The sequence below is a fragment of the Suncus etruscus genome, chromosome 14, assembly GCF_024139225.1.
Source record: "Suncus etruscus isolate mSunEtr1 chromosome 14, mSunEtr1.pri.cur, whole genome shotgun sequence".
NCBI lineage: Eukaryota > Metazoa > Chordata > Mammalia > Eulipotyphla > Soricidae > Suncus > Suncus etruscus.
The window spans coordinates 25,985,692-26,129,870 of NC_064861.1; the positions used below are offsets into that span (position 1 = coordinate 25,985,692).

A 144,179-nucleotide genomic window follows, 5' to 3' on the forward strand; every position below is an offset into this window, starting at 1 on the left:
CAGGTAGTCATGCGGGGTCACAGCCCTGTTCCTGCTCCAGGCTCACTGTGCCCCAGAACAGGCCTCTGTTCTACACCCAGAAACTGCTCCTCTCACTCTGCCTCTGACCCCAGGTAGGTGGTGGGACCCTGGGTGCCTTCTGGGGGTGGGGGGCAGACAGGGGAAGGTTCCTGGCCCCATATTGGCTCCAAATCCTATGTGTCTCAGAAATTGTCTCACCTGTGGAGCACTGGGTGCTTCCCCACCTCCCCCAGAGTCTATGGGGTGTGTTGTGAGATCAGGTGCTCCTACTGCTTATATTACCTTTGTGAGTCTCTGATCCCCTGGAGCCTGGGAGCTGGACCATAGAGATTCTAATCCCAGGTTGAATAGAGGCAGGTCTGGGAGGGAACTCAAATCTCAGGGTGGGGATGTCAGCTCCTGGAGGAAGAGGAGCCTTCAGCAGGCTCAGGTCTGAACTCAATCCCAAAAGCCTTTCTCCTGCGCCCCATCTGCCCGAGACCCAGCCCCTAAATGCTCCCTTCAAGAGAAAAATCCCTGGGCATTAGGAGGAGATCCAGTGGCCAGTAAGTGGCAGGGCCCTCCAGGTACTGGGCACAGAGTTGGGAGCATGTGACGTGGCCTTGTGTGCGCTGCCTTTAGTGTGACTGATTTAAAGATCCTCTGAGTCTAGTCCCTGTGCTGGGGCAGGGTGGGGGGGCATCTGCAGCTGGGCCTCTGCCACCACGTGCTGCTGTGTGGGTGGCATGTGGTTTGGGTTGAGTTGGGTGTCCACGGGGACTGCGCGTGACAAGGGTGGGGCTCTGTCTCCACAGCCCCCTAGGGAGGATGGGGAGGAGAGGGTGGAGAGGAGAATGCTGAGGAAGCTTCGAACTGGTCAGACAACTTCTTCAGAAACTGGGGAGCCAGAGCCAAGAAGGGAGAGAAGAGGCCAGTCAGGCCAAGGAGCGGACAAGGAGCAAGGAGCAAGGAGCAAGGCGCAGGGTCAGAGGCTGCACAGGCCGGCGGATTCAGGCTGTGGCATGAAGCTGCTGCCCAGCTGGAGAGCGGTGCTGCCCATCAGCCCTGCGTGGCCATGGGCACAGCAACCCAGAAGTAGGTGGGCTTTGGGGAGCTGGGGAAGCACGAAGGGGAGTGAACCAGGGACCTCAGGTTCAGCCCCTACCAGCTGGGAAGCCTCAGCTCCTTGGTCTGCACCAGACCACATGCTGGTCCAGGCCTGTGTCCAGGACAGGCAGGGCTACCTTCCTGGGCTGGGACACAGGACTGAGGTCTGAGAAAGCCTCATTCTGCAGATGGAGTGATTATATGGCAGGGAGGGTGCTTGCCTTAGACCTACCCAGGTTTGGTCCCCGACATCCCATATGTCCCTTGAGCCAACCAGGAGTAACCCCTGAGCATTGCAGGGTGGAGCCCAAGAACCAAAACCAAAACTAAAACCAAATGATCAAAAAGAAAGCCTCATTTTGTTTAGTGTTCTGCTGTTGCTATCTTAAAATTAATAATACTTGGAGTAAGAGACTATAACTGCCAGGACTCTTGACTTGCACATGGCAAACCTGGATTTGCCTCCTGACACTGTGCGCAATTCCCTGAATCCTGCTAGAAGTGATCCCTGAATGCAGAGCCAGGAGTAAGTCCTGAGCACCACTGGGTGTGACCTCCCTCCCTCCCAAAAAGTGGTAATACTTTTGGAATAGGGGAGTCATATTTTCTGTGTATATATGTAAGGTGCTGGGGGTCGAACCCAAAGCCTCATACACAAGGCAAGAAGTGCTCTTCTGGGGCCAGAGAAATAGCATGAAGGTAAGGCGTTTGCCTTGCATGCAGAAGGATGGTGGTTCGAATCCCACCATCCCATATGGTCTCCCGAGCCTGCCAGGAGTAATTTCTGAGCTTAGAGCCAGGAGTAACCCCTGAGCGCTGCCGGGTGTGACCCAAAAACCAAAACCAAAAACAAAAAGAAGTGCTCTTCTGCTGAGTGACCTCCTGGCTCCCTACATCTACAATTTGCATTGGCTCCCAAAAGTTGTGTAACTAGAATTGTTGGGCCTGGCAGCCAGGACCCTAAGAGAGGAGCAAAGGCAGTGGATGTGTGGAGACAAGGAATGGGGAGTCAGGGACTGGGGAAGAGGTAACCATTTTTTTTTTTTTTTTTGGTTTTTGGGTCACACCCAGCGGTGCTCAGGGGTTACTCCTGGCTGTCTGCTCAGAAATAGCTCCTGGCAGGCATGGGGGACCATATGGGACACCGGGATTCGAACCAACCACCTTTGGTCCTGGATCGGCTGCTTGCAAGGCAAACGCCACTGTGTTATCTCTCCGGGCCCAGAGGTAACCAATTTTTATCACACTTTTGTTGTTGTTTCATTTGGGGGCCACACCTGACAATGCCTGGGGACTAGTGTGTTCTGGGATGGGGCCTGAGCCTCCTGTGTGCTTGCAAGCATCGGCCCATCGAGCTCTCTCCACCCTGCTTATGATATTGATTGACAGCATGAACTTGGGAGTCAGGGCCAACCTGCATTTTTAGAAAAAGTTTTCTTTTTTTTTTTTGGTTTTTGGGCCATACCCGGCGGTGCTCAGGGGTTACTCCTGGCTGTCTGCTCAGAAATAGCTCCTGGCAGGCACGGGGGACCATATGGGACACCGGGATTCGAACCAACCACCTTTGGTCCTGGATCGGCCGCTTGCAAGGCAAACGCCATTGTGCTATCTCTCCGGGCCCAGAAAAAGTTTTCTAAGGGCCAGAGTGATAGCACAGCAGTAGATCATTTGCCTTATATGCTGCCAACCTGGGGTGGACCCAAGTTCTATCTCAGCATCCCATATGGTCCTCCGAGCCTGTCAGGAGTGATTTCTGAGTGCAGAGCCAGGAGTAACCCCTGAGAAACCAAAACAAACAAAAGTTTTCTAAAATCTTGCCACCTAATGGCTGGAGCGGTGGCATAGCAGTAGGTCATTTGCCTTGTACACAACTGACCTAGGACGGACTGCAGTTGGATCCCCCACAGCGTCCCATATGGTCCCTCAAGTCAGGAGCAATTTCTGAGTGCATCGCCAGGAGTAACCCATGAGCGTCACCGGGTGTGGCCCAAAAACACAACAAACAAACAAACAAACAAAAAATCTTTCCACCTATGTGACCTTTGGTCATTAGCTCATCTTCTGACTCTTGTCTACTCTGCTGTAGGAGGCTTCTTCACAGAGCCCAGAGCCCGAACCCTAAACACAATACCCAGGGCATTCCGGAGCACCCATTCCCCTGGTTCTAGCTGATGAGTGTGGTTTTGACCATGATAAAGAACTCGTTATTCCTCTTATGCCTCACGGAGGGAGCCCACTCAGCAAGTGACAAAGGGCCTCTGCCACGCCTCTTCCTTGGCCTCCCTCCCCTGGGGCTTGGTTACCATCCAGGACTGGCATCTCTCCCTTCCCTCAGCAACCCAGTCGGGTGGCCGTGGCCTGTGCCAGGGAGGAAAGGTGGCTGAGCTCGGCAGCCTTTACCATGATGGCCAGAGTTAATACCTTATCGGCGCCCAGCACTTTCGTAATCGGGCCGTGGATCTGGTTACAGATTTACTTAGAACAATGTCTGGTGTGTCGAGTAAAGTCCTCCTTGGCCTTCGTAAAGTTACCTCCTCTTCTCCTCAGGAACTGTTCCCACCTATACCTCAAAGATGAGTCCCCCGGAAGACCCTGAGGGCCTGCCACAGGTACTGGGGTCTGTGGGAGGGTGTGGTGCGGCCGGGCAGGGCAAGGGCACAGCAGGGTCCTGGGTGGTGGAGACAAAGCTTCTGTCTGATGAACTTGATCTAGAGGGCCTGTCCCCGGCAGGCTGCACCTGGCAGCTGAGAGGGCTGGAGGTGTCACAGAATCTTCAGCTTGGGGTCACCTAGATCCATCTGCTTTCCATCAAAGGACAGGGTGGGGTCAGAGCAGGCGGTCCCAGTATGTACCTTTGTAAATCCAACTTTCTAATGCCTGCGGGGGGGGGGGGGCAGAGGTGTCTTCTCAGGCCTAAGGGGGCCAGTAACCAGTGCAATGGGCTCAGTTCTGCATGAACCAATATGAGGTGGGAGCCGGAGGGGCCAGGGGATGGTTCTGGGGGTGTTATCAGGGGAGGGGCCCCCAGGCTCGGGCTCCTCATTTTGAGACTCACTCAGGCTTCCTGGTTGGTCCCCATCCTGCCAGCCTGAGCCTCTTCTCTCTCTGTTGTCCCCAGCATGACTCCCCCAGCCCGGCTGAACCCTCCCCCAGAAACCCCCCAGTGGCCCTTCCTGAAGAGCCCAAGTTTGACATGTTGTACAAGATCGAGGACGTGCCACCCTGGTATCTGTGCATCCTGCTCGGTTTCCAGGTGGGCTCCCTCTTGGTGTTCCCCACCTCCACTCTGTGTGCGCCCCAGGATCTCAGCCCTTGCCTGGGTCATCAAGGTTATCTTGAGTAACAGGAAGTGAAACTTGAGGTCAGCAACTGTGACTATCACCATGGGAGGGTGGAAAGGACCTTCCAGAGTGGGTGTGTGAGGACAAATTAACCCGTGGGGAGCGTGTGTTGCCCACTGGGTACAGCTTGGCAGGGGGGTACCGACCCCAGAAGCTGCAGGAATATCTCAGGGGACAGGTTAGTAACCCGCAGAGTGGTAAGCCATAGCTCCCTGGGAATCCCTGAGTGCATGTCTGGCCTGAGTAATATCATTGTGCAGATAACAGGAGGCCAGACCCCCTGGACAGCCTGTGATCTGTGTCTGTTTCTTCTTGCCCTCTCCGCAAATCAGCACTACCTGACCTGCTTTAGCGGCACCATCGCTGTACCCTTTCTCCTGGCCGAGGCACTGTGCGTGGGCCGGGACCAACACATGGTCAGTCAACTCATTGGCACCATCTTCACCTGCGTGGGCATCACCACCCTCATCCAGACCACCCTGGGCATCCGGTGAGTGGCCCTACCCCACTGTGCCTCCTGACGTGAGAGCAGATCATCTCTCTCACAGCTCTTTAGCTTTATTTATTTTTATTTATTTTTGGGTTTTTTTTTTTTTTGGTCACACCTGGCAATGTTCAGGGGTTCTTTCTAGCTCTGTGCTCAGAAATTACTCATGGCAGAGCTCAGGGGACCATGTGGGATGCCAGAGATCAAACCCCATTAAATGCATGTAAGGCAAACACCCTATCTGCTGTGCTATCATTTGGGCCCAGCACTCTTTCACTTAATTTTGAGTGTAAGAGGTCAGAATCCCTAGTACTTGGGGCATGATGTGGTGCTTCGGATCGATCCCCGAAGCATATACTTAGCTCTCTTGAGCTGTCCCAGGTCTCTGATGGAAGGAAAAAGGCCTCCCTCACCCCTACTCTTTGCATGCTCTTACTCCTAGACCAGCTTTAGGGTCAGGTCTCTGGGGTCCCATCCTGGCTACCTGATGATCTGGACTTGAGGATGAGTCTGAGATTCAGTGCCTTAGCTGTGATTTCCCCCTTCTGGAGGGCAATCAGAATCACCCACTTTCTTTTTGGGAGCCCTGTCTCTCAAGACCCTTGCCCTGTGCACAGTTCCCTGTGAAAGGGTTGTGGGGGGAGTGGAGGGACATGTGTTTCTGGTACACATGGTCTCTCGAGGAGGAGCCAGTGAGAAATCAGACCTGGGCAGGGGGTCCCATCTCCACTTCCTGAGGCCCCATAAGTGAAGTGTCCTGTCTGGGATTTAAGTGGCTTCCCTCTACTCTGTATCCCATGTCATCTTCTCTTTCTGCCTCAGGTCCCTGGCCTGACACACTGCTCCATGTCTCTCTTTCCAGGCTGCCACTTTTCCAGGCCAGTGCCTTTGCATTTCTGGTCCCAGCCAAAGCCATCCTGTCCCTGGAGAGATGGAAATGCCCCTCAGAAGGTGGGCACACATATGGGGTCTGCGCTGGGGACAGTGGCGGGGTGGTAGTATCATAGTATCTTACTTCATCTGTCTGATCTCTGCTTGCGTGTCTTCTTTGTCTCCAGAGGAGATCTACGGGAACTGGACCCTACCCCTGAACACTTCTCACATCTGGCACCCCCGCATAAGAGAGGTGGGTTCGCCTGTGGGACTAAAGGGGAGCAGAGAGGGTGCTAGATATGAGGCCACTGCTAAGCTGGCCTGTAGGTTTTTGACGCTGAGGTCATGGCCTTGACATAGTGATTTATTGCTGACTTTTGCTTTTCTAGGTCCAGGGTGCAATCATAGTATCCAGCATGGTAGAAGTGGTAATTGGGGTGATGGGATTGCCTGGGGCCCTGCTGAGCTACATCGGGCCTCTCACAGTTACCCCCACTGTCTCTCTCATCGGCCTCTCCGTTTTCCAAGCTGCTGGTGACCGAGCTGGTTCACACTGGGGCATCTCAGCGTGGTGAGTGAACCCTGGGCCTCTCACCTCGCTTTACCCATTCTTCATGTCCCTCCCGGGCTGTGGCCTCCCAGCCCTCTCTTCTTCTTCTTTATCCCCAGCTCCATTCTCCTGATCGTCCTCTTCTCCCAGTACCTGCGCAACCTCACCTTCTGGCTACCTTTCTACCGCTTTGGCAAAGGCCTCACTATTGTCCGAGTCCAGATATTCAAGATGTTTCCCGTGAGTTGCTGGATAGAGCAGCAGTTTATCCTGTGTCCAGGGTCAAAGTGGGAGGGGTCAAGGTCAAGAGCCAGAATTGTGCAGAGTTAGAACTGGAGCAGCAATGAGAGGCTGGAGGAGTTGTGGAGAGGTGGGAGTTAGGACCAGGACTAAGACTGAGGGAGAAGCTGTTGGACCTGGTGGAGACTTCAGGAGCACAGCCCGGGCCCCTCTGCTCTGCTGCTCCCCAGATCGTGCTGGCCATCATGACTGTGTGGCTGCTCTGCTATATCCTGACCCTGACCGACGTGCTGCCTGCAGACCCCACAGCCTACGGCTTCCAGGCACGAACTGATGCCCGTGGGGACATCATGGCCATCGCACCCTGGATCCGGATCCCCTACCCCTGTGAGCAGCCCTCGCCGGTCCCTCTGCTTCTGAGTCCACCTCCGGGTTGCTGGTGGTGGAACTAGTGTTAGCTGGACACTCAGTGATGGTGGAGCAGTGTTTGATTCAAAGCCTCTTCCCTTGTCCCTGACTCTGGCACATTCAAACTGGCTCCTGTAACTAGAACTCCGACCCTTATGCCATCCTTCTTCCTGCCTTCTCCTCTTCCCATCCACCTGGTGCCTAGTGCCTTGTCCACTCCTGATCCAACGAGGGGCGCTGCACCCACGCTCCTGTCTCACCCTGGCCCAGGTCAGTGGGGTCTGCCCACAGTGACTGCAGCTGCCGTCCTGGGAATGTTCAGTGCTACGCTTGCAGGCATCATTGAGTCCATCGGAGATTACTATGCCTGTGCCCGCCTGGCTGGTGCACCGCCCCCTCCTGTTCATGCCATCAATAGGTATGCCTACCCTACTTCCAGCAACTGGTCTCCTCGAGGCCACTAGGACACTAAGGTCAGGTCTGATCTCCATGATACCATGATATGTTCAGGCCTTGGTCTTACATCAAGTAATGAAGGTGCAAGTAGTGAAAGAGATCAAGTCTGAGAATAAGAACCTTTCTGTAGCAGCCTTTCCCGTAGTGTGTAGGGCCCTGCAATCTCACTCAAACTGAACAAACTATAAGCAAAGCCTGGGACAGCCCATTGAATTCTCTGGCCCAAAGTTGATTTTTATTATACTTACCGATACTTCTGCTCTTCCCTTTTAGGAAAGGAGGAGGTTTGGGGTACCCTATGGTGCTCAGGGGCTACTCCAGGATAGGTGCTCAGTGGAGCCTGGGATTCAACAGTATCTTCAACATACAGAGCATATATGGAGTCCTTGTACTCTCTCCCACTCTTGTGGTTTTATTTTTATAGGAGATCTCATCCAGTGGTGCTGAGGGTTTTACTCTTGAGGGCTCAGGGGTCATTCCTAGTGGGGCTCAGGGGGCCACTTGGGGTGCAAGTGTCAAACCCAGGTCAGCAGACAGCCATGTGGAGGCAATGTACTCCATTGACTCTCCTGTTCTTTTGCATTCTTTTTATTTAATTTAATTTTTTATTATGAGATCAAAGATGCAAAGAAAGAGGACAAGGTAAAGTGTGAAGACAATCACCCATAATCTTTTTTTTTTTTTTTAAAGGGAATCACACCCAGTCGTGCTCAGGGCTTACTCCTGGCTCTGCACTCAGGAATCAGTCCTGTAGGGACTCAGGGGATCATATTGGGGTTCAGGGAAAAACCTAGGTCAACTATGTGCAAGGCAAATGCCTTATCTGCTCTGGACTGTTCTGTTGCTCTGGACACTTGGGCATACTTTTACAATCTACTGACACTCAGACACAGCTACTGTTGAGGTTCCCATTTTACAAATGAGGTTACTAAGCCCAGAGTCAGCCAGATACTTATTGTTGTGACAGTGACAGGATGAGTTACTACCTCTGTAACTCAGTAACTATCTCTGTTACCTCTGTAACCATAGTTACTACCTCTGGCTTGGAGTTGGGAGACCTACCAACAGTTAGTCATAGCTCAGTTCCCACTACACCAGGTGAGTGCCAGACTAGGGACCTGGGAGGTCCTATGTCCAGCAGCAGCTGGACCATGCCCCCTACTTCCTTTCCCTTTTCAGGGGTATCTTCACGGAAGGCATCTGCTGTATTATAGCAGGGATTCTAGGCACCGGCAATGGATCCACATCGTCCAGCCCCAACATCGGTGTCCTGGGGATTACCAAGGTACCATGCCAAGCCACACAAAGCTCCATCCTGTTTCCTGGTACTGCTGGCCCTGCTCCAAGTTGGCCTCCTTTAGCGAGCCCCACCAGCCTTGTAGGCTCCCCCCTCTCGACATGCTTGCGGCAAGTCCAGTCCCATTTGGACCTGTTCTTTTTTCTTTTTTTGAGCTACACCTGGCGATTCTTAGGTGTTACTCCAGGCTCTGCACTCAGGAATCACTCCTGACAGTGTTGGGGGACCATAAGGAATGCTGGGGACAGAACCCTGGTCAACTGCGAGCAAGGCAAGCGCCCTGCCTGCTGGACAACCGCTCCCTGAACCTGTTCTTATAATAGATCCCTGCCCCTACCTCAACCATGACCCAGCACCCCTCCCTCCTGCCTTTATTTCCCCATGGGTTTAGCCCTGCCCTGCCCCTGTCCCTGGCAGGTGGGCAGTCGGCGTGTGGTGCAGTACGGTGCCGGTATCATGCTGATTTTGGGCACCATTGGCAAGTTTACTGCCCTCTTCGCCTCGCTCCCTGACCCCATCCTGGGGGGCATGTTCTGCACCTTGTTCGGTGAGTGTCGCCGCGTGGTTCTAGGGACAAGGCATGGCCCTGGAGTGGTGAAGCCTGGCTGGTGGTACCATACCACCCTCCAGCCTCTCTTCTGCACCCTCAGGCATGATTACAGCTGTGGGACTGTCCAATCTGCAGTTCGTGGACATGAACTCTTCCCGAAACCTCTTCGTGCTCGGATTCTCCATGTTCTTTGGGCTCACCTTGCCCAATTACCTGGACTCCAGCCCTGGCGCCATCGACACAGGTGCTTCTCATCTGGGGATGGGCGGAAGAGGTGGCGCCTCATCAAAGACTGCACTAGGCACTCAGCTCTCAGCTTAGACCAATTCTGCAACTCTAGTTGCTGAAAGGCCAATTAGCTACTGTCCTTTACAACACTTTCTGTGGACAGGCCTTGAACTTCCCATTTGCTCTTAAACCTTTCACAACACAATCCTAATATTGTCTGTAAGTCCAGGGATGAGGACGGTGAGGCTGAATGTATATGATTAGTTTATTATTTTTTTGTTTTGTCTTGCTTTTTGGGTCACACCCCGGCAGGCACGGGGACCATATGGGATGTCGGGATTCAAACCACCGTCCCTCTGCATGAAAGATAACGCCTTACCTCCATGCTATCTCTCCGGTCCAAGTTTATTATTATTATTTTTGTTTTTTTCGGGCCACACCTGTTTGATGCTGAGGGGTTAGTCCTGGCTAAGAGCTCAGAAATTGCCCCTGGCTTGGGGGGACCATATGGGATACCGGGGGATTGAACCTCTGTCCTTCCTTGGCTAGTGCTTGCAAGGCAGACACCTTACCTCTAGCGCCACCTCGCCGGCCCCTATTATCATTTTTTTTTTTTTATGATTAGTTCCAAGATAGCTGGCAATGGGGCCAGATAGTACAGAGGGTAGGGCTTCTTGTCTTGCAAGTGGCTGACCTGGGTTCAACCCTCCCTATCCCATATGGTCCCCTGAGCACTGCCAGGAGTTATTTCTGAACACAAAGCTAGGAGTATATACTCTGAGTATTTCTGGGTGTGACCAAACAAAACAGCTACAAACAAAACTAAGACAGGTGGCAGTGATGGGCAGAGCTAGGATTTGAGTCCAAGGATGGGTAAGGTTTAAGTTGAGACAAGCCTGAAAGTTCTGGTTTCCTGTGCATGCTCCAGGAAGTTAGGCTGCGCCACTCAGCAGCCTAACTTCAGGAAGAAAATTCCTGAACTCTGCTCTCCAGATGGGCTATGATGCCGATTAACCCTTGATCTTCTCTCCAGGCATTCCTGAGATTGACCAGATTCTAACTGTGCTATTGACCACGGAGATGTTTGTGGGTGGATGCCTTGCTTTCATACTGGATAACACGGTACCAGGTATGGGTCAGCTATGAGCGGGACACCCGGAATGAGGTGGGACTTAGACACTTCACAGCTGGCCCTAGGATGACAGCTACAATCAGGCTGGATGGGACGCCAGGGGATCAAACCGTGGTCAGTCTAAGTTTAGTGCGTGTAAGGCAATGTCCTAATGCCTGTGCCACTCCTTCTCTGCAGGGGCTGAGGGCTGGCCAGCGGGAGGGAGGCTCTTGGCTTGCTCCAGCACCGCTCCAGCCCCATTGGCAGTTGGCTTTTGTTATCATGTTATAGATACCTTTAGGGACCCGTTTCCTTAAAGTAGGATAAATCTGGGAAAATCTTTATGTTGGCAACACCCAAATATAGCAGCTGCCAGTCATGCTGGCTATTAAGATGTGCTGACTGCATAGAGCTGGTGGGATGGGAGGTGGGGAGGAAAGGGCCAGGATTTTCTAGTACTTTCAGGGAATGGACTTCAGGTCATGAGAGTTCTTTGTCGTAATTACCCCTTGGATGGATGGTTGGGTACCTGAGATGAGAAGTAGCAGCAATAAACCCAGGGAACAGGAAGGCATCCAGGTGAGCAGCTGAGACTTCTGAATGTAAACCAGTCTCAGGACAGTTAAGAGTTCAACTCTATTCACCCAAATTTGAATCAGCAGTTATCCCTGCTGCCAATCACTGTCATGATCCAGAATCTTCCAGTGGCTTTCAATGTATATTGATAAATCTGAAGCTGAGTGTCTGAATCACTTGCTTAAGGTCACATAAACTGACAATTGCAAGTGGCTGGTCAGAATCCAGCCCTTACCCATAGACCCTCACAGTGGATTTCTCTAAGTTTTTGCTGATGGGTCACTTTGAATTTTTCTGTTGTTTCTTTTGGGCCACATTCGGTGGTACTCAGGTTACTCCTGTGCTCAGAAATCGCTCCTGGCAGGCTCAGAGGACTATATGGAATGCTGGGAATTGAACTCAGGTCCATCCTGGGTTGGCCGCATGCAAAGCAAATGCCCTACTGCTGTACTATCTCTCTGGCCCCTGATGGGTCACTTTGCACTTGCACTTCCTCTTTACCCATCACAGATCAATCTTATGACCTTATGAAGGACAGTTGGTTTAATATTTGGGTGTATGTGTGTGTGTGTGTGTGTGTGTGTGTGTGTGTGTGTGAGAGAGAGAGAGAGAGAGAGAGAGAGAGAGAGAGAGAGAGAGAGAGAGAGAGAGAGAGAGAGAGAGAGAGAGGGAGGATGTGGAGTGGCAGGTTTTTTGTTTTGAACTACACCTGCTCAGAAACTGCTGTACTCAGAAGTGACCCCCAAGGAAACCATATATGGTTTCAGCATCAGTACCTTAATCCCTCTGCTCCCTGGTCCTTTTATTTTTATTATTTAATTTTGGTTTTTTTGGGTCACACCTGATAGCGCTCCTGGCAGGCACAAGGGACCATATGAGATGCTGGGATTTGAATCACCATCTGTCCTGGATCAGCTCTGTGCAAGGCAAATGCCCTACCCCTGTGTTCTCTCTCTCTCTGGTCCTTCATTTTCCAGTGGCACTTACTTATGTGGCCCTGGCTACACAATGATGTGAAGGGAAGGAATATATGCTAAAAGGCTCAAGACAGCTTCTTTTGCGAAACTCCTAGCACAAGATGGGAAGCAAAGCAGATAAAGCGGTTTAGAGCCTGAAAGTCTACGACTGGGATGGCGTAGTTTGGAGGGTGTTAGAGAATGTGAGGATCTTGGAGGAAAAGGGATATAGTGGGCTGTAGAGCAAGGGAGAAGCTTGGTGGCATCAGGCAGTGATGGTGGTGGTGAAATGCCATAATCCTGTGCCAAACATACAACCCGTCTTCTGCCTGTGCCTTGTGCAGACAGACTCAGCTTAAAAAAGACCTCTTGAAGTGACTTTCCTGAGGACTCAGATCTCCTCTCAATGGTCTGCCTTAAGATCTTGGGACTAATTGATTCGTACAACTGTGATACTGTGGGGCTGGAGAGATTAGCACAGTGATAGGGTATTTTGCCTTACATGCAGCTGCCGATCCAGCATCCCATATGGTCCTCTGAAACTGCCAGGAGCAATTTCTGAGCACAGAGCCAGGAATAACCCTTGAACAACACTGGGTGTGACCCAAAAATCAAGAATAAATAAATAAATGAAATAAAATTTTGGTCATTTAACAATTTACTAAGTGTTTAGAGAGATAAAGTGGGGGCCAGACAGTATACAGTGGGTAGGATACTTTATTTCTTCATCAGATTTTTTTTTTTTTTGTGGTTTTTGGGTCACACCCGGCAGTGCTCAGGGGTTATTCCTGGCTCCAGGCTCAGAAATTGCTCCTGGCAGGCACGGGGGACCATATGGGGCGCCGGGATTCGAACAGATGACCTCCTGCATGAAAGGCAAACGCCTTACCTCCATGCTATCTCTCCGGCCCCCTCTTCATCAGATTTTAATAGTGCCCAAATATCTGACACACTGGGGCCAGAGAGACAGCATGGAGGTAGGACTTTTGCCTTGAATGCAGGACGGTAGTTCGAATCCCAGCATCCCATATGGTCCCCAGAGCCTGCCAGGAGCGATTTCTGAGCATAGAGCCAGGAATAACCCCAGAGCGCTCCAGGTGTGACCGCCACCCCCCCAAATCTGACATAGGATTTTGGTCTTTGAGAGGGAAGACTGGCCACACCCAGCCAGTGGCGAGGGGATATTAATCTTGGCTCTGTGCTTAGGGTGGTTGCTCCTGGTAGGACATGAGGTGATGGGAAAGTACTTGAACTTCCTGCATACAGAACATGTGCTCCAGCCTACCCCAATGTTTTTTTTTTTTTAAATAAGAAATGAGAGTAAAAAAAAAATTTAGCGGGCCGGAGAGATAGCATGGAGGTAAGGCGTTTGCCTTTCATGCAGGAGGTCATTGGTTCAAATCCCGGCGCCCCATATGGTCCCCCGTGCCTGCCAGGAGCAATTTCTGAGCCTGGAGCCAGGAATAATCCCTGAGCACTGCCGGGTGTGACCCAAAAACCAAAAAAAAAAAAAAAAAAAAATTTAGCAGAGAATCCAGCATAATGAAGACATACAATAAATACCAATTTGTAAATAAAGAGACTGGATTCAGGAAGGCTGCCTTAGGCTAAGTTATGGGAAAGGGAGGTGGAGATGGGAGAAGGGTACTGTCCCTACAAGTGATCCAATGCTCTCTTTCAGGAAGCCCCGAGGAAAGGGGACTGGTACAGTGGAAAGCTGGGGCCCATGCCAACAGTGAGACATCTGCCAGCCTTAAGAGCTATGACTTCCCCATTGGAATGAGCATGGTGAAAAGGACTGCCTTTCTGAAATACATTCCCATCTGCCCAGTCTTCAGAGGATTTTCAAGGTCAAAAAAACAACGTTCAGTACCAGAAGACTCTTCAGAAAATATAGACCCTGGCTCTGTGTGCACTAAAGTTTGAAATATTACTCCCAAGCAAGGTAGGATATTGCTAATTTATCGCTTTTGTGTAAGAGGGTTGAAAATTACAAAGCTAAGAGAAACTGTCTTCATCAGGAAGCTAGACTGGGTAAAAAAGTCATCTAGATGGAGTGAAATTCTGTGTCTGGTTGTGGCACCCAGTATTGAACAAGGGCTTCATGAACATGTGAGGCCACGTTTACAAATGCTCCACCCCACCTGAGCCATTTTAGGATGAGACCAGGTTGCTGTAATAAGTAGCAGAGAAACTGATTTTCACCTGTGGTAAAAACTGGGTCAACTGTAACCCATGAGTCAGAAACACCAGCCATAGGCAGAATCTTTACTCTCCAGTATGCTAAATAAGTATGCTTTAATGACATGAAAAAGGAATACCGAACTGGGGCCAGAGATAGTACAGAAGTTAAGGTGCTTGCCTGGCATGTGGCTGACCCAGATTCAAATCTCTGGCATCGTATGTGATCACCCCACTTCCAGGAGTGGTCTCTGACACAGGACCAAGAATAAGCCCTGATCATCTCCAAGTGTAGGTCCAAGACAAAAGGAAACAACAAAAAAGGAACAAAATTGTACAGGAATAGGAACACATACGTTGCCTTATCTCGAAAGTGCATCCTATTCAGCGGGTATTGCCCTAAATATCAGCACAGGCCCCGATGAGGGATGTCTATTTGTCCCAAGGGCTTTAAAACAGAGTGGCTCATGTTCTGAAACTTTCAACCTCTACCTGTATGTAGATAAATGGCTTGGCTCTCTAAATAGCAAAGAGAGTTAGAACAAAATGAAGGTTAGCCTAGGTGGCTCCTAAATAACTTTAACAGCAACCGCTTAAAAAGAATTTTATATGTGTCAGGGATTGTCAAAAGTGCTCCATGTATGTATATTAATAGCACAATCCCAAAATGTGGTTATGTGGTTATTACTCTCATTTTAAAAGGAGGAAGGAACTCAGGTAATATGTTAAGTGCTTGCCCACGTTCATTACATTCACGAGAATTTCCTCTTAAGGCTATATTGCCTTTTAACTTGCCATCTTCGATTCAGCTGTACTATGATAAAGTGGCCAACTAGAAATAAACTCATCTGTCTCCAGTGGTGCTCAAAGGGAAAGGCCAAGTCCCACCAGCGTGGCAGCCTGCCATGCCATTTTGGTATTGTTAGAGAATAGAAGGGACTGATTAGATCAAGGATCCAAGAGAGTCAAGCATTATCAACTCTGCTTCAGTTCTTAAAAATCCACTTTTTGGGGGGCTAGAGTGATAGGTTAGAGTAGGGTGCTTGCCTTGAGCATAGCTGACCCTGGCTTGATTCTGGCAATCCAAATAGTCTACTGAGCACAGAGCCAAGTTTAAGCCAAGTACTGCCAGGTATGGCCCACAAATATTCACTTGTTTGTTAAGGTGGGTGTCAGAAAATAGAGGGGGGGGGGAGCATGCCCTGAACACAGGTTCTCACACGGAAGGATCCCTCTGCCCCCAAAGGAAAATATGTGCCAGAATTGATGATACGGCCTTTTAAATCTTCTGGCCCTCAACAAGCTCAAGCAAAGCAGAGGAAAAAGAGGGGCTGCAGCAATAGTTCAGGTATGTAGGGCACTTGCCATGCACATGACTGATCAGGGTTTAATTCCTGGTATATCATATGTCTCCAAGCCCTACCAGGTGTGGCCCCAAAACCAGAAAGATAAAACAAAAAAAAGATATTTTCACGAGGCCGGCGAGGTGGTGCTAGAGGTAAGGTGTCTGCCTTGCAAGCACTAGCCAAGGAAGGACAGAGGTTTGATTGCAGGCCGTCCCATATGGTCCCCCCAAGCCAGGGGCAATTTCTGAGTGCTTAGCCAGGAGTAACCCCTGAGCATCAAATGGGTGTGGCCCGAAAAACCAAAACCAAAAAAAAAAAAAAAGGATATTTTCAGTATTCAGTAACGTATGAAGTAGAACTTTATGTTATATCAGGAAATTGTCAGCTGACAGCCTATCCCTACACATACATAGGCCTGTGAAGGTTTGAAAAGACATGCACACAGCCAACCTAGGTTTGATCTCCAGCACCACATACAGTCACCAGAGCCCAGCCAGGAGTCATCCTTGAATGCAGCGTCAGGAGTAAGCCCTGAGCTTACTGAGTATAACCCCCCCATGTCTCAAAAACAAAACAAAACAAAACAAAACAAAAACAAAACAAAAAAACTCAGCAAAGCAGCCCATTTACAATAGTTTATCAATGGTGATTGTACCTCAGTCAAGTTCCCATTATATTTCATATAAAACCTTAATGATGTTATTTATTACTGTCCTGATGCAACAGTCTGAGGTGATGAAAGTATGTTATAGAAGGGAATGGTTATGAGTTTACTGCTGTATTTTGGACAGATATCACCCTAACAACATAACTGGAATGATACTATGGAATCTAATGAAGTCTGCTCTCGGCACACCTTTTGCCCCAGGGTTACCTGAAGTATTGAGCCCATACTGAGGCTCATCAGAGAAGAATCTGCCTTTCAGCACCAATAAACACAACCATCAGCTCAGTTCTACTATTATTTATTTTTTTAAATATTTTTGAAAAAATATAATTTTTTTACAATATTTTCAACTTAAACACTATTCACACTGAACACGTATGGCAGCTTAACCTACTCAAATATGAAGTTTAAGAAGCCAAAACTGTTCTAGCTTTGTTAAAAGAAAAAGTTGTGCTGCAGACTATTGTAGTGCTAGTTAACAAAGCAAGGAAAAGCACCACTCAAATCACATCGTTACAATTTCTTTGTTCAATTGGGTTATGGATTGGTCCAACGTTGACCTTGATACCGGCATAGCTTTAATGCTGTGAATTCCTTAGTAGATGCAATTCTCAAATCACATACTTCCTCAGTCCTGACATTAGAAGCAGAATTTGATTATTTTATTTCTCACATGATAACATACTTACTATAAAAGTGAGGAATTCTTACATGGCCACTATCTTATCACCTCAGTAAAAGAGATACACTTGACTATAAGGAATTCTTTCAAATTAACAAGTTTTCTTTAGAAAGATTTTTGATGGGGAAAGATACAAATTTAAGTCTGAACCTAGAAATTTGCGTAACAGAACTTAAATTTTAGTCAACTCAAAACATTTTTGATAATACAACGTGTTAGTTATCCATAAGGGTCTAGGTTTAGTTTCAAAAAAGACAATCCACTAAGATTTGGAGGTCATTTAATTTGGTATTTTCTCACAACTTGACTGGTGCTTCTTTGCTCACTGTCTTCACATCAAGCCATGGGGCCAATTCTATTTTCAGTAATTCTTTGACAGCTTTTTTACTTAATAACAGTCTCAGCACTTTTATTAAGCATGCAAGACTAACAAAACTTTGGCAATGCATAAGTGTAACACAGTGACAAGAGAGAGCTTTTACAATTAAGTCTTCTAATACTGCCTTCACAGTGTGGAAATTGTGCTACATCCACCAAAAGAGGGCCCCATCTACTCAAATAGTTTAGTACTTCACCCCAGGAACAAACTCCTTTGCATTTGGATTCAGATTGCTCTTGACCTGAAAAACAAGTATATAAAAATATAGATTCATTAACAAATGGCTTCACATACTTAGAAGCATTCAACTCATTAAAATGCAAACAAACAAAACCTTTGAAGATAAATGCAAAAACTGATTATAAGGTTAGATTCCCCTCCCAAAAATAAAACTACGGAAGCCGGAAACAGATGCAAACTATATAAAGTCAGTATCAGCTGTCTAAAGATAAAACAGAAATTAAAATTAAAGTATAACCAGAAACTTATTAACTTCTTATAACCTGAAGGAATGTTTAGGGGGTCACACCAGCAAAGCACAGGACTAACCCCTAGCCTTGCACTTAGGGATCATCACTCCTGGTGGTGTTCAGGGGATCATGAAATTCTAGAGTTCAAACCTGGGTTGAACGCATGCAAGGCAACACCCTACCCACTGTACAACCATCTAACCCAGACTTTACAGTGTTAATACTATGCAAATATATCAAACGTGTGGAAATATTTTATTGTTTTTGAGTCACAGCTAAGCAGTGCTTCGGGTTAACTTCAGGGTTAACTGCTCTGTTCAGGGATCACTCCTGGTGGGCTCAGAGGAAATCGTATGAGATATTGAGGACTGAAACAATGCAAGGCAAGCATCCTACATGCTGTACAATCACTCAGGTTCAGAAACGAAGTGTTTTAAAAACAGGGAACCTGGGGCCGGAGAGATAGCATGAAGGTAAGGCGTTTATCTTTCATGCAGAAGGTCGGTGGTTCGAATCCCAGCATCCCATATGATCCCCTGAGCCTGCCAGGAGTGATTTTTTTTTGTTTTTGTTTTTAGGCCACACCCGGCAGTGCTCAGGGATTACTCCTGGCTGTCTGATCAGAAATAGCTCCTGGCAGGCACGGGGGACCATATGGGACACCGGGATTCAAACCAACCACCTTTGGTCCTGGATCGGCTGCTTGCAAGGCAAACGCCGCTGTGCTATCTCTCCGGGCCCTGCCAGGAGTGATTTCTGAGCATAGAGCCAGGAGTAACCCCTGAACGTTGCCGGGTGTGACCCAAAAAACAAAATAAATAAAATAAATAAATAAATAAATAAAAAAAACAGGGAACCATTGACAAATATTTATTTTATGATCCTCACTGAAAATAAGGAGTATTGTGCTCGCTTTGGCAGCACATATACTAAAATTGGAACGATACAGAGAAGATTAGCATGGCCCCTGTGCAAGGATGGCACTCAAATTCGTGAAGTATTCCATATTTAGAAGAAAAAAAAAGAAAATAAGGAGTATTGTCTTTGTACAACTGTATTCTAATTCCTACAGGAAGCTTTGTATATAACAGGAAAACTACATGAAAAGTCAGAAGAGGGGGGCCGGAGCTATAGCACAGTGGTAGGTTATTTGCCTTGCACACAGCGGACCTGGGATGGACCCAGGTTCGATCCCTGGCATTCCATATGGTCCCCGAGCCTGCCAGGAGTAATCCGAGCACTGCACCCCCCAAAAAAAGAAAAAGAGAAAGAAAAGTCAGAAGAGGATCTAGAGTGGCGATACAGTGTGTAGGGCAATTGCCTTGCACATGGCACACCCAAGTTTGATCCCTGGCATATTGTATGGTTCCTCAAGCACCACCAGGAGTAATTCCTGAGTGCAGAGCCGGGGTCAAGTGTGACCCTCCAGCCCCCCCAAAAACACCCACAAAGTCAAAAGGACTAAGCTAGAATCCAAGCCCTGTCCCAACTACGTAAGCCTGGGTAAGTCTGGGACTCCTTTTTGCATTAGTTAAAAAAGGAAAAAAATGAATCAAATGTTTTTGAGATTTATGTCAATTGTCTTCACTTTCATACATAATTGTCAGATGATAGGGAATGACTGGGAAATCTTCCTTTATTGCATGTAATAGAACAAGTTGATAGAGACAAAACAAAACTGGTACTAGGTCTTAAATGCAGGGATGCTGGTAGACTTACATTCAACTTGATCCTGTTCAGACCCAAAACATATGGGTTTGATCCCTGAACCCCATTTGGTACCTCAGACCCTCCAGAAGAAATCCCTAAGGATTTCTCAGGAAGTAAGGAGTAAGCCCTGAGTACTGTTGGTGTGGACCCCAGAACCAACCAAACCACCAAATACCCTAAAAGAATGAGAAGAAATTATTCTCAACCAAGGGCGCGACAATGTCAAGTTTAAGGTGTTTGCTTTTGGGCCCGGAGAGATAGCACAGTGGCGTTTGCCTTGCAAGCAGCTGATGCAGGACCAAAGGTGGTTGGTTCGAATCCCGGCATCCCATATGGTCCCCCGTGCCTGCCAGGAGCTATTTCTGAGCAGACAACCAGGAGTAACCCCTGAGCACCGCCAGGTGTGGCCCAAAAATCAAAAAAAAAAAAAAAAGGTGTTTGCTTTTCATGTGGCTGGCCCACTTCAAATTCCAGCATCACACATGGTTCCCCTTGAGCATTGTCAGGGCCCACTCACAAGCACAAAGTGAGGGAACAGAGCCTGACCAGCAACGAGGTGGCCAACATTTCCCATACAAGAAATGATATGAATTAGATCAAGTTTAGCAAACCAGTTCAGTACAACAGCAATATACTAGATTCTGATTAAGTTAGACATTATGTTCAATAAAAGGTATTTAGTCAACATGACGATCAGGTTTATTTATGGACTGACTAATGCAGTCAGAAACCAAACATATCCCAATAGAATAGTCAAATGATACACCTGCCAACTGGATTATTGTCTTTATTGGGTTCTTCTTGTAACAAAGGCTAAGTCATACTATCCAATTTCAGCAGTCTTAGGCTGGAGAAAGTATGGTGGGTAAAGGTGCTTGACTTGCACATTTCCAGCATCCCATATGGTCTGGTCCTCTGAGCTGGCCAGGAGTGATTCCTGAGTGCAAAGCCAGAAATAGCCCTTGGGCACTACCAGGTGTAGCCCAAAAAAACATTTCTCACATCCAAGTACTAACCAGGCCCGACCTTGCTTAGCTTCCGAAATCAGACGAGATCGGGCACGTTCAGGGTGGTATGGCCATAGACAAAAAACAACATATCTATACAATTATTAGAATGAATGGCTGGTGCAAAGCAACAGTATAGCGGTAGTGTGTTTACACTCCATATGGTGCCCTGAACACCAACAGGAGTAACTCCTGAGTACAGGAGTACCTGTGAGTAATTTCCGGTGTGGCCCAAATAACCCATTAAAAAAAATTTTCGAAATGTCTGATAGGGCAAACTGGCTGTATAAAGTTAACTGCAGTGCTTTTAAAAAAAAAAAATTAAGGGGCCGGAGAGATAGCATGGAGGTAAGGCGTTTGCCTCTCATGCAAAAGGTCATCGGTTCGAATCCCGGCGTCCCATATGGTCCCCCGTGCTTGCCAGGAGCGACTTCTGAGCATGGAGCCAGGAGTAACTCCTGAGCACTGCCGGGTGAGACCCAAAAACCAAAAAAAAAAAAAATAAATAAATATTAAAAAAAAAAAATTTAAAATGTTCGAGCCTGAGCAACAGCACAGCAAGTAGAAATTTTGCCTTGCATGAGGCTGACCCAGGACCGACCCAGGTTCGATCCCTGGCATCCTATATAGTCCCCTGGCCTGCCAGGAGCACATTTCTGAGCACAAAGCCAAGAATAACTCCTGAGTGCCACAGGGTGTGGCCCAGAAATAAAAAAAAAAAAAAAAAAAAAAGAAAAGAAAGAGCAAGGAGGGGAGGGAGGAAAGGAGGGAGGGAGGGAAGGAAGGAAAGAAGGAAAAACATGTTTTTCGAACCAGAGATAGCTCAAACCATATCTAGTCCCCCAAGCAGCAACATTACCAGGAGTGGTCCTGGGCCTACTGAGCACTGCTTAAGACAACCTTGCACCCAAAAATAAAGTTTACAATTGATTCTTACAGATCTGAAAAGGTAAAACCTTTTTAAAAAAAGAAAAAAAAAAAAAAAAAAAGGAGGGGTCTCAAATCTGGCAGGTCTCACGGTTTATTCCTGGCAGAGCTCAGGAGACCATATATGCAATGAACACACACAACTTTTGTGTAGCCAAGTCACATGGATGTCCTGGGTATTTTATTGAATTAATTTAAGGCATTTAAGTACTCTAGGACAAAGTAATGGCAAGAAGTCTGGTGGAGGTCCTCAATCTAACCACATCCAACGTGTTACTGAAAGACATTTTGATTCCTAAGGGAAGATCAAAATCTTTTGCTTTCCTATTAAGGAGGAGCACAATTTCAGAAGAAATATAAAACTGTTCTTAAATAGAAGGCTAGCATTATTTCCACTTAATAAGTTTTAAAAAGATGAAAAATAGCTTTTTACCACAAGATCTTCCAGAGAAGAGCCATCAGTGATAACAAGGTCATTAAACTGGTCTTGGATTTGGTCCATTGTTTGTGGGAGATCTCGAGCTGGAATAAACCACTCATGTTCTTCTTCCTCTTCAAGCATTTCTTGGAAACAGCGTTCAATAAATTCTTCTTCCCATAACTCTTCTTCTATCTGGATTTGTAATAAATTAAAAAATAACAGCAATTTTTAAGACTTTACTAGAAATGGCTTTAAAAAATCCTAAGGGGGGGAGCAGAGATAGCACAGCAGTAGGGCGGTTAGCCTTGCACATGACCGATCCAGGACAGATGGTAGTTCGAATCCCGGCATCCCATATGGTCCCCTGTGCCTGCCAAGAACGATTACCAGGAGTAACCTGAGTGCTGCTGAGTGTGACCCAAAAACAAACAATCCCCCCAATATATAACACACACCCTTTTAAAGGTGTAGAGAGAACTCAAAGGCCTGTATTTATGAAGAATTATGAAGAATACCCAAATGTGATCCCTGACAACACAAAGATCCCAACCATCACAAGAGTTAAATGAATTAGACTGGAAGCAGCCCCATAGCACTCTAGTTGTGGTCCAATCACCCCCTAAAAAGTAAATCTCTTGAGAATTAAACCATTATACATTAGTGTTGAAGGCTTGGGAGATAGTACAGTGGGGTGAGGTCTTTGTCTTCCAAGAGGCCAACCTATGTTTGATTGCCAGCCCCTCAGAAAGTCTCCCAAGCCCTGCCAGGACTCAGGACATGTACAGTGCAGATCAAGGAGTAAGCTCAGAGCACCTCTGGGTGTGACCCCAAAATTCCCTAAACAAGGTCTCAGGTGTAAAGGCTCAATGATATAAAGTGCATAAATTAGATTCCTGAACCATATGGACAAACCCCCTAAGCTGGCATACCACTGATGTAGCTCAAAAGCCAATCAAAAAGTCATATTTCAGGGCTGGAGCAATGGCGCAGTGGTAGGGCATCTGCCATGCATGCGGCTGACCCAGGCTGGACTGCGGTTCGATCCCCTGGCGTCCCATATGGTCCCCAAGCCAGGAGTGATTTTTCAGCGCATACCCAGGAGTAGCCCCTGAGCGTCACCAGGTGTGGCCCCAAAACAAAAGAAACTTTTGGTTAAAACCATAAAAGAGGGGGCCAGAGTAATAGGGCATCTGCCTTTCAAGTGGATGACCCAGGAGAAATGAGTTCGATCTCCATAAGGTTCCTCAAGCCTGCCAGGAGCGATTTCTGAGCGCAAAGCCAGGAATAATCCCTGTTCCCTGCCCAGTGTGGCCCCAAAACAAAAACAAAATCCCAAAAGAGGAGTGAATGCCCTGCAAGTGGGAGTAGGAGAGTTCTGAAGTTTGATTTCCAGCATTGCTGGGTAACCCCTCCCAAAAACGCATTAAAAAATGTGGGGCAGGGAAACAAGCAAATTTATTAACAAAACTAACTTGTCTGTTGAATTCCTCTTCATTTTCCATCCACATGTACTCTGCAAATGGATTGTCGTCTTCATGAGAATGACCGTTAATAATCACATCTTCATTGATGATGCTTGGGCTAGTACTGCTGCGACTTGGATCTTTCATGGTTGGATTTAGTTGTAGTTTTTAACCTTAAAGAAATAATATAAATGATTGAATCAGTCAGCCTTTTAGTGAGAAATATTACTAGGCATCCTAGTTAAGTATTAAATGCACATGCTACATTACTGAACATAAACTGAGCAACTAAAAAGGCTTTACTTTCCCCTATCATTCAACAAAATAGCTTTTGTTGAAATATATTTACTTAGAGAGATGTAAGAAGGCTAGAGAAATAGTACGGCTGGTAGGGGGTTTGTCTTGCATGTAGTTGACCCAGGGTTCCATCACTGGCATCCCATATCCCCAAGCCCACTATGAATGATTCCTGAGTGTAAAGCCAGGAGTAAGCCCTGAGCATTGGTGTGGCCCCAAAACTAACCAAATGGGCCAGAGATAGCATAGTAGTAGGGCATTTGAATGGCACAAGCCCGACCCAGGATAGAGTTGTGTTTGATTTCCAGCATCCCATATGGTCCCCCGAGCCTGCCTGGAGCAATTTCTGAGGCAGTATGGCCCAAAAACCAAAAACAAACAAACAAAAAACTCAACCACCACCTACCTAACCAAAACACTAAGTAATATAAAATACAGGGAAATCAAACCAGAGCCAGTCACATGCAAGGCATCTTCTTTTTTTTTTTTTTTTTTTTTTGGTTTTTGGGCCACACCCGGTAACGCTCAGGGGTTTACTCCTGGCTATGCGTTCAGAAGTTGCTGCTGGCTTGGGGGACCATATGGGACACCGGGGGATCGAACCTCGGTCCGTCCAAGGCTAGCGCAGGCAAGGCAGGCACCTTACCTTTAGCGCCACCGCCCGGCCCCGCAAGGCATCTTCTCTGTGTTACTATCTCTAGCCTCCTGGTCTTAAACTGTATCTGATCAACCTTTCTCTTTGGGTTTTTGAGTCACTCAAAAGGCTCTGGGAACCTTATGCAGTACTCTAGATGGGACCATATGTGGTACCAGGGATTGAACCTGGGTTGATCACATGCAAGGAAAGCTTCACTTTCCCCTTCAATTCAACATATTTTGCTATTTGCTTTTGTTGAAATATATTTACTTAGAAAGATGTAAGGAGAAGGCTAGAGGAATAGTTTCTATTCACCATTTCTGTGTGAGTAAAAGCAGTATCTAATGGGCCGGGTGATTCAGTTTTAAAGAACACAATTCATGTGTCTGAGTTCCTGAGTTTGATACCCAGCCTAGGGGGTGTAGGGATTTGGGTCACACAGGTAGTGCTTGGGGATCAGGTGGTACTGAGGATTACTAGAGTTCCAACATGCAAAACATGTACCTCAGCCTTTTGAACTATTTCCATATCCTGTAGTATAATAGACCTAGTTCTCTATCTTTTTTGGTGGGGGGAGCCACCCTGTGATGCTCAAGGTTACTCTAGTGATGCTTGGGTGGTACTCCTGACTTCAAGTAGGGACTGAAAAACAAAAACAAAAATCCAGGGGCAAGAGATAGCATGGAGGTAGGGTGTTTGCCTTGCATGCAGAAGGTCGGTGGTTCGAATCCCGGCACCCCATGTGGTTCCCAGAGCATGCCAGGAGCGATTTCTGTGCGTCGAGCCAGGAGTAGCCCCTGAGCACTGCCGGGTGTGACCCAAAAACAAAACAAAACAAAAAAATCCATAGTTGTTCATTTAACAGGAATTTATACTCTTAAGCTGAAGATTGAGGGAATTTCCCAATATCCACAAATATTTTTTTCAAATCTTGAATACTAGTGACAGAATGGTTTTTACATTTGTAGTTAAGAACAACTGAACCAGGATGGTATTCATTCCATGACTGAAACCCAACTATGAACATTTTTGTAACCACAGTGCTTAAATAAATTATTAAAAAAAAATAATAAAGAATAGGGGCCAGAGAGATAGCATGGAGGTAAGGCAGAAGGATGGTGCATGCATGCATTCTGGCATCCCATATGGTCCCCTGAGCCTGCCAGGAGCGATTTCTGAGCGTAGAGCCAGGAGGAACTCCTACGGCTGCCGGGTGTGGCCCAAAAACCAAAAATAAAGAATAAAGAATAAAGAATAAAGAACGGAACCTAGATCTTCTATCACAGTTCATACATGTATGTATAAAAAAAAAGCAAAAACAGGCCCTGAAATTTATGTGCTAGGGTTTGTTAGAATGAAACATAATTAAGTCAATAAATTGAGGCATTATTAAAGAAGATAAAAAACACTGAATATATGATTTCTTAAATTATTTGAGTCAGGGATCAAACCTAGGACCTAATACATGCAAGGCAAGACCTTAACTCTAAGCTTCATCCATGTCCTCTCTGGAGTGAGCTACTGAACATAGCCAGATGTGGCCCAACCCATATCTTACCCAAAAACAAGCATGTTAAAATGAAGATTGAGAAAGATAGAGGATATTTGCCTTGCATCCTACTAACTCCAGATAGATTCCCAGCACCACACCAGGGGTCACTCTTGAGTAGTTAGGAATAATCCCTGATACCACTGGGTATGACCTCTATAATTTTTTTTTTTGGGGGGAGGCCACACCCTGCCATTCAAGGGTTACTTCTGCCTCTGAATTCAGGGACCATTCCTGGTGTGCTTAGGGGTCCATATGAGGTACTGGGGTTGAAAACAAGCTGTGCACAAGGCAAGCTCCCTACTTGCTGTATCATCACTGTGGCCCCTCCCTCCAAAAATTTAAATGATCAGTCTCAAATATTATAAAATGCAGGGGCCCAACTCTGCTTTGCAACTATCATATAACTTTACTCTGTGTCTGAAACAATCATAAGGCTATGATTAAAAATACAACTTGTGGGGCCGGAGAGATAGCATGGAGGGTAAGGAGTTTGCCTTTCATGCAAGAAGGTCATCGGTTCGAATCCCGGCGTCCCATATTGTCCCCCGAGCCTGCCAGGAGCGATTTCTGAGCGTAGAGCCAGGAGTAACCCCTGAGCGGTGCCGGGTGTGACCCAAAAACCAAAAAAAAAAAAAAAAAAAAATACAACTTGTAAGGGGCCGGAAAAATAGCACAGCGGTAGGGCATTTGCCTTGCAAGCAGCAGACCCAGGACCAAGGGTGGTTCGAATCCTGGCATCCCATATGGTCCCCCGTGCCTGTCAGGAACGATTTCTGAGCAGATAGTCAGGAGTAACTCCTGAGCACAGCTTGATGTGGCCGGGGGGGGGGGGGGGAGGGAAGGATACAACTTGTAAGTGCACTACATTTTCCAAAACTAACTTCTATCAGTTAAATTCTACCTTCCAAAATTTAAAATATGTCCTATCATTTAGAAACAGAAGAAGGGGCCCGGAGAGATGGCATAGTGGCATTTGCCTTGCAAGCAGCCGATCCAGGACCAAAGGTGATTGGTTCGAATTCCGGTGTCCCATATGTCCCTTGTGCCTGCCAGGAGCTATTTCTGAGCAGACAGTCAGGAGTGACCCCTGAGCACGGCCGGGTGTGACCCAAAAACTAAAAAAAAAAAAAAAAAAAAGAAACAGAGGAAAAATAAAGGGTAGGACAGAAAAACTAGGCACAGGGAAATAGGTCAATAAACTAGAATGCATGCTTTATACACAAGAGCCTCAAGATTTGCTCACAAGCACCATACATTTCTCTAAGCACCACTAGGAGTGATTCCCTCTGAGCACCTAGTCAGGAATATCACCTGGCGTGTCCTTAAAACCAATCCCCTCAAAAAACTAACAAACAAAAAACCAACCAATCCCTCCACAATCAAAGCGAGTTTAAGCAGAGTATAGGGGTCCGAGCAATAACACATCAGTTAGGGCATTTGTTTGCAGGTGTTTGTCTTGCATGTGAACATCCTAGGTTCGATTCCAATGCCCCATTATGGCCCCAGAGCCCTCGCAAAAAGTGATCCCAAGCACAGAACCAGGAGTAAGCCCTGAACACCAATGGGTATGGCCCAGGGCCGAAGAGATAGCATGGAACTAAGGCATTTGCCTTGCATGCAGAGGACGGTGACTCGAATCAGGGTCCCATATGGTCCCCCGAGCCTGCCATTTCATCACTCAGTGATTTCTGCACATAAAACTAGGAGTAACTCCCTGAGCGCTGCCGGGTGCGACCCAAAAACAAAAACAATGACTATGGCCCAAAACTTCCACCAAAAAATAAGTGTAACACATTGAGCACAAGCTTGTATTAACAACAGACAAAAAGGCCAGTTGAGGGGCCGGGCGGTGGCGCTAAAGGTAAGGTGCCTGCCTTGCCTGCGCTAGCCTTGGACGGACCGCGGTTCGATCCCCCGGTGTCCCATATGGTCCCCCAAGCCAGGAGCAACTTCTGAGCACATAGCCAGGAGTAACCCCTGAGCATTACCAGGTGTGGCCCAAAAACCAAAAAAAAAAAAAAAAAGGCCAGTTGAAACCATATATGGTCCCCAGAACAGAGCCAGAAGTACTCTGAGCCCTATGGTGTGTACAAAAAAATAAAGAAAGAAATGAAAGGAAATCAGATTGAGGGGCCAGAGAGATTGTATAAAGGTAGGGCGTTTGCCTTGCACGCTGCTGACCCAGGACGGACCTGAGTTCAATTACTGGCATCCCAGTTGTCCCCCAAGCCTGCTAGGAGTGATTTCTGAGTGCAGAACCAGGAGTAACCCCTAAGCGTCGTTGTGTGTGGCCCAAAAACCAACCCCCCTCCCAAATCAGACTAAGTGCTAGTATAGCAGGTAGGGTATTTGCCTTGTACATAGCCAACTTGAGTTCAATCTCCAATATCTAGTAAGGTTCCCTAAGCATCACTAGGAGTCATTTTTGAGTGCAGAGCCAAGAATAAGCCCTGAGTACTGCTGGGTAGCTTAAAATAAACAAACGGGCGGAAGCAACAGCACAGAGGTAGGGCATTTGCCTTGCATGTGGCCAACCCAGACAGACTTCAGTTTGATTCCTGGCATCCAATATGGTCCCCGAGCCTGCCATGAGCGACTTCTGAGCACAGAACTAGGAGTAGCCAGAGCGCCACCAGGTCTGACCCCCCCCCAAAAAAAAACAAACAAAAAAACCACAACAAAATCATCCCCACTTCATCAAACCACAGTGGCTCTGATGTAAATCCTAGACTAAATGTACTTTGTCAAGCAATATTTTGGAAACATAATTGAAGCCAGTAAGAATAAAGAATCTTGGGCCCAGAGAAATAGCACAGCGGTGTTTGGCTTGCAAGCAGCCGATCCAGGACCTATGTCTGAGCAGACAGCCAGGAGTAACCCCTGAGCACCTCTGGGTGTGGCCCAAAAACAAACAAACAAACAAACAAACAAACAAAAAGAATGAAGAATCTTACAGATCTTAGACAGCAAAGGGGAAAAATAACAACTTTTTTTTTTGGTTTTGGGCCACACCCGGCAGCACTCAGGGGTTCCTCCTGGCTCCAGGCTCAGAAATCGCTCCTGGCAGGCTTGGGGGACCATATGGGATGCCGGGATTCGAACTAATGACATTCTGCATGCAAGGCAAACGCTCTACCTTCATGCTATCTCTCCGGCTCCCAAAATAACAACTCTTGATCAGAGTTCTGGACACAGTCAATGTGAAAGTCAGAGGGGAAAAAAGTATTTACTCAAAAGCCAAGATATAATAAAGTGAGTAAGGAATCTGCTTTGCACACAGCTACCCTATTCAATCCTCAACAGCCCTACATGGTCCCTGAGTCCATCAGCAGTGATCACTGAGCACAGAGCAGGAAGTTAAGTTCTGACATGGCCTCAAAACAAAACAATTTACTTTCAGAATGCTGATAGACCTAAAATTATTAAAAGCAAGGTATGCTAATATAAAGGTACCACATTAGGAGCCCATACAATAATGAAGCAAGTAGAGTTTTTACCTTTCACGTGGTTAATCTAGGTTCAATTCCTGGTACCTTGTGTGGTCCTGAGCCCTACACATCAAGTGACCCCCTAAGCACTGTTGGGTGTTGTTCTAAACCAAACCAAACCAAACATTCTTTTTTTTATTGTCCTCATCGTCGTCGTCGTTTGGTCACACCCGGCGGTGCTCAGCTCAGGGGTTACTCCTGGCTCTGTGCTCAGAAATCACCTGACAGGCTCGGGGGACCATATAGGATGCCGGAATTCGAACTGCCATCCCATCCTGTGTTAGTTGCGTGCAAGGCAAACACCTTACCGCTGTGCTATTGAATGACCCCTAAACCAAATGAATTTCTTATAGTTCACATGCACCAAACACAATCTGGGCAGCTCTACAGCTTGAGTCTGAAAGTTTGGCTGCCTAAGACCCCTGGCATCACAACTTTTGACTTGGTGCAGCTAGTTGCATCAGCATCACAAAAAGAAATAAAACACCTCCAGGGAACATCCAGCTTTAAAAAAAAAAAAAAAAAGATGTGCAAGAAGCTAGAGTATATAGCATAGCAGATAGAACACTTGTCTTGCTTGCAGCTACCTGGGTTCAATCCCCGACATTTCATATGCTCTCCTGAGCCCATCAGAGTAATTTCTGAGTGTAGAACCAGGAGCAACCCTTGAGTACTGCCAGACGTGGGGAGAAAAGTGAGCAACATGGTGAAGTGTGATTTTTGGCTAACATCTCTGAGGAATGCAGTGAACTCAAACAAGCTCCATAAACGTTGACTCGTGTGCCTAAGGGGTGTAAGTCTCAGGAAACACTACAACCTGACATGCAAATGTTAAGAGTACCCCAGTGAAAGTACCACAATTAGGCAAGTTTGCAATCTGGTCATCCGAGTAACTTTAATTTTTTCCCCACCCACCCCTAATTTTTATTTATTTATTTTTTTGTTTTGTGCTCAGAGTTCGCTCCTGGTTACAAGTTAGGGATAATTTCTGGCAGGGGAGTGAGGACACCTACCATATATCACTCTGACCCATAGGATAATTAAGGGAAAGACTTTTTGGCCACACCCAGTAATGCTCCTGGGCTGTTAGTAAACACTTTTGGCAGTGTTCAAGGGACCAACCATATGGGATGGCAGGGTTCGAATTAAGATCAGATGCATGTAAGCAAGTGCCTTACTCATCCACTGAACTGAAGCCTCTCTCATTTTACTCTAATAAAATAGTACTGTAAAGTACTCAATCAAACGTAGAGATTGAGGCACTAACCTTGCATGCAGCTATGATGGTTCAAATCCTGGCATGCAGCTTTCCCCATTATTAATCTGGTATTAAAGTAAATAATCCCTCCCAATTTAAAAATGTCTTGCTATTTGCTTCAAAGCATGTTATGCACCAAAATCCTAATTATTGTAAAGTATAATTCAAGAATAAAAAGTTTTCTACTTTAGGGCTCGGAGCATTGTACAATGGGTAGAGTAGAGAGCTGGCCTGGGTTTGATCCCTGGCATCCATATGGGCCCCTGAGCACTGCCAGGAGTGATTCCTGACTGCAGAGCCAGCTGGATGGGGCCCCAAAACAAAACAAACAAAAATGTACAAAACATATATATCTCAACAAACAAACAAAAACCACTAAGCAATGCTGGAGTGATCTTGGCAGTACTCAGCCTGGTATTCTCAGCCCAAGTATAGAACTGTTTGGCCTGATTAGCCACAAATCAGGAGGGAAGACTCCTGGCCACACTTGGTGGTGCTCAGGGATTGAACTTGGTGTATCACAGGCAATGCTCCATCCCTCTGAGTTATTGTCCCAGCCAAGGTAATTGATACTGAGTTTAGTCTATATATCCTCTCAGAAACACAGAAATGTATATATTTCAATAGAATTATGTAAAATCCACATGGACTATTGTTGTCACTAGTGTGTCTCACATTTTTTTAAAAGCAGGTTTCATGGGGCCGGAGTGGTGGTGCAAGCCTTGCTCGCACTAGCCTAGGAAGGACTGCGGTTCTATCCCCCCGGTGTCCCATATGGTTCCCCAAGCCAGGAGCGATTTCTGAGCGCATAGCCAGGAATAACCTGAGTGTCGACGGGTGTGGCCGAAAAACAAAACAAAACAGAAAAAAAATTTTTAAAGTAGGGTTCATATCCAGCTCAAGGTCCCCGGGTCCTGGTACAAGCTGACTGTTCTTAGCTGGTGCTGGGAGCTACCAGAACTATACCTACAGTGCTTGGTGGATGGGGTGAGGAGCATTTTGTACTAGGAAAAAAACTCAGGGCCTGGGCATACTACAATGTTATTTGGGGGGGGAGGGGTCCACACCTGGCAGCGATCAGGGGTCACTCCTGGTAGGCTCAGGGACCATATGGGATGCCGGGATTCAAACCACAGTCCTTCTGCATGCAAGGCAAATGCCCTACCTCCATGCTATCTCTCCAACCCCTACAATGTGTTTTACTATTGAGTTCTCTCTCCCCTCACCCCCCAATGCACTTCCCTCTCCCTTTTTCTTTTGATGTGTGCTCAGGGGCTATTCCCAGAGCTGCTTGGTAGACACTTGGTTGATGAAGCGCTGAGACTGAACCTAGATACTCTGCACTCAAAAGCACACATTCCAGCCCTCTGAGCTATCCACCAGTCCACAGTTCACTGTTCTGATTTTGGGACCACACCCAAAGGTTCTTAGGAGACAATGCTAGGGATCAAACCTAGACTTCCAGCTTGCAAAACATAGTCAGTCCTATGTTGCAAAACAGTCAGTCCTTTAATCTCTCACCTTGAACCTCCCCCCAACTTCACATTTTTTTGGTTCTGGTTTGGGGGCACACCCAGCTATGCTTATGTACTCCTGATTCTGCGCTCAGGGAGCTTGTAGAAGTGCTTAGAGAACCATGTGTGGTGTCAGGCATCAAACCTGAGGCATGTGTGCAAGGCAAGTACCTTAATCTGCTGTATAATCTCTCACTTCACTATTTATTTAGGTTTTGGGGCCACACCCGACGTGCTCAGGGGACCATCTAGGATGCCAGGAATCGAACTGAGGTCTGTCCAGGGTTGGCCACATGCAAGGCAAACACCCTATCGCTGTGCTCTCTCTCTGGCCCCCTTCACTATTTATAATCTCTCTCACTTCACTTATTTAAAACCCCCCAACTTCACTATTTTTATTTCAATTTTTTGGTTTTGGGCCACACCTGGCCATGCTCAGGGGTTACTCCTGACAGGCTTGGGGGATCATATGGGATGAACCTGGGTCTGCCCTGTGTCAGCAGTGTGCAAGACAAACACGTTACTGCCGTAAGCCCCATCAAATTTATTTTGGGGCACATTTGGTGGTGCTTAGGACTTCCTGACTGAGCTCAGGGGACCAAAAGGGGTTCTGGGAATCAAACATAGGTCAGCTGCATCAAGAAAAGACCTCTAGGGGCCGGGAGGTGGCGCAAGAGGTAAGGTGCCTGCCTTGCCTGCGCTAGCCTTGGATGGACCGCGGTTCGATCCCCCGGTGTCCCATATGGTCCCCCAAGCCAGGAGCGACTTCTGAGCGCATAGCCAGGAGTAACCCCTGAGCGTTACCGGGTGTGGCCCAAAAACCAAAAAAAAAAAAAAAAGAAAAGACCTCTACCCCTTGACTTTACTTTTTAGTGGATACCGTATCAATTTTCAACCATTCTCCCTCTGATGCACATTGACTTTCTCAGTTTTTCCATTACAAACAATACCGCCTTTATCATCCTTATACAGATATCCTTTCCTATTTGTGGTTTCTATAAGCTACATTCTCAGAGGGGCAATAATTTTGGCCATTTTCAAAATACTGTGGTAATGTGTATTCCTATAAAGAACTGCCTAACCCCAATTCTCTGTATCCTTAACAGTTCTAAAATAGCCAATAAATTCTATTTTTGCTAAGTATGTATTCAACCTATTGAGCTATCTGATTTTTTCTTTACTTTCTGTACTTTTTCCTACCTGATGTAAATGTCTTGTAGTTTTTTTGGGGGGAGGAGACACACATGGCTCAGAGGTTGAAGGAGCCAGGAGCAGAAGAACCCAGGTTAGCTGAGTACAAGGAGAGCAGTATTATTGCTCTAATATTTGTCCTGTATTTCTATCAACATACAAAAAAATTTTTTTTTAGGGCCCGGAGAGATAGCACAGCGGCGTTTGCCTTGCAAGCAGCCAATCCAGGACCAAAGGTGGTTGGTTGGAATCCCGGTGTCCCATATGGTCCCCCGTGACTGCCAGGAGCTATTTCTGAGCAGACAGCCAGGAGTAACCCCTGAGCACCGCCAGGTGTGGCCCAAAAACCAAAAAAAAAAAAAATAAAAATAAAAATAAATTTTTTTTAACTGAATAACCATTAATCAAAGATACTCATGATTGAGTTTCAGGCATACAATGTTCTAATACCAATCCCATCACCAATTGCCAATTCCTTTATTATGTCCCCAATTTCTCTCCCACCACAAGGCCTGTCTCTCAGGCAGAAAGTCCCACCCCTTCAAGCACAATACAATTACTGACATGGCATCTTGTACTTTAACTCCTTTCAGCATCTGTTACTGTCACTGCTTTCCCTTCCCTGTCCTGTCTTTAGGGCCTTTGCTTCTCACAGACTTCCTACTAAAGATCAGTTCTCCTGCTCTTCCTAAATGCTTTTCAGCTTTAGTTATTCCCTACTATGAATACATTAATAGTTTCATTTCCTTTTCAAATTATATCTTTCATTCATATGACCACGTGTGATGTAAGCAGTAACATAGCTATCATTCTTCATTGTTTTAGAATTACTGTTTTATTCCTAACTTTTTATTATTAAGAATTTTAAATACGGGGCCGGAGAGATAGCATGGAGGTAAGGCATTTGCTTTTCATGCAGAAGGTCATCGGTTCGAATCCCTGCGTCCCATATGGTCCCCTGTGCCTGCCAGGAGCAATTTCTGAGCACGGAGCCAGGAGTAACCCCTGAGCACTGCCGAATGTGACCCAAAAACCACACACACACACACACACACACACACACACACACACACACACACACACACACACAAAAGAATTTTAAATATGGGGCCACAGAGATAGCATGGAGGTAAGGTGTTTGCCTTTCATGCAGAAGGTTATTGGTTTGAATCCTGGCAACCCATATGGTCCCCCAAGCCTGCCAGGAGCGATTTCTGAGCATAGAGCCAGGAGTAACCCCTGAGCGGTACCGGCTGGGTGTGACCCAAAAACCAAAAACAAAAAAACAAACAAAAAAAAAAAAACCAAAAAAAATTACAAAAAGTATTACTATAATGAACATTTATACCTTTTCTCTAAGACCCATCAATTGTTAAGTTTTGCCAGTCACTTCTTCTAACTTTAATAATGTATTCCTTAAACATACTGACAGCAGACATCATGAGCTTTTTTGTCTTTAAATATTTCAGTTGTATAGCTGTACAATTTGAATATGTGAGGCCCTAAATTTATGTTCCAGCACACACCCCTACCAAAATTTATAATTTTTCAGAATTAGTATTTTATTTCATTGCAGTGCCACAATTGAATGTAGGGCCTCACACATGAAAAGAATCTGTTACCACTGATCCAAGTTTAATATTTTCAGAATCATTCTAATTCCTTCAAATATAAACAAGGGGACGAACCAGAGCGATAGCAGAGGGCAGGGCACTTGCCTGACATGCCAACCAAGTTTGAGCCCTGGAACTTGACATGGTCCTTTGAGCCCATCTGAAGTGGTTCCCGGAGTTCAGAACCAGGAGAAAGCCCCGAGTACTGTTGGGTGTGACCCCAAAATAAAAACAAAACAAAACAATAGTACAGTGAGTGGGATGTTTGCCTTGCATGCAGCTGGCCTAGATCTGATCCCCAGAATTCCATATGGTCCCCTAAGCCTGCCAGGATCCATTTCTGAGTGCAGAGCCAGGAATAACCCCTGTGCAATGCTGGGTGTAGCCAAAAACAAAAACAAAAAACCCACCCAATAAATGAATTTCCAGCACTTAAAGGATCAGTCCTGTCTACAAACAACAAAATGTTAGATGGTGGGGCCAGAGATATAGCATAGAGGTTAGGCATTTGCCTTGCATGCAGAAGTTTGGTTGCCGGAATCCTGGCATCCCATCTGGTCCCCTGAGCCTACCAGGAGCGATTTCTGATTAAGGGGCCGGCGAGGTGGCACTAGAGGTAAGGTGTCTGCCTTGCAAACGCTAGCCAAGGAAGGACCGAGGTTCAATCCTCCGGCGTCCCATCTGGTTCCCTCAAGTCAGGGGCAATTTCTGAGCGCTTAACCAGGAGTAACCCCTAAGCATCAAACGGGTGTGGCCGAAAAAACAAAACAAACAAAAAAATTAGATGATTTAAAAAAAAAAAAAAAAAAAAGCCCACAGGGGCCTGGAATGATAGCACAGCATGTACTGACTTGAGTTCAATCCCTGGCAACCTATATGGTACTTGAAACTCACCAAGAATGACCTTGGAGTTCAAAATTTAGGCGTTAGCAAGGGGATTTCTTCTGAGAACTCTGTTTATAGGTGATTGTCCTTCCACTGTAACTTTACCTTATCTTCTTTCTTTGCATCATTGTTCTCATAATTAAAAATAAAAAATTAAAAAAAAAGAATGACCCTGGAGCAGAGCCAGGAGTAATAATCCCCGAGCACTGCCAGATGTGGCCCCAAAACCAAAATTAAAAAAATACATAAATTAAAGAAACCACTAGTGACTGAAAATGGTTCAGACCTACTTTGCATGAAGGAGGCCTGGGTTACATCCCTAGCACACATAGCTTCCTGAGGACCACTGGCAACAACCCTTAACACTAAGACAGAAATAACCCCTCTATTGCTATAAAGACAGTAAAGCAGATAGATGCTTACCTTGCATGTAGCTGGTCCAGAGTCAGTCCTTGGCACCCTGTATGGTCCTGAACCCTACCTGGAGCTATCCCTAAGCTCAGAACCAAAAGCAAGCCCTGAGATGTGCTGAATGTGACCCCCCCCCCAAAAAAAAAAACCAAAAAGCCCAAAGCCCCCAAGTACCTCCAGGTATGGCCCAAATACCAAACAAATAAACCTTTGAAAACATTTAAGTTTTGAACTAGGATGTAGCTTAGGGGTAGAGCACTTGCCTTGTATGTACGAGACCCTGTGTTCCATCCCTAGCACAGAAGGGGGAAAAATGGCATTATGGGTTGACAAGTTATGTAGGAATTTAGAAACCATTTAAACACTAATGGTTTTGCCCATTAGGTTTCTTGAGTTGCTTCCAGGGGCAAGTGGTACAGAAGTTAAGTCGGGAGATCTGAGCCACAATATAGAAGTTAGGGTACTTGCCTTCCACTCAGCCACCCCTAGCATTCCATATAATCCCCCAGGAGTAATTCCTGAAGCAGAGTCTAGAGTAATCCATGAAAAAAATTTTTTATATAAACTTTTGTTTTTTGGGGGGCCACATTTGGCACTGTTCAGGGGTTACTCCTGGCTCTGCACTCAGAAACTACTTTTGGCAGGCTCAGGGGACCATACGGATTTTTGGGATCAAACCCAGGTCAAATGCATACAAGACAAACAACCCACTCGTTGTGCCATCGCTCCAGCTCTAACTTCTGCTATTTTTTTTTTTAATTAAAATTTGTTTTAAGGGGGCCCAGAGAGATAGCACAGCGGCGTTTGGCTTGCAAGCAGCCGATCCAGGGCCAAAGGTGGTTGGTTCGAATCCCAGTGTCCCATATGGTCCCCCGTGCCTGCCAGGAGCTATTCAGGAGCTATTTCTGAGCAGATAGCCAGGAGCAACGCCTGAGCACTGCCGGGTGTGGCCCAAAAACCAAAAAAAAAAAAAAAAAAAAAAATTTGTTTTAAGGTAGCTAAACCTGGCAATGTTGGGGACTATTTCTGGCTCAATACTTAAGGATTGCTCCTGGGCCAGAGAGATAACACAGAGGTAAGGCATTTGCTTTGCATGCACCTGACCCAGGATGGATGGTGGTTCGAATTCTGGCATCCCATATGATCCCGAGCCTGCCAGGAGCGATTTCTGAGCCTGGAGCCAGGAGTAACCCCTGAGCGCTGCTGGGTGTGGCCCAAAAACCAAAACCAAAAAGGATAGCTCCTGGTGACTCCAAGTGGTGCTTCCATATGCAAAACTCAAACTCTGTACCAGTGAGCTATTGAAACCATTTTTTTTGTTTTTGGGTCACACACTCTGCGGCGATGCTCAGGGGTTACTCCTGGCTCTGCGCTCAGAAATCGCGCCTGGCATACTCCGTGGACCATAAGGAATGCCAGGGATTGAACCCAGGTCTGTCCCAGGTCATATGCATGCAAAGCACCCTACCACTGTGCTTTCCCTCAGGCCCTGAAAACATTTTTAAAGAGTTCGGAGTAACAGTACAAGGACTATAGTTTGCTTTGCATACCGCTGACTTTAGTTTAACCTCCAGCACCATATGGTTCCCCAGTATCACCAAATGCAGTCCCAGAGGCTCCTGAGCAATACCAATATTACTGGGCCTTCAAAATATGGCATCTCTAAAACCTCTAAACAAACCTCCAGGCCTCACAAGCATTGCTAGAAAGATCATCTCCATTTTTCCCCTAAATCAACTTTATGTAAACAAATTATTCAATTTGTAATGAGCTGAGAGTAGTTGGGAGAAAATATACTTCTTAATTTTCAAGAAGCTAAAATTAATTAATTACATGTTGACAATCTGATTTCTAGTTTGGTCTTTTTTACTTTGGCTTTTATTTCATCTTTGTTTTTTGGACTATACCAGGAGGGTTTGTTCCTGGTTCTGAGCTCAGGGATAACTCCCGGCTGGCTTATAGGATCATATGGGGGGCTGGGATCAAATCAGGACGACCACATGTAAGAAACGCACCCTATCACTGTATTTATCTCTCCAGCATACTGATTTCTAATTTTGTTATCTTAATATATTACTTTGAAGATTAGATTTTTGTTTGTAAGTAATAAACATAAACTGTGATTTCTGCACAATGTTCTTTGGAACTAAAGAAATAAATATGTGGGGCCGGGCGGTGGCGCTGGAGGTAGGGTGCCTGCCTTGCCTGCGCTAGCCTAGGACGGACCGCGGTTCGATCCCCCGGCATCCCATATGGTCCCCCAAGAAGCCAGGAGCAACTTCTGAGCGCATAGCCAGGAGTAACCCCTGAGCGTCACAGGGTGTGGCCCAAAAACCAAAAAAAAAAAAAAAAAAAAAAGAAATAAATATGTGATCTCTAGTTCTAACATTCAAAAAATATGTGAATAGATGCTGATTTTTATATATCTGTTAAAATTTCCAAGTGATGGCCAAGGTGGCGCTAGAGGTAAGGTGTTTGCCTTGCAAGCGCTAGCCAAGGAAGGACCGTGGTTCAATCCCCCGGTGTCCCATAAGGTCCCCCCAAGCCAGGGGCAATTTCTGAGCGCTTAGCCAGGAATAACCCCCTGAGCAAACGAGTGTGGCCCGAAAAACCAAAAAAAAAAAAAAAAAAAAAAAAAGTCCAAGTGATATCTTTACGCTATAGCTGCAGCCTGTATTTTTTAGGATTATGTGGGGGCCCATGTTCAGTGCAAGGGATTAAACAGGTGCCAGCTGTGTATAAGGCAATCCCTATATGACCTCTCTCTTCTCTCTTCCCTCTCTCCTATATTTTCTCTGAAAAAAAAAAAAAAACAAACAAACAAAACAAAACCCTAAAGTAAAAAACTTTTCAAAACTTTCCTCTCTTGGGGTCTGAGAGAGAGCACAGCAGTAAGGTGTTTGCCTTGCAAGCAGCCAATCCAGGACAGACCCTGATCAAACCCTGGGTAACCCATATATATGGTTCCCCCCCCACCCCCATGCCTGCCAGGAGGGATTTCTGAGCACAGAGCCAGAAGTAAGACCTGCGCGCCACCTGGTATGACTCAAAAACCAAAAAAAAAAAAAAAAAAAAAAAAAAAAAAGGGCCGGGAGAGATAGCACAGTGGCGTTTGCCTTGCAAACGATCCAGGACCAAAGGTGGTTGGTTCGAATCCCGGTGTCCCATATGGTCCCCCGTGCCTGCCAGGAGCTATTTCTGAGCAGACAGCCAGGAGTAACCCCTGAGCGTCACAGGGTGTGGCCCCAAAACCAAAAACAACAACAACAAACAAACAAAATACCCCACCAAAACAAACAAAAACTTTCCTCTCTAGTTTCATCTCTGAAGATCTCTCACTGAAATCCAGAGGCTAGGATGTCCTGTGTTCTATTCCAGACCACAAGTCAAATGCCACCTTCCTTTTTATGAAAAGGGGAGGGGGAAAGGAGGGTGTTGGGCTATCCATGATGGGACACAGAGAAACCATATGGAGCACTGGAGATCAAACCTGAGCTGGCTATGTGTGAGGCAAGCCCCCCACCCCCATACTCTGCTCCACACCCTTCTCTTATTCCACTGTATCCCTCTTTGAACTACCAGGACTACTTGTGTCTGTACAAAGGACAAAGAAATTTTTTGTACTAGTCCATTATTCAATTCAAAAGTTTATAAAACTGGGGCTGGAGAGAGAGAGCACAGCAGTAGGGCTTTTGCTTTACATACAGGACAGACGGTGGTTTGCATCCTGCATCCCTTATGGTCTCCTGAACTTGCCAGGAACAATTTCTGAGAGCAGAGTCAAATTATTATTTGGTAGTAAAAAGTTATGTTTAAGAAAGAGGGCTGAAGAGATAGTATGGGGAGTATTGTGTTTGGCCTTGCATGTGCCCAACCTAGGTTCGCTCCCTGTTATCTTATATGGAACCCTGAATACCACCAGGAGTAAATTCTGAGTATAGAGCCTCCAGTAACCTGAGCATTACTGGATGTGACCTCAAAAACAAAACATAACAAGCTATGCCTTGAAGTAAACTTGAAAGCATGGTTCTGAAACCAGGCTGCTTTTTTAGCTGTGTGACCAAAGGCAATTTATCTAACCTTTGTGCCTGTCAGTTCTCCCATCTTTAAATGGAAGATGATAATGCTAGTACCACTTAAATCTTAAACAGACTGGGTCATAAGAGTATTTTTTGGGGGGCCCCGGAGAGATAGCACAACGGTGTTTGCCTTGCAAGCAGCCGATCCAGAACCAAAGGTGGTTGGTTCGAATCCCAGTGTCCCATATGGTCCCCCATGCTTACCAGGAGCTATTTCTGAGCAGCCAGGAGTAAACCCCTGAGCAATACCGGGTATGGCCCAAAAACCAAAAAAAAAAAAAAAAAAAGAGTATTTTTTTGGGGGGTTGCTAAGTAAACAATCAGAGCAATTAATATCCCTGCTAGAGGGTCAGAGGGATAGTACAGGGTGCAAGGCTTACATCCCCAGCACAACATACATCCTCCAAGCATCACCACCAGGTATGAGTTCCCATCCCACACACAAAACAAAACAAAACAATTTGCCCCAAAAAAGTGTAATATTAAAAAAAATTACAGGTCTGGACAAGAGAAGATTATTCAAAGAACTTGACTACATGTTGTGCAGATGCAAGGCCACAAATTGAACTCCCAGCACTTTCCTTAAGCACCACAGAGGTGGCAGTACTGTATTACCACACCAATGACTCTAAGGCCTCCAAGGACTGTTGGTCTCCCTGACCCCCAAACTTCAGCCAAATAAAACACAAACAAAAAATAAACACTGGGGGCCGGAGTGATGGTGCTAGCAGTAAGGCATTTGCCTTGCACACGGCTAACCTAGGACAGACCATGGTTCGATCCCCTGGCATCCCATATGGTCCCCCGAGCCAGGAGCGATTTCTGAGCAGAGCCAGGAGTAACCCCTGAGCGTCATCGGGTGTGGCCCACCCCCCCCCAATAAAATAAACACAGCCCTGGAAACTTGAGTCAAACAGAAAAATCCCATGACTAAAACCTTAATGCCAATTGTAGTTATTAAGATTGATCAAGTGGGGCCAGAGAGATAGCATGGAGGTAAGGCGTTTGCCTTGCATGCAGAAGAACGGTGGTTCGAATCCCAGCATCCTATATGCCCCCCCGCCCCCCCCCCTGCCCACCAGAGGTGATTTTCTGAGCCTGGAGCCAGGAATAACCCCTGAGCGATGCCGGGTATGACCCCCCCCCAAAAAAGCCCAATAATAATAATAATAATAATAATAATAATAAAAACCAGAACCCAAAGCCCTCAAACACAAAGCACATTAGAAATAATTTATGGGGCCCGGAGAGATAGCACAGTGGCGTTTGCCTTGCAAGCAGCCGATCCAGGACAAAGGTGGTTGGTTGGAATCCCGGTGTCCCATATGGTCCCCCGTGCCTGCCAGGAGCTATTTCTGAGCAGACAGCCAGGAGTAACCCCTGAGCACTGCCGGGTGTGGTCCCCCCCCAAAAAGAAATAATTTATGGGGCCGGCGAGGTGGCGGTGTCTGCCTTGCTAGCCAAGGAAAGGACCACAGTTAGTTCCCTCCAAGCCAGGGGCAATTTCTGAGGACTTAGCCAGGAGTAACCGGAGCATCAAATGGGTGTGGCCCAAAAAACAAAACAAAACAAAAAAAATCTATAAAAATTTGTTTTTAAATAAAAAACTGTTCTACTGATACAGTTCAGAAGTGGATTATCACTGGCTATGGCATAAAACAAAACCCCCCAAAAAAAATCAAGGAGTGCACAATATACTCTACAGGTAGAAGCTCTGAGCTCAAAACCCCAGCAGACTTTCAGACTTTCAGGGCAGTGCTGGGTGTGACCCAAATACCTAAGAACTATTTGGATTTGAATACCAGTTCTAACTAACACTGGACAAGTTATTGCACATCTTTCATTTGTTATCTTTACTGCTATCTACAACAGTACTTACCTTTCAAGGCACTAAGGATTATTTTGTTTTGTTTTTGGAGGGGGAAACAAGCCTAGCTGTGCTCAGGGTTTACTCCTGGCTCTGAGCTGAGTTATCACTCCTACTGTGGGCTTGGTGGATCCATATGGAGTGTCAGGGATGGGACAAGGGTTGGCCACTTGTAAGGCAAGCACCCTACCTACTGTACCATAGCCTCATCTCTGAAGATTACTTTTAAGGACACAGAATAAAGTGATGCACGACTAATATGTATCAGAAGTGTGTGCTGAATGGAAATTGGCCTTAAGAACTGCTAGTTCCTCAATTTCAAACCATATAAAAATTGCTCTCCAAGAGTATAATACACAATAAAGAATGTGCAAGGGCACAAAGGGTTGGGGTCCAACCAATAGTATAGTTGGTAGGGCCTTTGCCCAGCATGCAGCTGACTTACATTCAATCCCCAGTACCCCATATGGTCCCTGAACATTGCCAGGAGTAAACCAGGTATGCCCCCTCCCCCAAAAAGGTTATTATTATATGAAAAAGCAGGGGCAGGGCTTTGTCTTTCACTTCTTTTTTTGGTTTTTGGGTTACACCCGGTGGCACTCAGGGATTACTCCTGGCTATGCGCTCAGAAATTGCTCCTGGCTTGGGGGACCATATGGGATGCCAGGGGATCAAATCGAGGCCCGTCCTAGGTTAGAGTGTGCAAGACAAATGCTCTACCACTTGCACCACCACTCCAGCCCCATCTTTCACTTTTCACCTTTGTCCATCATCACTAAGAAATTGCTGTACTAACCAGTGAGTTTTTTTAAAATGTATTTTCTTTCTTTCTTTTTTTTTTTTGGTTTTTGGGCCACACCCTGTGACGCTCAGGGGTTACTCCTGGCTATGCGCTCAGAAGTTGCTCCTGGCTTCTTGGGGGACCATATGGGACGCCGGGGGGATCGAACCGCGGTCCGTCCTAGGCTAGCGCAGGCAAGGCAGGCACCTTACCTCCAGCGCCACCGCCCGGCCCCTTAAAATGTATTTTCATTCAAATTGGGAGTATCATGCTCTATAAAAAAGTAAATGCCAATGAGGTAATGCTTACTTAACGAAAAGTACAATACAAACTAAACTGTCCCAAGAGAGTAGGGTGTCTGTCTGCCTTGCACACAGCCTAGCTGGTTTGAGACCCAGCATCCCATAAGGTCCTCAAAGATTATTAGGAGTAATTCCTGAGTGCAGAGCGCCTAGCCTTGGTGTAGACAGGAAAAACAAACAAACAAAACAAAAAAATCCCACAAGATAAACTGTTCCCAAGAGAACAGAAGAAAGGAACTCAATTAGAATTCTTAGAAAAATGTACTGATTACTAAAAACAAAAGAAATACTCCCAAACCATTAGCAATGACTGAATTCAAAATTTGAAATTCTTATAGAATCAGATAAATAGATGATTACCTATCTTTACACACACTTGAGAGAAAAAAATTGTTTTAAATTTACAATGAACATACAGAACCAATAGACTAATTTTCCCCATAGAGACTCTTTCACAAACCATAGTCAACTCCGGAACTTCGGTAAAATTCTCTACAGGAGCCAGATCTATAGCAAAGTGGTTAGGCGCTTGCCTTGCATGTGGCCAACCTGGGTTCGATCCCAGATAGCAACTATGATCTTCAGAACCCGCCAGGAATGATCAACAGGGGCCGGAGAGATAGCACAGCGGTAGAGAGTTTGCCTTGCACTAAGTCGACCCAGGATGGACTGTGGTTCGAATCCCGGCATCCCATATGGTCCCCCGAGCCTCCCAGGAGCGATTTCTGAGCCAGGAGTAACCAGGCTGTGACCCAAAAACCATAAAATAAAATAAAATAAAATAAAGATCAACAGCTGACACTATCAAATGTAAAGTGTAAAACTTGTAAAAAAAAAAAATGCTACCAGGATAGGAAGACACACTGACAAAAAAAAAAAAAAAAAAAAAAAGATAAATTGTCTACTGTTGAAATAAATGTCAAAGCCTGTCAGCTGTTAGATGGTGTCTCCCGGGACAAACCGGAGGCCAAATTCCAAACTCTGAAGGGTTTGAGGTGATGGGACTTGCAGCATCAGGGCACAAAAAGCGGCAAAAGCAGGCAGCAAAGGAAAGGCCCTCTTTGGACCCACTAAGAAAGTACCTCTGGCTAGCAGCTTCCAAGAGGATCTGAAAAGGAAACCGCACCCCCAAATCATCTATTAGTGGTGGTGATGGTGGTAAGGCGAGCAAAGAAGCACATGGGAAGAAATTCAAAGCAGATTAGTCAAAGGAGCAGAACTGAATGATGGGCCTTTTAAGTTCACTTCGGGCACAAAAGCCTCCAGGAGGAGTTGGCCCTCTCTAGTCCCCAAAGCCCTCCAATTCTCAGCACTTTACTTAAAATAAGATTTAGGGAAGGCAGAGAAGGCGCAGAAGGAAGGGGACGAGATCGGGTCGGGCCGGCCGGCCGACGGCTGCGGAAGGAACGCTGGGCCCGGGCCCGGGCCTCGAACGCGCGCGCGCGCGCCAGCCAGCCCGCCAGCCCCTCGTTCCACCCAGCCCCGGTTCCCCCACCCCAGCCTCGGGGCAGGCAGCGCGCACGCGCAGCAAGTAGGAGCAGCGCGCGGCGACGCGCAGGCGTGAGGCGGCGAGAAACAATAAGCTTTGTTGCAGAGGCGTGGGGGGGGGGGGGGAGAGGGTCCCAGAGGGGGCGCGCGGCCGGGGCGGAATGCGAGAAAGTGCTATCCCGGCAGCCCTCGCGCGCCAGCGAAGACCCGGATCGAGCTGCGAGCCCCAATTCATAAATAATAACAATGAGCTCTCCAGCGACGGCCATATCTCGACGAAGCAGAGACCAAAAGACAAGCCACATGCATCCGTTAGCCAGACTCCCGCTTCACAGACCCAAAGGGGACGAAGGAAGCCATTGGGGACTCGAGGACCCCCCCAAAGCCCCAAGGGACTCTCCGGGCTGCCCCTTTCCGCCGTCCCGAGGCGCTGTTCCCCGGGACCGTAAGTGGCCCGCAGCAACGCTTCTCGCTCTGCGGCTCTGCCCGACGGAAGCCCTCACCCAGTGCACGGCGGCGGGGTCGGCAGCCAACGAATCCAGTCGGCCTCCGCGGATCTCCACAGGCAGCGCCGCTCCCCCGCTCCGCTCGACGCGCGCTTCGCCCGCCGCCTCCCAGCTCCCGTCCAAACAAACACCCAGCCCGGAAGTGACTTCACTTCCGCCGCCATCGACCCCGCCCACCCGCCCGCCCGCCCGCCCGCCCGCCCGGGCCGCGCTGCTTGCCGCCGCCGCCACCAGGGGGCGCGCGAGGACGCGACGGCCCCGAAGGGTACCTGGGCGCTCTGGGAAGGAATATTGGCGCGCGCTTCTCTATGGAGAGCCGGGCGACGCTGGACCGGGATGCCCGCAGTCAGGATGGGATTGCAAGGAGCTGCGGCCTGAAGAAGACCCCGGCCACCGCCGCCCACAGGGAGTGTCCCATGAAGTTGCAGGCGCCCGGGCCTCGTTTAGCTCCTGACTCACAAAGAGCCGGGGAAGGCCAGGCCCGAGGCCAAACGGAGCCGGCCGCCCGCACCTGCCCGCAGACACGTTCGTGCGCACACGGGACCGCGATTGCCGGACACGCCCGCAGCAAGAATGGGCACAGGCGGCCCCCAGGACGCAGGCGGGGCCCGGACACCTGCCTGCATGGAAGTCGACGGAGAGAAAAGCTTGCTGGGAGAGAATTGCAAATCCTCTGGGTCGAGCTACCGCCTAGTCCAGTGCTTGTCATGTAGTGGGGCGCGTTTGACCTCTGCAAACACTGTCCTGACAAGCTAAGCCCCGTGTTTATGTCTCTGTGCGTCTCTGGAGCTGAGAGTCGCTGTGTCCTGCTTCCAACCCCGCTTCGACCAGGGGTCTTCAAGCTACGGCCCGCGGGCCACATATTGTATTGATTCCCATTTTGTTTCTTCACTTCTAAATAAGATATAGGCAGTGTGCATAAAAATTTGTCCATAATTTTTGTTTTTACTATAATCTGGCCCTCCAACAGTCTGAAGGACAGTGAACTGCAAAACGTGCTCATTGTCGCCATTCATCCAGACATCACCTCTGATTAAGAAATCAGCTCAGGGCCTGGAGAGATAGCACAGCGGTGTTTGCCTTGCAAACAGCCGATCCAGGACCAAAGGTGGTTGGTTCGAATCCCGGTGTCCCATATGGTCCCCCGTGCCTGCCAGGAACTATTTCTGAGCAGACAGCCAGGAGTAACCCCTGAGCACTGCCGGGTGTGACCCAAAAACCAAAAAAAAAGAAAGGCAAATGTCAAAAAAAAAAAAAAAAAGAAATCAGCTCAAATTATTTTATATATTTTTGTTTTGCAGGTCAAAACATTTTTTTAATAAAGATACTATTGACAGTCGCGCGAGGGGGGGGCGCGAAAAATGTTTTCTTCTTCCTAGGGGGGCATGACAGAAAATAATTGAGAAGCACTGGCCTAGTTGTAGATTCTGGAGCTTTGCCTCTCCCAACTCCCAGTGTTTTTGGACCGTGTTTTCTTGGCAAGTCCTAACACACACACCATTAAGGTAGACTGTGTTTTCTTGGCAAGTCCTAACATACACACACACACACACACACACACACACACACACACACACACCATTAATGTAGACTGTGTTTTCTTGGCAAGTCCTAACATACACACACACACACACACACACACACACACACACACACACACACACCATTAAGGTAGACCGTGTTTTCTTGGCAAGTCCTAACACACACACACACACACACCATTAAGGTAGAATATAGTTTCTTTAGTACTGCATGTTTACAAAAATAGTATACAAAACACTATTTTATTTATTTATTTATTTATTTATTTATTTAATTTGGTCACACCCGGCAGAGCTCAGGGGGTTACCCCTAGCTCTGTGCTCTGAAATCGGTCCTGGCAGGCTCGGGAACCATATGGGATGCCGGAATTCCAATCACCCTCAGTCCTGGGCCAGCAGCTTGCAAGACAAATTTTGTGGAGCCGGAGAGATAGCATGGAGGTAGGGCATTTGCCTTGCATGCAGAATGATTTTTTTTTTTTTGGTTTTTGGGCCACACCCTGTAACGCTCTGGCTTGGAGACCTTATGAGATGATAGGGGATCGAACCGCTGTCTGTCCTAGGTTAGCAGGTGCAAGGCAAACTCCCTACTGTTTTTGCCACCACTCTGGTCCCAAGAAAATACTTTTTAAATCAAAATCTAGTACACAAAAAATTATTTTTGTCTACAAGAACAACTTTGGAAGAGGAAATATTGGTTATTTTCTTCTAGTAAAGGAAAATGGAGGGCTGTTATATTTGTAGGATTTTTTTTGGGGGGTGGGGAGGTCACACCTGGCCGCACTCAGGGGTTACTCTTGGCTGTATGCTCAGAAATCGCTCCTGGCAGGCTCGGGGGACCATATGGGATGTTAGGATTCGAACCACTGTCCTGCATGCAAGGCAAACACCCTACCTCCATGATCTCTCTCCGGTTACTTTTGTAGTTTTTTTTTATTTCTTTTGGGCTATACCTGGAAGTATGCACTGTCCTCAGTGCTCATTTCTGGCAGGGCGAGGGGGCCTTATGTGGAGCCCAAAATCCTAAACAAAACATTATATAGGGCTGGAGCAGTGGAGTAGGCAATAGGGCGTTTGCCTTGCACACGCTAACCTAGGATGGACCATGGTTTGATCCTCTGGCGTGCTATATGGTCCCTCAAGCCAGGAGTTATTTCTGAGTGCATAGCCAGGAGTAACCCAAGTGTCAACGAGTGTGGCCCAAAATTTAAAAAAATATTATAATGATACCCAGAGACAATAGAGATGAGGGCTGCAAGAACTGTGCCAAGATATGATGCTTACCACAAAGAGTGGTGCGTGCAGTTAGAGAAATAACTACACTAATAACTATCATAACAATGGTACTGAGTGAGAAAAGTATAATGCCTGTCTTGAAATACAGGCAGGCTGCGGGGGAGGATGGAGATGGGTGGCATTGGTGGGAATGTTGCACTGGAGAAGGGGTGTGTTTTTGTTTTTTATTTTTAATAACTGAAATTTAGCTACAAACATGTTTGTAACAATGGTGCTTAAATAAAGATATTATTTATAAAAAAAATCCCAAACAAAAAAATTTGGCTTATGCCAAAACTGAAGAGCTAAGCACACTTGGGTCATGTTTATATATCTTCATATTAAACTAGGAACGTTTTGGCCTTGCTAGCTATTGAATATACAAATCTTGGAAGTGGATGGTACTGTTTTACAGGTTTGTGAACTATAATCAAGGGAACCTGAAAGATAAGCAAACAACCTGAGCTTGGAAGGAACATGAAAAGGAAGAAGTGACTGTTTCATATGTAGATCCAGAATTATTGTACGTGCATAGGGTGTTTACCTTGCATGTGGCTAACCCGGATTCAACCCCAGCATTCCATAAGGCCCCCAGAGCCTATCAGGAGTAATTCCTGAATGCAGAGCCAGGAGTAAACCCTGAGCACCACTAGGAATAGCCTCAAAATAAAAAACAAAACAACCAAAAAGGCATCGAGGGTGTTTGCCTTAGACCGGCAGACAGAGATTCAATCTTTGGCATCTCTACATGGTTACCTGAGCACATAAGTAACCATAAGTAACCATAAATAAATTTTAAGCAGAGAGCCAGAAATAAGTATTGACTATGAATGACTCAAACAACAGCAACAACAAAAAGAAACGGGTCAGAGAGATAAGTGGGAAGGATGTTTGCCTTGCATGCAACTGACCTGGATTTGATCTCCAGCAATAGCAGTGTCCTGAGTCTACCAGGAGTAAAGCTAGGAATCAACCCCTGAGCACCTTCAGGTATAACCCAAAAAAACATCAGTTTGGGGACCGGGGAGATAACTCAATGGGCTGAATGCAAGTTTTGCATGTAGGAGGTCCAGGTTCAATCCCTGTATCTGCAAGATCTCTAAGCACTGCTTAGGAGTGGCCAAGATTAAGAAATATATAGATGGGGCTGGAGAGATAGCATGGAGGTAGGCGTTTGCCTTTCATGCAGAAGGACGGTGGTTTGAATCCCAGCATTCCGTATGGTTCCGTGAGCCTGCCAGGAGTGATTTCTGAGCCTAGAGCCAGGAGTACTCCTGAGCACTGCCGGGTGTGACCCAAAAACCAAAATAAATAAATAAATAAATAAAGAAACATATAGATGGGGCCGAAGAGTGTTTCAAATCCTGGCATCCCGTATGGTCCCCTGAGCCTGTCAGGAGCGACTTCTGAGCATAAAGCCAGAAGTAATCCCTGAGTACTGCTGGGTGTGACCCAAAAACCAAAAAAAGAAATATATAAAGCAAATAATGTTTGGTTCAATACTAATCAATAGTTTGACATTGGAAAGTTTGATTTACAATGTTGAGATGAAAATTGAAGAAAAATCAGAAAACATGGAAATAGAGAACCATGATGACCAAAGATAAACCAAAATGCCGATCAATATGTGTACTGATATGGGGACCAGAGAGATAGCATAGAGGTAAGGCATTTGTCTTGCATGCAGAAGGATGGTGGTTTGAATCCCGGCATCTCATATGTTCCCCAAGCCTGGCAGGAGTGATTTCTGAGCATAAAGCCAGAAGTGACCCCTGAATGCTGCCAGGTGTGACCCAAAAACAACAACAAATATGTGTGTGTGTGTGCTTGTGTGTATATGTACTGAAATGAAACATTACTATATATAGTTTTGGGGCTTTTGGGGGAGCCGAACCTGGCTGTGTGCTTAATGATCACTCCTGACAGATAAGGGGACATATGAGATGCTGGGATTGTATATCCAGCAATTCCTTTTACAAAAAAATAAACATAAAGCAGGGTCTCAAAGATATGTGCACAGCCACTTATAGAGAGCAATTTTTTTTATTTTAATCATAGTGGCATACATATTGTTGACAATAATACTTTAGGTACATATTTACATAAAATCAGGGGGGATTCCCATCGCCAAATTGTCCTCCCTACACCTCCGTTTCTGTCCTACCTCCCATTTCCTTTTCCCTCACCCCAGGGCGGCTAGAATATGTGGTTCCCTCTGTATCCAACCCACTACTTAGTAGTCTTGCACCTGTTTGGTCTTGATGCCTCCCTTATTTCCCCCTCTAACTGGAGGCAGGACTAGTTAGTTCAAGTTGCGTGGTTTTGTTTGAAAAAAAAGAAAAATAATAAACTGGGGTAAGAATCTAATACCCCGAAAATGGGCGGAGTCCTTTTAAAGGCTCTCATCATCAATTTGGGAGATGGAGAAAAAGAAGGTGAAACACTCCACTAGTACCAAAAGAAGTATTAAATATCCAGTGAGGGCTCCAGCTATATCGATAAGCACCTCAAAGAACAGACAAAACAAACAAACCAACAACAACAAAAAAAAAAACCAAAAACAAAAACTAAAACAAACAAACAAAAATCACGCCATGGTCTTGAATTAAGAAACATGGTATAGCACATAACGAAAGAGAAGAAAGGAAGAAAGAAAAAATAAATATAATTGGGGAAAACACTTTCAATAATCGCACCCAAACAGAAAAATCGACCAAAATAGATAAGTAAATCAAAAATAATAATAACAATAATAAATAAAGGTAATATATATATTTATATAAAAAATAACCAAAATTTTGTGCTTTTTGTATTTGTTTTTTCCCTCCTGCCCTGGCACAGTAAATATTGGGGTCATTCGAAAAGGAATTCACTTGGCCTAAGAGATATGGGGTTTCTCTGTCCTTGGAGCATACTGTCATGGGATCAACTCTAGACTTTGCTCATGATCAGGATCCTTTACTTTCCCGATGGTGTTTTTTTTTTTTTTTTGATGTTTTTTTTTTTTTTTTTGGTGTGTGGAAGACTTCTGCTCTATGTTTAGAGGTCTCAGTATCTGCACAGATCCTGAGGTGGGACTTACGATGAAGTCAGTCTTTGTGGTTCTAGAGGTTCTGTTACCTCAGTGTCATTTTAATCCATCTTCTGTGGTTGGTGATCTTGGTCTTTGCACTGAACCTAGGGTGGCACCTAGGATAGCGTCTTTCTTTGTGCTTCCAAAAGCCCCATTCCGTTACAATTGTCTCTGCCGGACCTTTGGGACTGGGGATCATGATTATTGTGCAGGTCATAGTTCAAGCCCTAAACTAGGGCTTTTTTATTGGTCCCAAGATGTATACAGTCTGGTCGTGGTTCTTGCAGCCAGTCATCTGCAAATCCCGATCTTGGCTTTTGGACTTACCAAAGGGTGCCAAGACTTCTGGTTTTGTCTTGTCGTTAGTTGGTAAGGTAGGCTGCAATTTCTTTTTTTAACTGCACTTTGTCTTTCTTTGTGAGGCCTCACTATGCAGTGCTTACAGTTTACTCCTAACTCTAGAGACTCAAGGATTTGGTGGGATTTGGGTGACCAAACATATAATACTAGAAATCCAACTAGAAACTACTGGGTGTGAAGGAACTACCTTAATTCCTGTACTCTCTCTAGGCACCATGTATAGAATTGTATGAGTATAGTTTTTTCTGGGTTTCATTTTAGGGCCACACCTGGTGATACTCAGGGGTTATTCCTGGCACTGCACTAAGGAATTATTTCTGGTGGTGTTCAGGGAACCATACGGGATGCCAGGAATTGAACCCAGATTGATCTCTTTTAAGGCAAGTGCCCCAACCACTGTACTATCTCTCCATTCCCAATAACAACACTTCTTTATCAAAAGTCCAGTCCAGGGGCCGGGAAGGTGGCGCTAGAGATAAGGTGTCTGCCTTGTAAGCGCTACCAAGGAACGGACCGCGGTTCGATCCCCCGGCGTCCCATATGGTCCCCCCAAGCCAGGGGCGATTTCTGAGCACATAGCCAGGAGTAACCCCTGAGCGTCAAACGGGTGTGGCCCAAAAACCAAAAAAAAAAAAAAAAAAAAAAGTCCAGTCCAAAAACAAACAAACAAACAAAAACAAAACCAAAGTCCAGTCCTTCTCTACTGGATTTCTGCAGCTCAGAGGTTGCTTCAAGGAGTATGGATCAGAGTGGAGAAATGACACAACGGGCTGGAGTGCATGTTTTGCACTCCTAGATTGGATCGTTGGCAAGAATGGTTTCCCTAAGCACTACTCTGTGCCCTCCTTACACAAATAAATAAGTAAATAAAAGGGTCAGAGATACAGTTGCTGCTGGCAAACACAAGCAGCCACATCCGGAAACATGAGAGATACTAAATTCACTTAAAACACAAAAATCGGGGCCGGTGAGGTGGCGCTAGAGGTAAGGTGTCTGTCTTGCAAGAGCTACCCAAGGAAGGACCGCAGTTTGATCCCCCGGCGTCCCATATGGTCCCCCCTAGCCAGGGGCAATTTCTGAGCGCTTAGCCAGGAGTAACCCCTGAGCATTAAACGAGTGTGGCCCCAAAAAACCAAAACCAAAATCAACAAACAAACAAACAAAACCCCCCCCCCACACACACACAAATCAGGGGCTGGAGAGATAGCACAACAGTAGGGCATTTGCCTTGCACTTAGCTAACCCCGGAAGGGCCCAGGTTCAATCCTTGCCATCCCATATGTTCCCGAGCTGAGCCTTCCAGGAGCGATTTCTGAGCACAGAGCTTGAGTGCTGCCGGGTGTAGCCCAAAAACCAAACAAATAAAAAACCAACAAAAAACCCCAAATCACAAAAAAGCCACTTTTGAACTGAAATCACTTTCCAAAGTCTTTCCTACTACAAAGAATGGAGAACAAATGGAGCCAGAGTATTAGAACAGCAGTAGGGCACTTGCCTTACATGCAGCAGATCTCGATTTGATCCCTTGCATTCATTCTACCAGTCACCTTAGCTTTTCCAAGAATGACCTGAGTGCAAAGCCAGGAGTGACCCCTGAGCACCAACAGGTGTGGCCCCAAAACAAAACAAAAACAAAAAATAGAGAACATGACTTATTCTGATACAATGGGAGCAAAAACAGTTAAGCCAATACAATAAAGGTCTTTGTAGTTGGAACCTAATTGTTCCAGATAATTCAGATTTGAGATGCTGTAGCACTTTTAATGTGTGTGTGTGTGTGTAGAATCTACACTGTAGATGCTGCAAACCAGAGTTAGTTTTACCTATCACTGAGCTACATTGCAAGGACTGTATCCATCCTTTATTTGGAGGTTCTTCAAGGAGTCATTCTGCAGTGCTATAGGCCTGTTTGGTACTTGGGTCCAGATGCGTCAAAGACAAAATTTGGAGTATTGGCCATTCAAAGACTTAGAACACATACTTTGCGTGGAGCATCCCTGGGTTCAGACTCTAGCACCAAACTTCAAACACCAAGGTACCAGTAGCCTCTGAGCACCCCTCTCCCCCAAATCACGAAACACAAAAAAATCTCAAGCCTGGCTAAACTAAACAAATAATCCCATTTTTGATAGGTGCAACAGGCAACCTGATCGAAGAGGATATTCCTACTTGCTCCTGGTGCTTTGGACCAATACCTATTTTTCTGTCTGAGAATATCATTGCCCACTATCGGTAATACATCTGCTTAGTGACTAGTGATAATTGACCGATCTAGGCTGGAGTGATACAGCACAGCATGTAGGGCACTTGTCTTTCACAAGTTCGATCCTCGGTACCTTGTATCACTCTTGAACCAGGAGTGATCCTTAAGTATAGAGCCAGGAGTAAAATTCCGTGTATAGGTGGATGTGGCCCCCAAACAAAATATCAATAGACTAATGGGTTAGACTCAATAGCCTCTTTTCCTTAAAACTTTTTTTTTTTTTTTGGTTTTTGGGTCACACCCTGCGGTGCTCAGGGGTTACTCCTGGCTGTCTGCTCAGAAATAGCTCCTGGCAGGCACAGGGGACCATATGGGACACCGGGATTCGAACCAACCACCTTTGGTCCTGGATCGGCTGCTTGCAAGGCAAACGCCGCTGTACTATCTCTCCCGGCCCTCCTCAAAACATTTTTTTAGAGAGGCTATGGACTATACCCAGATGTGTTCAGGATTTACTCCTGGCTCTATGCTCAGACTACTCTTGGTGGAGCTAATGATACTGAGGTCAATCCAGGCTAGGTTCATGCCAAGAAAAAGCCCAACCCACTCTGGTCTCACTCAGTCTCTTCAATTTTTCAACTCCCTATTTTACAGCTGAATTCACAGAATTGAACCCCACAAAATTATTAAGGTCAAAACTATAGTTCAAAGGTCCTGCAGGACTAAAATCCTTAATGTGAGATCTTTTTGAAAAAGAATCTTTGAGAACCTGAGCAATTGTACACCAAGTAGTGTTTGTCTTGCACACAGAGCAATCCATATGGTTTACCTATCCCATCTGAGCATCATCGGGTGTAGATTCCATTCCCCTCCCATCTTGTGTCAGAACAGTGAGAAGGGTGCTTGCCTTGCATGTCGCTGACCTGTTTGATACCAGGCACTCAACCCAAATGATCCCCTAAGCACAGTCAGGCATGGTGCTAAAAACGTGCTCCAACACTTGAGAACCACTAAACAATGTATGCACTGTACTTACTAGGTCTAGGAGTGCTGGGCCTACTACTGATAGTACTGGGGTTTGCCATCATGCACAAACCCCAGTTAACTCTTTAGAGCCCTTGCTGAAGGCCAGATTCTCACTCATTACCATAATGTTATCAACTATAAAGTTAAGATTTCCTAGATCTTGGGCAATCATTTTTTAAAAATTTGCAGAGGCTGGAGCTATAGCATGGGTAGAGCATTTGCTTTGCACACAGCTGACAGATGACACCAGGCACCCTATATGCTCCTCAGAGGCTTCCAGGAGTGATTTCTGAATGCAGTGCCCACCCCCACAAAAAAAATTGGAGGAAATAAACCAAACCCAAAAACCCTCATATAAACTCTATTACTTACTATGCAGTTTTTGTTCCTAGTTTCCACTATCTTCTATGAACTTTTGTAAAAAATCCCATTCAAGGTTGTTTGTTCAAAGACAGCAGGTAATAGGGGTCAAGAGACCAGCACCCCAAATGATTCCAATAATTCACTAGGGGTGATTTACATGCAAAAGCAGGAGTAACCCAAGAGTGTTGCCCCAAATCAAACCCAGACAGGTAAAGGTTTAAGGTCAACATAGGTACTTAAATTTTACATTCCAATTGCATACCACTGCTGAGTCACAATACCTCGGGAGGTCGTCTCTTCTTACCATTGTAGTACACTTCATTACTTTTCCTTTCCACCATTTTTATTTTATTATTATTATTATTATTATTATTATTATTATTATTATTATTTTGGTTTCTGGGCCAAACCCAGAAGCACTCAGGGGTTACTCCTGGCTCTGTGCTCAGAAATTGCTCCTGGTGGGCAGGAGCTTTAGCATTGTGGTTTCTGTTTTTTTTTTTTTTGGTTTTTGGGCCACCCCCGGTAACGCTCAGGGGTTACTCCTGGCTATGCGCTCAGAAGTCGCTCCTGGCTTGGGGGACCATATGGGACGCCGGGGGATCGAACCGCGGTCCGTCCAAGGCTAGCACAGGCAAGGCAGGCACCTTACCTCTTTGCGCCACCGCCCGGCCCCACATTGTGGTTTCTGAACACAAGAGACAGGCGACGGGGCCGGGCGGTGGCGCTGGAGGTAAGGTGCCTGCCTTACCTGCGCTAGCCTAGGAGACGGACCGCGGTTCGATCCCCCGGCGTCCCATATGGTCCCCCAAGCCAGGAGCGACTTCTGAGCGCATAGCCAGGAGTAACCCCTGAGCGTTACCGGGTGTGGCCCAAAAACAAAAAAACAAAAACAAAAAAAAAGAGACAGGCGTAACCTCTGAGCACTGCTGTGTGACCCCAAAACCAAAACAAACGACCACGAAAAAACATTTGGAAATCGCTTCTGACAGGCTCGGGGATGCCCGAGATGGAACCTGTGTCCGTCCTGGGTTGTCCACATGTAGGTAAACTCCCTACCACTGTGCTATCACTCAAGCCCCCCCTTTCCACCATTTTTTGGTTCTTTTTTTTGGGGGGGTCACACCCAGCAGCACTCAGGGGTTACTCTTGGCTCTTACACTCAGAAATCGCTCTCAGCCCCTCCTTTCCACCATTTTTTATTTATTTAGTTTTTGGTTTTTGGGCCACACCCGGGGGTGCTCAGGGGCTACTCCTGGCTGTCTGCTCAGAAATAGCTCCTGGCAGGCATGGGGGACCATATGGGACACTGGGATTCGAACCAACCACCTTTGGTCCTGGATCGGCTGCTTGCAAGGCAAACAATGCTGTGCTATCTCTCCGGGCCCCTTCCACCATTTTTTAAAGACATTTATTAGAATATATCTTCAGGGGCCGGGCGGTGGCGCTAAAGGTAAGGTGCCTGCCTTACCTGCGCTAGCCTAGGACGGACCTCGGTTCCATCCCCCGGCGTCCCATATGGTCCCCCAAGCCAGGAGCGACTTCTGAGCGCATAGCCAGGAGTAACCCCTGAGTGTCACCGGGTGTGGCCCAAAAACCAAAAAAAAAAAAAAAAAAAAAAAAAGTATATCTTCAAAGACTACATAGAGGGACAGAAAGATAGCATGGAGGTAGGGCATTCACCTTGCATGCAAAAGGACAGTGGTTTGAATTCTGGCATCCCATATGGTCCCCCTGCCTGCCAGGAGCGATTTCTGTTTTTTGGGTCACATCCGGCAGCGCTCAGGGGTTACTCCTGGCTCTACGCTCAGAAATCGCTCCTGGCAGGCTTGGGGGACCATACGAGATGCTGGGATTCGAACCATCTTCTTTCTGCATGCAAGGCAAACGCCTTACCTCCATACTATCTCTCCAGCCCACCAGGAGCGATTTCTGAGCGTAGAGTCAGGAGTAACAAAAACAAAACTACATAGAATCTCATATAAAATTTCTGGGAGATCAGGGAAAGCTTAAAGGGTTGGAGCAGGGGTCTTCAAACTACGGCCCTCGAGCAACATATTGTATTTATTCCCATTTTGTTTCTTCACTTCTAAATAAGATATATGCAGTGTGCATAGAAATTTGTTCATAATTTTTGTTTTTACTATAATCTGGCCCTCCAACAGTCTGAAGGACAGTGAACTGGCCCCCTGCTTAAAAAGTTTGAGGACCCCTGGCGTTGGAGGATTTAAAGAGTTTGCATGCTGAGGGTCATCCTCTTCCCTTCAGCAAGACAAGCATCCTTCCTACACTACTATCTCAGGTTAATTCTGGCTCTACCCTCACAAGTCACTTCTGGCAGCGCTCAAGCGACCACATCGGATGCCAAGGATCAACTGGGTCAGCCATTTACAAGGAAAGAATTGTACCCACTGTGCTCTAACACTCTGCTCCCTTGTTAATATTTTAAATAAAATCTGGTTTCCATGGGCTGGAGAGAAAGCATGGAGGTAGGGCATTTGCCTTATATGCAGGATGGTGGTTTGAATTCCGGCATCCCATATGGTCCCTCGAGCCTGCCAGGAGCAACTTCTGAGCACAGAGCCTCCTAGGTGTTGAACGCTGCCGGGTGTGACCCAAAAACCAAAATAAATAAATAAAATCTGGTTTCCAAATTTTATGATTGACGTGAATCAAATCAATGCTTACCAGTGTCATTTTCTAGCTCCCAAATTGTCAGTTATGAATAAAAAAAAATAGCAAAACTGGGCCAGAGAAAACTCAAAAGGGTTGGAGCACATGTTTAGTTAGCATAAAGGAATTCTGGGTTGCATGCATGGAACCAGTTTCCTGAACGAGGCCCTCTGTAACACCAGGTGTAACCTCAAACATTTTAACCCAAATGTTCCCTTTACATAGGACTAACAAAACTAAAGAGAAAGATAAACAACAGAAACAAGGGCCAGGAGGACTGCTCCATGGACGGAAGCAGGCCATAGTTTGCGGGGGGGAGGGGGGGGGAGTGGTGGTGGTGGTGGTTTGCTAGAGTGCAATTACAACAGAAAATGAACCATTATGACAAATGATAGCTAGAAAAGGCCACTCTGGACAAGAACTAGGTGCTGAAAGGTAAAGTGAATATGCATGACACCCTTTGGTAGTAGCATTACAAATCATAATGCCTAAAAGAGAAACACAGTTTTGTCATAAAGGCATGTTAGAACAGCATGGAAGACATGGGCTGAAGTGATAACACAGTTGCTAGGGCATTTGCCTTGGACACAGCTGACCCGGGACAGACCTGAGTTTGATTCCTGGCATCCCATATGGTAATCTGAATTTGCCAGAGTAATTCTGGGCCACACCCGGTGACACTCAGAAATCGCTCCTGGCTTGGGGGGAACCATATGGGACGCCGGGGATCGATCAAACCAAAGTCCATCCTGGATTGGCCATGTGCAAGGCAAAAGCCCTACCGCTGGCTCTGGCCCCTGCCAGGAGTAATTTCTGGGCACAGAGCCTGGAGTAACCCTGAACGCCGCTGGTGTGCCCCCGAAACAAAAGTAAAAGCAAGGATATTGAAGGGAAATGTACAGTGGTGAAGGGATGGGTGTTAAGTCACACTAAATCTCAACCATAAACAACTTTATAACTATATATTTTTTTAAACTTTGATTTATTGATTGGTTTCTGGGCCACAGCACCCAGGGGCAACTCCTGGCATCTGCACTCAGAAATCAGCCCTGATAGGCTGGGGGACCATATGGGATGCCAGGAATAAAACCGGATCCCTCCCGGGTTGGCCACATGCAAGGCAAATGCGCACCGCTGTGCCATCTCTCCAGCCCCACTTTATAACTATCTTACTGTGATTCAATTAACACAAATGGAGAGTGGGGAACTGTAAGAAAAGATAGTGCAATGCATACATACATGTATATAAAACATATGGGAACTCTGAGTTCAATACCTACATCTATCTGATGGTCCACCGATACTGCCAGGAGTATTCCCTAAACTCTAACCCCCCTGAACTGTAATAACACCTTGTTAAGTATCCTTTCCCTTACAAAAAAAAAAAAAGTGAAAAAAGCAAAAACATTTCACTAAGGGTTTATTATAATCTGGAAAAGTGGCAGCTTGTGAAAATTTCAATCCCTAAATACTATCAAATGTAAAAACTTTTATACAACTCAATATACCAGTATAGGACAAGGTAGGATTCCGTTGTTGAAATAATGCTGGCATGGGGTTGGAGTAATAATAGTACAATAAATAAGGCACTGGCCTATGTGGTCAATCTGGCACTGATCCCCAGCATACCATATGGTACCCTAAGTCCCATCAGGAGTGATGCTGAGCATAAACATGTGTGGCCCCAAAACTAAAAATAATGCTATTTTGGGGCCGGGCGGAGGCGCTCGAGGTAAGGTGCCTGCCTTACCTGCGCTAGCCTAGGAGACGGACCGCGGTTCGATCCCCCGGCGTCCCATATGGTCCCCCAAGCCAGGAGCGACTTCTGAGCGCATAGCCAGGAGTAACCCCTGAGCGTCACCGGGTGTGGCCCAAAAACCAAAAAAAAAAAAAAAAAAAAAAAAAAAAAAAAAAAAAATGCTATTTTATCTACCGTTAGAAGATGGATTTAAACATATAGATTATTAGTAAGACTATAACTATAAACTGGTGGCAAGGATTTTTTTGTGCATGTTACAAAGTCATCTGTATTTTGAGGTTGCACATAAAATTGCCTTAACAGTTTAATATATTTGGAACTAATTTTTTTTTTCAGTTTTCTTTTGGGGGGACATCCCATGATGCTAAGGGCATCTTCCTGTGTTCAGAGGTCAATGCTGACAAAGCATGGGGGACATTATGGAGTACCAGAGATCAAACTCAGGTGGACTGCATCAAGGCAAGTGCTCTGCCCATTGTACTATCTCTCCTGCTCCAAAGGTTTTTGTTTTGGGTAGGTGGTGAAGTGGTTGTGGCACAACATTAAGCAGTACTCAGGCCTTACAGGCAGGGTATAGGGAACCATATGTGTTGCCAAGGACTAATATTTCCAATGCAATTATCTTAGTTACGGTAAGCATTCTGCATATCTTGAACGTGTTGACTAATTGTAAGGCAAGCACCTTACCTGCTGGTCCCAAGTTTTGATTTTATAATTAAAAGAAAATTGTTTCCTAACAACAGACGCCAACATTCCATCATAATGCCAACGATTCCAACATATTTTATAAACTAGTAGAAAAATTTGTTATTTTGAGTTTTATTATTAGAGATTTAATCGTGTCTAAACATGAGGTTTTAAATATTTCCTCCTCAGCAATTTTATATTCCCAAAGTTTTAAAAATCAGACGTTCCATTTTAATTATGTAACAGGAACAAGAAATCCACCAGAATCAGAAACTCTTGATAAAGCACAAAATTTCAGTAGCAGTTTTAGTATACTCTAGATTTAGAATCTATTAATGTGTTAAGACATGCAGAAAAAATGTAGCGGTGAATAAAAACCACAACTGACAAATATATTGGTTAACATTCCAAAGTTGTATAATCAATGACATGGCCTAGGTTTTATTTTTATTGGTATTTAAGTCAAAACTTGAATCCACAGATATAAGCAGTATATAACCAGAAAGTTACAAGTAAACACAGATTATACATGCAAATTTTTGTTCACAAAGTCACATGTGCAGGTATATGAATTAGAAGCGTGCGTCTAGATTATGCCAAACTGTTTTTAAAATGCAGAAATGTAAAATACATCTTGAAAATATGGAGATGGTTTACACACTTCAAAAACCAAATGTTGCTTATACCATATGTATGACAGCTAGAGGATTCAAGTGACAAGCAATAAGATCTCAAAAATTAATACTGGTCAAAGAGAACGGGAATATTTTTACATTTCACTGAAAATACATTGACTACTAGAATACAAACTCTGGCAGGAACGCAGGGAAAAGAATTACAAAATCCAAAGAAAATTACTACCTAAACAACAGCGTGACAAAAAAGTGCACCTGCATTTAGTCACCAACTTGACACATTAATGAAATTTCTAAAATACCACCAAAAAAAAAAAAAAGCTTTCAATTCCAAATGAAAAGTCCTCAAGGCTCAGATTAAATATGGAATGTTTTAGATGACAGTAATAAAAGAAACCCAATTTGATTTTTTCTTTATTAAATGGAATCAAAAGCTTTAACATTTCTTTGAAGCGTGAAATTACTAAATTTCGTTTCTCTGAATGGTTCAATGTATCAGTGGTGCAAGTTGTCTTAAGTTGCTTTACAAAATCAGGCTCTACAAAGTACTTTTGTTACCATTCTGATAAAACAAAACAATCTCCATTAACTTAAACTGCATATGTATTTATGCTATAACATTTAACACATGAACAGACATCTATTACTTTTCCACTAAAACAAAATAATACAATAGTTTTTCTAACTATCAGTATTGTATTTAAAAAAGGTTAACATTAAAAACAAAGAACCATTATTTTCTTTGAAATCATTAAACTTCTCACATATCTTAAGCTTCCTTCTTCTGCCTGCTTTCTTCTGCCAATTTATTCAGAAATTTCTGGAAAAAAATTAATTACAGGGATTAAGTCACTTATATCAAGCCTATCAAAACCTAACAAATGCATTATAGCATTTGTATTAAAATAAAACATGCTAATAAGTTTAGGAAATAGTGTATAACATAATATTCTTTCCTTTTTTTTTAATCTTTAAGCACCATAATTACAAGCATAATTGTAGTTGGTTTTCAGTCATAAACAGGACACTCCCCTTCACCAGTGCAACATTCCCACCAATGCCCTCTCTCTCCTTCCCAACCCCCTGCCTGTATTCAAGACAGGCATTCTACTTCTTTCACTCATTAAGATTGTCATTATAGTTGTTAGTGTAGTTATTTCCCTAACTGCACTCACCACTCTTTCTGGTGAGCTTCAAATTGAGAGCCGGTTCTTCCAGCCCTCATCTCTATTGTCTCTGGGCCTTATTACAATAATGTCCTTAATTTTTCTTTTTCTATTTGGTTTTTGGGCCACACCCGGCGGTGCTCAGGGGTTACTCCTGGCTGTCTGCTCAGAAATAGCTCCTGGCAGGCACGGGGGACCATATGGGACACCGGGATTCGAACCAACCACCTTAGGTCCTGGATCGGCTGCTTGCAAGGCAAACACCACTGTGCTATCTCTCCGGGCCCAATTTTTCTTAAAACCCATAGATGAGTGAGATTATTCTTTGTCTATCTCTCTCCCTCTAACTTATTTCACTCAGCATAATAGATTCCATGTACATCCATGCATAGGAAAATTTCATCTCTCCTGATGGCTGCTTAAAATTCCATTGTGTATAAATAGCATTTCTTCTTTTGGGGGGGGGGGCACACTCGGTGATGCTTAAGGGTTACTTCTGGCTATGTACTCAGAAATCGCTCCTGGCTTGGGGGACCATATGGGATGCCAGGGGGATAGAACCGCGGTCTGTCCTAGGTCAGTGCATGCAAGGCAAATACCCTACCACTTGTGCCATAGCTCCGGCCCCTAAATATTTCCATTAAGCCATAAAACTAAACTGATTTAGATACCCAGCATGACATGGGGCTAAAAAAAAAAAAGGATAAAATATAAAATTTTTTGAATATTTTGATATGCAATTTAATTCTGATAAAGGGGGAAAAAAGAAACTACCATAAACCATAGTCACTTCGAACTATTGTATTTTAATATATAGATCAGTTAAAAGTATGTGTTTATTCAATACTAATTCCACTGTATCAAACAGGCATACATTTTCTTTTTCTTTTTTTGGTTTTTGGGCCACACCTAGTGCTCAGGGTTCACACCTGGCAGGCTTGGGGGACCAAATAGGATGCTGGGGAGAGAACCTGGATAAGCTGTGTGCAAGGCAAACACTTTACTATGTTACTGCTCTGGCCTCAGGCATACATTTTCTTTTCTTTCATTTTTTTTTTTTTGGTGGTTTTTGGGTCACACCCAGCAGTGCTCAGGGGTTATTCCTGGCTCCAGGCTCAGAAATTGCTCCTGGCAGGCATGGGGAACCATATGGGACGCTGGGGATTCGAACTGATGACCTCCTTCCTGCATTAAGGGCAAACGCCTTACCTCCATGCTATCTCTCCGGGCGCCAGGCATACATTTTCTTAAAGAAAAAATATTTTTGGGCTGGAGAAGTAGTATAGAGGGTAGGGTGTTTGCCTTGTACATAGCCACCTCGATTCTGGCATTTCATATGACTAAGCCCAACAGGAATGATTCCTAAGCAGAAATACAGTCTTTTTTTTTTTTTTTTTTTTTTTTTTTTTTTTTTTTTTTGGTTTTTGGGCCACACCGCGGTCCGTCCAAGGCTAGCGCAGGCAAGGCAGGCACCTTACCTCTTGCGCCACCGCCCGGCCCCAGAAATACAGTCTTGAGCACTGGTGCATATGGTTTTAAAAACCTTAAAAAAGGGACCCGGAGAGATAGCACAGCAGCGTTTGCTTTGCAAGCAGCTGATCCAGGACCAAAGGTGGTTGGTTCGAATCCCGGTGTCCCATATGGTCTCCCGTGCCTGCCAGGAGCTATTTCTGAGTAGACAGCCAGGAGTAACCCCTGAGCACCGCCAGGTGTGACCCAAAAACCAAAAAACAAAACAAAACAAAAAACTTAAAAAAGGTTTTTAAAATATCTAAAAGACTTTTAGGGGCTAGAATGATAATAGACTGCTGTACTATAATAGAGTACTTGACTTGCGTGTGGCAGGCCCCAACTGGATCCTGGTATCTTACTGGTTCCCCAAGCCTGCTGGAGCAATTCCTGGTACAGAGCCAGGAATAAACCCTTAAGTACTGCTGGTTGTGGCACTCCCCTCTCCCAATAGTAGGTTTGCTATTGTCTTTTTTGCAATATATTCAAGTCTGCCATTACAGATTAAAACCATAAAAACTTGGGTATCTAGGAAAATACTGCAGCAATTAAGGCTATTGCCTTGCATACACCTAAACTGAGTTTGATCCCAGCATCCCATAGGGTCTCTTGAGCACTACAAGGGTGAGTAATTACTGGAAAGCAGAGCAAAGAACAACCCCTAAGCATCCTTGGGTATGATCCAAAAGCAATAAAAATGAAAAATTTTGTGGAAGGAGCAACAATACAGAAGGTTGTGCACTTGATTTGCACAGGCCAATGTGGGTTTCATTCCCAGTTTACTATAGGGTTGTATAAACCTACCAGGAATGATCCCTGAGCACAAAGCTAATAGTAAGCACTGAGCACTACTGGGTGTGGGACCCCCACCAAAACCAAAAAGATAAGACCAAAAGAATAATACAGAGGGTACGGTGCTCACCTTGCTTGCACCTGACCTGGGTTTGATTCCTGGCACAGAGGAGAGTGATCCCTGAGCATAAAGGGATGGGCCCCAAAATAAAATTCTTTTTTTCTCCGGTTTTGGGTCACACCTGGAAGCGCTCAGGGGTTACTCCTGGCTTTACGCTCAGAAATCATTCCTGGCAGGCTTGAGGGACCATATGGAATGCCGGGATTCGAACCACTGTCCTTCTGCATGCAAAGCAAACGCCTTACCTCCATGCTATCTCTCCGGCCCCCAAAATAATATTTTAGTACAGTGGGTAAGGTGCTTGCCTAGCTGACCTGGATTTAATCCCCAGCATCTCATGTGGTCCCTTCTAAGCACCACCAAGAGTAATTCCTGAGAGGAAAGGCAGGAGTAACTGTTGAGCGCACGTATGTGTGATAGATAGGTTTGCATGGCTCAGATATCACTCATAGCAAGCTTGGAGGACTATATGGGATACCAGACATAGAGCCTGGTGTTGACCATATGCAAGGTCGCGTGCACCTGGTGGCGGCTCAGGGGTTACTCCTGGCTCTATGTGGAGAAACTGCTCCTGGGGGACAGAGAGATAGCACATCGGTATGGCGTTTGCCTAACACGCAGCCGATCCATGATAAATGGGATGGCGGTTTGAATCCTGGCATTCCATTTGGTCTCCCAAGACTGCCAGGGGCGATTTCTGAGCACAGAGCCAGGTGTGACCCAACCAGAAATTGCTCCTGACAGGGGATCGAACCTGGGTCCGTCCTGGATCGGCCACGTGCAAGGCAAACTCCCTACCACTGTGCTATCATTCCCATTCCCCCAAATGTTTTTTTTAAATAAATACTTTAGAAATTCTGAGGACGGGGATGGTGAGAGAAACATGTTTAAGAGAAAAGACAGGAGAGGGCCCGGAGAGATAGCACAGCGGCGTTTGCCTTGCAAGCAGCCGATCTAGGACCAAAGGTGGTTGGTTCGAATCCCGGTGTCCCATATGGTCCCCCGTGCCTGCCAGGAGCTATTTCTGAGCAGACAGCCAGGAGTAACCCCTGAGCACTGCCGGGTGTGGCCCAAAAACCAAAAACCAAAAAAAAAAAAAAAAAAAAAAAAGAAAGAAAAGACAGGAGAGAGCCCAGTACACACTTCAGCATTTAAGGATGAAAGTTAATATCACAAGAGGACGACACATATTTGGGCAACACATGGGCCTCCCCTAGTGGGTTACTCTTGGCTCTGCACTCAGAAATTGCTCCTGGCAGGGTTGGGGGACCATATGTAATGCCAGGAATTGGGAACTGAACCTGAGTCCATCCCGGGTCGACCATGTGCAAGGCAAACATCCTACTGCTGTGCTCTTTGGCCCCACCCCCTAAAAACTTTTAAATTAAAAAATACTGAGTGCCACTGGGTGTGGCCCCAAAACAAACAACAGAATTAAGATGCCTCTAATAGAGAAGATTTATAAGAAACTAGAATATACAAGCACAATATCATAATCAGTAAATTTTTGTGTGTGTATGTGGGGGGTACACCCAGCAATACTCAAGAGGTTATTCCTGGCTCTGCACTCAAGAATTATGGTGCTCAGTGCACTATATCGGACACCAGGGACCAAACCAGAGTCAGCCATGTTAAAGACAATTATCCTACCCTTTGGGGCCGGAGAGATAGCATGGAGGTCAAGTGTTTGCCTTGTATGCAGAAGGACGGTGGTTCGAATCCCAGCATCCCGTATGGTCTCTCGAGCCTGCCAGGAGCAATTGCTGGGCATAGAGCCAGGACTAACCCGAGCACTGCCGGATGTGACCCAAAAACCAAAACCAAAACCAAAACCCAAAATCCTACCCCTGTCCTATTGCTCTGGCCCCTGCTTTTATTTTTGTACTTTTCTAGGTCTTGTAGCTACATAATATCATAGCAGATAAAATATATTGTTTCTGTTAAGTTTTTAAATAATGACCATTTTCTAACTTCATACTCATAATTATTTTTGCTCTTTGGGCCACACCCTGTGTCGCTCGGGGGTTACTCCTGGCTATGCGCTAGGAAATCACTCCTGGCCTGGGGACCATATGGGACGCAGGGAATCGAACTAAGGTCTGTCCTGGATTGGCTGTGTTCAAGGGAAACGCCCAACCGCTGTGCTATTGCCCTGGCCCCCATACTCATAATTTTTTGGGTTTTTTTTGGTCCAAACCCAGTGACACTCTGGCTATGCACTCAGAAATCGTTCCTGGCTTGGAGGACCATATGAGACGCCGAGGATCGATCGAACCAAAGTCCATCCTGATTTGGCTGCTTGCAAGGCAGAGGCCCTACTGCTGTGCTATTGCTCCGGCTCCCATACTCTTGATTTTGTTTTGTTTGTTTGTTTGTTTGGGCCACACCCTTTTGACGCTCAGGGGTTACTCCTAGCTATGCACTCAGAAATCGCCTCTGGCTTGGGGGGACCATATAGGACGCTGGGGGATCGAACCGCGGTTCGTCCTACGCTAGCACTTGCAAGGCAGACACCTTACCTCTAGCGCCACCTTCCCGGCCCCCATACTCTTAATTTTAAGGGACACACATAGGCAGTAAAGAACATTTACCTACTGCATGCAAGGCAAATGCCTTACCACCATGCTATCTCTCCGGCCCCAATATTAAATTTTCTAAATTCAGGGGCCAGAGCGACAGCGCAGGGTAGGGCATTTGCCTTTCACATGGCTGAATCAGGATGGACTTTGGCTTGATCCCCAGCATCCCAAATGGTCCCCCGAGCTAGAAGCAATTTCTGAGAGCATAGCCAGGAGTAACCCCTGAGTGGGGTGTGACCCAAAAACTAAATCCTCTAAATTCAATGCTATTTTTTCCCATTCTGGTTATCACATAAAACATGTAAACAAATGAATAGACACTATAGTAGTTTTACAACATAAAGTATGTACAGTTTCAGGCTTTTCAGTTCTCAGTATCACATGGTTTGAATATCCTATATGCAAAACTGAGCACCAGTCCAATTAACTATCTTTCCAGTCTTCTGCTGGGTACATCCTGTTATGGGCCTCCTTTTAGCAGAGCTAAAGAATATCATGATGTGCCAGGAATCAAACTCCAGTACTTAAAAAAATATAAGCCATAGAATTCTTAGTTCTTTAACTGATACTTTCAAGTTTATTCCTATTATCTATTTCAAATGCTCACTCTGTTAAGCCACTCAGATATAAATCTCTCCAAATAAGAGTTTATGTAAGCTTTTATGAGGTTTGCTTTGGCCTTTCACCTGGTGGTGCTCAAGGAAATACTCCTGGTTCTTGGGGGAAATCATATAATATGCCAGGAGGGATTGAACGTAGGTCAGCTGTGAGCAAGGCAAACAACGCCCTACCTGCTGTACTATCTCTCAGGCCCTGTAGCTTTTTAAAATCTTTTACTACTTTTATATACTGTTAATTATAAAATGTATTGGGGTAAAAAGGTTATTGAAGGGCATTAACAATTTAAAATCACTATAAAAATTGACTGAAAAATAGGACAGTACTTATGTCTATATTATTTGACTTAGCTATCAAGCTTCCAAAATAATTCTAATTAGAGAATTAAGTACAATTAAAAATATTTAAGTAATTTCATTACAAATTATAACATGATTAAGAATTACTAAATCATTTGAGTATACATCAGAAACTCAGCTGCTTCTAGAATTCATTAAACTACTTAAGAGTTATGAAAAAAAAAAGTTAATGTCAAGCAAAAGCATTGTGCTTGGTTCACAGACATTCTTTTATTTTCCTACAATTTGTTAGTTTTTATGAAAAAACAAAACAAAACAATTCTGCTCTTAAGTTCAGCCTTACCTTTAATTTCTGATAATGAGGAAGGCTGCTGCAATGAGTATTCTTTGCAACTTCTTCATTTGTATAAAAGAGCGAACACAGCTTACAGTAAAACCCTGTTTTAGGTATCACATAGTCTATACCTAGAATACAAATATACAATCTTATAAATTCAGTACACTAAAGATTTAATTAGTTTGCAACGCTTTGCCTGTTAGTAGAAATTAAACATTTGTGGTATATCAAATATGATCTAAACTGAAAAATAACTAAACAATTGGAGATATTAATAAAATAGTACATAACTGCTGAATTCCCACCTAATTGTATTCTTTTTTTCACCCCCTAATAATATTCTTAAAAGTAGAAAAAAACAGTGCCGGAGAGATAGCATGGAGGTAAGGCATTTGCCTTTCATGCAGGAGGTCATCGGTTTGAATCCCGGCGCCCCATATGGTCCCCCTGTGCCTGCCAGGAGCAATTTCTGAGCCTGGAGCCAGGAATAACCCCTGAGCACTGCCGGGTGTGACCCAAAAAACAAAAAAAACAAAACAAAACAAAACAAAAAAACAAAAAATGTAGAAAAAAAATAACTGATAAACAAAACAAAACATAAAATTCAGCGTAATCTTTGAGGAGAAAAAGAAAAGGCAAGAAAAGGGAATACAAAACTCAGAAATATTTGAGAAGAAAAGCAAGAATATTACAAGAGGGGAACAGTTGCACTAGCATTATGAGGGTAAAAGGAGATATGGGATGCATGCTGGGAACAGGGGTGGAGGGAGGACAAAACTAGTGGTGGGAATGCCCCTCATTCATTGCCACTATGCACCTCAAATATGTATATTTGTTTTTTTGTTTTTCTTTCGGCCACACCCACTAAGCGCTCAGAAATTGCCCCTGGCTTGGGGGGACCATATGAGACGCCGGGGATTAGCGCTTGCAAGGCAGACACCTTACCTCTAGCGCCACCTCACCGGCCCCAATCAAATATTACTGTGAAAGAATTGTAATTCACTTTGACCACAATAAAAAAAAAAAAAGGTATATTAAACATCTATTAAGATTTACATATAATTCAAAAGGCAGTCAGCTTATCCAATACCAAATATATAATCTTTTTTGAAACAGAAACAGAAGGCTGAGAGGATAAAACAAAGCCTTAAATCTCACCAACAGGAACATTGGGTTGATATGGTCCAATTCTATACTCATCAGGAATTGTATAGTCCTCCTTCTCATCATTTTGGCCATCTGCATCTTCACTTTCTTTGTTAGGATCGTCATCATTCTCCGCTGAATCAGCGCCTGGTTCCATACTTTCCTCATTTTTGATTCCATTTTCCAACGCTGCTTCATTTTCTTGATCAAGCTCATCGATCTTGTTCACCTTAATTTTAACCAAACCATTATCATTTTGTCACCATATTTAAATGCCAACCCCAATTTACAAAGTTTCTGAAGTTCTGTATCTTCCTCATCACCAACCACATCTAGAGTGACAAAACCTTCCATATTCTGAGCCAGAGTGATAGCACAGCGATAGGGCATTTGCCTTGCATGTGGCCGACCCAAGATGAACCTGAGTTCAATCCCCAGCATCCCACACGGCCTGAGCCTGTCAGGAGCAATTTCAGAGCACAGAGCCAGGGGTAACCCGAGTGCTGCTGGATGTGGCCCCCAAACAAAAAAAACTACTTCCATATCATATTTCATGAGAAACAATGCTATTAAGACAAATTTACTCTGCAACAATTATCCTTCAAGCTGCTTTATTTGAAGGAAAGAATGGTGTTTTTCTGTCTTTATTCTCTCAAAATATTTTCCTTCGGCTGGAAGAAATAGAAAGAAATAGAAAAAGAAAGTGCACTTGCTATGCACACAAGCCAACTCAGGTTTGATCCCTGGCATCCTACATAGTTCATGAGCTCTTGCTAGGAGTAATTCTTGAGCAGAGTGCAGGATTAAGACCTGAGCACTGGGGCCGGAGAGATAACATGGAGGTAAGGCATTTGCCTTTTATGCAGAAGGTTATTGGTTCAAATCCCTGCATCCCATATGGTCCCCTGAGCCTGCCAGGAGTGATTTCTGAGCCAGGAGTAACCCCTGAGCAACTGCCGGGTGTGACCCAAAAACTAAACAAACAAACAAACAAAAATTACCCAGCTAATTTTGGTTCTGGGCCATCCAGTGGCACTCAGCAGGGGCTATCCCCAATTTGATATTTGGGGATCATTAAGCGCTGGATTGATACCCAGGTTATTTTTTTATTCATTTATTTTTTTTGTTTTTGGGTCACATCCGGCAGTACTCAGGGGGTTACTCCTGGCTCTACGCTCAGAAATCATTCCTGGCAGGCTTGGGGGACCATATGGGATGCCGGGATTCAAACCACCGTTCTTCTGCATGCAAAGCAAACACCTTACCTCCATGCTATCTCTCAGGCCCTGATACCCAGGCTCTTGAATGTAAAGAATGTACACAAGCCTATTGAGTCATGACTCAAGGGTTGAGTCATCAACTAGTGTTTTAAATCTAATTGAAAGTCTTTCCACACAGAAAATATTATAAAATATTTATATTCTATACTTCACTGACTATTGTGCCATCAGAAATTGAATCAGAAGACTAGTTTTGGTGCTGGGGATAGCACTGGGTAGAGATACAGGCATGTGCTTAATTCTAATTTTTTTTTTTGGTTTTTGGGCCACATCCGGTGACGCTCAGGGGTTACTCCTGGCTATGCGCTCAGAAGTCGCTCCTGGCTTGGGGGCCCATATGGGATGCCGGGGGGATTGAACCGCGGTCTGTCCCAGGCTATCGCAGGCAAGGCAGGCACTTTACCTCTAGCGCCACCGCAGCAGCCCCCTAAGTCTAGTTTTATTCCTGGCACCCTTAAATAGCTGAACCAGGGGCTGGAGAGATAGCACGGTGGTAGGGCATTTGCCTTACATGCAGCCAATCCAAGGACGGATGGTGGTTGGAATCCTGGTATCCCAAATGATCCCCCAAGTCAACCAGGAGTGATTTTTGAGCTCAGAGCCAGGAGTAACCTCTGAGCGGTGCTGGTTGTGACCCAAAAACCAAAACCAACCAACCAGCCAAACAAAAAAAGCTGAACCTGCACGTGAACAGATTGCAAACCATAAATTTTATCCATTTTACTATTCTGTGATAATTTATACATATTTAACATGTGTATATATGTGTAGCATATTCTAGGAAAATGTTAAAAAAAAGCTATTAAAAGCTGAAGATACAGCGCAGCAGGGAGCGTTCTTGCCTTGCACAAGGACAACCAGAGTTTCTGACATGTTTATTCTCTTCTCCCAAGTAGCACTGGGTGTGATGTGATCCAAAACTCATCAAAAGCGAAAACTGAACTACTATGCTGCTTACTCTAAGTCTTTTTTTTTTGGGCCACACCTGTTTGATGCTCAGAGGTTACTCCTGGCTCAGCGCTCAGAAATTGCCCGTGGCTTGGGGGGACCATATGGGACAACGGGAGATCAAACCGCGGTCCTTCCCTTGGCTAGCGCTTGCAAGGCAGACACCTTACCTCTAGCGCCACCTCGCCGGCCCCATCTAAGTTTTTTTCTTAAATTACAAAATTCCCTTTGGGAACAAACTTTCTCACCTAAACTATAGTGGAGTTCTATTAATCTATTATTTATTGCAGAGTTTACATCATGGTTAATACTTAATTTCATTTAACTTACTTCATTCTCTCCAAATTGTTAAACTTTAATTTTCTATTTAAAGAAGTTAAAAAAAAAAAAGGCAATTTTTCTTTACCTTTTTAAGTTTCTTCTTTGTGGCTGCACTTCCATCTTTTTTCACAGCTTTGTCTGAATGTTCCTTTTTCCCATCAGAAGACACGTCACCTAAATTAGCAAGATCTGTCTCATCTCCTACTGAACTGCCACTTTCTAACAGTGCTGCTGCTTCCTCTTCATCTACGAGTAGTTCATCTTCAGATTCAAGAAGCATGTTAGGTTCTTGTTCTGCCTGGTCATCCTTTGTTTCTTTTTCACCATCTTCACCCGATTTCTCTTCTTGTTCTTTACCTTCACTTGTACTTTCATTCTTCTGGGAACCATCAGTCTTGGATTTCTTATCACTTGGAGATTCTTTGCCATCTGGAGAGTAAGATCTTTTTCTAAAAAAAAAAAAAAAAAAAAAAGTTAAATCTCAATGTTGCTGGACTGAGAACTAAAGTTTAATATAGTATTGGATGAATACACACAGAAAATGAAATTACCGGGATTTATCTTTTTTCAGTAAGTCAATCCCTCTGTTGGGAATCTGAAAGGCAAAATTTTATAGAAGTTGAAATTACCTAGTAATTCATGATCATCATTCATATGGTCAACCAAGCTTATTTAATATCTGTAATTTATATACCTAAAAATTCCCACCTGCATAAATTAGCAACTCATTAAATCAACATCCCATAGCAGAACACTAATCTTAAAGGTCAGTAATAAAAAGCTTACTTACTGCATGAAACCTATGTTTAATCCTTGGCACTGCAAAAATACACCACTCCCCACCCCAACAGAGAAGTATTCTAAGTAAAAAATAAATGGTAAATGGGGTCAAATAAATGGACAAGGGTACTTTTGTCTGATCATACTCTGATCCCTGGCACGGTATCTGATACCACAATATCATAGGTCCTGCCAAGAGAGAGCCCAGAGGAAAGACAAGAGTAAGCCAGAGCACAGTTGGATATGGCAGAGCAATAAAAATAAGCAATGAAGGGCCGGAGCAATAGCACAGTGGTAGGGCCTTTCGCCTTGCACACAGCGGACCCAGAAAGACCTAGGTTCGATCCCCGGTGTCCCATGTGGTGCCCCCAAGCCAGGAGTAACCCTTAAATGTCACTGGTTGTGGCCCAAAAAACAAAAACAAAAAACCAAAACAACAACAAAAAGGCAACGAATATTTATCAGTAGGGCTCTTGCAATATATGTGGCCAACCCAGGTACAATCCCTAGATCACATATGGTCCCAAACCACATAGAGATTGATCACTGAGTAATAAAAATACTTTTTTTTTTTTGGTTTTTGGGCCACACCCAGCGGTGCTCAGGGGTTACTCCTGGCTGTCTGCTCAGAAATAGCCCCTGGCAGGCACGGGGGACCATATGGGACACCGGGATTCGAACCAACCACCTTTGGTCCTGGATCGGCTACTTGCAAGGCAAACACCGCTGTGCTATCTCTCCGGGCCCAATAAAAATACTTTTTTTTTTTTTTTTTTTTTTTTTGGTTTTTGGGTCCCAACCGGCAGTGCTCAGGGGCTACTCTTGGCTGTCTGCTCAGAAATAGCTCCTGGCAGGCACCGGGGGACCATATGGGACACTGGGATTCGAACCAACCACCTTAGGTCCTGGATCGGCTGCTTGCAAGGCAAACGCCGCTGTGCTATCTCTCCGGGCCCATAAAAATACTTTTAAAGGCTGTTGCTCTCAGCAGCAAAATCTCAAGGTTATATGGGTAAAGCACTTGTCCTGCATGCACCATCATAGAAGTGATTCCTGAGTACAGAGCAAGGAGTAAGATAAGAGCATTGCCCACTGTGGTCCCAAATAAAGATACCTGAGGCTGGGGAATTATTACAATGGGTAGAGAGTTTGCCTTGCATGCAGCAGATGCATGGTTCATTCCTAGAACACCACTAAGAGTAACCACTGAGTGCAAAGCCAGGATTAAGTCATGAGCATCACAAGATGTAGTTCAAAAACCTAAGAAATAAGGCTGGTGGTGGTGATGGTGGAATCGACATCAATCATCAAGAACATTTTTAACATAAAAAAAATCTGTTCCTAAGCATGCTGTAGAAAAAAAAAAAAGGATTCACAATGACGTATCATTCTTGCATACATACCCTCAGTATCAATTTTTTGTATTTTTCTGACAGGTCAACTTTCACACATCTACCCTGAAACCAAAGGGCCTTTTTCAAACAGTGGTCTACCATTGCCATTGCATCTTCTCTGGTCTCCATTTCAATAAAGGCCTAAAAATGAAAGCACATTATTTTACAAAAAGTAGAATAGGATACCATACTTATTTTTAAATAAACTTTTAGGAAAATGTAACCTCAGGCATAGAGAATGGTAAAAAACACCCAAATAACAGATACTTATAATGTAGCACCAAATATTCAATTACATCTTTAGGGCTGGAAGGATAGTACAGATGGTAGATGTTTTCCTTACAGGTGGCCAAACTGGATTCAATCTGCAGTATGCAATATGGTCCCAAGTACTGGCAGGAATGATCCCAGAGCACGAACCCAGGAGTAAGCCCTGAATATCATGAAATGTGGCCCCAAAACAAAACCCTACTTAATGCAAGAGCAATAACTCATGAGATTTATAATCTTCTAAAGTATTGCCTAATACATGTTAACAAGAACATTCAAACATCCAGCTGATAAATTTTATTGAATACAAAAGCATTAAATATACTCTCCCTACCCCCCAAAAACAAACAAATAAAAGATACTCTTCCCATAAGATACTTTTTTATTCATCCAGGTCAGATATCCAAGTACGCGATTCGGGTACTTGTCTTACATGTGGCCAACCTGGGTTCAATTACCACCAGAGTCAGAATTAAGCCTTGAGATATTTGGGTGTGACCCCAAAACAATTTTTTTTTTTTTTGGTTTTTGGGCCACACCCGTTTGACGCTCAGGGGTTACTCCTGGCTGTGTGCTCAGAAATCGCCCCTGGCTTGGGGGGGACCATATGGGACGCCGGGGGATCGAACCGCGGTCCTTCCTTGGCTAGCGCTTGCAAGGCAGACACCTTACCTCCAGCGCCACCTACCCGGCCCCCCCAAAACAATTAAGAAGATACTTGAATTTGTCCATTAAAACCACACAATTTAGGGCCGGAGAGCTAGCATGGAGGGAGGGCTTTTGCCTTGCACGCAAGATGGTGGTTCGAATCCCAGCATCCCATATGGGGCCCCCCACCCAGCCTGCCAGGAGCAATTTCTGAGTAGAGAGCCAGGAGTAAACCCTGAGTGCTGCCGAGTGTGAGCCGAAAACCAAAAACAAACAAACAAACAAAAAACCTCCAAAACTAAAACCATACGATTTAGGCACCAGAGCAATAGTACGGCAGGTAGGGTGTTGGCCTGCAAGCAGGCAACCCAGGTTCAATCCCCAGCATTCCATATGGTCCATCATAGAAAACCTTACAAAGCTTTAAACATTTGTTAAAACAAACAATAAAAAACAACTCTACATAAATATTACCTGACTCTTCATCCTCATTAGTATATAGTTCTTTATTTTCCCATAAGGCTCAGCAAGTTTGAGAACAGCACTGTCAGAATAGCCAGAGTGAGGTAAATTGCTCAAATGTATCACACGCCCAAGCTCCTGCTTTTGATCAAACTTCTGATCTGGCTTCCCTTCAGGTTTCTTTAACAAGAGGGAGGAAAAGGCAACTTAAATGACATATTATCACGAGTTAGTAACAATTTAAAATAGCTAATACAAATATAACACATTAAATATAGATAATACAAATATGAAAATAGAGAGATCACCTTTATTCTTTTGTACTTCTGGGATAAATGAACTCTCACAGGCTTGCCAAATACTAATGCTGGTGTGGTTGTGTAATAATCCACTGCAGCCTGAGCATCTTCTGTGGTTGCCATTTCAATAAATGCCTGAAATTACACAAAATCATTACCAAAACAAAAACCTGCTTTACATATTTTGATAAATCTGTTTCGAACTTGCTAATTTATGAAGTCAATATAGATTTTATTATTTTCATGCTATTAAATTACTTTACTATTTATTATTTATGATTTTTTGGGAGGAAAAAACGCCCAACAAATTGTCATCATTTTGGCAAATGTTTGAAATGGTTTTTCTTTTCTTTTTTTGTTTTTGTTTTTGGGCCACACCCGGCGCTGCTCAGGGGTTATTCCTGGGTGTCTGCTCAGAAATAGCTCCTGGCAAGCACAGGGGACCATATGGGACACCGGGATTCGAACCAACCACCTTTGGTCCTGGATCGGCTGCTTGCAAGGCAAACACCACTGTGCTATCTCTCCGGGCCCTGAAATGGTTTTTCATAGAAACCCCCTTACCCCTGGCTTTTGGGCCATGCCTTGCGATACTCAGGGGTCACCTGGCTCTGCACCTAGAAATTACTTCCAGGCAGTGTTGTAAATCATAAGGTTGCCAGGGATACAACTTGGATCAGTTGGGGCTGGAGAGATAGCATGGAGGTAAGGCATTTGCCTTGCATGCAGAAGGACGGTGGTTTGAATCCCGCCATCCCATATGGTTCCCCGAGCCTGCCAAGAGTGATTTCTGAGCACAGAGCCAGGAGGAACCCCTGAGCGATGGTGGGTGTGACCCAAAAACAAACGAACTTGGATCAGCTACATCCAAGGTATTTACCCTATCCCTTCCCACAGTACTGTCACTCCAGCCTCCATAATTATTCCTTTACAGCCCTTTATTATGAAAATTTACTGCTTAGTTACGATTTAGGACTAGAGCAGTTCATCAAAGCAAGTAGGGTATGCTTGCTTTGCACAGCAGACCCAGGTTAGCTCCCTGGCATTTCATATAGTCCCTATATACCACCAGGAATAGCTTCATGAGCACTAATCGCTAAGTATGGCCCAATAACAAAAGAATACTTATTGAAAGACCATTTCAAACATTTGCCAAAATGATACCAAATAGGTTTTTTTGTTTGTTTTGGGCCACACCGGTGGTGCTCAGGGATTACTCCTGGCTATGTGCTCAGAAATTGCTCCTGGCTTGGGGGACCATATGGGATGTTGGGGATCGAACCTAGGTCCGTCCTGGGTCAGCAGTGTGCAAGGCAAAAGCCCTACCGCTGTGCCATCGCTCCAGCCACCCAAATAGTTTTTTTTTTTTTGGTTTTCGGGCCACACCTGGCAGTGCTCAGGGGTTACTCCTGGCTGTCTGCTCAGAAATAGCTCCTGGCAGGCACGGGGGACCACATGGGACACCGGGATTCAAACCAACCACCTTAGGTCCTAGATCGGCTGCTTGCAAGGCAAACACTGCTGTGTTATCTCTCCGGGCCCATGATGTGCACCTTTAATTAGTTTTTTTCTCTAATCTACTCCAAATTGAAGATTTTTTCTTTTATTGAGTTGCACCTAGCTGTGCTCAGAAGACCATATGAGATGCTGGAGAATAAATCTCACGTCTCGGGTCGGCCGTGTGCAAGGCAAATGCCCAAATGCCCTACCACTGTGCTATCACTCCAGCCCTCAATTTGAATTTTTTTTGCTGTGCTCAGGTGTTGCTACTGGGTCTGTGCTCAGAAATTGCTCCTGGCAGGTTCAGGAGACCATATGAAATGCTGGGGAATGAACCTCACATCCCAGGTCAGTCGCATGCAAGGCAAACACCCTACCACTGTGCTAACTCTCTGGCCCCAGTTTGAAGATCTTAAAAGTACACTGAATTCTCTAACACAAAATCATATCATTCCTTTTAGAAATTTATTAGCAATACACTTATTTAATCCATACCTCATTAATTTTATTTAGAATCAGATGATTTGAAATGACCCCAAATGGCTCCACCAGCTGTAATAGTTGATATCTCAAGTTTTTCCCTCGCTGAAAATCCATGATGTGAACAACTCGGCTAGTTTCCTATCCATTAGAAAATAAAACTAAGGTTAATTAAGTCTATTAAAGCACGAAAGTTTATGCATTTATAATTTTAGTCTAGTTAACCACAATAGAATAATATCCAAAAGAATTTGTAACATTCTAAAAAATTAAAAACTGCACAAGAAATGTCCTACATATACATTTTTTCGGGTTTTTTTTTTTTGGGGGGGGGGGCCATACCTAGTGTGTGGTTCTGCGCTCAGAAATTACTATTGGTAGGCTCAGTCAGGGATGTCAGGGATAGAACCTGGATGTGACACGTGCAAGGCAAACACCCTACCTGTTGTGCAATCACTCCAGCCCCAAAATTCTTTGCAAATAGTCTCAAGAGGATTGAACTCAGGCCTCCCCACTACACATGTGAGGCACAAGGGAGGGTGAAAGATTACACAACAGGTAAGATGCTTGCCTTACATGCAGCCAACTTGGGTTTGATTCCGGTCCCAGTTTCCCTCACCTCCTCGGCACTGCCAGGAATCATCTCTGAGCACCAAAGGGTGTGGGCCCACACCCCTGAGCTATATGAATTTCCAAGCTGAGCTTTATCACTTTCTGCCTCTTTACACAGATTTCATATCCACTTTCCTTCATTTTTCCTCCAAGTTTTACTCTTAAGGGAAGAAGTTATACTTGAGTCTCTTAAGCATTTATTCCTGGCTCACAATGCCAGGGATTAAACTGGGGTCAGTTGTATTGAAAGCAAGAACCTACCCCCTTGTACTTTTCTGACCCCCTTTCTTCAATTTTTCTTTAGTCACTGTGATTTACAGTACTGAACAGTTAAGAGTTTCAGGTATAGTGTTTCAACACTACACCTACCAACAATGTAAGTACTCCTTTAACCAATATCTAAGACCTCTTTTTACTTCTTTAAATATTGTACATATAATTGAAATGCAAAGTTCTTAAGATCAAGGTAAACTCTCTAGACTACAGGAGTATAAAATTATTTCTTCCTTCCCTTTATATCCCTCCCTCTAAAATTATAGTTGATTTTACAGATGACAAAGATTCAAATAGAACAAGTTCAAGTATGATCATACCCACCCAAAGAACAAAGGATTGTAAAATAAAAAGCTATTATCACTAACCACTCTGCCTTTTTGCATGTGTCTTGGTCCTTGTAGGTTCCCATTTCCAGCACCTTTGGGGGGAAAAATATTTTATTTTAAAAATATTTCCTGAAAAAGTACTTTCATGTTTTCTTAAAGGCTACTTTAAAGGGGAGGGAAAAAAAGGTTGAGGTGGCAGTATATTTTGCCATTTATTTATTTATTTATTTATTTATTTATTTATTTATTTATTTATTTTTAGGTCACATCCGGCTGCACTCAGGGGTTACTCCTGGCTCTATGCTCAGAAATCGGCCCCGGCAGGCACAGAGGACCATATGGGATGCCGGGATTCGAACCACCATCCTTCTGCATGAAAGGCAAACACCTTATCTCCATGCCATCTCTCCAGCCTTCTTTTTTTAAAAAAATTTTTTTTTTTTTTTTTTTTGTGGTTTTTGGGTCACACCCGGCAATGCTCAGGGGTTATTCCTGGCTCCAGGCTCAGAAATTGCTCCTGGCAGGCACAGGGGACCATATGGGATGCCGGGATTTGAACTGATGACCTTCTGCATGAAAGGCAAACGCCTTACCTCCATGCTATCTCTCTGGCCCCTTTTTTAAAAATTTTTATTGAGACCATTGTGAGTTACACATCTTTCACAGTTGTATTTCAAGCATTTAGTGACAGTGAATTAGGCCATTCCCACCACCAATGTTGACTTCCCTCCACCCTGGTTCCCCACACGAATCCCATACCTCCCCACCCCTTGCTCTCAGGACTACCAAGGTAACAAGTCCATTTTGTGTTTAGCTTGTTATAGTTTGGGTCTCTTGATTCTATTGTCGTTGACTCTTGGCTTGGGTATTTAGATCTGACCTTTTTTATTTTGAGGTGGGGAGTACATTTTAAAACATAAATGACAGAATATCAAAAATATACTATGTCATCATTAAATATTATTTTCAAATATTATTTCAGTATATTTTTTATTTTGCCTATAATTACTGTCTTTAATTTTTACAATAAAGGCCTTAAGAACAGGTAATACATTTTATACTTACCCAGATTTCCTCTTGGTCCAACAGCTGGTCCTCCAAGATGAAATGAGGGAGGTGGAGGTCCCAGAATTCCTGGAGCTGGGTTTGTGGATTGCTGCAACATGAATGGATCACCCCTAATAATATAAAGACATAATATATAACACATGCTAAAGAAAATGAAAAATAATTAAGTTTTACTCTTAAAAACACCCTCCCTTTAACTTATGGTAACTTCAATCTTTGAAGGCAAATATTAACTAGAGAAAAAGATAAAGTAGTATTTCAGACATTACTATAGTTCATTCAAATATTCAAATATTCACTGAAAAATTAGGAAATTATCTTTAAAATGTTTAAATATAAACCGGAACTCCTTACATTGATCTTCACTACATACATAGCTTAAAATTTTTAACTTACATTGTGTGTCCTGTATCATTGTCAGGATTCCACTCTGGGTAGCTTTAAAAAGACCAGAAAATTAACTTTAAAATAAAACTGTCCTTTTCACAGTGTAGGCTTGTTTGGCCTTTAAGACAATTTGTATGTGAATCTACATTTAGAAATATTAGTATAAAGCATGACATATACTTCCAAAGAAAAACCTCATAACTTCAGATAAGCATGTACTTGTTCTAGATATTTAAAATTATATGTTATAATTGTTTCTTCCATATGGACTACCAATGGCAGGTTGTTTCTTCTCCAATATTAAGTACCAATAGCATTTACTTTTTGTATGTGTGTACGCTTGGGATCAATCTCAGACAAGAGAAACATGCATTCATTCAACCATTCACCTACATCCCTTGGAGACTGTGTTTTCCAATAGTGGCCCACTCGAGTTAAGCATTTGTGAAAATTGTCACTTCAGCAAAAAATGGATAGTGAAAGCTACTTAAGCAAAGAGATCTTTTTTTGGGGGTGAGGGTAGGGCTACACTCAGCGATCTGAAGTCACACCTGGCAGGCTCGGGGATACCAGGGATATGGGATACCAGGGATTGAATGTGGGTCAGAAGCTTGAAGGCAATGCCCTCCCTACCCTGATGTGCTATCACTCCAGCCCAACAAAGAGATTTTTTAGAAAGTTTCATTCTAGGGACTGGAGCAATAGCACAGCGGTAAGGCAGTTGTCTTGCATTAGGCCAACACAGGACGAACCCAGGTTCAAATCCCAGCATCCCATATAGTCCCCTGAGCAACTTCAGAGTGCGGAACCAGGAGTAACTCCTGAGCGCTGCTGGGTGTGACCCCCTCCCAATAAAAAGGGAAAGTTTCATTTTATAAGTCTAAAGGAGGGATACAAAGTTAATTTGTTTTGTTCTGGGCCATGGTCAGCACTGCTCAGGGTTTACTCCTAGTGGGATCCAGGGAGCATATCAAATTATAAATGACTATATGTAAGCACAGTAAAAGTTCGTTCATTCATTCTTTCACTGTCCTCCCTCTCTTCTCTCTATCCTCTCTTTCTCTTCTCCTCTCCCCCACAGCCCCCTCACTTTTTTTAAGCACACCCGTTGGCGCTCATGACTTACTCCTGCCTCTGCACTTAGATTATCGCTCCTGGCAGTCTGGGGGAACCATAAGGCATAATGCCAAGGATCAAACCCGCATCCATCCTGGGTCAGTCACATGCAAGGCAAAAACACCCTACCACTGTGCTACCACTAAGGCTAGAGCCTTAATAAAAGTTCTTTCAATTTGTATTAAGAGCCCATTTTTACTCTATCATGTAATAATCAATAAACTAACCAAATCACTGTATATAAATTCCACTTAAGATTTCCAACTTAATTTTTGTTTTGTAATTAGTATTGTCTGGATGATAAACTTTGCAATAAACAACTCTGTGAATATTACAATTAAATGATGAAATCCACAAAACCAGTCAATGGTTGCTTTAAAGTATTTCAAACTCCTACATTTCAAGAAGAAGCTGGCATCGGCGACTGTGACTTGCTCCATTGATATGTTGATTCCACTCCTGCAGCAAAGTAAATTAGTAGAATTAACAAAGTAAAACTAAAATACTTTTACTGAAAATTTTTATCTGAGACATTAAAATTTCAGGATACTAATGTAAGTATCACCCAACATTATAGGCTGTACCAACAACTGCTCATTCACTGACCAGATTGAATTAGTTTTAATCCATTTTTCTGAATCCTTGAGGCTTGATCCTGCCCTCAAATATGCAATGCACATTCTTGGAAAAACTGGTTAATGTAGTTAATATATTAATATGCCTAACGGATATAATGAAAATTATTAAAGGAAAAAAAATAATTGACCTTTCGAGGATCAACTGGGTAATAATTTCTGTGGACCAAATAAAATTATTTGTATACATTGTTAAACTGCTCTTTTATGGTTCTCTAAATGATAAAAACATCCCTATTTATATATACTTTTTCTAGGAAATATAATTGTAAACAGTTAAAAGTAAAACATTTCATGCAGCCTTTGAGGTGTGTCCCAAGTGAAATATAACTACAGTGAGTGAAAGTGATCGAACAGAATACATTTTTCTAAAGACTGTTCCTCATCTATCAAAAAACTGAGCTCCCATTTTACCAAAACAAAATAATATGTCAGAAATGCATGCTTCCACATTTTGGGGAGGGATGCACTTATATTCCATTAATCTCAGCTTTTCTAACTTTTTTTTTTTTTTTGGTTTTGGGGCCACACCCGGCAGCGCTCAGGGGTTACTCCTGGTTCTCTGCTCAGAAATCACTCCTGGCAGGCCTGGGGGACCACATGGGATGCCAGGATTCAAATCACCAATGGTCCTGGGTCAGCAGCTTGCAAGGCAAACACCCTACCACTATGCTATCTCTCCGGCCCCTAATATCAGCTTCTTGTTATTTAAATTTGCAAGAATACATTTTTCTCTATGTAAATAAAAAATTTTTGTTTTTGTTTGTTTGTTTTGGTTTCTCAGGGGTTACTCCTGGCTTTGCACTCAGAAATTGCTCCTGGCAGGCAAAGGGGACCATAAGGGATGCCGAGATTCAAACCACCACCTGTCTTGGATTGGCTGTGTGCAAGGCAAACGTCCTACTGCTGTGCTATCTCTCCAGCCCCAAGTAAATAAACTTTACTTTAGGAAAAATCTACATGTGAATAATAAAAAGTAAATTGCTTATTAATATATCTGAATTTAAAATTTTTTAATTATTTTTTTGGTTGAGAGGCTACACTAAGCAGAACTTGGGTTTACTAACAATATGAGGGATGCAGTTTTGATCAGTAGTGCTCAGGGGGCCATGCAGTGGCAGGTTCTTGGGACTTCCACATGCAAAGCATGTGCTCTAATTATCTGCTTTATCTTCCTAGCCCCAAAGCAAACTATTATTACAATGCTTATAAAGCCACCTTATTTAGCAACTCCTGTTTTAGGTGTACTGTTTTACAAATTCACACAAAACGAGATACATTTTTTAAACATCCACACTACTGAATACGATCATATTTGAAATAAGACACGGACAGGATGGGGCTGGAGAGATAGTACAGTGGGTAGGGCACTGGTTTTGCACATGACATCCCATATAGTCCCTCCCCAAGCCCTGCCAGGAGCAATGCCTGAACATAAGAGTCAGGAGTAAGCCCTGAGCGAGCACTTCTAATGCACAAAACCAAAACTTCAAAAAACATGAGCAATTATTTTTTAAAAGGGTGTATATAATATAAAGCTGAACAAAATTACAAAACTTTTGGGTAGGGGCCGGAGAGATAGCACAGCAGTAGGGCGTTTGCCTGCAATGCGGCAGACTCAGGACAGACCCAGGTTCAATTTCCAGCATCCCCCAAGCCTGCCAGGAGCGATTTCTGAGCTCAGAGCCAAGAGTAACCCCTGAGTGCCGCCAGGAGTGGCCCAAAAACCAAAAGTAAATAAAGTTTTAAAAAATAACTTTTGGGGGGCCGGAGAGAGAGCATGGAGGTAAGGCGTTTGCCTTTCATGCAGGAGGTCATCGGTTCGAATCCCGGCGTCCCATATGGTCCCCCGTGCCTGCCAGGAACAATTTCTGAGCCTGGAGCCAGGAATAATCCCTGAGCACTGCCGGGTGTGACCCAAAAACCACAAAAAATAATAATAATAATAATAACTTTTGGGAAGTTTTAGCACAGCATTTTATAACAAGCAAAAAATTGATTTAATGGCTAGAAGGAGAGCTCAAAGAACTAGAGCTGAAACCTGGCATGTAAGGGCCCCAAGTTAATCCCCAATACTTCACACCCCCCAAGCCATGCTGGGTGTGGCCCTTGGGCCCCCTGAGGAGTGTTATGGAGTCCCAATCTCCCTCCAAATCCTGGCCTGTATTTCATCAGTGTACATACATACCATGCCCCAATTAACTAAAGTTTCAATGAAAGAACTAAGATGGAGCATATCTAAACAAAATGATTTATTTTCAGAACCTGGGGGAACTAACTCTTAAAGCTGCATCATCTATCTAAGATAAAAGGCAAAGAAACTCGAAATCTCTCCTGCTGGGCCTATAATTAGGTATTTAGGACAAAATTTGTACTTGCAAAGCATAGATCACTGACTTAACTGAAGACCACTTTTAAAATGGTTGCAAGCAAGAGGAGCAGCTATAGGCAAAACACAAATTCAGAAGAGGACTTAAATAAGCACTTAGCAGAATTTTCTAAGGTAAAAAATTTATATATATATTTTTAAAAATAATCCTGAGAAATAGTATCTTGGGAGAACCAAAAAAAGTTACCCTATTAAAACATACTTCTAATCCATAGGAATGGAAGGGGTTCCTTTATGCTTTTTAAACCTTTGAAAAAAGGTGTGGATGGTCTTTCAAAGTACTGCAAAGGAAGGCCAAGATAGAAGAATCACTTATATACCTCCAAACACACCCATTACTAATCTATACTATCCCATTTGTTCTTTTACAGGTTTTGGTTTAAGGTGAGAACTAAGGGCCAAAGGATGTTTAAAGAAAGGATAATTTGAAAAAGCATTTCTGAAGTGGTAGAATAAAGAATAGCTTATGGACTCCTAGAATAATACTCAAAGGGAAAATATGACAAGTGACAAGACAGCAAAAGGGCTGTAGTGGGCAATTTTTCTTTTAGAAGTGCAAGAATTTGGGGAAGTTTAAGGTTGTGTAGAAAAACAACTTGACATGCTAAAATGGCCTTGAAAGAAATAAAAGCAACACCGTATCTGAAATTCACTTCTCAAAAATAGCAATGACAAGCTAGATGTTTTTCTTCTAGAAGTTTCTTATTGCATTGTAAGAAGAAGTTCTGATTTAGCATTATTACCACTAAGTGAAAAGAACAGATTTTCCAAGTTATGCAGCAATACCAGAGAGCAGGATGAAATGTTTAAAACTTTTTTCATTATCTAATGTCACCAAAAGAATTTTTCTCTACTCATTTGTTCTACCAGTTATAAAATGAGAAAAGAACACTGCTAAGTGACTATTAAGTTACTTTTTCAATGATGCAGATCCCCCCACCAATATCAGCTCTGATAAGGAAACTTGAACACATTAAGAGAATCTAGTTGCTCAAACTTCTTAAAATTGGTCCAAATTACAAATACCATAATGCTGTAAATATTCAAAGGAGCTCCAGAATAATTTTGAAATGATTCCAATATTGTGACAATACCAAAATTAGCTAAGGCCTATGTATTTTTACAGATTAAAAGTACCTCTTGTAGTAGGCAGTGCAATCTTACTCTTGAATCCAAAGTTTCATCAAGTTTTTTTTAAATATAGTTCCATTACTATTTATTAATTAATAGTGTTCTTCAGGAACTAGAAGGTAGTGAAATTTAGGGAGGAAAGAATCATATAAAATTAGAAACTGTTCTGATTAAAATCCTCTCATGGCTTCCTTCTGTGTTCCTTTACTGAACCAGTTTTCTGAAAGGTGCAAGCAGCAAGGTTAAATTACTGTTTAAAGTCAGAACAAGGAATATTTTCAACAATAGCTTTTGGATTGACTTCTGCAGCCAAGAGCTCAAGTCCCTTAGAATCACTCTCATTTGAGACACTTTCCTTAGAATTTAGAGATCTCTGAGAACACTGGTCAATGTTATTTCTAAAAACAGTACAAAATTTGTGTGAGTCACTACAGCTTAATACAACTTTTCATTAAGTCGACTCACAACCATACCTAAAATTTAAGTTTAGGTCTTTTTTTTTTTTTTTTAATTTAGGTCTTAAATCTAGACTAGATTGAGACAGCATATCCAACCAATGGATGGGTGGGGACACATTATCAAAAATACCTACCAAATTTCCCTGACCTTTTGAATTTAGGGTTCTAGTTCTTAATCTAATTTAAATCTTAATCTATTGGGCTAGAGCATGCTCAAACAGGCCAAGCTCATGTTCTACTGTTCTGATTGGAAAGGTCTGGGTGTGATCTGATACACCACTGAGGTAAACCCACCCAGCTTCAATTTAATTTGCAAAACAAAATGTTATTTGAGGTTAATTTTATACTTTGGGGATGGATTAAAGAAGAATATTATTTGTGATCCTAGGCTATTTAAACATTAATTCAAAAGGATTCTGATTACAGAAAAAATATTTAGGTATTTAGCTAAGGATTACCTTTTTTTCCTTGAGGCCACATCTGGGGGCTCAGGGGACCATATGGTTTGTTGGGGATTGAAAACAAGTCAGAAGTGTTCAAGACAAGCACCCTACCTGCTATACTAGCTCTCTGGCCCCAGGATTACTGGGGGGACGGGACGGGACACCACACCTGGTGGCACTCAGGGGTTACTCCTGGCTCTGCATTCAGAAATCACTCCTCACAGGCTCAGGGGACATATGGGATGCCAGAGGTTGAACCTGGTTGGCTGTGTCCAAGACAAATGTACTATCCACTGTGCTATTGCTCAGGGACATATTTTTTTGTATGCCTTTGAGGATTACTTTATAAGGACATTTTCGAAAATATTCTAAAAATTCAAATAGTCTCATCTCTTAATTACCTGAGACAAAAATACTAAAAGGGAATGACTGAAAATTAACTTTAACAGAACATTCAAGAAAAATAAATCACTAATAATCTAAGACTTACTTAGTCAATGATCACTAAATCTGTGTTTAAATAAAGGGATTATGAAAATGATCCGTCCTTCAGATGTAACCACTCCATCATTTTATGATACCAACATGTTTCTGTTAAGTAGAATAACTACACTGCACACCAGGAAAAATGGATGGCCAGAGATCTCAGCATAGTGCTGTTGTAATGCTGACTTTACGTCAATTGCAATATAGCTTAAAAATCAGTGAGAATGATTATTACTGAAAACAATGAAAGAGAAAGGACATATTTAAAGGGTATTTTCAAAGTTACCATCTTGCCAGATGTGTAATTAAAGCAAAGGATAATTAAGTGTTTTGGTTTTATTTACTCTTTCTTAACGGGTTCTACCAGATGTCTGTCTAAGCCTAAACCAGAAAAAGAATATTCTTACAAGGAACACAGAGCAGGATATTGTGGTAGTTGATTTTTCCAAGTCTCTAAAGGGATAGATGCAACATGGGATAATAAAAAGTGAATTTTGAAGCTTAAGAAAGTTGTGAAAAAGGAGAAAAAAATGATGCAAAATCCCACAGTATGAAAGTTTGTGTTAAAGGGAAATTAAAAAAGGAAGAATGAACCAACCTAAAATATGAAACAAACACCAGGGCTCTACATTAACTCTTTCCCTGTAGCCACAGATAAGGAAAAAAGGAGAATTGTTCAAGAATGCATCTTAACTACGTATAAATCAGCAATCAAGACAGATGGGAAAGCTGAAATCTAGCATCCTGAATGGCAGAGCACATTGACTGCAAAAAAACAAAAAAACAAAAAAAACAAAAACAAATAAATTACTTAAAACAATTCAACAAAGCAGACAAAAAACCTGCTTAAATATGATTAAGAAGAACATACCGATGCCAAAACCCAACAAGATAATCCCAGTGATGATAGCTTTGTGGCCAGAAGTAATCTAGGCAGATTGTATTAATGTAAAGCCCTGGTTTAAAATGCTCAAAAACAGTTCCAAAAGTATCAAATTCTTGACCAACTCAGTGTCATCAGACACACAGAATTAGAGTAAAAGATATCGGTAAATACAGAATAGGCACTACAATGTAAAAGAAATAAGAAGCATCTGTTGCATTAACTCACCTTATTAGAATGAACTGGCAAATCACATATAGAGCACAGATGGGGATAACCCTTCGGTAAGAGTCCATGGAAGTCTTCAATATTGCTACTTGGAGGAGCGCCCCTCTTTTTCTCAAAGAGAGATCTCTCTTGTAAGGGGCCAGGACCACGTCCCAGCCTCTCATACTCACTGTCAAATTTATGATAGTTATGCGAGGTCTCACCAAAAAAAGAATCATCCCTACACCTTTCTCCATCTCTTAATCTGTCATCTTCATAATCCATTCTGTCATAATAACCAGATTCTTGAGAACGACTTCCATGGTCATAATCAAGCACTGGGTTGAGACTGGGACCACGATCATCAAAACTATCTCTTCTAAAGTGCCTCTTTTCTTCCCAATCATCCCTAGGTACTCTGTATGGTGGCTCCCGTGTAGCAGATCTGCCATCTCTACCATAACTCAATGTAGGGCCTTCTTCAGTTCTCCTCCTCTTAAGCTGTAGAAGGATTTGGGGCAAGTTCTCAGGAGTAATCTTGTCCTCTGGATAACGACTCAGTTCATCTAAGTCTCTAGCAGACAGACCAAAGCTGGCCAAAATGTTACTGGCCTGGTCTGTATCTCCACGGTGTTGAGAAGACAAAGGGAGTGGACCTCTACTTCCAAGGTTAAATATAGACTGCAAATTATGGGAAGAAGTACTAGCAGAAGACAGTGCACTATGAGCTCCTTGTTGATTCAATGAAGAACTCATTCCAAGATTCATTAAGCTAGCAAGGCGTGCAGTACCCTGGTTCATCCTTCCAAGAGATGCTGGCATACTTAAAGACTGGGTAGCAGCAGCAAGAAGGCCTATTCCTGCTGCAGACAGGTCACGCCCATGACCCTGCGAGTCCCTACCGAGAGATGACTGCTGGAATGACTTGGACATTGTAGAGCTATTATCTTGTCTAGTTTAGAGATTTAAAAAATGTTGTAAAAGATGGCCAAAAAGAAAGCTCAAACTAGAAAACTAAGTTAACTCTGCTTCAAAAAATGGTAACGCCAAGAAAAAGGATCAATAAGGACTGTAGAATCTTCTTCAAGCTGAGAACGAGCAGACAACTCTGTAGAAAAATAAGCAATTTTAGTCATAAATCCCTTTAAGTAGATGCCGTTTTTTTAAGAAAAAAAAACTTACGCATCGTTTTGATTAAAAAAACAATTTAAGATCTCAAGCTTACAAAGAATTTATTAAATATCTTAAATAGATTCTGGATGTATGCATAGTCTGCATATATTTAAAAGCAATCTTTCATGCTAAGTTTTAACTACTAAAGGGAATTTATTGAATTTAAAAACATTTCAATTGAAAGGTTAGAAGTTTGAGTGTATCAAAATTTCAATAAAAATATATAGATGGGTCTCTTCTTTTAAAAGAATAAAAATACACCTATAGTATGATGCTTGAGTTCCAGGAGAAGACTAAAAACAAACAAAAAATCAAGGTCAGCAAGTCAAAGATGAATCAGCTGTATTCTGCTTTAGGAAATGAGATCTAATATCACTATCAGAAAGAACCAAGTAAAATCGTAAGTAAATGAAGCATAAGTTTCAAGTGCCTAGTATAAGACCTAAGACCAAATACAATAGAGACTTTTATGCAGCAAAACCAATTTGAGGTAAAGACAGATGTGAAGAAAACTAAGTGACTTCCTACAGCCTACGGATTTTTGCTCAAATTTAAGCCATATACTAACTGCCTTCTTGCTGTCCATCCTGTATTAGGCAGTACTTGCTTTAATTCTGATTTGCAAGGTAAGGAGGACTAAGTATGGCCACTATAGAAATAGGAAACCTAAGAAAATATCCAGGTACAGGAAGCACAGGAGATTTAAAGAAGCGAACTCCCCAAGTGAGCATCCATCGGCACTCATGTAATGCTCAGGGCTACAGCACCCCTAGAACTCAAAACAGGTAAAAATAAGATCTTGCTTATATAGCTTTCTGTCAACGTTTCACAAGACTCACCCAATCACCTGGAAAATATTAATTCCGACTACAATTGCCTAAGAAATAGTTCTAGATGAACTTATTTCCACTTTCTTATTTAAATCATTACCACTTTAACCCAGAAACAGTTCCATAATAATGTGCATGAATCTCATACAGTATTAATGGTGAATATACATAACAATGTCCTCAGTGAAACAATTTATACCCACAACCACACATAGAGAGTAGTCTTACACCATTTGCTACAGAATTCTATTAGAATTGTGCTGGTAAGTTTTATATTTTTGACTCCCACATACCGAAACACCAACAGTTTAATATATTAAATAAATTTCAGTGAAAATAAGGTATAATGTTCAATCCAACAAGTCTATTATAGGAGCAACTCCACCAATGAGAGATTAAAGAAAGGAAACACTGGGATCAATAAAGTGGTAGAGAAAGTACTTTTTAAAAGTTGCAGGCAAGACTCAGACTTTACAAAAGATGTAACAATATTAAAGACACAAAAATGCTACTGGAGGTGACTGGAGTTACAGATATTTTTGCACACCAAGAAAGATGAATTTGAGAAAAGACACCAAAGAAACTAATTTTAGATGAGACCTATTCTGTAGATTATACCAAGGCTTTATGATTTAATAATAATAATGACAAGAGTAACAAATAATTTGGATGAAAATACCTTTTATATGTCTTATAAATGCCATACAGAATGGCAGCTGAAAATACAGTGCCAACTGGCAAAACCTTTACACGTTTTCAAGGATACTTTTAACTTTAAAAATAAAAAAAAATTTTTTTTTTTTTTTGGTTTTTGGGCCACACCCTGTGACGCTCAGGGGTTACTCCTGGCTATGCGCTCAGAAGTTGCTCCTGGCTTCTTGGGGGACCATATGGGACGCCGGGGGATCGAACCGCGGTCCGTCCTAGGCTAGCGCAGGCAAGGCAGGCACCTTACCTCCAGCGCCACCGCCCGGCCCCTAAAAATAAAAAATTTAAAAAGAAAAATAATTTGAGGGTTTTTCAAAATCTTAAATATAAGGATATTGTAGCTTTGTTCTTATGTTTTTTTTTTTTTTTTGGTTTTTTGGGTCACACCTGGCAGTGCTCAGGGGTTACTCCTGGCTCCATGCTCAGAAATTGCTCCTGGCAGGCACGGGGGACCATATGGGACGCCGGGATTTGAACCGATGACCTTCTGCATGAAAGGCAAACGCCTTACCTCCATGCTATCTCTCCGGCCCCTGTTCTTATGTTATAGCCAAAGCTTTGTTATAGACAATTATTTTCCCCTCAAAGTATGTTAGTACGATTGCTTGTAAAAATTTGAAATAAACCATGTTTAAGTAAATAGTTATTATTTTTGTTTGTTTTGTGTTTTGTTTTTGGGTCACACCTGGTGGCGCTCAGGAATTACTCCTGACTCTGTGCTCAGAAGGAGCTCCTGGCAGACTCAGGTGACCATATGACCATATGGGATGCTGGGATTCGAATCACCAGCCATCCTGGATTGGCTACGTGCAAGGTAAACCACCTTACTACTGTGCCATTGCTCCAGTCCGATTAGAGATCTTAATTACTTTTCTTTGTAATAATGAAATATGATAGATCTGCATGAAGGAAAGATTGCAAAACAAGACGACAAGCTTAAGACAAAACAGAAAAATGGATAACAGCGAAGACAATGTAAATTCCTTAACAAGTTTTATTTCCTTAGACTTAAGAATTTCAACTTAAAATTCAGCCTCACACCAAAGGACGTATTTATTACAAAAATCAAGTCATTTATTGAAACACACATAACCAAACAAGATTATCTTTAAAATTTTATTAGAACAAAACTGAGAGAAATCAAACACAATAGCACTCTTGAAAGAGCATTTAAGAAAATAGTTCTTGGGGCCGGCGAGGTGGCGCTAGAGGTAAGGTGTCTGCCTTGCAAGTGATTGCCAAGGAAGGACCTCGGTTTGATCGAGTCCCATATGGTCCTCCCAGGCCAGGGGCAATTTCTGAGTGCTTAGCCAGGAGTAACCTCTGAGCATCAAACGGGAGTGGCCCGAAAAACAAAACAAAACAAAAAAATGAAAATAGGGCTCGGAGAGATAGCAAAGCGGTCCCGGTGTCCCATATGATCCCCCGTGCCTGCCAGGAGCTATTTCTGAACAGACAGCCAGGAGTAACCCCTGAACATCGCCGGGTGTGGCCCAAAAACCAAAAAAAAAAAAGTTCTTTTGGTATATTTGGACAATGGTGGACAAAGTCATTTAAAAAAGATTTAAAATACATGGGACCAGAGAGGTAGCCCAGCAGTAAGGCATTTGCCTTAGACGTAGAAGGACGGTGGTTCGAATCCCGGCATCTCATATGGTCCCCCGAGTCTGCGGGGAGCAATTTCAATTTCTGAGCATAGGAGCCAGGAGTAACTCCTGAGTGCTGCCGGGTGTGACCCAAAAACCAAAAAAAAAAAAAAAAAAAAAAAAAAAAAAAGACTTAAAATACAAATTCAATTAATCCATTCAAAAATTTTTTTGGGGCGGAGAGATGCTTGAGATCAAATCCAGGGCCCCATACATGTAAAACTGAACCCCACCCACAGTCTTCCCTTCCCATTCTTATCATAGGGGTTGGGGAGAGTAGTAGTGGATAGGGGACTTGCTGACACGCAGTTAATCCAAATTTGGTCTTTGGCACCCAATATGGTTCCCCAAGCTCCACAAAGCATCTTTTCCCTAAGCTGAGTACCAGGACAAAGTCATGACAATGCTTAGTATGCCTCTCCAGATGAAAACCAATGCAATTTTCACATAATAAACCCTAAAGCAGATCCCTTCATAATAAAGCACCTCTATTCACAAGGAAACATTAAGAAAGGATAACCAGCATTCTCTATAATTAAGCTTCCCAAATGCCCTTTACTACAACTTAAATACTAAAAAATAAACACTTTTTTTTTTTTTCTGGGCTATAACTGACTGTGCTCAGGGCCTATTCAAATAATTAGTGATCAGATATAAAACTCATTTTTAGACAACTAAATTCAACTAAATACTAATCCATGATATATTAATGAACTTATGTTTACATCTTGAAATTTACTTAACTTTGCATTCAAGAATCATTCAATTAGTAGTACTCAACAGAGTCACAGAAATAGCACATCAGGTTAAGGCATTTTTGCCTTGCACACAACCAACCTTGGGTTCCATCCTTGGCCCCACATATGATGCCACCAGGAGCTATTCCTGTGCCATGAACATCACACATCACCAGGAATGACTCCCAAACAAAGGAAAAAAAAGGGCAAAATAAAATACTCAATTCTCTCCATCCAGGTCAGCCTAGCTCCACCCGCTTTAAAAGACCAAAATATGAAATGCCAGGACACGAAGTACCATCCTTCTGCATACAAGGTAAATATCTTAACTCCATGCTCTCTCTCCAGCCCCAGACCAAAATATCTTAATATGGTTTAATCATAAATGTTCTAGAAATACCCATTGTAAGGGGTTGATATTTCAAGTAAAATAAAACACAAAAACATCTTATAGTTCCCTATTATATTTTCTCCTTCAGAATTAAAGGGGTGGAAGAAGTTTTTCAGAATCATCTTTTTGTTTTCTTTGCTTTGATTTGCTTTGCTTTGGGGCCCTATGCTGCAGACTCAAGGGACCACATGGGGTGCTAAGGATAGAACCTGGCCCAGCCACGAGCAGTATAAGAGCCCTACCTGCCGTACTACATCTCTCTTGCCTTTAGAATTATCTTTATCAGGGCCCGGAGAGATAGCACAGCGGTGTTTGCCTTGCAAGCAGCCGATCCAGGACCAAAGGTGGTTGGTTCGAATCCCGGAGTCCCATATGGTCCCCCGTGCCTGCCAGGAGCTATTTCTGAGCAGACAGCCAGGAGTAACCCTTGAGCAATGCCGGGTGTGACCCCAAAACCAAAAATAAATAAATAAATAGAATTATCTTTATCAAAACTAAAAGACCTGGGGCTGGAGAGATAGCATGGAGGTAAGGCGTTTGCCTTTCATGCATAAGGATGGTGGTTCGGATCCCGGCATCCCACATGGTCCCCCGAGCCTGCCAGGGTCGATTTCTGAGCATGGAGCCAGGAGTAACCTCAGAGCGCTGCCGGGTATGACCCAAAAACCAAAAAAAATAAAAAACAAACAAAAACAACAACTAGAAGACCTTTGTGATTGTGTATAACTTGTCCATGTGAAAATATGCCAAACATGTCTAGGAAATATCTTCTGCAAAAGTAGAAATTTAAATTTTGGGAACATTCACTTTAGCCTTGTAGTAAACTTTTAAAACAAGAACGTTTATAGCTAGGTTAATTGGGCATTTCACACTAATTTTACAATGTATCAAATTTCCATTTTAAAGTGTTGCAAAATTTTAATTCTAATGTTACTTTATGCCAACAATAATTTCTAAGTTAAATTTAATTTACACTTTTGATTTAAAAATTATTGGGGCCAGAGCGGTGGCACAACCCTTGTGTGTGCTAGCCTAGGAGGGACTGCATTTTGATCCCCCTGCGTCCCATATGGTCCCCAAGCCAGGGGCCATTTCTGAGTGCATAGCCAGGACTAACTAACCCCTGACCGCCGCCACCAGGTGTGACCCCCACCCCCCAAAAATGTATGTGGGGGGCCCGGAGAAATAGCACAGCGGCGTTTGCCTTGCAAGCAGCCGATCCAGGACCAAAGGTGCTTGGTTCAAATCCCAGTGTCCCATATGATCCCCCGTGCCTGCCAGGAGCTATTTCTGAGCAGACAGCCAGGAGTAACCCCTGAGCACCGCCGGTGTGGCCCAAAAACCAAAAACCAAAAAAAAAAAAAAAAAAAATGTATGTGAAGGCCAGAGCAATACACAGGTTCGATCCCCAGCATCCTATATCTCATGAGGTCATCCAAACCTGCCAGGAATAATCCAAGTGCCATTGGATATGGCCCCAAAAGAAACAAAACCTGTGTACTTCAGTGACATAATTTCATCTCATTATGGCATACCTTTTAGTGACTTTTTAAAAGCCTTAAAGAAGAAAACAAACTGCTAATTAATTTAAACAGTAATCCCCTAAGGACTTAAAGTCCCAGCTCTATTAATTTCAGTTTCATACAAAGCAATATGTAGAATTCATTTTTTTCAATAGAAAAAAAAAAGAAGAGTACTGATTTTATTTTAATGTACTCAGAAAGTCACACAAAAAATGTTTTAAGTGTTTTTGTTTTGGGGTCATACCTGACAGCTCATAATTACTCAGGGTAGGCTTGGGGGACAGTAGATTGAACCCAGATTGGCACCGTACATCCTACCCACTTTGCTATAGCTCCAGCCCCAGTGTTTTTAAGACTATATTGTTCTAATTTGTTTCATAGACCCAAAATAAACTTTTTTTTTTTGGTTTTTGGATCACACACGCCTCGGGGGTTAGCCCTGGCTCTATGCTCAGAAATCGCTCCTGGCAGGCTCAGGGGACCATATGGGATGCCAGGATTTGAACCACCAACCTTCTGCATGCTAGGCAAATGCTTTACCTCCATGCTATCTCTCCGCCCCCCCCCCCCAATAACCTTCTAACTCATGTCTCTGTCCTTTTACTAGTGATAAAGTGTTGCAAAATGTCTTCAACAGCTAAAACAGAAAACTTCCCGTTAATTTGAAGGGATTTCTAGGGACCAGGAGCAGATTGCATAGCAGGTAGGCTGAGGGTGTTTGCCTTGCACATGGCGCTCCCAGGTTGGATCCCCAACATCCCATATGGTCCCCTGAACCTGGCAGGAGTGATTTCTGAGTGCAAGAGCCAGGAGTAACTCCTGAGCACTACTGTGTGGCCCAAAAAGAACAACAAAAAAAATAAGGATTTCTAGTAGTCTTTGTAATGATTTTCTTCCTGGGCTCAAGCAAGTACTTTTACTAGCAGTGCTATCTCTCAGGCACTTCAAAGTTAGATCTTTAAGTAAAAAACAACACAACACAACACAACAAAATAAAAGAAGGGCAGTAGGGAGTGGAGAAGGTTGAGGGGATTAGGTGCTTGCCTTTGCACCTATAGGGCCCTGAGCCCTGTCCAGGTATGATTCCTGACAACAGAGACAAGCATGAAGCCTAAGCACCACTAGGAGTGATCCCAAAACAAATGCATTGTTCCTATTACTTCTGAAAACCAATTTCTAGGCCAGAGAAGTAGGGCATTTGCCTTGCACAAAACCAATCCAGGATTGATCCCTGGTACTCTATATGGCTCCCCAAATCCACCATGAGCAGTAATTCCTGAGAGCAGAGCCCTAAGCACCACTCTATGTGGCTCCAAAACAAAAATACAAAACACCAAAAAATAAAACTAATTTCTGAGAATTAAGTATTCCCAATGCAATAAAGATATCATTATGGAGTTAATATATGTATCTATTCTGCAGATGAAAGACTACAACTATTTATTTTTTACTTAAGAATTATGCATGGAGGGGCCGGGTAGGTGGCGCTGGAGGTAAGGTGTCTGCCTTGCAAGCGCTAGCCAAGGAAGGACCGCGGTTCGATCCCCCGGCATCCCATATGGTCCCCCCAAGCCAGGGGCGATTTCTGAGCACATAGCCAGGAGTAACCCCTGAGCGTCAAACGGGTGTGGCCCAAAAACCAAAAAAAAAAAAAAAAAAAGAATTATGCATGGGGCCAGAGAGATAGCATGGAGAGAAGGTGTTTGCCTTTCATGCAGAAGGACGGTGGTTCAAATCCCGGCATCCCATGTGGTCCCCTGTGCCTGCCAGGGGCGACCCAAAAACCAAAAAAAAAAAAAAAAGAATTATGCATAAGTTTATTTCTTAGTCACTTGATGATTACATGTAAAACTCATACCTCCATGGTCTTTTCCTAAACATCATAGCCCTTGGCATGGAATAAATAGTGCACTTGCCTTGTGCCAGGGTTCAATTCCAGATATCCTATATGGTCCTCAATTCTTGTCATGAGTAAACTAGTAAGCCCTATCAAGAGAAAAATTTGTATGAATTATTTCAAATCTTGATTTAAAATAAAACAAAATGGGGGCCGGGTAGGTGGCGCTGGAGGTAAGGTGTCTGCCTTGCAAGCGCTAGCCAAGGAAGGACCTCGGTTCGATCCCCCGGCGTCCCATATGGTCCCCCCAAGCCAGGGGCGATTTCTGAGCACATAGCCAGGAGTAACCCCTGAGCATCAAACGGGTGTGGCCCAAAACAAAAAACAAAAAACAAAAAAAACCAAAAAAAAAATAGGAAAAAAAAAAAAAAAAAAACAAAATGGCCAGAGCAATACCACTGTGGGTAGGGCATTTGCCTTGTAGTGGCATGTATTTGACGTCCGGCATCCAATACAGTGGTACCTTGAGCCTGCCAGAAATAACTGTGCCTCCGGTGTGGCCCAAAACCCCCAAACAAAAAACTCTAAATAATAGATATGCAGTAAAACAAAGTCAAAATAGTAAAATTTTAAAAATTCACCAATACAAATCTTTTTTTTTTTGTGGTTTTTGGGTCACACCTGGCAGTGCTCAGGGGTTATTCCTGGCTCCATGCTCAGAAATTGCTCCTGGCAGGCACGGGGGACCATATGGGACACTGGGATTCGAACGGATGACCTCCTGCATGAAAGGCAAATGCCTTACCTCCATGCTATCTCTCCAGCCCCACCAATACAAATCTTTAAAGGGCCAACTGTGGCCTCAAAACCAAAATATAATCTAACAAAATTTTCTTTCAAAACCACTGGACTTTCTCTTTTCTGTACTTTTTTTTGAGGGGGTGGGGCACATACCTGGCAGTGCTCAGGGGTTACTCCTGGCAGGCCTGGGGGACCATATGGGATGCCAGGATTCGAACTAATGTCGGCCCTGGGTCAGCTGCTTGCAAGGCAAATGCCCTACCACTGTGCTATCTCTCCAGCCCCCTTTCTTTGGACTTTTTAACAGTCACTTTTAAGCTATAAAATTTACCCCTACCTGGGGCCAGAGAGATAGCATGGAGGTAAGGTGTTTGCCTTTCATGCAGAAGGACAGTGGTTCGAATCCCAGCATCCCATATGGTCCCGTGTCTGCCTGGGGCGATTTCTGGGCATAGAGCCAGGAGTAATCCCTGAGCGCGCTTGCCAGGTGTGACCCAAAAACCAAAAATAAATAAATAAATAAAAATTTACCCCTACCCGTTTTATGGTTACATCTGACGGTGCTTAGGAGACCATATAGGGTGCTGGGGATCGAACTTAATTAGATCAGCTCTGCCCACCTGCCTGCTATACCAGTACTCTAAACTATAAAACCTTTTTGGTTTTTGGGACACACCTAGTGATGATGCTCAGGGGGTTACTACTGGTTCTGTACTAAGGAAATTAGTGCTTGGGAATATAGGACACCAGAGATTGAACCTAGGTTAGCAGTGTGCAGGCAAACTCTCTACCTCAGTACTATATAGCTCTGACTTTCTCATAAATTTTAATCAAGAACTTATGAGTTGAAAAAAATAAAGAATTTAGGGGCCGGAGAGATAGCATGGAGGTAAGGCGTTTGCCTCTCATGCAGGAGGTCATCGGTTCGAATCCCGGCGTCCCATATATGGTCCTCCCGTGCCTGCCAGGAGCAATTTCTGAGCCTGGAGCCAGGAATAACCCCTGAGCACTGCCGGGTGTGACCCAAAAACCACAAAAAAAAAAAAAAAAAAAAAAGAATTTAATAACTTTCTTTTAATTGATCTGATGAGACCTATCAGGTAACCAAAAACTAGTAAATTATAAAACTGTATTTCCTAGTAAGTATAAACAGACCAGGGGCGGGAGTCAGCAACAAGAGCAAATACATCACATCTGAGGTCCTGGGTTCCACTCTTGTTGGGTCCCTCAACCCTTCAAATTGCTAAACAACTGGTTCCAACTCTTCTACTCTAGTCTCTCCAGGCCCTTACGTAAATAGTGTTCATTCTGAACATCTGCCAGCCAATTACAGTTAGAATCTTTTATGACTTGTATGGAAAAACTTATTACTGAAAGGTATATAATAACAAATTAATTTCTGTTACTGTTTTGGGCCATACCTGGCTGTGCTTAGAGATTACTCCTGGTAGTGCTCAGTGCATTCATCCCAACTTGATAGCATGCAAGGCAAGCCCTACCTACTGTAGTCTCTATAACCCAACATATTTTAACTAAAATATGCGACAAAAACACAAAAACAGCCAATGAACCTTTATTCTTCTTGATATTCTTTTTTTTGGAGGGGGGTTCATACCCGGCAGAGCTCAGGGGCTACCCCTGGCTTTGTGCTCAGAAGTATCTCCAGGCTGGCTAACCTAGGACGGACCGCAGTCCAATCCCCCAGCGTCCCATATGGTCCCCCAAGCCAGGAGCGATTTCTGAGCACAGCCAGGTGTAACCACTGAGCGTCACCGGGTGTGGCCCAAAACCAAAAAAAAAAGTAAGTCAGGGGCCTATATGATATAGTACAGTGGGGAGGGTACTTGCTTTGCACATGGCTGACCTGGGTTCAACTGTCGGTATTGTGCATGAATATGGTGACCCAAATACCACTGAGAGTGATTCCTGAGTACAGTTGAGTGTGTAGTCAAAAATAAACAAGAAAGTATAAACATGGGGCCCGGAGAGATAGCACAGCGGTGGTTGCCTTGCAAGCAGCAGATCCAGGACCAAAGGTGGTTGGTTCGAATCCCGGTGTCCCATATGGTCCCCCGTGCCTGCCAGGAGCTATTTCTGAGCAAACAGCCAGGAGTAACCCCTGAGCACCACCGAGTGTGGCCCAAAAAAAACAAAAAAAAAAAAAAAGAAAGTAAACATGGTGGGCCAGAGCAGTGGTGCAAGTGGTAGGGCGTTTGCCTTACATGTGCTAACCTAGGACAGACCTCAGTTTGCTCCCCAGTGTCCCATATGGTCCCCCCCAAGACAGGAGCAATTTCTGAACTCACAGCCAGGAGTAACCTCTGAGTGTGGCCCCAAAACCAAAAAAAAAAAAAAACAAAAAACAAAAACACCAACAAAAACATGGGGTAGAAGAGAGTATAGAATGACTAGGGCCCTGGCCTTACGGGTGCCATCCATATCCCCATACGGTCCTTGGAGCCCTTCAAGGAGTGATTACTGAATGCAAAGCCAGAAGGACTGAGCACTGCTAATGTGGCCCCAAAACAAACAAACAAACAGGGCAAATTTGGAACCTCCAATCTTATCAAAACTCTTAGCGAGTTATAAATGTCCCCGGCTATAATGCCATTTTTATTGACTTAAAAAATCTACTAGAGGGCAAATGTGCAATTAATCATCGCAAACTGATTTTACTTTCTGATCATTCCATTTTCCTTTTCTTTGTTGGAGCAAGTATGAAATAAATTTGCTATATGCCCACCAAGAGTAAAGGCTGGAGAGTATCTGCTGACATTGGTGGTGGGATGTTTTGGAATACTATACCTGAACTATTTTTCTTTTTTGGCCACACCGGGTTCTTCGCTCAAGGATCACTCGTGGCAGGTTCAGGGTGCTGGGGTGGCCAGGTGCCAGAAATTAAACCAGCTCATCTGTGTGCAAGGCAAGAGCCCTAGCTGCTGTATTATTGCTCCAGCCTCGCCCAAAACCCATTATGAACAACTTTGGAAACCAATGTCTTAAATTAAAAAAAAAATTTTTTTTTAAATAGTAACATGGGTCGGAGCGATAGCACAGCCCGTAGGGTGTTTTCCTTGCACGAGGCCAACCCAGGTTCTATCCCCAGCATCCCATAGGGTCCCCCCACAACCTGAGCCTGCCAGGAGTAAATTGAGTGTAGAGCCAGGAGTAACTACTTAGCACTGCCAGGTGGCCCCCAAACAAAAACAAAAAACAGCTAAATGGCAACACTGTAACTTTATTTTTTCAAGTTCAATCTTTATGTTTTGATCATAAACATTTGTTTCACAACTCCTGATACATTGTCCCATCAGTACAAATTTAAGTAGAGCCCTTCTCTTTCTTGGGTCCATACCCAACAATACTCGGGTCATTTCTGGCTCTGCATTCAGGAATTACTTCTGGTGGTACTTGGGGTTCATGTGATACCTGGGACAGAACCCGGATGAACTAAATGGAAGTCAAGTTATACTATCACTTGGGCCCTCGTCCATTTTTAAACCTATTTATTGTAATTTAAAGTCAGTTATCAAATCAAAACGCGTCATTCTAAAATATATTGGGAGAACTGCCAATGATTAACTATAGAACCATTTTTTGGTGAAAGTAGGAACTACATTTACTTATAAATTTACGTAAAATTTTACCCTGGCTGTCTCATGTGTTCAAATTTAGCGATCATTCAAGGACTTGGGAGGTATTCACATAACTGCACATAAAGCTATAATGTTAAAAGCATGTAATGTTATGCGCAAGTCATAATAAACACTTCAACAGAATATCTTCCAGCGAACGCTCCTTCTTCCTAAATCTTACGTAACTAATCAGAACCGTGTTTAATTAATGTTAAATTTGCAGAAACATTCCAAAGTGGGAGAGACAGTGTTTTTCCAACAAAATAGTTTCACTGCCGGGACACACCGACGTTGGAAATTATGTCTGCGTAGCTGGGTCCGGGCCACTGGCGCTTTGAAAAATAAATGTCACTGTCCTAATTTTGTGAAAATAGCTTTATTATTATTTTTTGGATCCACTTAAGACTATTATTTCCATCACCTGGGAAGCAAACCGGTTTGACCAACTGGCTTAATTAAACCCACCCAGCACCGTCCCCCCCCCAAAAAAAAATCCAAACTCAAAACTAAGCCTTGTTGTGACGTGCATTTAAAAAACAAAACAAAACAAAACAAAAACCCACTCTCACACCAACAGTCGCGACCAACGACGGGTGAAATCGACGACTCTCGAAATCACCCGTCACCGTGGCTGGAAAATCGCAACCGATCCCCATGGGGAAAAAAATCCCCAAGGACGTGGGGGCCTCGGAACCAGCGGGGGGAGATGTCAAAGTCCCTCCAGAGAGAAAAAAAAAGGGGGGGAAGAGGCCCCTGGTGGAATCCTGAGCTGGGCAACAGAAAAGAACAACGACGCGGCGGCTCCACGGTCCTCCCATCCCATCGCAGCCCCTTTGTCTGGTTGGCAGGTCCCAACCCACTCCGGGAGCCCCTCGAGCGGCATCCACACGGGGTACGCTTGCAAGCACAGGCCGCCTCTTCCACGCACGAGCCGGGGCAACATCATCCATCCATCCATCCATCCATCCATCCATCGCAGCCGGGGGCCCCGAGCACGGCGCAGTCGTCGGGAGGGAAAAGCAGCAAGCGTTAACGTTCCATTCTTTGCGGCCATTTTTACGCCACGGGTTGGAGGTGGGGGGGTGGGGTGGGGGATCCATTGGAGAGAGGTGCGGCGGCCACGCGCGCCCCAAGCGTGGGGTGGGTATGGGAGTGTAGGGGGGCGTCTTGGGGCTGGCCTATTGGGGCGAGGAGAAGATCAAGGGCCGTGCAGGGGAAAAAGCAACCTCGCAGACCAGGCTCCCCCCAAGGAGCCTCCATTTTGAGGCTTTCTGGTGGCAGGCGCGAAGTGGGGGGAAAGGGGGCGACGGCGGGCTCGATCGCCCCAGGCGCCCTCCGGGGGGATCGTCGGGGGTGCGGGCGCTGCGTCGGGCCTCGAGCGCGGCCCCGCGTGTAACGGGCTCGTCGAGTCGTCCTGCCCCCGCCCACCCGCCGCCCGCAGCCGCCCCCGGCGCCCGGGCTGCTCCCCCCGGGCCCGGGCGTGCCGGCGCGGCGCGGCGCGTCTCCCTCCCCGGGGGCCGCCGGCTCACCTCCGCCGCGCCGCTCCACCGGGCGGCCGGCTCCTAACATGGCGGCTCCTACGCAGCGCCCGGGGAGGCCGGGCCGGGCCGGCGAGCGGGAGCGGAGCGGGACGCGCGCCTCCTCCCGCGGCCCCGGACGCCGCCGCCGCCGCCGGAGAACGCCGCCGGCCCCGGCAGGGCGCCCGGCCACGCCGCGCCACGCCACCCCACCCCGAGCGAGGCGGCCCCTGCTCACGCCTACCTGGACCCGGGGACACAGGCCAGCGGGACAGAGCGGAGCGCCGCGCTCGTCCTGCGAATGAGCGGGACGCAGAGCTTCCCACAATCCCCCGCAGCAACGGCGCCGCTCCGAGGCGAGGACGGGCGAGGCGAGGCGAGGCGAGGCGAGGGGAGGGGAGGCGGCCGCGGCGGCTGCAGCCCTAGAGCGGACCCACTCTCGCGAGACACGCGCCCCCTCCCTCCGCTCCACTCTCCTCCCCTCCTCTCCCTCCGCGGCCCGTGTCTGCGCGGCCAGGCCCCGCCCCTCGCCCGCCCGCCCGCTCGCTCGCTCGCTCGTTGTTCTCCCGGCCCGGCGCTGGCTGGCGGGTGGCGGGAAAGGCGCCGGGGGCCCTGTCCCGCCCTGCGTGTTCGAGTCCCGAAGCGCCCGGCGGCTTTTTCCGTGGCCCTAGGCCTAGACTGGACGGCGTGGAATGGAAACGACCACGCGCCGGAGGATAGAGGCGCTGATTTCCTTTGTTTTTACCCTCGGTTATTATCGTTATCGGTCATTCGGACCATTTGGATGGAAGAGGCAGAAAGGGGACACCGTTAGACACACACACACACACACACACACACACACACACACACATTTGGATAGAAGAGCCAGGAAGGGGTAACAGGAGGGAGGTACACACACACACACACACACACACACACACACACACAGCTTGGCTCCATCCCCATAGCTCCTAGGCGTGTGGCCTAGTCTTACACACACACACACCCGGCTCCATCCCTGATGCTCCTAGTCTTACACACACACACACACACACACACACACACACACACACACACACACACACACACACACACACACACACACACACCTCCATCCCTGATGCTCCATAAGATTCCCTGTGCCTGCCAGTGATTACTAAGTGCAGAGCCACAAATAATCAGCCCAGAGCACCTAGGGTTGCGGCCCCACAAAACAAAGGAGGTAGACATGAAGTAGAACATAGGGTAGTTTTTTTTTTTGTATAGCATTCCTTGGTGCTCAGACCTTAGCTACCGAATGGCTCAGGGATCATTACTGGTAAAGCTGGAAGGACCAGATGCCTGGGATAGAAACCGGGTAGGCCAAGTGCAAGGCAAGCGCCCAACTCATTGTACCATACTTCCTGTCCCTGACTGGATTTCAGATGGCAGAGGCTTCAAGAAGGATAAGTCAGAAAAGCATCGGCTGGGTAAAATAAATTTCGTCAGGCAGCAGTTTCAAGTAGATTGTGAGGCTCAGAGACACAAGAATAGTGTGTAAATGTATATTTATAAATGACAAAGCAACCAGAGTTGAAATGAACTGGAATGACAAAGGACAGAAGTGAGGAAGAACAAAAAAACTAAGAGTAGGAAGATTGGGGCAGGAGAGATAGCACAGCGGTAAGGTATTTGCCTTTTGATGCAGAAGGATGGTGTTCGAATCATGGCATCCCATATAGTCAGTCCCCGGTAAGGTATTTGCCTTTTGATGCAGAAGGATGGTGTTCGAATCATGGCATCCCATATAGTCAGTCCCCCGAGCCTGCCAGGAGAGATTTCTGAGTGAAGAGCCAGGAGTAACCCTGAGCGTTGCCAGGTGTGACCCAAAAACCAAAGGAGTAGGAAGATTTAGAAATTGCAATATTTGAAAGCTCTCATACACACCATATGGTTCACAAGCTTTCAATGCTATCAGATAAATACTATGGAGATCAAGACTAATATGGTCATCATTATTACTACTGAGTGGTTTCAAGTGGGGGACAAGTTAAAACTGAAAATGCTGGGGAGAGATAGCATAGTGGCGTTTGCCTTGCAAGCAGCCGTCCCAGGACCAAAGGTGGTTGGTTCGAATCCCGGCATCCCATATGGTCCCCTGTGCCTGCCAGGAGCTATTCCTGAGCAGATAGCCAGGAGTAACCCCTGAGTGCCGCGGGGTGTGGCCCAAAAACCAAAACTGAAGATGCTGAGTGTTTGAAAATGAAGTGGGGCTAGGTGGGGCTTGTCCCTCCCGCCCCCAGCCTGCCAAGATCGATTTCTGAGCGCAGAGCCAGAAGTAATCCCTGAAGGCCGGTGCATTGCCCCTCCCAAAAACAAGATATAAAGTGATCAATTCAGAAAAGGTTAGTCTATGAAGGATAAAAGGGCAGAGACATTTTTGCACATCTAAAATATTTACAGAAAGTCATCTTAGAAATAAATGATTAGGGGCCGGGCCGTGGCGCTGGAGGTAAGGTGCCTGCCTTGCCTGCGCTAGTCTAGGACGGACCGAGGTTCAATCCCCCGGCGTCCCATATGGTCCCCCAAGAAGCCAGGAGCAACTTCTGAGCACATAGCCAGGAGTAACCCCTGAGCGTCACAGGGTGTGGCCCAAAAACCAAAAAAAAAAAAAAAAAGAAAGAAAGAAATGATTAGCAAAAAAGAAAAATAACCCAACTAGTACCATACATCATGTACACTTCTAAAAGAATGGGATTTAAAGGAGACCTGCCTTTCAGGAGGTATGGAGAGATTGCTGAGGTTTCATTAGGTGTGGTCTAACGCAGGGGTCAGCAACCTTTAAGACAAAAGAGCCACTTGGACTCGTTTCCAAAGGAATAAAAACCTGGGAGCCGCAAAACCATCGGGATATTTAAAACAAATATAGTACTGCATATTGTTTCTTTTTTTTTTTTGTTTGTTTTTTTTTTTTTTGGAGGCCACACCTGCTGTCACTCAGGGGTTACTCCTGGCTATCTGCTCAGAAATGGCTCCTGGCAGGCACCGGGGACCATATGGGATACCAGGATTCGAATCACCTTTGGTCCTGGATGGGCTGCTTGCAAGGCAAGCTATCCTCTGTGCTATCTCTCCGGGTCCTGTATACATTTATTTATATACATTGTTTCTTATCTTAATGCTATATACAGTATCCTGCAGTTAGCTGTTGATCAGAAGATACATGGTACATGGAGATAGGGCGTTTGCCTTTCATGCAGAAGGTTGGTTTGAATACCGGCATCCCATATGGTCCCCTGAGCCTGCCAGGAGCGATTCCTGAGCACAGAGCCAGGAGTAACCCCTGAGCGCTGCCAGGTGTGACCCCCCCCAAAACAACAACAAAAAAATCCAATGTAAAATAGGGCTAGAGAGAGCACCGTGGTAGAGCGTTTGCCTTGCATTTACTGCCCAGGACGAACCTGGTTAGATCCCTGCTGTCCCATATGGTCCCAAGTCAGACGCAATTTCTTTTTTTTTTAGAAGCAATTTCTGAGCTCATAGTCAGATGTATTCCCCCCAAAAAAAAAATCCCAAAACAATGTAAAATATATTTGTGCAAATTAATAGCCAATTAAAATATTTAAGTGATACCACTCCTTGTCCCCCCACTATCAGAGTTGCGGCAAAGCTTCAAATGAGCCACATGCGGCTGTTATCAGGTGACTTCAGTTTTTTGAGGGAGTCACATCTTGCAGTGCTCAGAAATCGCACCTGGCAGGCTCAGGGACCATATGGAATGCCGGGATTTGAACCACAGGCCATCCTGGTTCAGCTGTGTGCAAGATAAAACACCCTACTGCTATACTCTCTGGCCCTGACTTCAGTTTTCTTGATAGTTTTGCATTTTTGTTTGTGGGCCACACCTGGAGACCTTTAAGAATCACTCCTAATGGTGGCTCAGAGAACCATGAGATGCAGGGGATTGAGCCCAGGTTTACTGTGTACAGGCAAATGATCTGCCCACTGTATTCTCCTTGATGTTTTTCAGTTGGTTAAGATGGCAGAGGGAAAATTTTAAATAGCTACTGTGAAAAGTAAAACTTCATTCCAGGGCCGGGAAGGTGGCGCTAGAGGTAAGGTGTCTGCCTTGCAAGCGCTAGCCAAGGAAGGACCGCGGTTCGATCCCCCGGTGTCCCATATGGTCCCCCCAAGCCAGGGGCGATTTCTGAGCGCATAGCCAGGAGTAACCCCTGAGCGTCTAACGGGTGTGGCCCAAAAACCAAAAAAAAAAAAAAAAAAACTTCATTCCAACATCTTGACTAAGAAATATTTATTTCACTTACCCATGTTTTGTTTTTCACCACACCTGGGCAATGGTCAGAGCTTGTGTGTGTGTGTGTGTGTGTGTGTGTGTGTGTGTGTGTGTGTGTGTGTGTGTGTGTGTGTGTGTGTGTGTGTGTGTGTGTGTGTGTGTGTGATACTATCACTCTAGCCCTACCTATCTATGCCTCTTGTACAACAGGTAATGTTATCTGGTATGTAGAGAAAAAGTCAAACTTTCTCAAGTATTTATTGAAGGTCAGGAGAAATGTAAAACCTATTCTGCCACATGCCATTTAAATTTTCATAATACAAGCAGGTACCATATAGCAGGGATCTCAAATTCGCGGTCCGAGGGCTGTTTGCGGCCCTCCTTACAACATTTTGTGGCCCGTGGCCAGCCTTCAAATATCCCAGTATTCGCGATTATTCACTTTACCGAATAATCGCAATAAAAATCGCATTAGTAAGAAAAAATCGCATTAAACATTCGCATACCCCAAGCAGTTCTGTTGGGGTATGCAAATGTTTGATGCGATTTTTTTTCTTACTAATGCGATTTTTTACTGCAAATATTCGGTAAGCGAAATCCCTTATGCGGCCCTGCCTCACCCCGACTTTGCCTCCTGCAGCCCCCAGGTAAATTGAGTTTGAGACCCCTGCCATATAGTATACAAAAGCCTATTTTACAAAGGTGGAATAACCTTCGACAAATGACAAATTAGGCAAATCAACAGTTCTTTTTTTTTTTTTTTTTTTTTTTTTAGTTTTTGGGTCACATCTGGCAGTGGTCGGGGATTACCGGTACTCCTAGTTCTGAGGCTCAGGGATGCAAGGGATTGAACCTGGGTCTATCCCAGGTCAGGCTGTGTTCAAGGCAAACACCCTACTACTGTGCTATCTCTCCAGCCCAAATCAACATTTCTTGAAGGAGCGAGGCCGAGTCCATGTGGGCTTGGCTATGATCAGATGAATTAAAAGTCATCATATGGAGCTGGAGTGGTGGCACAAGCAATAAAGCGTTTGCCTTGCCCTAGATAGCCTAGGACAGACCACAGTTCCATCCCCCGGCATCCCATACGGTCCCCCAAGCTAGGAGCGATTTCTGAGCACAAAGTCAGGAGTAACCCGAGAGTAACCACCACAGACAGTGATCTGTGGCACAAAAGCAAAAAAAAAAAAAAAAAAAGTTAGGTTATTTGGACCAGGTGTAAAGGGTGCACTATAGATGGGAGAAGCCACAATCAAGAATTTTGCTCAGTCTGAAGATAATGTATAGTAGGTAAGGCTAAAATCCCCAGCACTACATGCTTCCCTAAGAATCGCCAGGAGTGATTCCGAATCAGAAATTAAATCCTGAGTACCAATGAGCATAGCAACAAATGGTCCCCTGTGCCTGCCAGGGGCGATTTCTGAGCATGGGGCTGGGAGTAATCCAAGCACTGCTGGGTGACCCAAAAACCAAAATAAATAAATAAATAAATAAATAAAACAAATTGTTAAAACCAGTGGCATGAAGGAGAATAGTTTTTAATAAGTAATACGGAATACTGAAACCTTTATTTACCTACATAGAAAATTATTTGTTTTTTTGGGTCATACCCGGCAGCGCTCAGGGGTTACTATTGGCTCTATGCTCAGAAATCGCCCCTGGCAGGCACAGGGGATCTTATGGGATACCGGAATTTGAAGTCCTTCTGCATGAAAGGCCGGTGAGGTGGCGCTAGATGTAAGGTGTCTGCCTTGCAAGCACTAGCCATGGAAGGATCATGGTTTGATCCCCCGGAGTCCCATATGGTCCCCCCAAGCCAGGGGCAATTTCTGAGCGCTTAGCCAGGAGCATCAAACAGGTGTAGCCCGAAAACAACAACAACAACAAAAAAAGGCAAATGCCTTACCTCCAAGCTATCTCTCTGGCCCCAGAACCCAGAATTCTTGTGCCAACGTTAAGACTGACTTCTTTCCTGCAAATAGAAATTCCTTTGCTCCAGCCTGTGTCCATGGCTTCCTGACAATTCAGGTGATAAGGACCCATTTCTGTATCAACTCCAGGTACAGCTTAACAAGTACCTTGTTAGCTGGTAAAACTTAATCCTCTATCCATGAAGGGCCCACTTTACTGGTCATAAATTACACTAGGCCAGTAGTTGGCAAGCCGCAGCTCACAAGCCACATGTGGCTCTTTACACTTTGGGACACCGGGATTCGAACCAACCACCTTTGGTCCTGGATCGGCTGTTTGCAAGGCAAACGCCGCTGTGCTATCTCTCCGGGCCCCTCTTTACACGTTTTAATGTGGCTCTTCTGTGTGCCAGGCAGCCGCTCCAGGAGTAAGGACCCCTGCGGCCAGCTCCATACAGCTCTAATCAGAACCAAGGCCAATGTTCACATTAGTGTTTGTGAGTTTGTCAGTCATTGTCAGGATGTAATTTTCTCTACATTGTAAGGCAAATTTTACGGAATTTAACTTTATCGATAAATATTGTTCTACAGGTTTTATTAGTTGTGCTATTTGTATCCTCCCGACCTATGTGGATACTTGCATGCAGAATATTCTCAATAAAAACTTATTGAAACTAAAAACAGCGTACCATCCTATGTATATTCGGTTTTAAAAATGTGGCTCTCAAAATAATTTCAATTGTGGTTTTGGTGAGATTTGGCTCAGCTGAAAAAAAAAAAATGGTTGCCCACCACTGCATGACTAGACATTTTCCCAGGTGGCTATCATAAGCCTAGCACTTTACCTCCCTCACCCATTATCACCAACCCATCTGCAACATAATCATTGATTGATCAATGCAGCCGCTTATAATATAGCATCAGTCCATATATTTTTCTAACATCTAGGTTTTTATCTGAGGGGTGGAGATGGAAAGGGCACCCACAACTGGCTGTACTCAAGAACTTTATGTAATGGAATAGATCAAGCCAAGGTTGACTATCTCTGGCCCCTCTAATTTATCTTTTATCAAGTAATTGACAATATGCCTATAGGAATGCCTTTTTTTTGTTGTTTTTGGGTCACACCCAGCAACGCTCAAGGGACCATATGGGATGCCAGAATACAAACCACTGTCCTTCTGCATGAAAGGCAAACGTCTTACCTCATATCTCTCCGGCCCCAAAAGGAATGCTTTTTTGTCAGATCTAGTAGTGTCCAGTACTGATTGAACCCAGGTTGGCCTGTACAAGGCAAAAGCCCTACCCATTGTACTAGTCCTCCAGCCCTAGGACTTTTTTCTGTTTGATATTCATCTAATTAAGCTTGTCAACATCTTCATGCCCTTAAATTAACAAATATATACCAATGTATAAGGAAACCTAGAAAAGGAATACAGTGCTGGAGAGGTAGTACTGTGGGTAAGTTCTTGCCTTACAGGCAGTTGACCTGACATTCATATGGTCCAATGTACACACCGCCAGGAACAACCCCAAAACAAAATATAAGGGAACATATAGGATGCTGTAAACATAAGTCCTTAAAAAATATGCAACTTGGGGCCGGGTAAGTGGCGCTGGAGGTAAGGTGTCTGCCTTGCAAGCACTAGCCAAGGAAGGACCTCGGTTCGATCCCCCAGCGTCCCATCTGGTCCCCCCAAGCCAGGGGCGATTTCTGAGCACATAGCCAGGAGTAACCCCTGAGCGTCAAATGGGTGTGGCCCAAAAAACAAACAAACAAAAAAATGCAACTTAATATCTGAGGTGGAGCACTGCCTAGTACATGGCTGACCCAGGTTCAATCTCCAGCATTCCATGTGGTCCTGAGTCTGCCAGAATGCCTTTGCGTTCAGAACCTGGAGTAATTCCTGAATGCTGCCATGTATGGCCTATGAAACAAAAAAGGGGATCTATACATAAAAGCCCCAAACCAAGTATCAGCTTTGAAGCCATATACATGGCCACCTCAGCACTTTCAAGACCTAGCAATTTTATTTATTTCTTTTGCTTTTGTACCAAGATGCTCAGCAGTTACTCCAGGCTATGCGCTCAGAAATTGCTCCTGGCCTGGGGGGACTATATGGGATGCCAGGGGATCCAACGGCCGTCATTCCTACACTAGCCCTTGTAAGGAAGACACTACCTCTAGCACCACCGCTCTGCCCCCAGACCTAGCAATTTTAAAATTTTTGTCAAGTATTAACAAGTACCTTGTAAGGATATACAGACTTTTTGGAGCCTAAGGATAGTATAAGGGTTGTTACTTGCCTTGCAGCAAAACCTGGTTGAATCGCTAGCACCATGTTTAGAATTTATCAAGGACTGTGAATGTGGTTGGCCAAGTATATTAAACTCAGCACTTGTCTTACATGAGATCTTAGATACAATTCCCTATAACACATACATACAGATAAAAATATATGTATATATTCAATTCCTACACTGCTCTGGAGCAAAAGCAAACCAACTAAAATTAGTTAAATTTTGAGGACTGGAGACAAGTTAGAGTGCATAGCTCTTGGCAGGAACAATGAGTACTGCCAAGTGTGTCCCAAAAACAAAAATTACAAAAAAAATAATTATGAGATTCAGCCCTTTGAGCCATCTCCCTGTCCCCAATCCAAATCTGTAAATTTTATTTATTTACAGAGGAACTCAGAGGTTACTCCTGGCAGGCTTGGGGGACCATATGGGATGCCAGGGAAGGAACCCAGGTTCACCTCGGGTTGGCTGTGTGCAAGGCAAATGCCCTACTACTGTGCTGATAGCTCTAGCCCCCAAACCTGTAAATTTTATCCTGGCACTTGTCACTGTAATGATTGCATGCATACCGAATTAAAAGTTACCATTTACCTATAAAGATGGCCACGATCTTAAAAAGGCCTGCAGCTGGTAGGGCACTTCCATGTGGCTTATCTGGTTTGAATCTGACATTCCTTGATACCCCCAAAACTCCAAACAAGCTAGAACTAGAGAGGGAGAGCCTGTGCAGGTATGCATGGAGAAAGACTGAACGAAACCAGTATACCCTAAAGGGAATCTGAGGTTAAAATGAGACGAAGAAGCATGAGCAAAACTGGGCAGGACCAAGTCAGTCATTATATAGCGGAGTTCAGTTAAAAGCCATTAACTCGTTAAAGATTGAGTTAAACCACCAATCTTGTTAAAAGGCTGGAGCAGCCCTTTCCTTATTGAATGCAAACAGAAACAGACTGGGGTAGTTCTTGAGAGCAGTGATTTTCAATCATTTTCTACCTGCAAAGCAGTAAAAATAGCAGAAACCTTTTTTGCAGACTGCCAAGGCAGAAAAAATTTTTATTTCATTTATTCTAACAGTTCCACACAAGATTAAGGTATACTCAGTAAGCACACTTTTTATAGGACCTGTAAAAATTTTGGCAAAGCCTCATTTTTGGAAAGCACTGCTGGAGAACTCCACAATGAAAGCCTGGAAGAAGCTCCGATCCCGAAGTTCTGAGTGTGGAGGGCATCTCTCCTCTGGGCACTAGGACTAGGGCCTGGCTCTTCCTTTCAGTCAGCAGCTGGTCAATAATTCACCTCTTTGAGCTCAGAGGGTAAAAATAACCAGTCATGTGAGGACTGCTATGTCCAGCACGAAAGACAACAGGTTCAACCAGCATTCTAAGATGAAGAAAGATCACAGAATCAAAGTAAATATTAAAATAGAACGTTCACAACACACAGGGGCAATAAAGATCCTGGTTGGTTCAACATACATATTTCACTGTTCAGGCTGGAACTGACAGTACTATGGGTAAGATGCGTGGCCTTGCATGTGGCAGACTGGGGTTGAATCCCCAGCATCTCATATGCTCCTTTGAGCACCACCAGGAATAATTTCTGAATGCAGAGCCAGATGTGGACCTAGAAACAACCTCTCATAATCAAAAGCCCAGACCCTTGGTTCCTCGGCACTATTCTCTGATCTTGCTTGGGACAAAAAATAGAAGCCCAGAATATCTTCAGTGCCATATAATGAGAATCACCAAAGACACAACACAAATTGATGGGGTTAGTAGATAGCTCCCCTCTGAATCAGGTCTTCAAAATAAGCTGACAAAAAATATGAGCCAGCAAGTTAGCTCATTAGATGTGTTCCCAAAATAGCAGTAAAGAGATGTTGTTAACCAGACATCCAAAGTATTACATACAGTGGATTTGTTAATTCAGAGAAATTGTTTTCTAGGAGAATACTGACATGTCCATTAACTGGAACTGACATTCTTTTAAGTTCTTAATTAGCTGTTCTTACCAGGTTGTTTTCCTGTGTTGACTTCCTAGGCAGCTAAAGAACTTATTCTTCTGGGTCTTTCTCCTGATTGAATTTTGAGATCTGAGCCCAGTTTCATTTGCAAAAGTTCATTGATACTTTCAACCCTGAAAGAGAAATAAATTGAAACATGTCAGGTACAGTACTTAATACCTAGGGATTCCTGCTTCAGTTCTCCCCTTTATTGGGGTGAGGGCACACTGGCTGTTTTCAGGGAACCATTTGCATGCCCAGTATTAAACCTGGGTTGGCTCCATATAAGGCAAACATCCTACTCATTGTACTACTGCTTTTAGTTTTTCCTCTTAGTAGGCTACAAGACTGGGAATAGGAACAGTGTTAATGAAATACTTGTTCTAGTTAAACTGCTACCACTGGGAGGTGATGGCAGCCTGTGTGTGTGTGTGTGTGTGTGTAACCACCTAATAGTGGTAAATCCAACCATGTGCAGATAAGGAAGTTGTGCCATGTATACATACACACAATCCTACTCTTAGCTATGAGAAAATGTGGAACCTTGCATTTCAACATAGTAAAATAAATAAAAACATGTTTTGCATATCACTAACACAATTAGAAGCAATTCCAGAAGTCTTTTGTTTTGTGGCCCAAAAAAAAAAAAAAAAAAGGGATACTGTCAACAGAACTGAAGGTGAGGAGGAAACAATGATGAGGCAACAGTGGAGAAGCTGTAGTATAGCAAAATTTTAGGTATAAAAACCTGAGTTATCAAATCTGCAACTTGATCACTTGGGGCTTATCACTCATTCATATGCCACGCCACCTCCCAAAAATCAAAATACTGATTTTGGTGGTGTTCTCATCAAGGCAACTCACAACTAGTATATAATTTTACTCAATTATGACACTATGTACCTGGAATCAGAACTAGCCCAGCCTGCTAACAGGTAACTAGGGCTAAATGGAAAGTCACCAACTTCCTCAATTTGCCTTAATAGAACTCAGGAAAATTTAGTTGTCCAATGAGTTTATTTGAAATGATTATGAAAGTACAGAACATGGGCCCGGAGAGATAGCACAGCGGCGTTTGCCTTGCAAGCAGCCGATTTAGGACCAAAGGTGGTTGGTTCGAATCCCGGTGTCCCATATGGTCCCCCGTGCCTGCCAGGAGCTATTTCTGAGCAGACAGCCAGGAGTAACCCCTGAGCACCGCTGGGTGTGGCCCAAAAGCCAAAAAAAAAAAAAAAAAAAAAAAGTACAGAAGTTCAGATATTATCAATGTCTATAACAAAGTATGTGGTAAGGAGCACTTGAGGTGTAGCTGTCTCCTACTCAACCCTGGAAATACAATTTCTAACCTACCCCTCAAGGCATTTACTATATCCAAACTGCTATGTCTTTCTGGTAATCAGCTAGACAATATCTGCCTCAAACATCCCAAGGGATTTAGTCACTGAGTGTCAAAGACTCAAGGCCAAAGACCAAATACATGAACCAGAAGTGGCCATCTTGGTGGCTGGAGTGATAGCACAGCAGTAAGGCATTTGCCTTGTACATGCGTGACCCAGGACGGGCCTGGGTTCGATTCCCGGTGTCCCATATGGTCCAAGCCAGGAGTAACCCCTGAGCATCACCTGGTGTCCCCCGCCCCAAAATGGCCATCTTGGGTTTAATCCTTAAGCAGAACACTGTGGCTATGGCAAAAATAAAGGGAAATAGTCTTCATTTACCCTTATGAAATGGTTAATTTAGATAGTTCTGGCCCAGAAACCAAAAATTGATTCCACCATAGCAATCTGCAGTAAGCAAACTTACGTGACTCAAAGACAGGCATTCATTATGTCACACAGCTGTCAAATGACTAGTCCCAGCAGGTCAGTCCTAGATCAGGTGAAGGCCATCTACGATTCGAAAGGGAAAGAAATGACAGGCTGTCCCCATAACAGGAAGGTCCTTTTCTAATAGAATGTATGCACCCAGACTAGGACTAACTCCATTAAAGAAGTCAATCCACTCTCAGAAGGTGCAAAACACTGCCCAGAGTACTGGTTTACAGCACAAGAACAGCGCTGAAGTCAGCACCCAAACAAGGCAGTGTTTAATGTCCCAGCACTGTAACACCATCCAAGGCATCACACTAGCCTGGATAGCTGACAACCACTGGGTGATTCCTTTAACAGCTTGTTTCAGATGACATGGATTGTCAAGCAAGGCCTGGAACCACCACTTTCCAGACCTTGCTGGCAAAACCATTAAACAGAAGGGAAAGGAAATAGCTCTCTCACTTTAGTCATTTTATATGACACTCAAGTTCTTCCATGTGCCAAATACTGGAGTTTGTTATAAAGAGGTAGTTTTTCTTTTCAAATGCCTAACACCAACTACTAGCAAATAGGTCAGCATCCATGTTGGAATGAGAAGGGGCCTTTACCTGAAAGTACAATACAAACTGTTCATTTGCCACTGAATTCTCTTCAAGAGGGCCAAGGATGCCATACTTTCAAGTTATCCTAGGAAAAAAATATTTCATTCTTCCAATACACACAGCACCTAGAGTTTTTCAATCATCTTTTGCTATATGTTCATACCTCCAGAAACTATTTCTCTCTGTCTTTATTATCATCCCTGAAGCTAAGTAAAAGGATACTATCAATCAACTTCTGAGGCAGTAACCCTAGTCACTCAAAAAAACAGAACAAAACTAGCTTTTGGTTCATCTTCAATAGTTCTTCCCATGGAAATATGATCGTTACATTTCACAGAACTAAGTTGGGTCTATTGGACAATCTCCAGAATCATCCTAAGTGAAGTGTTTTCCAAGAAAACACTCTTCTCAGAAAATTAGCATTTCAAAAACAAAGTCACTACAGAAGAAACACAATATTTAAGAGCCAACTTTAGACACTCCTGAAAAATTGAAGACTATCAGGCTAAAGCAAAATTGGGGTTTGAATCTACAGTACATCACAGCAGGTACATTCAGCAGATCTAGCTAGGTTTGATCCCAGCCACCACATATGAATCCAAGTCCACCAAGAGTGGCCCCCAAAGTGCTTTAATTGTACTTAGGCCTATAAAGTACCTCGATTAGTTTTTCTTTTTGTGTTCCCCAGTGGTATGTAGGGTACTTCTTATTCAGCTTCAGGGATCAGGGATGTAGGGGCTCAAACCTGGTTATCTGCAAGCAGCATCTAATAGCTATTTCTCTAGTCTCTCATTCAATAAGATTTATATAGAAGAACTAGAAGAATGCAATTCCTATCAACTGCTTTTTACAGAAACTTTATAGTGATGGTATGAGCATAGAAATGCAGAGGGTATTTTTGCAGTGGTCGGCAACCTGTGGCTCATGAGCCACATGTGGCTCTTTACACTTTTAATTTGGCTTTTCTTTTGTGCCGGGAGGCCACTCCAGGAATCAGGACTCTGCTCTGCTCCTAGCCTGTCAGTGTGTGCCCTGTGTGGCTCTCAAAATAAATTTCAGTCATGGTTTTGGTGAGATTTGGCTCAGTTTAAAAAAAATATAAGGATATAATTCCCCCTACAAAAGATAATCCTGATTCAAGATGAATTTCAGGGAAATTAGCAGAATTCCACAAATCTGCCCCTTGTATATTAAGGTCCTAGCCAAATGTGTGTAGGAATGTTTTTTTTAACTTGTCCTCCATGACTGATTACCTTTGCTCTGCTTCCAAAATGTGCTTCTGCTTTATTACATACTAGTCAAACCTGTTACTCCAGAAGCATTCAAAATAGTCTGTATTTTTAGTTTTTCTCTGTAAAGGCATGCTTACAAATTAAAATGATTATGCTGGCATTCTGGTGTAGTTAACAACAGTGCAGGCATGAACCAGGCCCAGAAAGCCAACCAGCTACAGGCTGCTGTTCTCCCAGCAGTGTAACACGTGCCTAGGTACAAGGCAACCTAGGCAGCTGCCTACAGCTGGGGCCCAGGTAGGCTAATGGAGTTGTACTCACCTGGGACGACAGATGTCTTAAGTCTATAGCTGGCTCCTCTGTAAACAAAAAAGTCCAGGTTAGTAAGCCAACAGGAACAATGATATTTATGAGTTCAACACTCTCCTTCCTAATGATATTATTAGCTATAAGAAATGATCACAATAATTCTAATTAAGTTAAAGCAAATAGCATTCATTCCCTCGGCTCAGTTCTCATAGATCATTTTTATTTACGTGGCAGGGTTGTTAAATTACGGCTCACAAAAACCAGGTAGAGAAGCTCTATCACTAAACAGCTACATGGCAGTGGGAAAGGAACTTCAATCTCTTATCCATGTGCCTCAGTCTCCTCACTTGTAAAATGAATTAATAGTACTTAGGAGGGCTTACAGGTTATTATACACAAGTAAATTGCTATTATCAAGGGCAAAACCTGCAAGGGGAGGCCTGGGATTCCCAGCACCACCAATGTCTGCACCACAAGGTGTGGGTGGGTCCCCAAAACAAAAACCATTGAGGACATCCATTATACTCTCTCTGGAACAATAAAAGCCGCACCTCAGGGATAATTAGTGGGGCCAGGGCTATATACAGTGCAGCGGTAGGGCATGTTTTGCCTTGCATGTGGCTGATCCAGGGCGACCTCGGTTCGATCCCCGGCGTCCCATATGGTTTCCCCGAGCACTGCCAGCCAGGAGTGAATCTTGAGCACAGAACCTGGGGTTAACCTGAGCACTGCCAGTTGTGTCCCCCAACCCAAGTATCTAAGACCTAACTGCCCCCCAACAATTCAGAGGAAAAGGAAAACAGAGGGGAGAGCTTATTACCCAACGTTTAAAAGGGATTCGAGACCGGCTTGCTCCTTTCTGAGGATGGGGTGAAAGGGACGACCGAGCGCCATCCGGACACATGCTGCTCATGAACCTTCCAGAGGCGCCCGGCTCCCGGGTCTCTCTCCGGGCCCCTTGCAAGAGGCCGCAGCAAATGGCAAGGCTGTAAGGGGGGGGCTATTTCTGCCTCTCCCACATACTCTCTCAACCCGGGATCACGAAGCAATGACACAATCCCTCCCCGTGACTCAGCAGCCCCTTGGAGGGGGCTGGAAAACGCCTGAGATCCCCCCGGCGGGGGTCCCCACTCACCGCACGTGTCCGGAGCTCAACACGCGAACTCCTTCCAGCTCAGAAGCCGCAGGGGAAAGGGCAGCCGGGAGCGGACGGGATCCCGCCCCGAGGCCCAGGAGGCGGAGTCGAGAGCGTGGCTAAGCGAAGGCGGGGTCTCTCAGTTCCGCCTTTGGTCAAAGGGGCGTGGCTAGGGCGGGGCTTGTAGGTTTCACCCCTACCTGGGCCGGGCTCGGGGAAGGCAGTGCAGAGGCGGAGGTGGGCCGAGGCAAGCAAAATCCTGGACTCCCCCACTTGCCACTTCCGTCCCCGGGATGCCGGATCGGAATGCGAACAAAACCAAGTTGCTTGCTTGCACTCTCAGCCCAGTCTTCCTCAGGGATGAAGGGAACGCTGCTTTGGGTGCTGCTAGTAGGGCTGCAAGCAAAATCCTGGACTCCCCCACTTGCCACTTCCGTCCCCGGGATGCCGGGTCGGAATGCGAACAAAACCACGTTGCTTGCTTGCAGTCTCAGCCCAGTCTTCCTCAGGGATGAAGGGAACGCTGCTTTGGGTGCTGCTAGTAGGGCTGCGCCCCTGAGGGCCTCTTAGGATTCCAGCATGCGGGCTTTCTCCTACAGGGCTGTTTTCTCCACTAATAGACTTGAACCACCTACGCTGGTTCTTTTGGTTTGGGGATCTCTCCAGGAGGTTTAAGGGTAGATTATACCTCTCACGCCCAAACACTAACCTCGCAGGAACCCATTCCCGGCGCCCTGCTGAGGTAGCTTTAGCTAAACTGCAGGCAGCACCTCAAAAATTCTGACTTTCTATGTCAGACACGCTTTATGTCAGGCCCCATGCCCGAGCCACATTCTTGACCTGGTCCTACTGCTCACCAGGTTATCAGCAATGACTTTGAACTCTCAAATTTCCTTTCCCACTGGCTGGAGAAAATAGATTCTGTCCTGCTGAGCACTTTGAGGAAGCTGAGGCCTAGAAAAATCTAATTTCTGGGGCCGGAGAGATAGCACAGCGGTGTTTGCCTTGCAAGCAGCTGATCCAAGACCTAGATTGGTTGCTTCGAATCCCGGTGTCCCATATGGTCCCCCGTGCCTGCCAGGAGCTATTTCTGAGCAGATAGCCAGGAGTAACCCCTGAGCACCGCTGGGTGTGGCCCAACCCCCCCCCCAAAAAAAAAAGAAAGAAAAAAAGAAAAATCTAATTTCTAAGTCTCGAAATTCTAGAATTTCATTTCTCTTCCTAGTCTGCCCACTGCTCACTTCTGTTAATGTGTATATATAGTACCTGATGCCTTTGCCAGATAGACCTTTGGGAACCAGCCACTGACCTTGCCAACTGCTGCATGTTTTATTATTTGTTTCTTTTCCTATTTCAGAATGGAAAAAGCATATATTCTGAGCACTCCAAGCCTTACAAACCTATACTGAGGCAACTCAGAGCCCTTGATTCCAGCACACTTTAGATAGTTAGGTCAGTTAGCTGCTGAAGAAGTTCGAAGTACAAATGCTTCCCAGTTTTGATGGAATTGGACACAGGCCTTTGGTCAAAAAAAAAAAAAAAAAAGAAGCTTACATAAATACAGTAATTTAAAAAGTCATGTGGTGGGTAGAAGCTCTGCTCTCACTTCGGTAATTAAGAATATGGCTGAAGATTGCTTCCATAATCAAAGTCAACATCCAGCTCACAGGGTGTTCATAAAGGAAGGTTATGAGAACCATAAAATCTGACAGATTGGGTACGTAATTGTGGTGCAGAGCTCTGCTAATGGAGAAATTGTACTTGCATCTTATATCTTACTTTCTTTTTCCCAAACAAACAAAATGGAGGTCATATCTGCCTTGACGACTTATGAAAAGGAAAGATGAAGCTTGTGTGTTTTCAGAGAAGAGGCAAAGGTAATTGAGGCTAGACAGGTTCTAGGGAGAGAAAATCCAAGGACTTGGTGACAAGGAGCATAAGACAGAATTTATGCAAAGGGAAATTCACTGCTGTAAAGGCTGAATAGTACAACCACATTCTCCAGCCTATTGAAAAAGTGGTCATCTTCAGGAACTGTGGATGTGACTCAGTGGTTGAGCCTTGTTGAGGCTCTGGATTTCATTCCTGATATTGCATGGGTCCTCCATTGTAGTGACTGTCTGCCTGAGACTGAGAGAGGGAAGAGAGAAGTAGAAAACAAGTATACTTTTATTCCTCTTGGAGTCTGAGGCCTGCCATTGGCACCCAGGGGCTTCTGAGAGAGGGAGAGATAGATGAAAATTCACTGGCCAGAGGTTGCCAGGTGAAGCCCTGGTACAAGAAAGAAAGAGAAAGGAATAGATGCAAAGCAGGCATCATCTCTGGGATGTTTTATCTCTGATACCCCCCACCCCCCAGGAACCAGCAAGAGCTGCTCTGGTCACTATCCTGGACTCCCCTGCAAAGGTCCAAGTTTTTCCCTTTATACCTGGCATGACAAGGGAGTATGTTCTGGTTCAGTTGTCATTACAGTGGAGATATCCAAGGGGTATGTCCAAGTCCAACTGCCATTACATTAACATTCCATCACTGCTGGATATGGTTCAAGAAAACAAACAAAAAATGGTCATCTTGGGGCTGGAGAGATAGCATGGAGGTAAGGCGTTTGCCTTTCATGCAAGAGGTCATCGGTTCGAATCCCAGCGTCCCATATGGTCCCCCGTGCCTGCCAGGAGCAATTTCTGAGCATGGAGCCAGGAGTAACCCCTGAGCACTGCCGGGTGTGACCCAAAAACCACAAAAAAAAAAAAAAAAAGGTCATCTGGGGCTGGAGGGACACCACATCAGTAGGGTGTTTGCCATTCCATATGGTCCTCTGAGCCTACCAGGAGTGATTTTTTTTTTTTTTTTTTTTTTTGGTTTTTGGGCCACACCCAGCGGTGCTCAGGGGTTACTCCTGGCTGTCTGCTCAGAAACAGCTCCTGGCAGGCACGGGGGACCATATGGGACACCGGGATTCGAACCAACCACCTTTGGTCCTGGATCGGCTGCTTGCAAGGCAAACGCTGCTGTGCTATCTCTCCAGGCCCCACCAGGAGTGATTTTTGAGTGCAGAACCAGGAGTAACCCCTGAGCACTGGCAGGTATGGCCCAAAAACTAAATAAAAAATTAATTAATTAAAAAAGTGGTCATAGCCGGAGTAATAACACAGCAGTAGGGCATTTGCCTTCCATGAGACCAACACAGGACAGACCCCAGTTCGATTCCCAGAATTCCACATGGTTCCCCAAGCCTGCCAGGAATGATTTCTGAGTGCAGAGCCAGGAGTAACTCCTGAGCGCTGCTGGGTGTGACCCAAAAACCAAAAAGAAAAAAGAATATGGTCATCTTTATTAGATATAGGAATTCAAATTTTCCTTTGAAGGAAAACCCACATTGTGATTTCTTCATGTCCTACTTTAAAAATCCATCAAAGGGGGCCGGAGAGATGGAGAGATAGTATGGAGGTAGGGTGTTTGTCTTACACGCAGAAGGATGGTGGTTCGAATCCCAGCATCCCATATGGTCCCCTGAGCCTGTCAGGAGTGATTTCTGAGCATAGAGCTAGGAGTAACCTGTGCGCTGCCAGGTGTAACCCAAAAAACAAAACAAACAAAAAAAATCCATCAAGGATCTGGGGTACCTCCTTTGGGGAACCTTTGAGTTTCTGCTTCATAAGCTTCATAAGCATAAGGCCAGAGTTCAATCCCCAGAGACACTACATACACTAAGTGTGAACCTTGCAGCTCTGCAGTTTTCCTGGCAGCTCTGCTTGTTATAGTCTCAGTCTCTACATTGCAGTCATATGTGTGCCAGCATGTTGACCAAAGGATATTAACCCTGGTGAGCACTGCTAAACTTAAAAAGGATAGTTGAGCCAGGGAGAGAACTTAAAGGGTTGGAGCACCTACTTCATATGTAGGAAACCTTGGGTTTAATCCCTTGCGCTGCATGGTCCTGTAGCACCCCCTCTCATAGCAGTCACCTCCACTAGCGTGAGTTAGAGCAATTGTATGATTGTCATAATTTGATTGGAGCCCCAACTAAGAAAATGTTCAAGCACCACCACACACATTGTGTGACACTGATCATCACAATAGAATCGACAGATGGATCCAATGGGGAAAAACAAAATAAAACTTATAAAAAAAATCCATTATAGTCAAGGTCAACTTTCATCCTTTCAAAATCCAAATTTGTTTTGGCTAATTGATTTATGTGGTTCCTTCTCCTCCTCCTCCTCTTCCTCTTCTTCTTCCTCCTCCTTTTCCCACTCCTCTGCTTCCTCTTCATCTTCCTGCTTCCTCATTTTGTTCCTCCTCCTTCCTTTTTCTCCTGCTCCCTTTTCTTCTTTTTCTTTCTTTCTCCTCCTCCTCCTCCACATTCAGTGGTGTTCATATCTTATTCCTGGCTCTGTTTAAGGCTCATTTTTGTCAGGACTCAGAAGATTATATGCCGGGATCAGCACATGTAAGCCAGGCATCCCACCACTGTACTATTTCTCCATCCTTGTTGTGGAGACCACAATGGTGGTGCTTAGGACTTATACCTGGTTCTGTCTTCCTTCCTTCCTTCCTTCCTTCCTTCCTTCCTTCCTTCCTTCCTTCCTTCCTTCCTTCCTTCCTTCCTTCCTTCCTTCCTTCCTTCCCTCCCTCCCTCCCTCCCTCCCTCCCTCCCCCCCTTGTTTTTGGGTCACACCTGATTTCTGTTCTCCGGGTTTCCTCCTGGCTCTGTGTTCAGAGATCACTGTTGGTGGACTCAGGGGACCATATGCGATATTGTGACTCAAATCCAGGTCAGTCACATGTAAGGCAAGCACCTTACCTGCTGTACTATTTTGTAGAATAACATATCAATTATTGAGTCCTCTTCTCCTTTACCCTTTTCTGATTCTCTCTCTTTTTTTTTTTTTCCTTGTTAGCTTTTTACCCTTGAGTCTCTTATTTTCCTCTCCTCCCTAACAGGAATCACAGTTGAGAAAATCAAGTAATTTATTCAGTGAATCAATCAACATTTACTTAGTATAAGTACTTACCAGATCCTCTTTAGAAGCTCTGCAGATGAAGTTGGAGCAATATAATCTCCTATCTGCTTAAAGCATATGATATAGTGGTAATGAAAAGACAGATTTGATAGATTTCCTTGTTCACAGTTCAGAGAGCAATTAACCTAGTCTTATGAACTAGAAGAGTACTAAAGTTGGCTATATTCTCTTTGGCTAACCCTAAGGGCTTTGAGTAAGTGAGAAATTCCTCTTTTTTTTTCTTCTTATTGTTCATTAATAGCTAGTTAAGTTAGAAAGGAGACCTGCATTTGTCTTTGCTGTTTCTAAAAACCATAGTTGAGGCCCCTATAGATATTAAGTGGTAAGGGTAAGGCACTTATTTTGCATGAGGTTGAACCCAGGTTTAGTCTCTGGCATCAAATATGGTGTCAGAGCACTGCCAGGAGTAGACCCTGAGTACCACCAAGCTTTTCTAACTCCCTCCTACCTCTGCCCAAAAAACAGTTGAATTGGCAAAGTTTGTGTAGAACATGGAACCCTTGGTGCTCAAGTGATAGTAATTAAGTAGGGTACTTACCTTGCATGTTGGCTGACCCAGGTTCAATCCCAGACAACACATATGATCTCCAAGAACCACCAAGAGTATAATCTCTGAGCACAGAGCCAAGAGTAAGCCTTGAATATCACCAGATGTGGCTCAAAAATAAACATACAAACAAAAACACGAAGCCCTCCTACACTACGGGCAGGAATATATTATGGTATATAATTGCAATCTTGTAACATAGTTGGTTATCCAGATGTTAATGAGAGTTTTGTTAATAAATTAGCTTTTGGGTTTTTTGTTTGTTTTTTAGTCTTTAGACCACATCTGGCAGTGTTCAGGGGACAAACAATGCTGGTACAGGGATCAAATTGAACCTGGGGTTCCAACATGCAAAGAAGGCATACCAGCCCTTTGACCTTCCATACCTTGCACAAGGAGTTGAATTTCGGAAATTATCTTAGAATGGGAGAATATGATTGAAAGGTAGACTTTTCAGTGATTTATCACTCTTGCCTTTATAATGAAACTTCCATAAAACCTCCAATGATAGGGCATGGGATAGGCTTTTTTCTTGTCTTGCTACCAAGGTTCTACCCTCTGCCCCACATATGGTCCCTGAGCACTTCCTTCTTGAGCACAGAGCCAGGATTATGCCCGGAGCACTATTGGATGTGGCCCGCAAACCAATAAACAACCAATGAAACAAGCAACAAACAAACAAACAAAAACAGAGGAAAGAGTTTCTAAAACTTCTGGGTTACTGAAGTCTGGAAATTTGGAGAGAAAAGAAGTCTTAGAATAGATGGAAAAAAAAAAGAAAAAAAAAAAGAAAGATCAAAAAAAAAGAAGTCTGAGAAAAACAGGATAATTCTGTGCCTTTTTCCCATCCTGCTCTGTGTACTTCTATTTGGATATGTATCTATATCCTTTACTATATCTTTTTATATAGACTGACAATTTGGTATGGAAAATGTTTCTCTGAGTTCTATAAACCACTATCAAATTATTCAAACCCAGAGAGGGGTTTATAGAAACATTCGTCTATAGCAAATTACTCAGAAGCACAAGTAGCAACCTGGCTTGTGACTGGCATGTGAATTTGCAGATTGGGGACTCTTGTAGGTTTGAAACTTTTTTTTTTCCCCCTCTGGCTTTTGGGTCACCCCCTGGTGGTGCTCAGGGTTGGAGCTCTGCCCTTAGGAATCACTCCCAACAGGCTTAAGGGACTATATAGGATATCGGGGATCAAATCTGGGCTGGCTGTGTGCAAAGCAAATGCCTTACCCACTGTACTATTGCTCTGGCTCTAGAATTGTAACCCTTTTTTGGTGGTGGTGGTGGTGGTGGTGGTGTGGTGGCGGTGGTGGGTGGTGCAGGATTGTAAGTCTTTTTTTTTTTTTTTTTTTTTTTTTTTGGTTTTTTTGGGCCACACCCGGTAACGCTCAGGGGTTACTCCTGGCTATGCGCTCAGAAGTCGCTCCTGGCTTGGGGGACCATATGGGACGCCGGGGGATCGAACCGCGGTCCGTCTCCTAGGCTAGCGCAGGTAAGGCAGGCACCTTACCTCCAGCGCCACCGCCCGGCCCCCAGGATTGTAAGTCTTAACTTGGTGATTTGATGTCCTCTCTGGGTAGGTAGCATTAGAATTGAGTTGAATTATTAGATGCCTACATGATGTCTTAAGAACTGTTTACAGGGGCCGGGCGGTGGCGCTAGAGGTAAGGTGCCTGCCTTGCCTGCGCTAGCCTTGGACGGACCATGGTTCGATCCCCTGGCGTCCCATATGGTCCCCCAAGCCAGGAGCGACTTCTGAGCGCATAGCCAGGAGTAACCCCTGAGCGTCACCGGGTGTGGCCCAAAAAAACCCAAAAAAAAAAAAAAAAAAAAGAACTGTTTACAGGGGTCAGAGCGATAGCAGAGCAATAGGTTATTTGCCTTGCACGTGGCCGACATGGGATGGACCTGGGTTTGATTCCTGTCATCCCATATGGTCCCATGAGCCTGTCAGGAGCGATTTCTGAACCCAGAGCCAGAAGTAACCCCTGAGCAAAGTCGGGTGTGGCCCCAACAAAACAAAACAAACAATAAAAAAGAATTGCTTACAAAAACTTGTACACAAGTTGTTCATTTATGCTATAGTATTTCCCTCCTTTTCATGGCTGAATAATAATAATATTATTAATAATTAATAGTAATAATAATAATATAGGGGCTGGAGAGGTGGCACTTGAGGTAAGGCATCTGCCTTGCAAGCACTAGCCTAGGACGGACCACAGTTCGATCCTCCGGCATCCTATATGGTCTCCCCAAGCCAGGGGTGATTTCTTTTTCTTTTCTTTTTTTTTTTTTTGGTTTTTGGGTCACACCTGGCAGCGCTCAGGGGTCACTCCCTGGCTCCAGGCTCAGAAATCACTCCTGGTAGACTTGGGGGACCATATGGGATGCCAAAATTTGAACCACCGACTTTCTGCATGAAAGGCAAATGCCTTACCTCCATGCTATCTCTCATGCAGCCAGGGGTGATTTCTGAGCACATAGCCAGGAGTAACCCCTGAGTGTCAAAAGGGTGTGGTCCAAAAAACCAAAATAATGATAATAATATTATTATTCAGCCATGAAAAGGAGGAAAATATTATAGCATAAATGAACCTTGAAAATATTATATAAATTAAAAAAGACAGACCAAAAATTGTTTGATTCCATTTATAGGAATATTCAGGACAGGATACTGTCCTGAATCTATAGATATATAATATATATCTGGAATATTTTATTTAGATCTGAATGGGGTAACAGATGATAGCTAAAGGTTATATAGTTTTGTTAGCTTTGTTTTGGCGCCACAGCTGATGGCACTCAGGAGTTACTTACTTACTCCTGGCTCTGTACTTAGAAATCACTCCTGGCAGACTCAGAGGACCATATGAACCCAGGTTGGTTGTGTACAAGGCAAATACCCTACCCCCTGTGTTGTTGCTCCAGTTCCCATGTGATGGAATTTTGCTTGGATTTTATTTTTTTGGTCACTGAACACTTATGGTGCTCAGAGGTTATTTGTTTCTCTGTGCTCAAGATAGCCTTGAGGGCCAGAGAGATAGCATGGAGGTTGGGCATTTGCTTTGCATGCAGAAGGATGGTGGTTCGAATCCCAGCATTCCATATGGTCCCCCGAGCTTGCCAGGAGCAATTTCTGAGTGCAGAGCTAGGAATAACCCCTGAGTGATGCCAGGTGGGACCCAAAAACAAAAACAAAAGATAGCCTGGAGGTACTGGGGACCATATGTGATGCCAACTTGAACCAGGATCAGAAGGATACAAGACAAGCACTTAATCTTTGTATTATCTGATGGAATTCAAAATATGTGGTGATGGTTTCACATTTCTGTGACTATAACTTAAAAATTTGAATTGTGCCATCCAAATGAGTCAATTATGGACATGGCTAGAATATCAAAAAGCTGTTTAAATAACAATGAAAACCATTGAGAAGCTGGAAGATCTGCAATTTTGATTTTAATTATGAGCTGGGTGATCATTTTTATTTTTATTTATGATTTTGTCAGGTAACCACACCCAGCTGTGCTCAGGTCTTACTCTTGGCTCTGCACTAAGGGATCACACTTGGGAGGACTAAGGTACAATATGGAGTGTTGGGGATCAAATCTGGCCAGACACATGCAAGGCCAATACTTTACCCACTGTATTATTGCTCTGGCCTCCCATTTTAAGATCTCAAAAAGATTTTATTCTACCCCTCAGAGCTCTTTTTTCAGTATACAAAGAAACCTAATGACCTGGATGGGCAGCACATAAAGATACCAGGGAAGAGTACATTTCCACGCTTCCTCTCCCTACTCAACTCCTTCCAAAAGTTACAGTTCAACATTTATGGTGTCAACGGTGCAAAAGCAAAATGGGCTTGAATGAGACAGTCTCCATTCCTTCTAGGGGTTGAGTCTATAGATGCAAACAAAGCTCTTTTTTATTTGTTTGTTTGGTTGGTTGGTTTTGGGTCACACCCAGCAGTACTCAGGGATTACTCCTGGCTCTATGCTCAGAAATCGCTCCTGGCAGGCTCGGGGGACCATATGGGATGTCAGGATTGGAACCACCATTCTTCTGCATGCAGTGCAAACACTGTACCTCCATGCTACCTTTCCAGCCCCTTTTGTTTTGTTTTGAGTTTTGGGCCACACCCAGCAGCAGCACTCAGGGGTTACTCCTGGCTCTGCTGGCTCATCCTAGGCCAGCAGCATGCAAGGCAAACGCCCTACTGCAGTGCGATCACTCTGGCCCCAAACAAAACTCCTTAAAAACAGGCATCATGGTACAAAAGTAGTTTCAAGTAACAGAAATGTAGCTCAGCAGTAGAGCACTTGCTTTGCGTGTGTGAGGCCTTAGAACAACATAGTCCTCTGAGTTTTGCAAGATGTTGCCTCTGGGCATGTCAGGAGTAGTCCTCTGGTGTCCTACACACTACCTGGGAGGCACCAACTCTCAACCCACACGCAAAAAGAGTAGTTGCAATGATTCTGGTATTCTGGGCTCCCTCTATAGCCTGTATGAAAATATTTATGGTGATATCAGCCAGTGCAAGACTAATACCCAATCCTTCTTGGACTTGAGCAAGTTCCAAGACTTAGCTCCCTCTTCACATGCCTCTAATCACTCCTTCATTTCTAGACTTAATTTGTTGGTCTATTTCCATACCCCTCATTTTCTCACCACCCCACCCCCACAATGTCCAAATTGGACCTCCAATACTGAAACCATTTGCCGGAAATTCATTAAGCTGAACACATGGGAAATTACAGAGGAGATTTCACTTGTCACTTAGGCTCAAATATAGAAAGTAATTTTAAAAGGACAGTGGCAAGAGGCTATTTTTATCTTGCTTGTTTGTGCTGAGTTTTCTTATCTTGCTGTCTCTCCTTTTCTTGGCTACCTCTCTTCCTGGCCACTTGAAACTAAATGTAGTCTTTTAAATCTCTTTTTCAGATTTTTTTCTTTAAAAATATTTTCTTTCTGCTTTCATTACTTGTTTGCTCATTCAACAGATTTTTGGGGAGGGCACATTTGGCAGTGTTTAGGGCCTAAACCTACTCTTTGATCTGTGCTCATGGATCACTCCTAGTGAGGCTCAGGGGACTGTTTGGAGCCTGGGTCAGCTATAAGCAAGACAAGAACCCTACCTGCTGTATTATCACTCATACATTCAATTAATCTTGTACAGGGACTTGGAGAATATAGTTATGAATAAGTGGATAAGGGCCTCACCATCCTGCAGGTGGACATTAGGTAGGGTAAGCTCAGAGCTTACAGGAGAGCTCTGTAGAGTTGCTCTAACCTTTCTGATGTTAACTTTTCAGTATGGACATGTGAAAAGAGCCAAAATTCTGGATTTTCATGGTTTAGAGAATAAATAAAATGAAGAAGGAAGAATGCAAGGACACAACTGAAACAGATTTCTTCGTGCTATATACAGGCTTCTTGTGTGAGAATATTGGTTTGGGATCCCCTTATAGAACTGATTTCTTTTTTTTTTTTTTGTTTTTGTTTTTTTTTGGTTTTTGGGCCACACCCGGTAACGCTCAGGGGTTACTCCTGGCTATGCGCTCAGAAGTCGCTCCTGGCTTGGGGGACCATATGGGACGCCGGGGGATCGAACCGCGGTCCGTCTCCTAGGCTAGTGCAGGTAAGGCAGGCACCTTACCTCCAGCGCCACCGCCCGGCCCAGAACTGATTTCTTTTAGAGTAGTTTATACATTAGCTTAGAGAGAGAGAGAGAGAGAGAGAGAGAGAGAGAGAGAGAGAGAGAGAGAGAGAGAGAGAGACAGACAGACAGACAGACAGACAGACAGACAGACAGACAGATACAGACAGACAAACAGAGACAGAGAGAGACAGAGACAGAGAGACAGAGAGAAAGAGAAAGAGAGAGAGAGAGAGAGAGAGAGAGTGTGTGTGTGTGTGTGTGTGTGTGTGTGTGTGTGTGTGTGTGTGTGTGTGTGTGTGTGTGTTTGGGGCACACTATCCTCAGTCACTCGCAGGGGTCTCAAACTCAATTTACCTGGGAGCCGCAGGAGGCAAAGTCCGGATGATCCTTGAGTGCAAAGTCAGCAGTAAGCCTTGAACATTGGGGGTGTGACCCAAACAACTAAAACAAAACAAAATTAAAAAAAATTCCTCTAGGGCAGGGCACAAAATGTTGTACAGAGGGCGGCAAACGCCCCCTGGGCCACGAGTCTTAGACCTCTGGTCCTCAGTTCCCTCACTATAAGATGAGAATTATAATCTCAACAGTTTCAGTTGTTGTAAAGATTAAATGTGATTTAACATAAGAGATGCTTCACTTTCTCTCCTAGCATCTTTTTTTTTTTTTTTTTTTTTTTTGTTTTTTTGGGCCACACCTGGCATTGCTCAGGGGTCACTCCTGGCTGTCTGCTCAGAAATAGCTCCTGGCAGACACGGGGACCATATGGGACACCGGGATTCGAACCAACCACCTTTGGTCCTGGATCGGCTGCTTGCAAGGCAAACACCGCTGTACTATCTCTCCGGGCCCCTCTCCTAGCATCTTATCACATCTTTGTCTCACACCCAGCAGTGGCTGGGGATATTCCTGGCTCTGTGCTCAGAAGTGACCCCTGGTGGTGCTCAGGGAAACTCTATGGGATGATGGGATGAAGCCAGGCCAGAGTGGTTGCATTTATAGTATGTTCCTTAGCTACTGTACTATCTTTCTGGGACTTCCATATTCCATTTTTGAGTTCCCTAAACTCAAAATGAATGAAGAATGAAGGAAAGAAGGAAGGAAGGAAGGAAGGAAGGAAGGAAGGAAGGAAGGAAGGAAGGAAGGAAGGAAGGAAGGAAGGAAGGAAGGAAGGAAGGGAGGAAGGGAGGAAGGGAGGGAGGAAGGAAGGAGGAAGGGAGGGAGGAAGGAAGGAGGAAGGGAGGGAGGGAGGAAGGAAGGAGGAAGGGAGGGAGGGAGGAAGGAAGGAAGAAGGAAGGAGAGAGGAAGAACTTAAAGGGAAAAAGACCAAAATGAACTATCACAAAGGATTTCCCCCTTAGGGCTGGAATGGGGCATTATGTTCCATTCCTCCTCTAAGGGTATCTGCTTGGACCGAGAGCCAAGGCAAGTCTGCCTAGAGTTTTCAAGTTGCCAAACCTCTTCTAGTTCCATTTAGCCCTGGAGTCTTAGGAGGAATTGCTGTTCTTCCTTTTCCAGCCAGGGATTCCCTGTGGGGCACAAATGCTGTCAATAAGGCTTATTGCTCCACAAGGCAAGGAAAGACGCAGCTGCCATTTCAGATACTTAATAAAGACTCGAAATTGAGAAGCTGCTGATGGGGTTTTGCTTAATTCTTCCACCTGATAAAGAAGAAATCTCTTCAATCAGGTCTCTCAAAGCTGAAAAGAAAGCCTGAGCTCCAAGAGAGAGAACTGGCAAAGAATATGCTTAAAAGGATAAAGCCTGGCTCAGTGAGCAGTGCCAGACTTCTCTCGACCTCAGGAAGTTATGGGTTGCCTTTGTTTTTCCGCAGAGAGGAGGGTTCATTCACTACTCTCCCATCACTGCCTTTTTTCCTTTCTTCCTTCTCTTTTCCCTGTTCTTTCCTTCCTTCCTCTCTCTTCTTTTCCTTTTCCCCCTTCTCCTCCTCCCTTTACTCTCCATTCTAGCTGTTGGATTTCACCACCTACTTCTTGCAAAAGCTCCGAGATCTTTTGTATTACTTCTTGGTCTTAAGGTAGTAATACTCTCCCAATATCAAGGTGGTGCTCTGTCTGCAAAAATCAAAGTATCCCCAAGCATAGTCAGGTGCATTGGGGAGATACTTTTAGCGCCAAGTTTTCAATTTTTCATTCCTTTTTATTGGGGGAGGGGCCCAACACCCGGTGGCGTTCTCAGGGATTACTCCTGGCTCTGGACTCAGAACTTGCTCCTGGCAGGCATGGGGAACATATGGGATTCCAGAAATCGAACCCAGGGCCATCCTGGGTCAGTTGTGTACCAAGCAAATGCCCTACCGCTTTGCTATTGCTCTGGCCCCTGATTATTATTATTATTATTATTATTATTATTATTATTGCTTTTTGGGCCACATTTTGTGACACTCAGGAGTTACTCCTGGCTGTGCGCTCAGAAATCGCTCCGGGTTTGGGGCACCATATGGGACCATATTATAGGACGTCAGGGGATAGAACCGCGGTCCGTCCTAGGTCAGCGCTTGCAAGGCAAACACCCTACCTCTGCGCCACCACTCTGGCCCCTCTTTTTTTTTTTTTTTTTGACCACATCTGGCAGCGCTCAGGGGTTACTCCTGGCTCTGCCCTCAGAAATTGTTCCTGGCAAGCTCGGGGACCACACGAGATGCCGGGAATTGAACCCCAGTTTGTCCTGGATCATCTATGTGCAAGGCAAAAGCCTTAACGTTGTGCTATCACTCCAGCCCCTACCAGGAGTGATTCTTTTTTTAGTTTTAGTTTTAGTTTTAGTTTAGTTTAGTTTAGTTTTGTTTGGTTTGGTTTGGTTTTTGGGCCACACCCGGCGGTGCTCAGGGGTTACTCCGGCTGTCTGCTCAGAAATAGCTCCTGGCAGGCACGGGGGACCATATGGGACACCGGGATTCGAACCAACCACCTTTGGTCCTGGATCGGCTGTTTGCAGGCAAATGCCACTGTGCTATCTCTCCGGGCCCTAGTTTTAGTTTTGTTTTTGTTTTATTTTGGTTTTTGGGCCACATCCGGTGGTGCTCGGGTTACTCCTGGATCTGCACTAAGAAATTGCTCCTGGGGCCGGAGAAATAGCATGGTGGTAGCACGTTTGCATTGCATGCAGAAGGACGGTGGTTTGAATTCTGGCATCCCATATGGTCCCCCGAGCCTGCCAGGAGCAATTTCTGAGCCCAGAGCCAGAAGTAACCCCTGAGCATTGCCGGGTATAGCCCAAAAACCAGAAAAATAAAAAAGAAAATACAAATAATACAGTATGGAAATATATTTTGTTATAAAATCAGTCTTCTTCTTCTTTCTTCTTCTTCTTCTTCTTCTTCTTCTTCTTCTTCTTCTTCTTCTTCTTCTTCTTCTTCTTCTTCTTCTTCTTCTTCTTCTTCTCCTCCTCCTCCTCCTCCTCCTCCCCTCCTCTTCCTCCTCTTCCTTCTCCTCCTCCTCTTCCTTCTCCTCCTCCTTCTTCTTCTCCACCTTCTCTTTCTCTTTCCTCCTCCTCCTCCTCCTTCTCCTCCTCCTCCACTTCCAGAGACTAGTTGGGATGCTGAGGATCAAAATGGGTTGGTCACATGCAAGGCAAATGCCTTATTTGCCTTACCCACTGTGCTATTACTCCAGTCCACAAAATAGTTTTTATTATTTTTTTAATTTTTAAAATTTAAATCACTGGGGCTGGAGAGATAGCATGGAGGTAGAGTGTTTGCCTTGCATGCAGAAGGATGGTGGTTTGAATCCCGGCATCCCATATGGTGCCCCGAGCCTGCCAGGAGCGATTTCTGAGTGTAGAGCCACAAATAGCCTCTGAATGCTGCCCGGTGTGACCCAAAAACCAAATAAATAAATAAATAAAATAAAAAAATTAAATAAAAATAATTAAATCACTGTGAGGTAACAAAGTTAAAAAGTTGTTGAGGGACTGGAGAGATAGCATGGAGGTAAGGCGTTTGCCTTTCATGCAGAAGGTCTGTGGTTCAAATCCCGGCATCCCATATGGTCCCTCGAGCCTGCCAGGAACAATTTCTGAGCATAGAGCCAGGAGCAACCCTTAAGCGATGCCAGGTGTGACCCAAAAACAGAAACAAAACAAAAAAAAGTTGTTGATAATTGAGTTTTTGTCACACAATGTTCCAACACCCATCCCTTCACCAATGTTCATTTCCTGCCACCCATTTCCTCAGTTACCTTTCCAGCTTTCTACTCCCACCTCCAGCCTGACCTTTGGCAGATACTTTTCTTGCAAGTAGTTTTTTTTTTTGTTTGTTTGTTTTTTGGGCCATACTCAGTGACGCTCAGGGGTTACTCCTGGCTATGTGCTCAGAAATCGCTCCTGGCTTGGGGGACCATATGGGATGCCGGGGGATCAAACCACGGTCCATCCTAGGCTAGTAAGGGCAAGGCAGAGATGCCTTACCACTTGCACCTCTGCTCCAGCCCCTCTTGCAAGTAGTTTTTATTGAACAAAAAATTATTTTGGTGGGAGGACACATCCTGGTGGTGCCCAGGCTTATTTCTGGCTCTGTGCCCAAGAATTATTTCTGGTAGGTTCAGTGGATCATATGGGAATCTATGAATTGAACCTAGGTTGGATATGTGAAAGGCAAACACCTTACCCATTGTACGATCACTCTGGCCCCTGAATCAAATTTACTTAGAAAGATGTGAAAGGAGGGGCCGGAGAGATAGCACAGTGGTAGGGTGTTTGCCTTGCATACAGCTGACCCAGGTTGAACCTGGGTTTGATTCCTGGCATTCCATATGGTCCCCAAGCCTGCCAGGATCAATTTCTGAGAGTGGAGCCAGGAGTAACCCCTGAGCACTGCCAGGTGTGGCCCAAAAACCAAAAGAAAGAAAAATCTAAAAGAAGAGAAAGAAAGAAATACAAGTTCAAGAAAGAACATGGATTTCTCCAGGGTATAGATAAACAAGCATCGAGAAAAGCAACTGAGATATGTGTTCAAGGGAGAACACAGACCTGAAGAAAAAGCAAGCCTAATCAGTGGTTTCAATGATCTGTGAAGACTTGTGCAAGTATAGTATTGAAAGGTTGAAAATCATCCTTTAGGTAACCATGGGGTGAGAATAAATATAGAGGGTTGGAGAGAAAGTACAGGGTTTAGGTACTTACTTGCCTTGCATGCAGCCAACCCCAATTAGAACCTAGCACCATGTGGTCTCTAAACCAAGAATAACTACCAAGCACTTCTGGATGTGACCCAAATGCCCCTTCCCAAGAAAAACTATAAGCAATTGCACTTTAGAACTGTAGGAGATCAAGAACCCCCCCCCAAAAAAAAAACTCATTTTGAATGACGTGGTCCAAGGAGATAAGGCAGCAAACATTTAGAAACCTGGGCGTGGATTCCAGCAGGCACTAGCTGAAAGGCAAAGTTAAAGGGCTTCAGAAATAACTGAAACCTAACTACAAATATGTTTGTAATCATGGTGCTTAAATAAATAAATATATATATATATTTTTTTTTGTTTTGTTTTGTTTTGTTTTTGGGCCACACCCGGCGATGCTCAGGGGTTACTCCTGGCTGTCTGCTCAGAAATAGCTCCTGGCAGGCACGGGGAACCATATGGGATGCCGGGATTCGAACCAACCACCTTTGGTCCTGGATCGGCTGCTTGCAAGGCAAACGCCGCTGTGCTATCTCTCTGGGCCCGAATAAAGATATTATTTAAAAAAACAACAACAGGGCCTCAGGAGTGAGAGTGACTAAGGCTGAGTGGGAGAGGGGGTGGCAAGGAGGAGATGGACTTAAACTGATGTGTGAGGTTGCGATGCTAGATCTTACTAGGAGATGAAGTGAGATAATACCGATGACGATGACAAATGATATGACAATGCCATATTGTCAAACCTCTTATGTTGATACATAATAAACTGTCCCCAAGCAACAACAAATGTTTATCATATGTAGTTTTTAGTATTTTTGATAGGGTGGGGTGGGTGAGAGAATGGGCGCACACGTGCACACACATACACACACACACACACACACACACACACACACACACACACGGTGGTGCGGTGATGTCCAGGGCTTACTCATGGCTCTGCACTCAGAGATCACTCCTGGGAGTACTAGGGGGACCATATGCCAAGAACGAAATTCACTGTACTTCTCTTTGGCCCCTCACATATCCATCCCTGAGTTCCATCCCCGGCGTTCCATATGGTACCCCAGCCTACCAGGAACAATTTCTGAGTGCTATCAGGTGTGGCCCCCCACCAAAAACAAAACAAAACAAAACAAAAAAAGGCATTCCTGAGGCTGGATCAGCTGCAGATACAAGGTTCCAAGTCCCTGCCATAGGAACTTATTCGCAGGTTCTTCAGAACATGACAACACTTGTTCTGGTTATGCTCTTCATGAGCATGAAGAAAGCAATGAGTACATCTATCTATCAGGGGTCCTCAAACTTTTTAAACAGGGGGCCAGTTCACTGTCCCTCAGACCATTAGAGGGTCTGACTATAGTAAAAACAAAACCTATGAACGAATTCTTTTTTTTATTTATTTTATTTTATTTTTATTTTTGGTTTTTGGGCCACACCCGGTGGTGCTCAGGGGTTACTCCTGGCTGTCTGCTCAGAATAGCTCCTGGCAGACACGGGGGACCATATGGGACACCGGGATTCGAACCAACCACCTTTGGTCCTGGATCGGCTGCTTGCAAGGCAAACGCCGCTGTGCTATCTCTCCGGGCCCATGAACGAATTCTTATGCACACTGCATATATCTTATTTTGCAATAAAGAAACAAAACAGATACAAATACAATATGTGGCCCGCGGGCCATAGTTTGAGGACCACTGGCTAGATGATCATGCAGATAATACCATGTGGGAGGGGAAGGCAACTATGGAACATTAGAATGTGGGGAGCATTGGGGATCACTTCAGGGACTGGTTTTCACAACTGGTTTGCAGAGTTTCCTCATATGAAGCATTAACTCCGATAATTATTAATACACATGCGTTAGTCACTAGAGAGTGACCCTGAAACACCAGATCTCACATCTCTGTCTGGATTGAAGGCTAAATAATGCCAATTCGGGGAGCACGAATATCAGAAGCCCACTGAGAATGAGTCTGAAGGGCTCATTTTAATGCTGGGTGAGCTTGCTGCTTTCTTCAAAGTCCCTCTTCCTTGAGGCCTGGCCTCATTATTTCATTCACCCCAATTAACACAACTTGGCATAATCTCAGTTAAACCTGTAAAGAGGGAAAAAAAAATGCTTTGAGGAAAGCCGTGTAACTTCAAAGGCAGGCTGGGACCCTCTGGGCAATTAAACCTTGAGATGACTCTAGCTCTTATGAAGGGCAGAATATCCCAACCATCTCTCCATAACTCAGTAGGTGACTTCTTATGAAAGAGAGACATTCAGCCCAATCTCAGAAGAATGTTCACAGGGAAAAGAACTCTGGCTCTGTCCCGGAAGGCCCGGTACTGAGTCTGTCCAGAGACAAAGGCAAGGCTCTGCTCAGACTCCTGCTTGGCTGGTTCTTGGCTATGCTGCCAGTTTCCTAGGCTGAGCAGCAGATGGCATCGCAGCCTCAGGAGCGAACTGCTGTGGCTGCTGGCAAGAGTACCCACGCTATTGGGAACTCAGGCTCCTGCTTGGCATCTGGTGGCTCCTGAGGTGGCGCTTGGCCTCCCCAGATCCCAGCCCAGGGAAGTTTTTGTGATGTGCCTACAGATTAGAATACTGTTAGGCAGGTATCTCAAAAAACAGAGTCTAGAACCCCCAATTAGGAAACAGATGGCAAATAGAGGTATCTTTTTTTTTTTTTTTTTTTGAGGAAAATAAAAATCAGGGGTTGCTGTTCCTCCGAGCAACTGTATTTTTCCATCTCTATCTCTCCCTGGCTTATGAGGGTCCATATGGAATATATACTGATTAGGGTGCTGGTAGGAGTCTCCTGAAATGGCCAGATGGAGCCAGAGAGAATTTGAGGGATCAGTGGGCTCTGGAAAGCATCTAGGGAATTTGCAGGGCTCAAAATGATCCTCTGATTTTCTTCAGCAACCCAATGAGGGGACTCATAGGAGAACTGTCTCCCACCAGCTCAGGCTGGGCTCTATTCTCTTGGCTCCTCAAAGGCCTCAGTCTCCTCTCACCCTGGGTTTCTGACACCTCCCCCTCTATATTCTGCTTCTTTCCTCTCCTTTCTGTCCTCATCTCTGCCCGTTCATGCTGTTTCCTCTGCCTTCTTCTGTTTCAGTTCTAGAGCGGAGAAGAAAGACAGTTCTGAAACTGCCCTGGTATTTCAGAACTGAGGCCTATCTTTAGGGCATGGATCTTGCGCACTCAACCTCTGTTCTTCCTTCCCAGCTGTTGTGTCTTGCTGATTATTTCCAAGAACACTTTGCAGAGGTCATCATGAGAATATGCTTTCCTCCCCCTTTCTTGCCTCATATTCTGGACAACAAAGTCCCTGGGGGCTTCTCAAAAGGTCCAAGATTCCCTGAAGTGCTTGCCTACATGTTTGTGCTTGTGTAAGCTGAGGGTAGGGCCCTGTCTACCAGGGTCACTACTATAGCCACAGCATATAGTACATAGTAGCCACCCTGCAAAAATCTGTGAACAGTAATGAGAGGATGCCTGGAAGGATGAATGTTGAACTTGGTTAGTAGGTGCTGGAGTGTCAACTTCGAAGGTGGCTTCCCAACTCAGGAGAAAGGAATAGGCAGGGAAGTTATTGCTTGGCACCCTGAGTAAGAACTAGCAGGTGGTGGTGGTTCAAGCTATTCAGAGAAGGCTTTGTTTATTCATTAGTTCAATAGTTCAACTGGTGCTGGGAGCCTGTTCTGGATGAGTACAGGTTCTGGATGTAGTTATAAAGCTGGCTGTAGTTATAAAGCTGGCCCCAGGTGAGCCTGGGAGAAACAGGAGTAAATATTAAATACAGAGTCTAAATGTGGTACTCAGGATCAGAGAGGCATTACAGCTGGTTGGGCTGACCAGGAATCGATCCCCATTTTTCCTTATGGTTCTTTGAGCAACTCCAGGAGTAATTTCTGAGTGAAGATCCAGGAGTAAACTCTGAGTATTGCTGAATGTACTCACCCACAAACAAAATAAAGCAGTGTGGTACTGGGGGAAATAGTGAGCAGGGGGACATAATGCAGACATATCACCTGATCTGGGGGTTCTGGAAGGATCTCAGGTGAAGCAATTGGGAAAAAGAGTTCCAGGCTGAGGGAATATCTTAGAAGGGACAAGGGAGAACAGACACATTTTGAGGCAGGAAGTCTGGCTGGCTGAAGTACCAGGAGGTGGGTGGTAGGGCTAGCAGACACCAAGTAGGAAAGTAGGTGCCAGAATTATGGAAGAAGCACCAAAATAGATTGAAGCATTTATGACTTTACCTTGAGGGCATGGGAAATCATTTAAGAGTTTGAAAAGGAAGTGATAAGATCAAATTTGCATTTTAGAAAGCTTACTCTGGGTGCAAATTGGATAGAGCAGGGTCAGAGCAGCATCCTACAGATAAGGAGAATGAGTTCTGGGGCTAGAGCGGTGGTGCAAGCTGTAGGGTGTTTGCCTTGCACGCGCTATCCTAGGATGGATCATAGTTTGATCCCCTGGTGTTCCATATGGTCCCCCAAGTCAGGAGCAATTTCTGAGCTCGTAGCCAGGAGTAACACCTGAGCATCAAGGTGTGTGGCCCCAAAACAAAACAAAAGCAAACAAAAAAGGAAAATGCATTCAGTGGGATACAGGTTAGGTTTGAGTTAAGACTAAGGACAAATAGTTTCCTGGTGAAAACTGGGATAGGGGCTCTGTCTTTTTATCTCTGTATTTGTGCCAGAGATAGATTGACAGAGAAGCCCTGGAGAAATAATAGTACAGTGCTTGCCTTATGTACAATTGACTCTCAGTTCTATCCCTAGCCTACCATATATTCCCCCTAGCACCACCAGGAGTAATTCCTGAACGTAAAGCCAGGAGTAACCCCTGAACAATACAAGGTGGGGCCCAAAGACAAAAACAAAAGAGAGAGACAGAGAGACAGAGATAGAGACAGAGACAGAGCGACAGAGAATGCAGAATGCATATGCATGAGCTTGGCATGTTCTGTATTTAGCCCACTACCTACCTTGTGAGAAGGCACATGGTAGGTAGTGGGAGATGAAGTTAGGAGGAATGAAACTTGGCAGAAGTTTCAAAGCTGACCTGAGGCCTGATCCTTTTTGTTAGAGTAAGCAGAGAAAAGAGGCGAAGTGCCATTCTGTCTAGATATTTCAGTAATCTAAGGGCTTCTACTGCAGACCAGACAGTCTTGGTCCATCCGGACATTGTTAGAAAGAATGCATCACCCAAGAGGTTGGAGAGATAATATTTTGGGTAGGGCCTTGCATGCAGCTGACCCAGGAATTCCATAAGGTTCTCCAAGCTCTGCCAAGAATAACCTCTGAATGAAGAGCGAGGAGGAAGCCCTGAATATATGAATAAAAAAACCCCAAACAAACAAAAACTTAAAACACGAGTGTATCACCCAAGGGCTGGAAAGACAGCTAAGTGGGCTGAACTCTTGTAAAGTATTCAGGAGGCCTGTTTTGATCCTGGCACCAAATGACCCCTGAATACGATCAGCAGTGAACCTTCAGCACCCACCCCACCAAGAACAGAGCCTAGATTAACCCTGAGATCTGCAGTGAGGACCTGAAATAAACAAATAAAGAATGCATCACTTGGAAAGATAAGGGCTAACAATATTCCCAAGGAGCTGAAGGAGATTTGAGGAAACAGAGCCAGCAAGTGACTGACAGTTGTGGGGGGTGGGGGTGGGACTGATGCCAAGTACAGAGAGGCAAGCCAAGCTTCATGAGATGGATCCTATCTGAACATAGGGATTCCAACTCCAGAATTGTCACCCTGGACTTGCTTTTTCCTAAACTACCTCTAAACTTTGGAGGTCTCCTATAGATATCTCTAATTTCCTGTTAGAAAGATATTTGGGGGGGGTCAGAGCGATAGCACAGCATATGGCATTTGCCTTACACATGGCCGACCCAGGTTCCACCCCGGTTAGATCCCCAGCATCCAATATAGTCCCCTGAGCCTGCCAGCAGTAGCTTCTGAGCAGCAGTAGCACAGAGCCAGGGGTAACACTGAGAATCACTGGGTGTTGCCGAAAAACAAAAAACAAAAGATTTGGAAAAAAGTAGGGAGCATGTGCACAACGGTTAAGATATTGGTCTGGGGCTGGAGAGATAGCACAGCAGTAGGGCATTTGCCTTGCATGCAGAAGGACGGTGGTTCGAATCCTGGCATCTCATATGGTCTCCCATGTCTGCCTGGGGAGATTTCTGAGTGTAGAGCCAGGAGTAGCCCCTGAGCACTGCTGGGTGTGACCCCCGAAAAAAAGATATTGGTCTGGATCTCTTTTCTTTTTTTTTTTTTTTTGGTTTTTGGGCCACACCCATTTGACGCTCAGGGGTTACTCCTGGCTATGCACTCAGAAATCGCCCCTGGCTTGGGGGGACCATATGGGACACCGGGGGATCGAACCGCGGTCCTTCCTTGGCTAGCGCTTGCAAGGCAGACACCTTACCTCTAGTGCCACCTTCCCGGCCCCTGGATCTCTTTTCTGATTATGTCAGTTTGGACATTTCCTCACCTTGCAACAGAGACAATGAGAATGTTCACTTCAGTGATGTGAAAGTGTGAAGATTGTGAGAGTGTGAAAATTCCCAATAGATTTTTGGTGCTATTAAGATTTGGGGGCCAGAGAGAGAGTATAGTAAGTAGGGCTCTTGGCTTGTGTACAGCTAACCTAGTTTTAATATGCAGTCATATGTACTGCCACGTACCTCTAGGAATGATTCCCGGGTTCAGAGCCAGGAGTAACCCCTAAGCATTGCCAGGTGTGGCTCAAAAACAAAACAAAAAGATGTGGGTATGAGAGGCAAGAAGAAAAGCAGCAAGAATGAATGTGAGAACTTAATAGAGTGATTTCCAACTTCTGCAGAATTCTTCAGAATCTTTTTTGACCTCTGGGTCAAATGCTTCAGCAAGTTTAATGGCTGCCTGTTTCTCTTGTATCTATTCCCACTGCCCCTCACTATACAGAATAAACAAGATAGGGGCCGGCGGGGTGGCGAAAGTGATGGGGGCATTTGCTTTGCAAGTGCTAACCTAGGACAGACAGTGGTTGGATACCCTGGTGTCCCATATGGTTCCCCAAGCCAGGAGCGATTTCTGAGCGCATAGCCAGAACCTGAACGTCATTGAGTGTGGCCTAAAAAGCAAAAAAAAAAAAAAAAAAAAAAAAAAATTTTTCTCATGATAGTTCCCTTTGTGGTTTCTAGAACCTACTTTGTCCTCTCTCTCTCTCTCTCTCTCTCTCTCTCTCTCTCTCTCTCTCTCTCTCTCTCTCTCTCTCTCTCTCTCTCTCTCGTGTGTGTGTGTGTGTGTGTGTGTGTGTTTTTTATTTTTTATTTTGGGCCACACTTGGTGGCACTCAGGTTACTCCTGGCTCTGCACTCAGAAATTGCTCCTGGTAGGACTCAGGGAATCATATGGAGTGGTGGGGATCGAACCTGGGTTCGGCCACATGCAAGACAAATGCCCTACCCACTGTATTATTGCTCTGGCCCCTGTTTGTTTTTGAGAAGTGCTCAAGTGTCACTTTCGGTAGTTCATGGAAAATCATATGTGGTACTAACCAGGGGATCTAACCAGGGTTGGTTACATACAAGGCGAGCACCTTAACTCCAGTACTATTTGGTTTAGTTTTTGTGTTTTGTGTTTTGTTTTTTTATTTTTTGAGTCACACCTGGCAGCACTCAGGGGTTACTCCTGGATCTGTGCTCAGAAATCACTCCTGGCAGGCATGGGGGACCAAATAGGATGACGGGATTCAAATCATCATCATTCTGCATCTAAGGCAAATGCCCTACCGCTGTGCTGTCTCTTCGGCCCCGATATTATTTATATTTTATCAGTTTTTCCATCAATGTAATTTTTTTGGGTCACAAGCGGCAGTTCTCAGGGGTTCCCCCTGTCTCTGTGCTCACCAGAGCTTCCAGTAGTTTGGTCCTAGTGTATTGAGATTATTTCTTATTTTGTTTGTATTTGTTTTGGGGATACACCTGCTGTGTTCGGCACCTACTCCTGACTTTGCTCTGAGAGATCATTCCTGCCAATGCTTGGGGGACCATATGGAATGCCAAGGATCAAGCCTGGGTTTGATATCTTGCCAGGCAAACACCCTACTTGCTGTACTATCGCTTTGGCCCTCATGTCTTTTTCTCTGTCCCAGGTTCCAATCCAGGATATCACGCAGCATTTAGTGACCTTGTTTCCTATGTCTCCTTCCATCTGCGACAGTCCCTCCCTCTTCCTTTATTTTTTTCCAACCTTGACAACTTTGAATGGCACTGATCAGCTATTCTGTAGAATTTCTCTCTTGCCTGATGTTTTCTCATGATCAGACTAGGATAATGACAGTGCCTTTGTTGACCTTGTCTTATAAGTCACACGCTGTTGCTTCTGTCGTGTTCTGTTCTGTAGATAGCAGTCACGAAGTTGAGCCAGTGCCTCGGGGGGAAGGGAAAATAAGTTCTGCCTTTGAAGGGTGGAATTCTGAAAAATCTGTGGACAGATTTTAAAGTCATCATATCACATGGGATTCAGGGACTCCTGCTTTGGTTACAGGAACAAAGTCTTGAAAGTAAATGAGCACAGCAGGGAGACATCAGGCTCAAGCTCAATGGGCACAGGCCAGAGAGATAGTATGGTGGGTAGTGTGTTTGCCTTGAATGCAGCTGACAAAAGCCCAGATGATCCCCTGAGTCTCTCCAGGGGTAATCCCTAAACACAGACCCAAGAGTTAGCCCTGAGCACAGCCAGGTGGGGCTCCAAAACAAAGCAAAACAAAATATATCTTCATAGGCTCCAGAGACAGCAGTGCCCGAGGCCTGAGGCCTGGGCTATGCCGTATGTTTGAAGAGTCAGGCAGGAAGCCAACATGGCTTGGCAGAGAGAATGAAGGGGAGAGTGGCAGGCAAGAGAACATAGCATTTGTGGAAATAAACTGCAAATTAGGGCTTTGAGGGGCATTGTCAGATTTTAGACCAATGGTTCTCAAACTACGGCCCGTGGGCCACATATTGTATTTATTCCCATTTTGTTTCTTCACTTCTAAATAAGATATATGCAGTGTGCATAGAAATTTGTTCATGATTTTTGTTTTTACTATAATCTGGCCCTCCAGCAGTCTGAAGGACAGTGAACTGGCCCCTGTTTAAAAAGTTTGAGGACCCCTGTTTTAGACTATTCTGA

General features: G+C 44.5%; 3 protein-coding genes, 1 long non-coding RNA gene and 2 other non-coding genes across 6 annotated transcripts; 2 read left to right on the forward strand and 4 right to left on the reverse strand.

Moving 5' to 3' along the window:
- Window positions 1–746: 746 nt before the first annotated feature.
- SLC23A1 (solute carrier family 23 member 1) lies at window positions 747–14,316 on the forward strand. The gene is made up of 15 exons (XM_049787358.1): window positions 747–1,095; window positions 3,655–3,716; window positions 4,157–4,360; window positions 4,781–4,938; window positions 5,798–5,886; window positions 5,994–6,061; window positions 6,198–6,379; window positions 6,478–6,598; window positions 6,829–6,985; window positions 7,277–7,424; window positions 8,642–8,747; window positions 9,177–9,306; window positions 9,410–9,553; window positions 10,571–10,666; window positions 13,862–14,316. The coding sequence occupies exons 1-15, from the start codon at window positions 747–749 to the stop codon at window positions 14,104–14,106; spliced, it is 2,259 nt and encodes a 752-aa protein (XP_049643315.1). The 3' UTR covers window positions 14,107–14,316.
- A 3,003-nt stretch (window positions 14,317–17,319) lies between these two features.
- Window positions 17,320–45,443, reverse strand: PAIP2 (poly(A) binding protein interacting protein 2). The gene is made up of 4 exons (XM_049786041.1): window positions 45,300–45,443; window positions 23,443–23,606; window positions 21,983–22,162; window positions 17,320–17,676 (listed from the first exon to the last, which is right to left on the reverse strand). Exons 2-4 carry the CDS (start codon window positions 23,578–23,580, stop codon window positions 17,620–17,622), a joined length of 375 nt encoding a protein of 124 aa, XP_049641998.1. The 5' UTR covers window positions 23,581–23,606; window positions 45,300–45,443; the 3' UTR covers window positions 17,320–17,619.
- Window positions 18,811–18,917, forward strand: LOC126029053 (U6 spliceosomal RNA). The gene has a single exon (XR_007502710.1). It is a non-coding gene; the product is annotated as a U6 spliceosomal RNA (small nuclear RNA).
- A 15,214-nt stretch (window positions 45,444–60,657) lies between the features above and the next one.
- On the reverse strand, window positions 60,658–103,489 carry MATR3 (matrin 3). Its single transcript, XM_049786000.1, has 15 exons — window positions 103,306–103,489; window positions 88,285–89,371; window positions 82,029–82,090; window positions 80,525–80,566; window positions 80,126–80,238; window positions 79,100–79,152; window positions 77,862–77,987; window positions 75,876–76,001; window positions 75,580–75,747; window positions 74,197–74,328; window positions 72,565–72,608; window positions 72,099–72,462; window positions 69,477–69,693; window positions 68,325–68,446; window positions 60,658–61,717 (listed from the first exon to the last, which is right to left on the reverse strand). The coding sequence occupies exons 2-15, from the start codon at window positions 89,194–89,196 to the stop codon at window positions 61,667–61,669; spliced, it is 2,532 nt and encodes an 843-aa protein (XP_049641957.1). The 5' UTR covers window positions 89,197–89,371; window positions 103,306–103,489; the 3' UTR covers window positions 60,658–61,666.
- LOC126027073 (uncharacterized) lies at window positions 86,616–86,930 on the reverse strand. The gene is made up of 2 exons (XR_007502195.1): window positions 86,845–86,930; window positions 86,616–86,814 (listed from the first exon to the last, which is right to left on the reverse strand). It is a non-coding gene; the product is annotated as an uncharacterized LOC126027073 (long non-coding RNA).
- An 11,993-nt stretch (window positions 103,490–115,482) lies between the features above and the next one.
- Window positions 115,483–115,682, reverse strand: LOC126029299 (small nucleolar RNA SNORA74). The gene has a single exon (XR_007502921.1). It is a non-coding gene; the product is annotated as a small nucleolar RNA SNORA74 (small nucleolar RNA).
- Between the last annotated feature and the right edge of the window lie 28,497 nt (window positions 115,683–144,179).

Coding starts and splice junctions, on each gene's coding strand:
- SLC23A1 (XM_049787358.1), top strand. CDS start 747: ATGTGGTTTGGGTTGAGTTGGGTGTCCACGGGGACTGCGCGTGACAAG. Junction 3,717..4,156: donor ACCCTGAGGGCCTGCCACAG/GTACTGGGGTCT, acceptor CCTCATTTTGAG/ACTCACTCAGGCTTCCTGGT. Junction 6,986..7,276: donor GATCCGGATCCCCTACCCCT/GTGAGCAGCCCT, acceptor ACCCTGGCCCAG/GTCAGTGGGGTCTGCCCACA.
- PAIP2 (XM_049786041.1), bottom strand. CDS start 23,580: ATGAAAGATCCAAGTCGCAGCAGTACTAGCCCAAGCATCATCAATGAA. Junction 22,163..23,442: donor AAGAGGAATTCAACAGACAA/GTTAGTTTTGTT, acceptor TTACAAATCCAG/ATAGAAGAAGAGTTATGGGA. Junction 17,677..21,982: donor CTTCTCTGGAAGATCTTGTG/GTAAAAAGCTAT, acceptor CTTGTTTTTCAG/GTCAAGAGCAATCTGAATCC.
- MATR3 (XM_049786000.1), bottom strand. CDS start 89,196: ATGTCCAAGTCATTCCAGCAGTCATCTCTCGGTAGGGACTCGCAGGGT. Junction 75,748..75,875: donor AGAAGTACAAAAGAATAAAG/GTGATCTCTCTA, acceptor CTCTTGTTAAAG/AAACCTGAAGGGAAGCCAGA. Junction 61,718..68,324: donor CTCATTATCAGAAATTAAAG/GTAAGGCTGAAC, acceptor ATTTTTTTCCAG/AAATTTCTGAATAAATTGGC.